A 140,562-nucleotide genomic window follows, 5' to 3' on the forward strand; every position below is an offset into this window, starting at 1 on the left:
GCCTATCATATTGATGAGCCATTTCTCTGCCTGGTTGCACGTTACCTTTGCCTGCATTACCAGTTCTTTTACCTACACGACATCGTTGATTACCTCCTCGCCCACCTTGTGGGTGTCCTTTACCATTATTACCATTCCCCGCGGGTACCACTGCTCTAGACTGCTGCTGCGCGAAATCTAACACGCGTGGGTTGGGTCAATCTCTCCTCATATGCCCAGGCTCTCCATAGTTGTAACATATACGATCAAAAGATAGCATGTTGCCCGCTGAAAGTGCGACTCCATGGCTATCCTGAATCAAATTATGAGGTAAAGTTCCTAAATAGTTACCTGTAGAGGCGGGCATAGTGGACTGAATTGGCTTGGCTGCAAGCGTTGGCTTTCCGGACCCCCTAGAGTAAGAACCTTGAAAGTTACCCGAGTTCTTAGCCCTTTTGCCAATGCCTTAGCCTGACCGTCTCGCCTCACCCCCTCCACTTTCTTAACATAGTCGGTTACCTCATTGAAGCTCCTCCCTGCAGAAGTCATATGAATAGATAACATTTGCAACTCAGAATTTAGTCCCCTAATAAATAACCAATTCTTTCTTCCACAGTAGCCACCAATTGAGTGGCATATCTAGACGAAATATGAAACTTGGCCTCATAAGCAGCCACAGTCATACCACATTGCTCCAAAGCCATGAACTCATCCTTCTTGCGATCCCTCAAAGTCCTAGGCACATATTTCTCCAAAAATATAGCATGAAATTGGGTCCAACTAAGTAGAGGTAAAGTAGAAGATCTGCATTCCATATAAGCTCTCCACAACTGCTTACCCTCACCTTGAAGTTGAAAGGACACAAACTCAACCTCATGCTGATAGACAATTCCCAACTTATGAAGCCTCTCATAACAATCTAAGATGAACTCACAAGCATCCTCATTCAAGAAAGCATCATTACCTTCCATTCCACCCGTCTTGGGCGCAATGCTAGCAACATGAGGATTAGCAGGAGCTTAAGTTGCTTGAACAGAAGGAAGCACTCCAGGACCAACCAACGCTTTCAAGAATTACATGATCTGTCGAGCTAACACTAGGTCTATAAGAGGAATATCGGTAGTCTCAGCTTGCACATTTTCCTCTTGTCCCACATTCTCAACATTCTCAACACCAACATTCTCTTTTATCTCTTCATGATGCGCAGGAGGGTTCTCATTCACATGAGCATTCTCAACAGGAGCTTCATTCCCAGCAGGCACTACTCTTCCATGGCCTCTACCCTAGCTCTTCCTCTACCCTTGCCTCGACCGCGACCTCTCGCTATAGATTCCTCAGCTGGAGCATTGACGGGATCTACGGAATGACACCATTGAATCTAGTATTAACCATCTGTGGACAGAAAAGTGAATGAGGTTAGATACCAATTTGAATCGCCAGATACCAATTGGAATCAAGTCATAGCGCAAAAGGAGACAAGAGAAAACAGAGAGATTTCCTAAAGTCCTATAGCCTCTCGAATAAAAGTAGAGGCATCCCCATATTGTTCCACAAGACTCTACTAGACTCATTTTGGTACATCGAGATCAACAAACCTAGGCTCTGATACCAACTTTGTCACGACCTAGACCGTCGTGATTGACACCCACACTAACCCTCCGGTGGGAAAACCACTACTACAAACCAAACCAAGCAACTAAACCAAAAACTAAAACATTTAAGTTACAGAAGAAAGTTAAATACTAAGGAAAGAATTAGGGAGTTCCCATAAACTCCAACAAAAGTGTAACAACGAACTAAACAATGCGGAAGAAATAACCTAGAACCTGAAAGTTAATGTACCAAAACATCTAAAGTTCAACAAGTCTAAACAAGAAGGGATACAACCCCAACTAATGAACTAATCAATTAACTAGAAAAGTCTAAGTCCGAAATGGTGGACACAGACGAAAGAGAACCCATGGCAGCCCGGAAGAACTAGCTCACCCTTGAGTTCAAAAACAGTCACTGATCTTCTAAGCGAGGTCTGTCAATAGCCGCTTAAAGATCCTCTGTATTCAACAAATATAAGAGCAAGTGCAATATCAGTACACAACCACAGTGTACTAGTAGGATTACACGGCTATCCCAGTTAGTGTAACATACATTAGTCAATACAATAATATAATCACATACATATATCGAACAGATACAATATTATCAACATTTATGAACAACGAACAACTTCATATTTTTCAAGATACACAATTATGACAAGTCATTGGTCCATTTATGGAACCCAAACCCAAACAGTTAACATACCGGAACGTGGTATCCGATCCAATGATTATGCCGAAACGTGGCAACCGATCCCATAATTATGCTGGAACGTGGCAACCGATCCGAGTTAGTTATGCCGGAACGTGGCAATTGATCCATTCAACACACCATAATCACAATCACAAGTATATCCTCAAGATCATACAATTAAGTCATGATTTCATGGTAACCATCATTCATCTATCTCATTTACAACAAGTGTGATCAATAATGCAATATTCATATACATATATGTATCATAATGAAGTAAGAACAAACATACATCACACAATCATAGAATCACAACCATCACCTACCTCGGAACAAGCTTGAAACCCTAAGAAACTTGATCCTTCCCTTTCCGGATTCGTTCCGCTTGTTCTTGGTCTATAAACAATCAACATAATACGGAAATCAATAAACAATCACTAATTACCCGAATTACTAACAATTCTAACAACCCTAGATCATATACATATCCCAATTATCCTAATTAGGGTTGTTCCCACCATAAATTCTAGATCAAAACCCTCCCTCATCGATATTTACCCATTAACTTACGTTCAACGGATCGAAAAATGCATTTGGAGAGTTAAAAGCTTACCTTTAGCCTCAAGAATGGTGAAAAACTGTCAAGAGTCGCCTTGGTTCGTTCCTTAGCTCTAAGAATCAAAAAGTGTAGAATAAAGTCGTTTAGGGGTTTATTTACGACTTTAAGTCGCGTCTGGCCTGCCACAACGGCCCTCACCCCGCTACACGATCCCGCTAAAGTGACAAAACCCAGCGACAAAGCAGCTTGCACGAAACAGTGAGCTATTTTAATAATTTCAAGACCCCCATTTCACAACACACCTCTAACCAACATCACTCAGAAAATCCCCTTCACGCTAAGATTGATTTAGGGAGTTTTATTCGCCCGCATTCAATTTTGTTAAGTCATACGGATTCCTTAACGACTTATCTAATTAGTTATGTAATCAAAATCATAATTAAATCACCCAATTGCTACCAGATTTTCCTACACCTCGACAACTCTAATTTCGTCCAAATTTGGACTAGGTTGGGACTAAGGCTAGCAAACGGACCGGTTTTTGTCCGGTCCGGTTCCTGTACCGGTAGGGCCAGTACCGGTTGAACCGGTAAGGAACCGGTCTTATAGGTACCAGAAGCGGTACCGAAACGAAACCCGGATTTTTATCCGGTTCGGTAAGAACCGGTTCCGTTCCGGTCCGGTTCAACGGTCAATTTAATTTTTTATTTTTTTATTTTTTAAAATCTGAACATTAAGAGCTGTTGGGCCCTTTTAGCCGCTGGACTGGGCCCCAAAACGGCTCCAAACAGCCCCCCACCCCTTTCTACCCCTTAACACTATAAATATACTCATATTTTTTTCATTTAAATCACAAATTCACAAACTATTTCATTAATATCTTATAAAATCTCTTAATTTTCAATCTCTCATAAATTCATAATTAATATTTTGTGATATTGACTTGGAGTTCGAATTTCAGAGATTTATTTGAAGTAAATCGGAAGCTTCAATTGGCATCTATCAGTTCCGGCTTTGGTTATACGTCTACTTTTACGTAGACGTTTAGTACATTCGTTCCAACTTTAATTTTTTATTTGTTTATTAATTAAGTTATTTTATTTTTTTGTTATATTATATTTGCTTGTTTTTCATAATATTAATTATTTTAAACTTGAACATGAATTTTGAAAAATATAGTGGTAAAAGACCAATGTCGGAAAGAAAAAATAATAGGGGAGGAGGAAGTAGTTCTAATTCTAAAAATTTGCTACCTCCTAGATTTAGAATTAATACTAATAATTATACTCATGTGGATGAAACTTCTTTTATACGAGACTCACGACCTATTGAATTTAATTCCGAAAATGAAGTAGATCATGAAACTTTAAATAGATGTTTTACTAATTTTGAGGAAGAATTAGATGAGGAAGTAGAAATAAATGAGGAAGATGATGAGACCCCTACCCCTACTAGTCCGGCTACCGAATTACCGGAACAAGATGAAGTCCCCTCTTTACCTACTTTTNAGTCTAAGTCCGAAATGGTGGATATAGACGAAAGAGAACCCATGGCAGCCCGGAAGAACTAGCTCACTCTTGAGTTCAAAAACGGTCACTGATCTTCTAAGCGAGGTCTGTCAATAGCCGCTTGAAGATGCCCTGTACTTAACAAAAATAAGAGCAAGTGTAATATCAGTACACAACCACAGTGTACTGGTAGGATTACGCGGCTATCCAACTAAGTGTAACATACATTAGTCAATACATTAATATAATCACATACATATATCGAACATATACAATATTATCAACATTTATGAACAACAAACAACTTCATATTTTTCAAGATACACAATTATGACAAGTCATTGGTCCATTCATGGAACCCAAACCCAAACAGTTAGCATACTGAAACGTGGTACCCGATCCAATGATTATGCCGGAACGTGGCAACCGATCTCATAATTATACTAGAACGTGGCAACCGATCCCATAATTATGCTGGAACGTGGCAACCGATCCAAGTTAGTTATGCCGGAACGTGGCAATCGATCCATTCAACACACCACAATCACAATCACAAGTATATCCTCAAGATCATACAATTAAGTCATGATTTCATGGTAACCATCATTCATCTATCTCATTTACAACAAGTGTGATCAATAATGCAATATTCATATACATACATGTATCATAATGTAGCAAGAACAAACATATATCACACAATCATAGAATCATAACCATCACCTACCTCGAAACAAGCTTCAAACCCTAAGAAACTTGATCCTTCCCTTTCCGGATTCGTTCCGCTTGTTCTTGGTCTATAAACAATCAACATAATACGGAAATCAATAAACAATCACTAATTACCCGAATTACTAACAATTCTAACAACCCTAGATCATATACATATCCCAATTATCCTAATTAGGGTTGTTCCCACCATAAATTCTAGATCAAAACCCTCCCTCATCGATATTTACCCATTAGCTTACGTTCAACGGATCGAAAAATGCATTTGGAGAGTTAAAAGCTTACCTTTAGCCTCAAGAATGGTNATTCAATATAAAGTTATAAACTTTAAAATTTAAAGTCAATTTTAAACTTTAAACTAAAGTTTAAAGTTAAATTCAATTGAAACTTTAAAGTAACTTTAAAGTTTAAAGTTTTAAATTGAAGTTTTTTAATAATATAATTTTATTAATTAATAATATAATATTATATAATAATTAAAGTTAATAATAAAAAAAAATTACTGGTACACAATGATCCGGTAAGAACCGGTTCCGGTCCGGTCCAAACCGGTTCCAATCCGGTAACTAAAGGACCGGACGGAACCTTTGGAAATTTCCGATAAAACCGGTTTCGGTAAGACCCGGTTCTGGTAACGAAATCCGGTAACGAGGACCGGTTCCGGTAAAACCGGTCATGTTGATCCGGTCCTGTCCGTTTGCCAGCCTTAGTTGGGACATTCCAAGTTACTACGAAAAAGTTCTTCGATCCAAAAATTTTCTCCGTTGGCTTTTCTATAAAGATGGAACCCGGTCGTTATACTGTGATGCCATGTGTTTTTGTTTCCCTATTGACCAAAGAGACACTATGCACCACACCTTCATTTGGGAGAAAATTGCAAAACATATATGATTTTTTTTTTTGAAATCCTGGGAGGATATACCCAGTACTTATCAAGTATATGGTCAAAATATGGTGGGATATCAAGCCAAAAAACTCACTCCATTAACTATTTTACAAATTACTCTTGTCGTAATTTGTTGGGAGATACGGAAAGCGAGATGTTCAGTAATTTATGGAGGAAACAAATGTTATACAAAGAGGATTCAATATCAAATTCTATCTCATCTAAAATGGTTGGTGTCTAGGGCAAAGACTAATATAGAATGAAGCTCTAGGTGGGGAGTTATCTATCAACAGATCACTGACTTTATTCCCAAAAAATTGAATGTAGTGTGGTTAAATGGATCGAACCCCTTGAAAATTTGGTGTAGATTAATACTGATGGAAGCATGGATGCCATTGGAAGAGCTGGAACTGGAGGGATTTGTAGAGATCATAGAGGTAAAATTATCATAGCCTTTGCTCGAAGTATTGGTAGGGATATTACCAATATAGTCGAAGCCAATGCTGCTTTAAATGGTCTGGAATGGTGTTCTCAACATGAGCTTAGCAATGTAATCTTCGAATGTGATTCAAAGATAGTTGTTGAGATGATCAAAGGTAATTACAATATCCATTGGCAAATGAAGAATATCATTACTTGTATTCAAAATATCTCAAGTACTATTACTTGTGAGGTTAGACATTGTTATAGGGAGGCCAACCAAGTTGCAGATGTCTTGGCAAAATGGAGTATTATAAATGAGGAGTTGTTTATTTTTGCACAGGCTCACCTACCATCGATAGCCATCGAACCTTACAAACTTGATCTCATACAAATGGAGTCCCTAAGGCATAAGCAGAGGAAAAATTATTTTGTATATAACTGATCCACTTGAGATGTTATAGTTAATTTTTTCTATTACGCTGGACTTATAAATTTGTGCAAAACTTGTATAGTTTTTGTTGATTCCTTAATTTTTGCAAAGCATCTACTTGAATAATGGGCAGAGCTTAAGCTCTCCTTAGCTTTGTAATTTTATTCATCAATATAGAGGTCTCACCACCATATGGTGATAATTTTTTTTAAAAAAAAACAGTACTTCTGATTGGTTATAAATTGTGACCTACAATCCTCTAGACATAATATGATGGAAGACTACTTTTCTTCAACTTCCAAGAAATAAAAAGAATTTAGGATGAAGCGTTGAGTGACAAGATGGAAATATGAAATTTTAAAATTGGAATTTATTTGCTTTTAAATTAGAAATCAGACCATACACAATAAGTTGGGTGAAAATATAATTTTTTCAATAACGGCATTCATAATTGTTTGGGTATTGGACCATTATAAAAGTGGCTAAAAGCTACTATGCAATATCCATCAAATTAAAGATACTTTTCCTTTCCTTACTAGTCAATGGAAATCTTTATGCCTTTGGTTTTTAATATACTAAAAATTTCATGAGGTGCCTGTTTTAGTTTTCCTATTTAAGTAAAAAAAATAAAAAAAATCATGACTATTCAGTATTTAGGTAATTATCATGCAAAAACACATGCTTTTGTTTTGCTTCTGCATTTAGACATATAAAACTGAATTTATTCAATTTTAACAAATGTTCCAGTCATATATGTACCGAGTGCAGTCATAAATAAAAAATTCAAATGATACTAATGATCGAGAGTCCAGTTGGTTAGATTTGTCATTATTTGACAAATTAATGATCGAGAGTTGTTTTTCAAACAAAAATAAAACACTTAAAATCATGTATGACTTATAAATGAATTTTTTAAAAATGAGTGCTAAATGAATTTGTTAGATTTTGTCATTATTTCACAATTAAGGATTAAACTTTGTTCTTTATGATATATGGAATCTATGTTTCAAATCAAAGCTTGTTTGGAGTAGATTTGAGTGTTGAATTGTTGAAACTCGAAGAACAAAAAAATTGACAAAAAAACTTCAGACACGTGACTGAGATTAAATATGATTTTTACATGCGCTCCAAACACGATTTTCAACCCCAATCACAGATGTATAAATTGTTCTCAACGAATAAATTTGTTTTTTAAAATTTTGTTCACCTGATGAATTTGAATGATTTAGGTAGTCCCTCCGTTCATTTTTAGTTGTCATTGTTTGACTTGACACACCCATTAGGAAAACAATTATTGATATAGGTATTTTACCAAACTATCCCTATTAAATGATTGTTTAGTATTAAGTCTTAAAAGATGATTTGGAGAAAGAGTATTTAATGCTAAAGGTAAAACATGGAAAAATATAATCGTCCGTTCTTGATATGTCAAAAGTGACAAGTAAAAATGAAAATGTATTTTACGAATAAGTGACAAGTATAATTGAACAAAGGGAGTATATAACAAAATCTTAATATCACTAATATGTTAGCTCAAGAATTTCTATAAAAATGGCACTTCACTACTAACAACCACTATCCACCAATATCAACTCCCACCACCTACAACCACCATCATCATCAACTACTTCTATCCAAGATTTTCGCGAGATGGGTGCACGATTACCAAAAAAATGCATCTTAAATATAAATTTGATCGGTTTGAATTTTAGATTATTAATATGAACCATTAAATTTTAAAAATTATAGGTCCAAAATATATAATATTACTAGTTTTAAATTTTAATATACACATTTCATTTAATTATATAAAAAATTTACAGTGCTAAATTTTTAATGTAACACACTTGAAAATTTTGAAAAATTAAAGACAAAAAACAAAAGAAAAATTAGTTGAGACGCCAAAAGTGTAACCAATAACCACTTAGAGAGATTTTACTCAAAAAGACAAGATAGATATAAGATTTAAATTTCTATCCTCACTTAGAAAGGTGCACCAATCATCATCATATTATTATATGATACTTTGAACGTGGATTCACACCTCTATATGTAAATTATATTATTTTTAAAATATAACACTATTATATATGATCTAGAGAAGGGAGTATGGGTTCACGTGAAGCCACAACACCCCCTCTAGATACGCCCTTGCTTCTGTCGCCACCAATCACCACAGTTAGCCTTCAGTACCATCACTAGCCACTATTTAAAATCATCACCACTAATTTACATTGGTGCAATAAACACTAATCGCTACAGACAACCACCACCATCAGCAACCATGACTCAAATATTACGTTCAATTAGAGGTGTGTAAAATCGAACCGACTAATAAATCGAACCGAAAAAAATGTTATTGAGATTTTATTTTATAATTAATCATAATGCTGAATTTTGGATCTCATGCATGCAGGAAATTAGTAATACCCAAGAGAAACTCGAACTTGATGAGTACAAAGAGATAATCAAAACAATCCAAATATAATCGAATTTTTTTCTAAGACCAAATCAAGTTTATAAAAGTCCAAAAAGCTAAAAATAATAAAGTCGAATATATAAAAGTCCTAGTCACTGTTCCTTTCAAATATAGTATTAACCTTACAACTGTATGATATTTATATTTTTTCTTTTTGTGGTTGTCCCCATAAGCCTAACATCTAAAAAGTACTATACTAAGATTATGAAGTTGTAAATGTTAAATACGTTGATAAAGATGGTTTTTAAAATTCACGTGAACTCAATAATTTTTATTTTTATTTTATATTTGTATTAAGATATTTATTAAATATATTTAAATACCTAATTGTAAATTCACTAAAAAAACAATTATAAGTTCGGTGTTAAGTCTAAATTTACAAATTCTAAATTCTAGTTCAACATACACATTTGTCTAATCTCTTATCATATGTAACCGACATGTATTAATGTTATTATTAGTTTATTTAAATAATAAATAATAATATCAATTCAGGTTATTTATGTGTGATATAACGAATATATCAATGTGTGGTTTTAAATTTTCATTCTGCGGGTCCAACTAAAGTTAAAAAATAATACACCAAATTAAGAAAACCTAAAATATCTTGTTGAGCTGTCAAAAATTAAAGCACATGGTCTTATTCATTTTTCTTTCACTTAGAACGACCTTTCAAAAGTATGATGTGTTTGATAAATAGAATGATCTTTCAGACGTATGATGGCTTTTGACTTGTAAAAAGGAAAATGTCTTTTATGAAAGACATTTCATAAGAAATAGTTTTAGAAAAATAAGTAAATTTTTTATTTATTTTGTTGTATTTGTTGAGTAAGTAAAAAAATTATTTTAAAAATATTTACATGTAATATAGACAAATAATATGAAAAATGGAGTGGAAGTAAGAGTGGATGCCGGTTAGGGGAAAGATGTAATGTAATGGAGGATGGAAAGGCACCAATCATATGTAATACCACTGGTGAAACTTGTTTATTTTAGAAAGTTTTTAACTAACCAATATATAAAAATTGGAAAACAATTTATGGAAGATATTTTCCTCAACACACCCTCAACCACAATTTGGAAACAATAGTATTCCCTTTATGTCATTTTCATGTAGAGGTGTAACTGCTTTCTCCTTGATTTTTTTTTTTAAAATTATTTTTTATCATTTGTTATGTTGGCTTGCAGTTTACTTCGTCTAGTTTTTAAATATGTGAAATTCTTATATATTTAAAATAAAATAATTTATTTACTATAACATATAAAAATGATTCAATCGAGTAAAAAATTCGTAAATTGAAATTTGAAAGTATTATATCTAAAACTCACTTTCTTTAATGTTTAATTTGTTCGGATTTGTCTAAGTGGATCAGCAAAATTATACACACAACTCACTTTGCATAAAATTGAAGCGATTTCAATGCGTAGAGAAAATTATCAAAAAGATCCTTAATATATGACTAAATTTTAAATTTAAAAATAAAATAAAAAATGTATACTTAATTTTGAATTTATTTGGTACTTAATACATAAACATGATAGTAATGGTCCTTAATATATTTCAAAAATACACATATGTCATCAAATTTTGTGACCAAAATTTTCATATAGCATCATCACCATTAAATTTGGTGGTCAAGAACTCAAGATTATATATAATTCAATACGTGTAATAGAAAAATCACTCCTAGTTTCAACTTTCATCATCACTCATTATTTTTCTTTTAAAAAAAAGGAACTCATTATCAATTAGTATATATTATATAGAAAAAATTCACATGATTTATGAAAAAGAATTCATCCCGCTATGATATTCATATATATCAAAGATATATTAAATAGATAAATAATGTATGTATATGTTAAAGATATACTAAATAGATAAATAAGCATATTGTATTATAACGTAAACCTTCTCATGGAACTACCGTACTAACATTACAACTGTTGGTAGATGAGTCAAAATTTAAGTTTAAATAATAAAAAAGTAAACATATGAAAGAAGCTTAAGAAATTCAACCCGTTATCATTTTTTTCAACTACATCAAAAAAGAATTCAAAATAGGATATGATACAACTATATCTCATAGTTGATATGACTTTAGATAGAAAAATATGAAGGTTGATGATTTGGATATACTGTTAGTAATTAGTCAAACATCTTATCCCTTCGCAGTGCTAGAGTAAGGTTCTATTCTAAAACACCTACCTTTTTATCCTTAATATTCTTTTATAATTTATATATTGTTTTCCTCCATTTTTTCTTCTTCTTGCTCTTTCTTTCTTTCGTTTTATCCCTTTCTCCCTCTCTTTTTGCTCTTTCTTTTCTTCCGTTTTTCTACTTTTTTTTTTCTTTACTACAGAAAGCCCAAGAGAAAGACCAAAAACAGAAAGTGTAAAGACACAGACACAGACAACTAAAAAAGAAAAAAATCTAAACACATAAAAATAGCTAGAGAAAGCTCACGCCTCCCTTCATCTTCCAAATCAATTCCGTGAATCTCCATCTAACTTTACCCCGATTGTTGGCGTCAAAGCATGGATCCAAGAGCTTGGGCGAGAATCACTTTTGCAGTAACAAGTCTCACTACTGCCATGAATTCGACTCCATTGAAGACTTCTTCTGCTCCCAGTTTGGCTTCAATCCCAACAATTCCAGGTATGCCCCTTCCTTTATGACCAAAGAGATTCCATTTGATTGTTATGTTAACCTTTTCCCTGACTCGTGCAGGCTGAGCTCCGTAGAACTGATACCACTGCCTCAAATCATGGATTAGATCAACACAATACTCTAGGATTTAAGACTGAGGTACCCCTAAAAAACATGTCTTGTTATATTTGTCAGTGATTCCACATGTTACGCATTTGATCTGGCAGTCCTTGATAAATTATTTTGTCCACTTGTATTTATCTCGATTGTTTGAAATATTTGTTTTGCCCCTTCTTGAATCTGATATTTGGTGTTCCTTTCTTGTCCAAATGTAATATAAATTTAGCATGTGCTGGTAGTTCCTCAATGTAATTAAACTGGATATACTCTACACCTGCAAAATTAACAATTAAATTAGCTAAGAAATCTGCCAGCGAGTTCCCTTCTCTGAAAGTATGAACCACAGCTACTTCTTTATTGACCATAACTTCTTTTATCTCCCTAATGTCTGCTGATATGATCCATGGAACTTCCCAATTCCCATCCAAGATCTTCTTAATAATTAAGGAATCTGTCTCCATTATCAAAGGTAAAAGATTATGGCTTAAGCAATACAATAAACCATCTTTAAAACCTTTAACTTCAGCCTCTAATGATGAACAAAACTCCAACTTGCTAGCTCTAGCATATACCAAATCTCCCTGACAATCTCTTATACAAAATGCCTTGGAACACAGGCCATAATTGACTTGACAGGAACCATCAGAGTTGCATTTGTATCTTCCTCCCTCAGGACACTTCCACCTTATCACTGTGGTGCTTATTAGAGGTGTATAACTTTCCAGAAATTGTACAATATCTGGCCAGGTGTTAGGTATTTCTGCCAACCAAGGGTACCTTGCTCTTGCCATGAAATATACATTTCTATTGATCTCCAACACCATAGCATTTCTAGTCATATTTCCCCCATGAGCTATCATGTTTCTCCTTTTCCACAGTTGCCAAATGATAAAAGATGGCATGGCTCTACACAAAGGTTTTAATTTAACTGCACAGTCCTCTGTCCACCATTTGTAGATAGTCTGTCTCATCTGATTGAATGGTCCTTGCATGCCCATAGCTGCTGCAAACAAATTCCATAAATACTTAGCATCCGGACATGATATAAATAGGTGATTAAATGATTCCTGTTCATGACTGTTACAACAACAACACTCAATGGAATCTACTATCCTGCACCTAACTAGGACTTCCCCTATTGAAATCCTCTTAAACCAAATTCTCCACATCATAAAAGATATCTTGAAAGGTAAGCCCTTCTCCCATATAAACAATATATCTTTTTGAGGATCCTTCCTACTTCTGATAATATCCCATGCACTCTTAACAGAAAAGTTTCCTTTACTGTTTGGCATCCACCATTGCTTGTCCCTCTCTTCTACATGCTGAGTATGACCCAAAATAGAGTTAACAAGATCACAAATGTCTTTTCCCAATAGTTCTGTCATTAGGTTAATATTCCATCTTCCATCCAATCTAAGCTGATTGACCTCTTCTAGATTTTCATTAGCAACTTGATCAATAGGCATAATATAGTGTAGAGCTCTAAGTTGTGTCCAATTGTCATACCATAAGCTAGCATGACCACATCTAGGTTCCCACCATATTTCTTGATCAAAGTTATCTCTGGCCAGTAACATTAGCTTCCAAACTTGAGACCCACCCCTCCATTCCACCACTTGAGGTCTATTCATCTTGCAGTACTTATTCCACATAAACTGGGACCATAGTGAATTTGTTGTTCTAAACTTCCACCATAGTTTTGCAAACACAGCTTTGGACACATCAAACAGAGATCTGAAACCAAGACCCCCCTTCCTCTTTAGGCAGACAAATAGCATCCTAGGCTATCCAATGCTTTGCGCTACTATTTTCATTGAAGTTCCAAAGGAATTTTGCAAACATTCTATGGAGGTCCTTTATTACACATTTTGGGGGCACCAACACAGATAACAAGTATAGGAATACTTTGCAACACATGATTGATAAGTATCGCCTTACCACCAAAGGACAAGAGCTTACCTTTCCAGACTTGCAACTTATTTTGAACTTTTTTAATCATCTCATTAAAATGAGATTTCTTCATCTTTGCACGACTAATAGGGCATCCTAAATAAATTATACGGAAATCACCTCTCACAAATCCAGTAGCCTCCTCAACTTCATTTATAAGAGCATTACCAACCTTTTTAAACATGTAGAAGTAGCTCTTATCTCTATTGATCTTTTGCCCTGATTGGTTTTCATACTCCTTCAAGGTATTCATAATAAGATCAATGGATTTCTTCTCAGCAGCAACAAATATGATTGTATCATATGCATAAGCAAGATGATTTAACTTCTCACTCCACTTTGGCATCCCATATCCTTTGAAATCAGTGTTATAAAACAACTGGTTTAGTGCTCTGGTGAGCACTTCTGCAGTGATAATAAATAAAGCAGGTGATAAAGGATCCCCCTGCTTCACCCCTCTAGAGGAATGAAAAAAACCATGTGCATGGCCATTGATTAGTATAGAGTACCAGTTGTTGGCTATCAGTCTCCAGATCATGTCAACCACCACTGAGTTAAAACCCATACGTTCAAGTACTTTCACTAAGAAACTCCAATTCACCCTATCATAAGCTTTAGCCATGTCTAGTTTCATCACAANTTTGGGGGCACCAACACAGATAATAAGTATACAGGAATACTTTGCAACACATGATTGATAAGTATCGCCTTACCACCAAAGGACAAGAGCTTACCTTTCCAGACTTGCAACTTATTTTGAACTTTTTTAATCAGCTCATTAAAATGAGATTTCTTCATCTTTGCATGACTAATAGGGCATCCTAAATAAATTATAGGGAAATCACCTCTCACAAATCCAGTAGCCTCCTCAACTTCATTTATAAGAGCATTACCAACCTTTTTAAACATGTAGAAGTAGCTCTTATCTCTATTGATCTTTTGGCCTGATTGGTTTTCATACTCCTTCAAGGTATTCATAATAAGATCAATGGATTTCTTCTCAGCAGCAACAAATATGATTGTATCATCTGCATAAGCAAGATGATTTAACTTCTCACTCCACTTTGGCATCCCATATCCTTTGAAATCAGTGTTATAAAACAACTGGTTTAGTGCTCTGGTGAGCACTTCTGCAGTGATAATAAATAAAGCAGGTGATAAAGGATCCCCCTGCTTCACCCCTCTAGAGGAATGAAAAAAACCATGTGCATGGCCATTGATTAGTATAGAGTACCAGTTGTTGGCTATCAGTCTCCAGATCATGTCAACCACCACTGAGTTAAAACCCATACGTTCAAGTACTTTCACTAAGAAACTCCAATTCACCCTATCATAAGCTTTAGCCATGTCTAGTTTCATCACAACATTGGCTGGATTTCCTCTTTTCCTGATATCTGTGATAATTTCCTGAGCTAGTAGTACATTTTCTGATATGCTTCTACCCTTCACAAATCCAGACTGATTCACAGAAATTATTCTTGGTAATAAGCCTTCTAGTCTATCATGTAATGTTCTAGAGATCACCTTATTTATAAAATTACTTAGACTAATTGGTCTTAAGTCTGAGAAGGTTTGAATGGACTCCTTCTTAGGCAACAAAACCAAATTAGTGTGAGTAATAGATTTAGGAAGGGTATTTCCCTGGAAAAATGATTGAACAATACCCACAATATCTTCGCCAACTATCTCCCAACAAGCCTGAAAGAAGTGTCCTGTAAAACCATCTGGGCCACATGTACTCTCCCCATTAAGCTCAAAGACCACTTTTTTTATCTCACTATACTCAGGAATTGTCTGTAATAACTCATTATCTTCTGTAGTCACAAGAGGCTGAATGCTCTGTAAGAGGGAGAAGTCACTTTGTAAGTTGGTTCCAGAAAATTGGTTCTGAAAGAAACTTATTGCTTCAGTTGCAACTTCATCCTCTCCTTGAGCCCATAGACCATCAACTTTCATTATTCTCTGTATATTTAGCCTCCTCCTCCTTCCCCTGACCAATCCATGAAAATACTTAGTGTTCTTATCTCCCTCTGAATGCCACTGAACACTTGCCTTCTGTCTCCAAAACTCCTCCTCATAGTGTATATACACCTTATATTCAGCATGAGCTTGCTGTAGAATAGCCCTGTTAGATGATGTAGGATTTTTTTCATAGAGATCTTCTTTCATCCTAACTATTTCTTCTCTGATATGCAATTGTTTGAAGATATCACCAAATTGTTCTCTGCTCCATTTGGATAGAGCCACTTTTGTTCTTTTTAATCTTAACTTCCATTGTAAAAAAACATCATCAGAGTGATCTTCATTCCAGCTAGCCTTCACCACATCTTTAAAGTCTGCCCTGTCAGTCCAAAATTTTAAAAACCTGAATGGTTTTATAAAATTTTGATTCTGACCTCCACATTTTAATAATAAAGGTGCATCATCAGATCCAGTCCTTGCTAAGTGTTGCAGTTCCATGTTGCCAAGTAGATCTGTAGCTTCTGATTAATGAACAATCTATCCAATCTTTTAAATATACATTCTAAATCAGCTCGTCCATTCCACCAAGTAAATAGGCTGCCAGAGAAACTTATATCAAACAGTTCACAAGAATTGATACAGAAGGCAAAATCCTCATATTCTTGGATATAAACAGGAAAACCTCCTATCTTTTCATCTTCCCCCAGAATTACATTAAAATCTCCCCCTACCAGCCAAGGCTCTGAATAATAATCATTAATGGAATACAAGTCATTCCAAAGTTCTATCCTCTCCTTTGTTGTACATTTGGCATATATCAAAGTAGTAAGCAATTGTTTTCCAACTTCCAACGTAAGTTGAAGGGTGATTTACTGCTCTGTATCTGAGATCACCCCTACCTGAATATGATCCTTTATAAATACCCAAATCTTTCCATTTGAGTTATAGTTCACATAATGCATCCCTAACCTTCTTTTAAAATTTTGTATTTGCCTAGTATCTTGAAATGGTTCCATCAAAGCAATTAAGAAGAATTTGTGGTGTCTGTGTAACATTTGAACTCTGTGAAATACATTTTGAGTCCTCACAGACCTTATGTTCCAAATGAGTGCTTTCATTATCATCTAATNTTTAAATATACATTCTGAATCAGCTCGTCCATTCCACCAAGTAAATGGGCTGCCAGAGAAACTTATATCAAACAGTTCACAAGAATTGATACAGAAGGCAAAATCCTCATATTCTTGGATATAAACAGGAAGACCTCCTATCTTTTCATCTTCCCCCAGAATTACATTAAAATCTCCCCCTACCAACCAAGGCTCTGAATAATAATCATTAATGGAATACAAGTCATTCCAAAGTTCTATCCTTTCCTCTGCTGTACATTTGGCATATATCAAAGTAGTAAGCAATTGTTTTCCATCTTCCAACGTGAGTTGAAGGGTGATTTGCTGCTCTGTATCTGAGATCACTCCTACCTGAATATGATCCTTTATAAATATCCAAATCTTTCCATTTGAGTTATAATTCACATAATGCATCCCTAACCTCCTCTTAAAATTTTGTATATGCCTAGTATCTTGAAATGGTTCCATCAAAGCAATTAAGAAGAATTTGTGGTGTCTGTGTAACATTTGAACTCTGTGAAATGCATTTTGAGTCCTCACAGACCTTATGTTCCAAATGAGTGCTTTCATTATCATCTAATTGATGATTTTACCACCCTATTGGCCTGTATTCTTGTTGGTTGAACATCAGCCTCCTTTTTAGTTTTACCTTTTTTGCATTTCGATAAAACTAAAGGAGAGATTCCAGCCTCTCTACATACCTCCATTGCATTTTGATCACTATTCACTTCATCTGTGTCTTCTATGAATGAACTGGCAGCCTTGCTCTCCACCACCATATCCTCTTGACTTTGATGTGATATTAGTGTGTGGAGTTTCTCCATAGGGGCTGATTTTACACTACAACTCATAATTGCTGACCTATTATCTTTCTCTGTTGTTGGTATAACAGGAACTACAGCTACTGCACAAAAAAGACTTTCTTCAACCAATGGAACTACAATTTGGAGGGGAATCTGATAATCTGCCTCAGCTAACTCTTTCAAGAGTAAGCTGTCTGCCTCTTCTTTCTGTTTTTCCTCCATTGCAGCAACAATCTGGGAATCCTGTTTATTCATTTGATTGAGACTGATATCTTCTATATTTTGCTTTGTAGGTGCAATTATCAACTGCCTCTCTCCTTCTCCCAGCACTACATCAATCATCCCTTGTGCCTGTTGATCATTATGCACCAACTGTTCCTCCATTAGCTCCCCATTATGTCGCGTTGCTATTTTTTCTGTATTGTCCTGCTCTGTGGTGCTATTGATGCTACTTGTGTCTCCCTCTCCCTTTCCTTGATAATTTGCAAATGCATTAGTTATCCATTCCCTTGTCGATGAGTGATGATGAACCCTGTTAGCTTCCCTCTGACTCTTGACTTCACCTGTTTTATCATTACTATCATTTGCCCCTGTAGATTCCTCTGGATGCACCTCTTCTTTCTTCTCGGCCAGTGCAGCAAAAGCATTATCAATATTAATGCCCTTTTCTGTCATTTTTTGTACTCCAATTTCTTGCTCACCCTGCTTATCTCGTGACTCTTGTATGTTGATGGGTTTCCAATATCTTCGAACAATTCGTCTCCTTCTTGTTGCAAGTTCATTGCCCTGCTCTTCATTGTTGTTATCGTTTGTCCCCTGTTCTGTCCTCTTTGCATTGTGTACCTCTGTTTGCCTTAATTCAGGATGGAGGCTTCTACATGTTTCATCCTCATGACCTTGTACTTTACATTGTTTGCAATATTTGGGCAGCATATCATATAGGATCTTAACTTTTTCCATCCTAGACTCCTTTGTCTTTTCATTTATAATCTCCATCTCCACATGCTTAGGAAACTCACTTAGCAGGTCCACTTGCACCTTGACCCTCGCACAACTAGGTCTAGTTTTATTGATTGTAGCCATGTCTAACTGAAGAGGTTTTCCAACTGCAGCTGCTAATGAAAACAAGGCTTCCTTCACAAAATATGTAGGTTTTAAATCCGGGAAGGATATCCAAGCCATAGCTTGTGTCGTCTCTTCTTCAACCTTAAACTTAGCATCATATATAAGTGGCCTCATAGTATATGAATAACCGTCCTTGGCCAGAATATAATATATGCCTTTTGACATTAAGTTGATGAAGTCTTCTTGTTGATCCAATCTAATCAGAACATGCCTATTTCTCAATAGGCCTATTTTACACTCTCCTTTGATATTACACTGTCGTGGGATACTTGTGCGGAGTTCTTCCAACTCCGGCCAACCATAGGAAAATTTTCCAACCACGGCGTATTGAAGATCTTCCAAAATATTCATCCTATCAACTTCCTCTTCTGTCCACACAATCCTTGGAATCCCATTATTGTATTGGAGTTGTTTCAATGGAATAGGCTCAATTCCAGCCTTTTGAGCTTGATTGTTGATATGATTCTTAAGGACATTAGCATAATTGTTAATTACATGGGTATCGTTAGTCGCCAACTCAGGCGTTATAGGTAGATTTAAACGAGAATTCTGTATTAGCGGTGGAAAACTACTATCTTGTAACAGATTCGACTGGCCAGCCCCAAGATTAGGCTGACCAGTGGCCGGAATGGCCATTCACGGAAGGTATTAGGTTAAAGGCGCCGCGGCGGCACTAGATGATGCATAATCTTCAAAGTGAACGTGAGTTTAACAATGTCTCGAAAGTAGGATTGCACAGAAAGTAAGAATTGCATAAAATATGTCTGAGCCCGGGTCTTGTAATTTATTTTTTTATCTGACAAAAAATAGTGCATCTATGATAAGTATTACAATAAGTTGAGTGAAAATAAACTTGATCACTAAGATAATAAACCCAAATTATTTATTGAACTATAGAAGGCAAAAAAAAAATCATGTGTGAGAAGGATCAAATATAACTCTTAATTTTGCAAAATGATCAAATATACCTACATCAATTAAAAATAAATAAATAAAAAAAATCACATCCCTTAAACAAATAGTGTAGATTTAGGTCATTTATGTAACAATAAAGGTATATGTGACTCATTTTTATAACTAGAGTTATATCAACTCTAAATCAAAAGGCTAAGGGGTATATTACTAGTTTTCTAGATAGTATCACTTATATGGAATTTTTAACTTTTGTTAATTTTTATCTTTTGCTTGAATTTCGAAATTCAAATTCGCATATCTAAGGTGATGTCTTTAGTTAACTGCAAGTGTGAAATATTATGCCTAATCATCTTTCCCCAATATCAATAACTAATTTATAAATGAAAATATTAGTAATTGAACTAGTCCTTCATTATGGTAAAGACAATTAATTTTAGAAAAAATTGTTTAAATACACTTATTTTATTATATTCTCTAAAATTTTCTGTCATTTGAAAAAAATTACAAAAATCCTTACTTTACGCGATGTATCAGGATGTTACTTTATGCGATGTATCAGTCGGATACATCATTTTACGCGATGTATCGATCAAATTTTTCCATTTTCTCCCCTTTTTTCTCTTTCCTTCATCATTAACTTTTGATTTTTTTCTCTCTATTTTTTCCTTTTCTTTTTTTAAGAAAAATCTTCCACTCCTACATTTAATTTGTCTCGCTATATATTCAGAAGTGAACTCAATTTTATTTTTTTAAAATATGGTTGCATCACTATTTTTTTTTTATTTTTAAAAAAGGAAAAAATCAAGTGAGAATTGATTTCTAGTCTTTTAGTAAATAGCAGACATTTAATCAAGTGCACCATTTAATCTTTTTTGTAATATGAGTGTCAACTGATAATATTACATCAATTTTAGAATATATATACATAAAATAATTAATTTTACAGAAAAAAAACACCAATTTACGTGCCCAATTCGCCACCTTACATGTTATGATACATAGAAGTAATATTCTAATTCCAATCAAATCATTGGATTTCCTCCTACATTTTTTTTTTGGCAATTAAATAAAGTTTAAGAAGTGATTCTAGGATTAAGATTTAATTTAGTAATATTGCATGTAATTATGTTAATAGTCTATGTGATTAAGTTATTAGAAGGATAATTGAGGTTTGTAGAATTCAGTTAAAGTTCTAAACCTTATCATTGTAATTGATTGTAGAGTTATCGTTAAACGTTATTGAATAGTATGTTTAAGCCTTTTAGAGAGATTTGAAGTATATCTCATTTTGAATATACTTTTTACTACAAGGTTTGATTAGATATTTGAATATACTTTTTACTATGTATGACAAGCTCACATAGAGTTTTTTTACGCAATCTTCTTGATACTTGAATGAGTATACAGAAGCAAAATTCAAAAATAATTTTAATAAAATCTTTTGGATACCTGAATGACCATATAGTAAAACAACTCAAAGTCTAGATAATAAATTTCAACAAGACATCAAAAAACGATACACCATTTACTAATTGGAATTACATAGGCTAAGCAATTGACAAAACCTAATTTCATATGCCCATTAAGCAGGAGAACAATAATGGAATCAAACTTATATTAATAATAATAATTTAAAAAGGAAAGGAGATGCCCCCCCTCCCCTCCCCCCAGGTTTCAGGGTTGCAAAGGGGCAACCTTTTCGGTAAGGCGCCCTCGAAGGAAGGGTCCACAGACTTTTTACCCCAAGGTCAAGCCATCAGCTCAAATGTCAAGGTTGAGGGGCTTGTGTCTTAGGTCACAAGTTCGGGCCTTGTGCCAAGTAAACTAAGTCCAGTACCCCGAGGTTTGTAGTCTGCATTTGGCTCAAATGTTTGGTTCTGGATGGAGATTTGGTCATCCAAAAAAAAGAGGAGATGATGAAGGGTTTCTGTTACCATTCATAATTTCTTCTCCCATCATGACTGCTGTTGCCAAATCGAGAAGCTGAAAACCTATGGTGATGATTATGTTTGACTGATCCATAAGAAGTTGAATCATCAAAATCAAGCCTGTTGGACTTTCTAGATGAATAAGAAACAGAAGAATGATCACCAGAACCAACGTTGGATGTCCTGGCTCTCTTGTGTCCAGGAGTTGAAGGAGATCTCCAACCATTGGATCGAGGAAAGTCTTCAGGATCATAGGTGATCCAACCAGCTCTTTGTTTTGTATTGTAACTTGATGCATATCCTCCTCCATATTCTGTGTTCTTTTTCCTTGCCTTACCATAATCATGAGGAGCAGATTGGAACTCATAATTTTCCTTTCTTTCCTTGAACACTTTCTTCTTGGGGGTTGATGATTCCCGATTCCACTTATTGACCTTTAGACATACAATAAACACACAATAAGGTGAAGAGATTTAGAGTAGGAAGCAAGAAATGACCTATAAAGGAAGAGAAAGACAGAATTTGGAAAAAAGGGGATGGAAGGTGCAAATGAGCAGTTGTCAATCACAGATATATAACTCACTATATTGGAATTAGTGCATTCTCGTGCAAAATGTCCTTCTTCGCCACACCTATAACAAGAACTAAGATGCCATGTACCACTAGTCTCCCCACGAGATCCTGTGCATGCCTGCATTGAACATGTGCAAGATGAAATTGCAGTATTCAAAAGGATTCCTGAACAAGGACAAGAGAAACACAGACCCCACACACACAGGAGTCATGACATTTCATGGCCATTTACTTACCAAACCGGTATGGCCTAGCAGACCACATCTGTAACAGGATATTTCACTCGGACCACCATCAGGGTAGCTTGCACAGCAAAGATGACCAAAACTCTTACAAATGTAACATTGTATTTCCTGTAGAGGTCAAGGTGAAAACAGGAAAATTGATGATTAAGCACAAAAAAACAACTCAATTTCAAGTTGAAGTTTCTTCAGCAATACCTTGAGATCATCAGCAGAATAGTTATTCCAGCATGACAATATATCATGCCCAGAATCTCCACATTTTAAACACATTCTTGAACTCTCAGATCCTCGTTGGTTTTTTTCAGGGCAATCCTTAGCACGATGACCGCCCTTCTTACAGATGAAACACTCTTTGCCCTGTTCATAATCAGCAGACTGAGATATATACTCTAAGACCAAAATTGAAATAGCATTGGAGTTTTAAGGTCCAGATAATATATTTGTTTCAAAATCCAGGATAAACCTAATTTCAAATAGGCGCTCCTCTCGGATATTCAGAATACTAATGTGCAATATACTTTGGTTAGCAAAGAACCTACCAATGCGGTCTGAACCTACCAAAAAGATTAACACAGAGAAAAAGTATGTGCAGTCATGCAATAGATGCAGTTCTATGATTCTACAACTTACAACAGTATCTAAGTAGAACACAATCATCATATACTTCACTGGTTCTACTGATGAACCATACCCTGCTAAGAAGACAGGAGGAGTAGGCGAGTTGATATAAATAACGTGTCAGATAAGGGAGAGGCAATGCTGAACTATGAAAAATGAAGGTGCTTTGAGGACTGAGGAAAAAGATAGAACTTATGATCTAGTTGTAATGTTTGGTCAGAAGTGGCAGCTTAGAAATTAGCAGCTAGCATTCTGGTTCAGCATAGTAGGTCTTACCCCTTTTTTGTGAACCTCAATTGCCAAGGAGTACACAGTTATTTGTATGGCTTCGTGAACATTCATTCACATCAGACATCGTTTCAGTAGGAAGTATAACTAATTCGCGCCAAAGGTCCAAATTTGAAGTCGACAAACATATACAGACCCTCTATACCTAATACCATTGACTTAGTGGTGATGTCTTTTGTTTATTGCACGGAAGTGCACGTCAAAACTGCTTGAGATCAAACTTTCCACTTAACCAATTCAACAATCGTGAGGAGCTAAACAAGGTGAAATAATCACAAAGGGGACACATAATAATGGCAGCTATTTCAACCACTAACCTTTGTACACTGTTTAGAATTATGATCAAAATTCCCACAAACAAAACATGGTTTTTTGCGTTTGGCCGAAGTACAACTGACTGTCGTATGACCCTCTTCACCACAATTATAACACGTCCCCCAACTGCTGTCTGGAGGATCAAAGTATCTGGGCCCCCGCTGAGATCATAGAATGAATAATAAAGATATAGACCAGCAAAGTCATTTAAGAGATTGTTTGGATTTGTGAAAAACAACAGTTCAAATCATATTACTTCAACTCACAAGAAGCCTTCGTAGGACAACGCCATTAGACATCTCAACAGGATTCTTTTCAGCTGCATTGTCAACAACATTCATATCTATACTAACCACATTTTCTTCTTCTTTCATTCCATCCACCTAAAACAGTCAAGAAGATAAACGTACATATCAGTGATCAAGCTCAATTTTTTCTACCATTAGTAATTCATTTTCCAGATTTCCAAATTAAATATGAAAACAAATACAGATTTAGCCTTGCAACTCATTGAAGAAGAGGAAGATTAAACTAACTTTTGTGTAAGTGATTTTTTGTTGACAAAAGATAAACCTCTCTTAAAGACTTACTTCGGGTTTCAAAGGAATGGGGTTACATAAGCTTTATTCACATCTTCTGTGATTATTGACATAATCAGAGAACAACTATCATCAGTAAACAATAGAAAGAACGAAGAGGAGCGACATATGGAACAAAAATGTGATGAAGAGGAGCGACATATGAAATAAAAAAGATGTGTCAAATTTTTGGTTGACCTTCTTTGTTAGGACGGCACAATTCTCTAAACTCACTGTATTGAGAGCTAAACATGTACAGTATCATATCAGAATGGTACTACTAGTTAAAAAAATAATCTTTAAAGGATTTCTTTTGAACAGGAAACATCAGGACCAAAGTTCATCCCTGAAGGTACATTAGTGATCCAAATTATTATCAGTCTCTATTACGACTCAGTAACCACTGGTGCCTCTAAATCCAACACAAGTAAAAAATGTTATTACAATAAGGGTTTCTTTTTAAGTTTTAACTGCTTTAAGTCTTTATAATTCACTTCATCTTAAAAACTCTGTCCACTTATTTAACACCATTTGACTGGGTAGTAATTTGACATGTGTGCATTCAAATAGTAGGATGATAATCAAAAAGACAATAGGTTCAAAACATGAAATCAAAGTTCAAACTGGATAGCAGGAAGGATCTTTTATATATCTGAATAGTATAATGAATTAAAATTCCTGAAAGTCGTGCAAAAAACAAGTATATAACAAAATGATCGCTATCTTAAAAATTATTGGACATCTCAAAAAAGAGAACTTGGAATGGAAAAGGTATAGCATTTCATCCATTCCTTCCTTTTCCTTCAAACAAATCATCCCAAGACACAATAACTTCTTTTAATGGTAAGTACTTGTCTATCAAGCCAAGGGTCTATCCAAAACAGCCTTTGGGTATGTTCTTGTCATTGTTAATGGTAAGAACTATCTTCTTTTGTAGTTATTTCGGTTTTCTACTTTTTTGTGAATAGGTGTCATTTCCTTACCGGTTTTCTATTAGCAGCTTAAACTATACCTCCACTCATGTTTATTGGTTTGAGAAAGATAAAACTTAATTGAACTGAATATTTATGCTGAAATTGGTGATCCAATAAGCAAAAACACAGTGGTGAATATAGAACATGCAAAAACGCCAAACAGCTAAATGTGCAGAAGCAAATTCACATTACCATAGACATATCACTACAGAAGCTCTGAAACCCCTTATCTATTCCAATTGACACCTGCTGAATAACAAAGTTAAGAAATCACATAAATCAATCAACTTCAAATCAAAACAATTAGTTAAGCTAATAAATAATGCATAAAACATCATCAATGCAATCTCACCAATTTTCAGACTAAATTTATCTACTTACAGGGTCTTCTGGAATCTCAACATTCTTTTCCTTCTTCTTCTTCTTCTTCTTTTTCTCTTTCTCTTTCTTTTCCTTCTTCAAATCTGTAACAACTACAACTTCGCCATTTTTAGTTGAGCACCCACGAAGCAAAGCTTTCTCAACAATTTTCAAGCTGAGATCTTCATTAGCTTCGACATCATCATCTTCATCTTCTTCTTTTCTTTTCTTACTTCGCACTCTCTTAGATTTCTTAATTTTTACCTCTGCTAATTCCTCTACCTCCATAACATCTGATTTTGCTGATTTCTTCTCCTTCTTCTCTCGCTTACCCATTTTTTTACAGTGAAATTCCAATCGATTTGGCTAGGGTTTAAGCGGAGAAGAAGGGAGCAGAGATAAACCCTAATTTCAAAAATCCCCAATTAATAAGAGTTCGAATGTAATTAGGGATTGTTGGGCCTTCGAATTTTTAATGGGCTTTTGGAGTGAAGTTAAAGTTTGGGCCAAGTGCACATAAAGCTACTTTGAGAACTATTTAAGGCATAGCCAAATTTTATTTGACAATACTTATTGGAAGTTGTTGAGTATAAATTTGTTATATTTCTTTAGTTATTTATGTTTGTTATAATTTATATTAATTATAAGTGATGTGTAATAACTAACTTATTTGAATTTCAAGTTCTACATTAATTGACATCGTTATGTTATAAAAAATGGTGTTGTAATTATAGCTTCGTGACTCTTGAGCATTGTTGATAAAAAAAAGAGGAAGAGAAGGGTTGGTATTACTTAATGATTACACGATTCGAATTAAGTCAGGGCTATAATGTGGACTCAGGACATCGGGTTGAAACAAAAAAAATAGTTAATGATTGAAAGTAAAAGAGAAATTAAGTTTGAATTATAAGTAGTGCTTTTCAAAATGGTTAAGTATATTACTCTCTTTATTCCTAATTAGTTGTTACTGTTTTAGATTCACGCTCCTTAAGAAGTTAGATAATTCTATCATTGTATACTCTTATTTGGTGTTCTTTGAAATTGGGTTTTCAATAAATGAACATCAATTAATTTATTTTGATTATTAATTTGATCAATGAACATGAACAAATTATTACTTAATTTTCTTATGTTGGTCAAATTCATATTCTCAAAGCTAATAACTCTCAATGGTAAAATAGGGAGAATAATAGCATTTATGCATTGATTTTGTTTAATGATTAGTACTCTCCCTAGTACAACAATATTTGTCCACTATTGACTTGACACACACATTAAGAAACAACAAAATAATAAGAGTATATTAGTACTCCATCTTTTGAATATGTTAAATTTAATGCTTAAGAAAATGTATTAGATATTGAGTAGTATTTAATAACAAAGGTAGGCGTAAGACAGACAAAACATGTAAAACATCTCTTGATTTTTTTAAAAATAGACAAGTATTGTTGGACAACTATTTTTTATACAGTGGGCAACTAAAAAAAGACGAAAATAATATTAAAAATATTTATTTTTAATAAAAGTGACATGAAAATAAGAACTGAGTGCGAATGTTTTTAATAAAATAAATAGGCATGACTTAATTAGATTTCTAAGATAAGATATTATTAAATGTCTTCTTATCCTCAGAAAGGTATGAAAAACATGGTGTATGAAACTTCTAAATAATATAAAAAAATATCTCAATAAAGCAAAATGCACCTCAAAACCAAAATAGGAAAAACTATCAACGTGAAAATACCTATTAAGGATATTAAGATTAGAATTATTTAAATTTAAATTTGATTAAGTACAAATAATTAAGGCCTAAGGAGGGTTAAAATGGCATTATGAGTGTTTTGTTAACCCAGATATTATTAAATGTCTTCTTATCCTCAAAAAGGTATGAAAATTATGGTGTATGAAACTTCTAAATAATATAAAAAACATCTCAATAAAGCAAAATGCACCTCAAAACCAAAATAGGAAAAACTATCAACGTGAAGATACCTATTAAGGATATTAAGATCATAATTATTTAAATTTAAATTTGCATTAAGTACAAATAATTAAGGCCTAAGGAGGGTTAAAATGGCATTATGAGTGTTTTGTTAACCCAGATATTATTAAATGTCTTCTTATCCTCAAAAAGGTATGAAAAACATGGTGTATGAAACTTCTAAATAATATAAAAAACATCTCAATAAAGCAAAATGCACCTCAAAACCAAAATAGGAAAAACTATCAACGTGAAAATACCTATTAAAGATATTAAGATCAAAATTATTTAAATTTAAATTTACATTAAGTACAAATAATTAAGACCTAAGGAGGGTTAAAATGGCATTATGAGTGTTTTGTTAACCCTAATCATAAAGGCACGATTGTAATTTGAATGCCTATATTACATACTTAATTTTAATTTACATTAATGTAAATTAATGAGATGCATATATATTCATTTTATCTTCCATGTTTGTTAATTTATTATTTTTTTAATAGTAAAAATGTCTATATAATTATTGTCAAACACCTACAACAGTATGCCTAGTACCATAATATAACTTTTACTATTTGAGACTCTTCTATAATACTTAGACAAAAAAATATAAAAATTTATAGAACTATACGGAAATCAAGACAAATCAAGATGATAGAATGATTTCAAAAATAATAATTTTAATTATATAAAATAAAAATGATATAAAATCGTAAATACATTAATTTTTTGATATTTTGAGAGCTTTCAATGTGATTTACGACATAATTTAAGAATCATATTTCAAATATCGTATTATTACATGTTGCTTCTTTTGCTTAAATTATCGTATAATCTATTTGTGTTTATTATTTTTCTATGTTATTTGTAAAATAATTTCTTTACTAATATATTTACTTTTCAAATCTACTTTGAAATGCTTTATCTATATCGAGGTTCGACATCATTCCGTTCATACTACATTCTACACTTATGAAATTACCATGAGTATACCGCGTTGCATATTTAATCAAATATACCAAAAAAATAAAAAAATAATTTTTTTAAAGTGAAAAAAAAATGATAAAATAAAATAGGTAAAAAATGTCAACTACCCAAAATACCCTTTCTCCTCTTTTTGCAAACAATATTTTCTTTGGCCAGCTTCTGGCGATTTCCTATTTACAATTGATCTCTCGATTTCACTTTCAGTTTTCTTCTCAAAATTACAGCAAAATCAACTCAAAATTCTCTTCAATTTCTTCATCGAATGACCATAATGACTCCTGCTCCTACCGATGTAAGTCTCAGTATTTCTTGCCCTCTGTATGATTTTCTAGTCAGTATACACAGGCATGTTCGTTTGGTTGTTTCAATTTTTTTTTTGAGTTTTAGTTTGTTTTGTGTGTTTAAAATCAGTTTAGGGCTTGTTTCTGCTTGTGGATTTTCGTTGATTTCAGTTTTTAGTTTATGTTTATTGTTTTAGACTGTATACAGACATGTATACATGTTCAATTGGCGGATTCAGTTTTTACTGGAGTTTTAGTTTTCTGTTTTAAAATCGATTTGGTGGTGTTTATGCTTCTGGGTTTTTGTTGATTTTGTTTTTTTACTTACGTTGGGGTAGCAGGAAGAGGAGGAGATGCTTGTTCCGCGTTCAGATTTGGTATTTGAAGGACCTCAGCCTATGGAAGGTAAAATTTGAAGTTTTTAATTTCTGGGTTTGTTTTTGTTTTTTTTCAACTATGACATTGCTAGGCTTTGGAGACATTGTACTGGGATTTAATGGTTCTATTAGGTTAAATGTTGGCAAATAGAGAAATGCAAGGGAAAAGGACGCAAGAAGGAAGTAATTTGCCTGTAATGATTCTAAGCGTTTGAGGGAATAGTTTTTTTAATGCTGTGGTGTCTAGGCTAGCTTATGCACATCTCGACTAATTCCACGGTCTTTGTCCAACAAAGGCTAGAACAGATGGAAAGAGATCACCTAGTGTTTTTGTCACCTATTGGGATTTGAATCTGAGACGTCTCATAGTTCTTGATTCACTTCATTGACCACTAGGCCACCCTTTGATCAATTGAGGGAATAGTTTTAGGAGGAAATTGTGATTCCACCTTGTATTTTTTTTATGGTTATTGAAACACCCTTGGCGAATCCCACATCTACGGGAGAGATGTTGGGTATATAAGAAAACAAGTCTTAGACCCTAGTTTTAAACCCGTGCAGGCTTAGGTCCAAAGCGGACAATATCACTAGTGGGCTGGGCTGTGACAAATATGGTATCACTTATGAGTGCCACTCTGCATGCGACCTTGAACAACGGTGAGGCAAATCTCAACAAGGACGTTGAGTCCCTAAAGAGTGTATGAAACACCATAGGCAAATCCCACATCAACAAAACATGGGAGAGATGCTGGGTATATAAGGAAGCAAGCCTTAGACCCTAATGACGTGTTTTAAACCCTTGCGGGCCTAGGGTCAAAGCGGACAATATCACTAGTGGGCTGGGATGTGTCGATGTGATAGTTGTACATTGTTGGTAATGGTGAAATCTCGTCCTTAAAGAATCCAAGGGTTATTAAGACGGCAGATTTCCTAGTATCTGTTTTGTTTGCCGTTTGTTGTATTTATATGTGCTGGAATATATGATTTCAGTTCTTATTTTGTATGATCATTGTGTTTTCACTATTTTTCTGATGGCGTGTTTGATGAGTGACGTGTGGGAAAATTGAAGATTCCTTACCTTTTGCAGTATTTGTTTAAAGTTAAACCAGAGCCACTTTGTTGTTTCCAGGGTATCTTAACTGTTCTGTTACATCTCTAGTGTCATGCTCATGTAGCATATGGGCATTTGTTCCATGAATATGTCTTTGCAGATATAGGGACCGGGGAAGGATTACAGACTGCATCTTAACCACAACCTGCCAAATTTTATGATATTCAGCCATCAGTTGATTGTTCACTATATATTATGCTAATTTCTTGAGAATGGGCTTTCAAGTTCTTTTCTAATAGTTCCTCCTTAATTGCTTGTTAGCACAAGCAGAAACCGGCAATGATGTGGAAAAGCAGCCACCAGAGGATCCTCAAACTTCAAGGTTTACTTGGAAGATAGAAAACTTCTCTAGGTTGAATGTAAAGAAACTATACTCTGACCCTTTTGTTGTCGGTGGCTATAAATGGTATTGTTAATCTCTCCATGCTACTTGCAAGTTTAAAGCTACTTCCATAATCCCATGATGACCTCTTTTCTGCTGTTTTTGTTTTGCCAGGCGGATTTTAATTTTTCCCAAGGGGAACAATGTTGATTACCTGTCCATGTATCTGGATGTTGCTGATTCAGCTAATTTACCTTACGGGTGGAGTAGATATGCCCAGTTCAACTTGTCAATTGTTAACCAAATTCATAACAAGTACTCCATCAGAAAAGGTACTTCAGTAAGAATCCAAAATTCTGATGATCTCGCCGATAATAGAAAACCAGTTTCAGTTGTTTACTTTATGGTGTGCTTGTGCCAATGCTTTTGTAGTCTTTACTATGACTTTGGCTGTTGGTTACCCTTGTATGCCATAAAAGAGGTGATATTTTATGCTATTCAAAACAGTGTCCACTAGAATAATTTGGTTTTGGGTCTTTTGGCTATACTTTGTTGAGGAGGCAAACATCATATTGTCTTTCTACTACCGATTCATTTAGATGACAAGTGTGAATATGTATCGCCATGTATTTGGTGCAACCTGATTAGCTCAATGCATCCCCNAAAAAAAAAAAAAAACAGAATTGCAATGAAAAACTTGTTTCTATAGTCATGGTCAGTAGCTACTAGAGTGGGGCCTGTTTGTTGAGGATCTCTTGACTAACATTTGTAAATAGGAAGTTATAAGTTCTATTCCTTAAAAATTTAAATATCAAGTTTTTTTAATCTATGTACTCTTGCCTGCCAGTTACTGTTTTCATTTTCTGCTGCTTTGTGGATTGCTGCCATTTTTGCCTGCTGTGTGTAATTCTGTTGTGTAGAGCAGTGTACCCGATTTGGTCCTCCTCCTTCAGAGGTTAAAAGAAACTTTCTGTTGATAGGAAGAGAAGAATAGTGTAACTGATTCTTGAACAGAAATGATGTCTATTGGTTCTTCGTAAAGAACCTAAGAAATGAGAAGTCAAGAAAACGCAATGAAGGAAAACTACCATATACATAGCCAAGCTAGTTTTGTTACTCTCTTAGCATTCTGCCTCCGTATTCGAAAGCATGTCAGTGCAACCATAAGTTCTTCCTTTGCATTTGTGTGCAAGTTAATACAAAAAAAAAACCCGGCCCTTGATTCAATGGGACATATTTGGTTGAATTTCTTGAAGTTATGCTGTTTTGAGATAGTACAACAACTACACCTCAGTCCCATAGGGTTGGCTATATGAGTCCTCACTAACCATGTTTTTCCATTAAAGCTAACTCATAATATCATCGTACTAAATAAAAATAAAAGTGAAACATAATAAATATATATTAAGAAAATAATTATAATAGTAAAATTTCATTATATTTTTACAGGCATATAAATCTATGATAGGCCAAAATACTCCCAGAAAAATAAAAGGTTTAAAATCAATGTACTAACAAGACTAAAACCTATTCCCTACTAGTAGATAACACCTATATGAATTTTTTTCTTCCATTGCACCCTATCTTTAACCAAGTCCACATTGATTCCAAGAAATTGTAGGTCTTTTGAGACAATTTCTTGCCATGTAATTTTAGGTCTATCTAATATCTCTTCAACAATTGCGCTCGCCATAGTTTCATACTTATGAACTTGTGTATTTGTAGGTCGACGTAGACATGACCAAACCATCTCACTCAACTCTCTAAACGACCTTTTCTCATTTTATCCTCAATATGTGCTACTTGTACCTTCTGGTGAATGTGGTAATTTTTAGTCTTATCTAATCTTGTATGACCACACATCAATCTTTGCATTTACATCTCTGCACCATTCATCTTCTGAATATGTTGGACTTTAGCAGCCCAACATTCACTATGATATAACATTACAACACACCATTGTAATCCCATAAGTGGAGTTTGGGGCAAGAATATCAACTAAGTCTGGCCCATGTAGGTCTCGAACCTGCGGCCTTTGCGTTATTAGCATGGCGCACTAACCAACAGAGCTAATGGGCCTTGCCAAAATTTATTTTACTGAGCTAATTCTAACCACTATGACATTTAACATTTCCGGTGAAAAAGTTATTTTATGAAACTTAACTTTTACTTTGGTAGGCATTATTCTATAATGTAACACTTTGATAACACTTCCCCATTTCAATCATCTTCTTTAATTCTATGAATAACATACTCACAGTGCATGTTTTCAGTTTTACTTCTACGTCTCCTATAACCCTCACTCTCTAAAGTGCTTCTCCATAGTTTAAGCTTTTTTGACACCCTTGCTTTTTTCGTCAATTAACACATTAAAATCAACATATAACATGTAGCATGGGTGGGGCCTCATCTTGTATTGTATTGCTATTTTGAGATAGGTATTATAAAAACTATGGGACTAAGGTTCTTTGACAGTCATGTGACTCACATAATTGATTATTTCTAAAGGGAAAAATTAGCAGATAGAGAACGGAGGGAATGACACCACCAAAATAAAAAAGAAAAAAAAACAGAACACCACCACCACCACCACCGAACTTGATAAGTAAATTTTGTCTCCTGTTATTTTCCTTACTTTTTATTTCTGCTTCTGTAAGAGAGACTAGGTGAGATCTGCGTTGCAACCAAAGTTCTTTTTGGTGTCAAAAATGTTTGTTTTGGTGAAAAGGGTATGAGTTAGACAACATTTATGTGGTTACTGAACTTCTTGTGCTTGGAATTGGTTGTGGCTTTAAAGACTCCCGTGAATGAATAGGAAATCTTTCTTACCCCTCATTTTGAGCATGGTAGATATATGTCATTCTCCCCATTTATGTTAAAAAGAAACTGTGCTGTCACAGAATGACCTGTTGAATCGATTGGATACCAAATTTAGCATCTCTTTTAATGTCTTTGTTGTCGATGTTTAAGTACTGTATTGTAAAATTTAGAGGGGAAAAGGGTCATATCTCTCGTGTAAAGTTTAGTAAGTGTATATTACTGGTGTAGAAGGAGCACTGAAAAATGCCAAGAATATATCTTGGAGCTGTTAGACTCCTTTCAGGCATAGAAGCCTACCAGGTATGTTTCGCTGTACAAATACCTCATCACTGGGGATTGTATACTTTGTTTAGGTCTTGATTCCTTTTTCTACCGATTGAAGCTATATTAGGTGCTGAACAAATCTCTTCATTGTTTGGAGTCGATTGATTCCTAATCAAGTCCTAACTTGAAGTATATACAGTGAAGAACAAAAATTGTTTGGGTTCGAGGCAAGGTCATTCTCCCCTGTTACGAAGTTCTTCTGCTCTAATATTAGAGATAAGGTCAACTTGTAGTATTGACTCATGCAAAGCTGCTTCTCTAAAGTTGGAGTCCAATCACTCTCAGTGAGAAAAAATAAGTTTGGAAGGCACGTTGCCTCTGTCTTTGCAAGTGCTCAGTAATAGTAGTATAGTGGAAAAATTCCACACTTGCTCAATAGGTGCATGATCTCTAGTTATTTTGAGTTTGAGCTCTTAGGCAGTATATGATTGATTATAATGTAAATGTAGGCAGAATCAAATATTTACATAATTCTTTTTTGGCTAGTTCCAGTTTGTGTGATTTTATTATTGTCAGGCTGTTTCAGCTAAGCCCACAACTATTTGAAACTGCCATGGTTGCATTTATGGTCTAGTAGGTTTATATAAATGTTATTCTCGCATGCTTTACAGAGACGCAACACCAATTCAATGCAAGAGAAAGTGATTGGGGTTTCACATCCTTTATGCCACTTGGTGAACTATATGATCCAAATAAAGGTTATCTTGTTGATGATACATGTGTTGTTGACGCTGAGGTAGCTGTCCGAAAAATTGTTGACTATTGGTCGTATGACTCAAAAAAAGAAACTGGCTTTGTTGGACTGAAGAACCAAGGAGCTACCTGTTATATGAACTCACTTCTCCAAACTCTGTACCATATTCCTTACTTCAGGAAGGTTAGCTACCTTTTATCCATTCTATTATGGGGCCGATTGTTAAATTTGTATTAATTGATTACGAAGTTTGATTTTAAATTCAGGCTGTATACCACATGCCTACAACTGAAAATGATATGCCCTCCGCTAGTATCCCTCTAGCGTTGCAAAGCTTATTCTATAAGCTCCAGTACAGTGACAACAGTATAGCAACAAAGGAGTTGACAAAATCATTTGGATGGGACACATATGATTCTTTCTTGCAGCATGATGTGCAAGAACTCAATCGTGTTCTCTGTGAAAAGCTTGAAGAAAAAATGAAGGTAAATCAAACTTCAGTTGGTTATTGGTGCTTCAGTAATTTCTAATTGACATGATCACTCTTTTTCTGCTGTTAGGGTACTGTTGTGGAAGGCACTATACAGCAGTTATTTGAAGGGCACCATATGAACTATATTGAGTGCATCAATGTGGACTACAAATCTACAAGAAAGGAGTCATTTTATGGTTTAGTAGATCAGACAAGCTCCTGATGTTGTCTTCTATAACCATTTAAGTTTTGCACCTTATGGTGTTCTGTATATATTGTGTGTGGCAGATCTTCAGCTTGATGTCAAAGGCTGTGCTGATGTTTATGCTTCTTTTGATAAATATGTTGAAGTTGAACGTCTCGAGGGCGATAACAAGTACCATGCGGAACAATATGGTTTGCAGGTGAGATAGCAGACTAGTCTTGCAGTTCCAAGTGCTCCTTTAGTTACTCTGGGAAAAGTTCGCATAAGTTCCTATAAAATTAAGCTGCAAGGCTGCAACTACATTTGGCAACATTGTCTCGTATTTCTTTTTATCTTCTCCAGTTTGTTGATCTATTGAAGGTTTAGGCTATTTTTCCTAGGTTCACTTATCTAATGTTACTATTTGGTTGTTTCAGGATGCTAAGAAGGGTGTCTTATTTATGGATTTCCCCCCTGTCCTGCAGCTTCAGTTAAAGCGCTTTGAATATGATTTTTCGCGGGACACTATGGTGAAGGTCAGTTTTAACAAGGTCCAGCAAATTTCCAATTTTTTAATGGTCCACAATATCTAATTTTCATGCTGAAGACCGTTCTTCAGCTCTAATGCCCTGCAATTGGAAGCATGGAGTGTACACAGTTTTAGAATTCAAACATAAGGTTACAACAACAGAAGAAGACTGTCAAATCACAAAATCAGCCCAAAATAATGGGAAAGCATATTAGGACTTCATCAGAGCTTGAAATTCAGTTGGAAGGTCACAAAATTAAAACAAAATTTGATTGGTCAGTCTGAGGGATTGATCTTCTAATGAAGCAAGTTAGGATTTTTCTCATCTAAAATGCAAGCCGGTAGCAAGACATCTTTAGTCATATCGCAAAGCAGTCATTAGTAAAAGTTCTGTAGATAATGGTATAGATTTCTGTAAGAATAATGAAATAGATTTGTTTTAATCGTTCATTTCCATTTATATGATGACTCTCAGATGAAAATGATGGATCCATTCAGATCTTTCTTGTTCATCTTCAAGAAGTTTTGACATATAAAGCTAGTTATCGTTCTTGACATCAGTAGGTTAAATACATTTGCATTGTTTAATCACAGAACCATAGCGTGTTTTATGAAATCTAGAGAAAAGGTGTACTTATTGATTGCCAGTACTTTCATCTTGAGGTTAATTTACTTAATGATGCTTGAAGAGTACCTCTGGGTGCTTATATATATCATCAAAGGTAGTATTCTTCTGTTTATCCTCTCAAGAGATAAAGTAGCTTATCGTCATCAAAAAGGATAAAACAGCTTATATTTTGTGCTGTGAAGTGTTAGTAATGCTTTTATTTAATACAACTTTTGCAGTATTCAGTTGTTACCCTCAATGGTTTTCACAATTAGGGGTAAATGGTTGCTAAGGTTAGAAAGATAGAAGCAATGAGTTGGGGGTTCTTAAAGAGATTTAGAAAACAAGTACGGTATCAGTTCAGGTACGTAACCGCTCTTTGCAGCCTCCGTCCAGAAAAGGAAACCAAAAAAAGGATGGAAGGATTATCTTGCTGCTTATGTGCAAGCTCAAGTTGAAAATATAAAAATATAGGAAGGACTATTGGGCTGCAGCATTGATTGTGGGAAGTGAGAGTTGAGAAGAAGCTTTTTTACAACCAAAGGGAAAATAACCAGTGAACATTAAGCTTGCATTTGGACATGTGATGTCAAGTCATGATTTCAAAATCAGCATTTGTATATGCGATTTGGGATCATGATTTCAAATCCCCAATTCTCCAAAAAACATGATTTGGGATTCCAAATCACGATTTCATTTTTTTAAAAATGTAACACTTGACCCATAAGTTTATATTTTGTAAAAAAAGACCCGTCATTTTATATTTTACAAAAAAAGACTAATGCTCGGGGTGAAGTGATTGTCCGTACCATGTGAAATGATTATATTAATGAATTACTAGTTGCTACCATTGTTGACTAGTGGGTATTTATAAAATTATGTGTATTTGAAAGTTTGTAATCATAGACATCTATTTATAAAAAGGAACATGGAGATTTGGGGTTATTGATGCGGCGGCGCCTTAGGATATTCCAATATCTTGTTTATGAACTATGGTTTGCTCCTTTGGTAAGATTGTATAAGAATTGAGGATTTTTTGATAGTTTTCACTGGGGTTTTCGTGTTTATGAGAAAAAATGTCTTAAAAATTTCAAATTGCATGTCCAAACAACACTTCAACTTAAAATCAATCAGATCTCAGATCATGATTCCATATCACATGTCCAGACGGGGCTCTAAGTTAAGCAGAAAAAGAAAAGCAAATTATTGTGGCACTGCTGTTTATGCATATCAAACATGCTTTAGAAATTCATATAACACAAACCTGATTATATTGGGGCTTCCTTGTTCATTTAAATTTTTATCCAAAGTTCATTCCCCTATAAAACTAGGTCTAAACCTTTCTATAAAATTGTGGGTTTAACAGCTAGTTGCTCGTAGTTGGCTCTAGACAATTAGTAGAAATTTGATGGCGTTTTTCCCAAACTTAACTATGACCCTGTCATTTAAAGCCTAATGTAGGTGCATGAACTATATGTAGTTCTTTAGAATATTTCTTTCTTTTTCTGGTATACCTTTAGGTTATTTTTTTCCGATAAGCATTTTAATGATATTTTGATTGTTTTCTGCAAATGTTATTCAATGTTCATTGCATTTCTTGGTCAATATGGTGGTGCTCTTGTTGAAGTAGTGTGTAACCATTGGTGATGCATGTAAGAGGAATTTTCTAAATACAATCATCTTTTCTTCAAAGTTAACCCACCCTTTGTAGCTTTAACTGTTCAACAGCCTTGCACATAAGGTGTATCCTTCTAGGCCCTCCGTTAGACAAAGTACCATCAATAGGATGAGAGTTACAGAAAAAAGTAGCAAAAATACTTGTCAGATTACCGATATTCATCATTTGATACGATTTTATTGTTTGGTGATGCAATGTAGATAAATGACAGGTATGAATTCCCTCTGCAACTCGATCTAGATAGAGAGAATGGTAAATACTTGTCACCTGAGGCAGATGGAAGTGTCAGAAACCTTTACACACTTCACAGGTATCAGATGCTCAAGAAAGTCTTCATTATATCTTTTTGTGCTAAAATGTTAATGTAATATTCCAGTTCAAGGCATATAATTTAGATGTATAACTATTTCCCACTCGGTTCGATGAGACTCCTAATTCTGTAAATGCTAGTTAATGAGGGCCCTTAAATTCGTCCCAGAGGAAAATAGGGTCTGTTTACTTACATTTGGTCTAGGAGTCTACATGTCTTGCAGATAGCTTCTAAATTTGGGATTACTTGTCTTCAACAAGTCGTGAGTTGCAACATCACTAGATAGGGTGGGGCATTTAGAGTTTTTTATTTTATTTTTAAGTACTCTTCCTTTAATTTTTTTTTCTTATGTCACCCTTTTCAGTGGTAATGGGTTAGCATTTCACTTGAATTTTTTGTTTCAGCAGTTTGATTTAAACAAACAAGTACATGCTTGTCCTGTGCAAGTGTGCATGCCTTCATCCTTCTTGTTTTGTCTGTGAATGACCTTACTCAAGAATTGGCCGTCTCTTCAGGGATTGCAAAGGATTTTACACTGTTTATATTATTTTTACTTCAGTAGTATTTCCAAATTTAGTTAGAGTTCTACAGCTGTGAACGACTGCCTAAAATACAAGGTTCTCCTGCTCTAATCTAAATATTTCCAATTTCACTTAGGAATGAGAATGTCTCAGTCTCTTTTGTGTGTGTGTATGTTCCTACATTGAAGTTTTGGCTTTGAGTCCTATTTATTGTTAAGTAGGAAATAATAAAGGGCGATGCTATGACAACTGGATATGCTCTTTATGGATGAGCCAGTAATTCCTGATTATGAAGTTCAACACAACCATGCTTGGCCTAGTCTATTAAAAGTTTAAAACAGACTTCTGGATGCCTAAATCATATCTCAGATTGTCCACTACTTTAGTGTCTTGTGTATATTTAAGCTATGAATTCACATAAAGTTCTTTAGCTCATTCATTTATTTTCCTGGCCTCTTGATCTTTTTCTTTTTTTGGGGAACTTTTTTCCATCTGCAGCGTATTAGTCCACAGTGGTGGTGTGCATGGTGGGCACTATTATGCTTTCATAAGGCCAACTCTTTCAGATCAATGGTAAACATTTCTGAGTTTGTATCTGTGCTCCTGAACTTTTTGTATGACAGAATCATGCATTCAACAGATGTATCCTTTTTTATTTTTCTGACAAGGACAGCTGTATTCTTTTTTCATAAAGCTATCTTCTTATTAATGTTAAGTTGCTTTGCCCTTTTGGTGGCAGATAAAAGTGATAGTAGACTAGTAGTTGACAATCCTTTGACAATGTTTTTGAGATTCTGCTCTTTAATAGCCACCCATAAATCTTCACATTACTGTTCTTCTGTTTAATTTTTCTCAATAAGGTAATAATTTAATGAACAACAACAACAAGATACCCAATGTAATCTCACAGGTGGCGTTTGGGGAGGGTAGAATGTACGCATACCTTATCCACTACCTTGGGGAGGTAGAGAAGTTGTTTCCTAAAGACCCTCGGCTCAAGTAACACATATCAAAGCAGTTTTTTTAAAAAAGAAACAAAATACAGAAGTAAAGTACACATAGCAAAAAGAGAAATCATTACATAACATTCAAAAAAGAACACTAACAAACAAAATAATGTAATAACTGAAGCAAAGAAACAATAGGCAATAACAGAAATCGAAGGGCAAGAAACTACGAGACATAGAACTACTGCTACCAGTATGCAAGGAGAAACATGTATGGTGCACCAAGACTATCCTGCAATAAAGTGAGACAACACTCAACTACCTACTAACCTTCTACCCTAATTATCGACCTCCCTACCCTCCTATCTACGTGTCCTCGGTAAGCTTAAGATGCACTATGTCCTTTGTCTAATCACCTCTCCCCAATAGTTCTTCAGCCTACCTCTAACTTCCCTTAACACCTTGTTTGGATGGTTGTTACCCAGTGTATTGTATTGTATTGTATTGTATTGTTAGTTTGAATACAACGTTTGTTTTGATTGTTACATAAAATCTATTGTATTGTATTGTTTAAATCCATCGTTAGGTAAGGACGAAAAGACCAATTTTATGTAACGATTGATTTGGTGCAATTGCGTCGTTACATTAATATTTTCTTCTCATTTTATCTTTATTTATTTTTTAATAATCATATTTCATCTTTTGTCCTACATTTTCATAGTAGCCTACTCTCCCTACATTTTTTTTGTATGTTTATCTTTCAGATTATAGATTTGTGACATTATGTAGCGACGGCACGATACAATCCATCTAACTTTATTCATTAAAACAATACAGTAGGATACTATACAATACAATACCACACATTATGAAACAATACGTAACAACCATCCAAACAAAGTGTAAATCCACCACTGCCAACCTCTCACACCTCATCACTGGGGCATTTGTGCATCTCCTAATCACATGCTCCAACCATCTCAGCCTCACTTCCATCATCTTGTCTACCACGGAGGCTACTTCCATCTTGTTCGGGATATCTTCATTTCTAATCTTATCTCTCCTAGTATGCTTATACATCTATCTGAGCATCCTCGTCTCCACAACTCTCTTCTTCTGAACATGAGAATTCTTAACTGGCCAACACTTCGCCCCATACAACTTAGTCGGCCTAGCCATTTGTAGAACTTGCCTTTAAGTTTCAGTGGTACATTATTATTGCACAAGACTCCAGAGGCTCTCCTCCGTTTCATCTGCCCTGCACCAATACACTGTGATATCTTTTTTTTTAAATAGGTAACTTTGTAATCACTGAAAGAACTCATCAAGAAACTGATGAAGAGGGATTATACATTGTGTGATATCATTGTCGATTTCTCCATTTCCTTGGATTAATGACCCAAGATACTTGAAACTTCCTTTCTTGTGGATGACCTGTGTATCAAGCTTCAGTTCTACGCCAACCTCATGCATTACAAGGTATAGTAATTTAATTGAATATGTAAAATATGTGGGATTAAATCCTAGCTACTAGCAGTACGCCAAGAAGTAGATAAGCTACACAAACAGTTAGTTGTCTACACGAAGGCATCCAATCTTCAATACAAGCAGAAACTTCATAGGTGCACCAAGAATTTACTAAAAATAAGAGGTTATCCTGCAAATGTACACAACTAGGATGTATACCTTCAAACATTCACCTAGTCCTTTATTTCCAAATGACCCACCTGAGAGCTGAAGGATTCATGCCTTGTGTCTTCTCCTCCTCCTCATCCTGAAAACCATTTACTCTTCTTTTTTTTTGAAACTGGTAACATTGTATTCCTCAGCATTAAGGGCTATGCTGGCCACCTCCAAAAGTGTTAGTTACATAGAAAAACCAACAAAAAAACAGGACTACTTACAAAGCTCCTATGAAATCCACAGTTAAATTTCTTCTTCTATGTTCATTTCTTTACACCAAAAACCTAAAGTGGTAATTACTTTCCACTTAATCTTCTCTATAGTGCATTCTTTCCCTACAAAAATTCTCGGATTTCTCTCCTTCCAAATGATCCACCAGATACAAGCAGGTACTGTTCTCCACCACCTCCTCTGGTTCTTCTATCTATAAATCTTTATCCTCAAGATTGGGTTCTGAGTCCATCATTTTACTCTTCTTTTGTTTCCTCACCTGATAATTCCTTTGGCCTTTGAATTATAGTACATCCAGTTGTATTTAGCAACTTATGAGTTCTTGCTCTAACTGTGCTATAAACCCGGGGATGCAACTTAATGCTTCTTTGGAGGCATCCTAAGCTGTTCTCTGGAGGAGAAATATTTAAAAAATGCAGGAAATCCCCAGGGCTGATGGGTATTGACACCTCTATTTGTTGTAATGATAAAGAGACCGAAAGACTAGACAGTCTTCGAACAAGAATTCACACTTAATTAAGGCAGACTTTATTGAGTTTAGCTTGGGACCTTTTACAGTTTTATCATCCTTTAGTCTGTATAGAGCCAAAACTGTTTTTGTTGTATATGATTTTAAGATTACTCATATAAACTGGTTGCCAACCTATTAGATCAGCACCTGCTAGCACTAACTTGTAGCTAACTTTTCGGAGGAGCCTGTATTTACTCGTAGTGATTGGTTTTCGTAAAAGAACACAAAAGCGGCAAGGTTGGCACCTGTTTGAGAGCAAACTGCAATTAAAACACACTTCAGTGGGAAAAAAAAGGCACAGATGAAAAAAGAACTAATGGACCAGGAAATTAAAATCATTGCTACTAAGCGAAATGTGTGAAATAGAAAAATGGTGTTAGTTAAATCAAAAACTGCTTTAAATTTTTGATTCTAGCGAGAAGGCTCAAATTTTGGTTCTAATTCAGACAAGTGACTACTTTTTAATCTTAATTTTCTGATCTCCGGTGATTACTTGTTGGAGATCCCTTTGACCTCACAGGAGTTATTCCTGTTGGAATAATTTCTTTGTAATGCTTAAATCATTGGTAAATATAAAGTTATTTAAAGTTGTGGTGCATGAGATACTCCTTGTGAGGTAATCTTTGTGTTCAAACGGACCTAATAAAGTTGTTTATAGTTGTGGTGCATGAAATACTCCTTGTGAGGTAATATCTGTGTTTGGCATGGCATAATCTACTAATGGCCTCTTGACTTTTTAGTCCAGAATTTTTTAGGATGAGTATTTTATGATTCAATATTTGGCTAATAGTGTACTTTTAGGTACCTGGATTTTTGGGACTCCAAAGTTTTGTGCTTTGGATTGAAATATATACCATGTTTCAACATGTATCTTTTTCTTCCACATAACTCAAATTAACCTGATTTTTCCAGGTATAAATTTGACGATGAACGTGTGACTAAAGAAGATGTGAAAAGAGCTCTAGAAGAGCAGTATGGAGGAGAAGAAGAGGTGATTCTTGATTTGATTTTACTCATTCACATCTTTTCTTTTGATTGCAGATTTGCTGAGTTGTTTCTCATTTATCGTCTCTTTTTAATTTATATAGCAGTTGCCACAAACAAATCCTGGATTCAATAATACTCCCTTCAAATTTACAAAGTACTCAAATGCTTACATGCTGGTCTATATTCGGGAAAGTGACAAAGAGAAAATAATGTGTAATGTTGATGAGAAGGACATTGCTGAGCATGTCAGGGTAAGATGCTGACTGCCACATGAGTTGTTTACTTTATGTTATTGCATTTGTTTATTGGTTTGCCGCTGACTAGACTAATGAACATGTTATAGGCAAGGTTAAAGAGAGAACAAGAAGAGAAAGAGCAGAAGAAGAAGGAGAAAGCAGAGGCACACCTTTACACAATTATAAAGGTATTTTCTTTAAATATTCCACTTTTTCAGTGATTACTGGGACGAAAGGGTGGTGTTTAAGGTGAGAACTTTTGTACCTAACACATCACCTTTTCAGGTTTCTCGTGATGAAGACCTCAGACAGCAGATTGGGAAGGACATATATTTTGATTTAGTGGATTATGACAAAGTTAGGAGTTTTCGCATTCAGAAGCAGACACTTTTTAGCATTTTTAAGGTAACATGATATTCTTTTTAGCTGTATCTCTATTTTTGTTCCTAGGTATTGTCATGTGTATCTTGATTTATCAGAAATTAACACTGAGCTTTTATAAACACTACTATAGAGGTGGGCGTAGGTGTGGAGAAAAAGTTAGCTTTCTTAAACCTATGCTTTGATTAGCCTAGCCATCTGTGTCTTTGTTTTGGCTTTTTGACTTATGGCTGTCCAAAGTAACATTAGTTCTGTGTTTTTGTGTCCATTATTGATGCAACATTAGGTTAGGGATCTATATTTTTGCGATTCACTTCCTTAGACTTTAAAGCAGGTGAAATCTGTCTTGACTTATGAAAATAGAAAATTATTTGAAATCTGTCTCGACTGTTGAGGCCTTTAAACTTTTTACATGGAATCAAGCTTAGACGTAGTGGTTACAATGCCTCTGTTGACTAATTATGTTGCTGCATGCAGGAGGAGGTTGCCAAAGAATTTGGTGTACCGGTGCAATCTCAACGTTTTTGGCTATGGGCAAAGCGCCAGAATCATACATATCGTCCAAATCGGCCATTAACACATCTCGAAGAAGCTCAAACTGTAAATACTTCTCTTTAAATTATTAGACAGATCCAGTAAACTGTCCTTTTACCATGATGTTTATTGACTTAAACCGGATGTTCCATACATTAGACTCCTCATCTAGGGTTTGTGGAGACTCAGAGTTGTATAACCTAGTCCAATAAATCTAGGGTGAATACTGAACTTACCTGTATACATCAACAACTACTATGTGTCAGTCCCAAATAAGTTGGGGTCATCTATATGACTCCTCATTTCGCCATTTAAACTTAACCTGAACCCTTTTTTCTAACCAAAAAACAAAGAAAAAAGGATCTGTCTCCTTAGCAATCTATCTGCTGTGCCAAGACTTGCTGTCTTTCATGGGATGCTGATGTTTATTTATAATTTGCAAAGACAATGTAACTTCAAAAGGTGTGACATCTGTGTTAAGGTGACTTAGATCAGGACATCACTGATCCCCACAAACCCCTATCTAAAGTCATGCTGACAGATCTCTGTGTTTGCTCAATTACCTGATAAGTTCTACACAAATTTAGGTTGGGCAGTTGAGGGAAGTGTCAAATAAGGTTCAAAATGCAGAGCTAAAATTGTTCTTGGAAGTGGAGCTTGGACTGGTAAAATATTCTTCACAAGTTTTTCCGGTGAAATGCTAATTTAAAGTTTTCTTTTTATCAAGCATTATTTAATAGCGTGTGCATAATTACAAGGACTTGAGACACATCACTCCACCTGACAAGACTAAAGATGATATTATGCTATTCTTCAAGATTTATGATCCTGAGAAAGAAGAGCTGAGGTAATATAAATTATATTCTTTAATGTCCATTTTAATTAAACATTTATTTTTGTTGATTGATGATTTGTCTCTTGTACTGAAGGTATGCTGGAAGACTCTTTGTGAAGGGAACGAGTAATCCAACTGAAATCTTGAACAAACTAAATGAAATGGCTGGCTATGCCCCTGATCAAGAGATTGAACTATATGAGGTTTGTTCCTAGAACATCTCTGGGTATTATTGATGGTCATTGAGTGAGTATCATCACTTTTTTGGAAATTAGAAGTTTTAGAGATGCGTTAGATAGGCATCCATGCCACTCCAGAACTTGCAGTTGCTCTGACAGCTGTTTCCCTTCCAGCCTTGTTATGCTGGTCATCATCCAATAGTATCTGGATTTTCTTCCTTTAGCACATATGCTTGCACTTGCTTGTGCCTAGGTCCAAGATTAAATAAATGGTAAAATGTCTTGGCATTTCTTCTTCGCACTGGCTTTTCTCCTTCAGGCTCTTATTATGGACTCGCCCCTCTTCCTCCTCATTGGTTTATAGTTGTCGAAGTGGTGGCTTTTAAGAGTTGTTATTTTACTCTTTTTTTGTTTTTTTGATCAAATCCTTGGTTTAGATTCGTTTGCAGTTCATGAGAAACAGAAGATTCAATTCCTTTATGGCTAAACAACAATAGGAATGTAGAATAGCGTTATATGTGTGGACCCAGAAACTTAAGGCTTTAAACTGAAGTTCAGAAGAAGACCAAATTGGTTAGAATTTTTGTTACAAAATTTCAGACGGTAGACATTGTTAGGGACTGTAGTGATAGGACTTCCAATTCAAAGGAAGAGCTTAAAACAAAATGACCACTATGTGGTCAAACTTTTGGTTCCTCTAGAAGCTTATGTTCCTGATTGGTTCCTTTACAATCTTAAATCTTACCTTCCATTTTCCAATTTGTGTGTGGACCAAACATATGTCTAGGAGCTTATTTCCTGATGGTATCCTATGCAATCTCGACATGTCATAGAATTCATATGATCTTAATTCCTTTTTACCGTTTCTAGTTTGCTTTTGGATCAGAATCGCTTTCCATAATTTGGCGACCTAACAATGCCTAGAGCAATTCTAACTATCTTTAAGGGGACTATGTTTGATCATTTCACTAGTTCATTTGTGCTAAATCTCACTTTTGCTTAATTTTGTTCAGGAAATAAAATTTGAACCGATTGTCTTGTGTGAACCCATCGACAAGAAATTTGCTTTCCGAACGAACCAGGTATACCTAAACTACCATTAAGTGTGTAGTGGCAGGAGATTTCATTTATTTGTCTGATACTCATTTCTGTGCAGCTTGAGGATGGTGATATAGTATGCTATCAGAAATCCCTTTCTTCTGAAAGTCTCCAGAAGTTACGGTATCCAGATGTTCCTTCTTTCCTGGAGTATGTTCAAAATCGCCAGGTAATCTGTGTATAGATTTATCAGCTAGTTTTCTCTTCCATTTTGTCCTGTTAGTTATGTTTTCAACATTGCTGGTAATGGATAACGGATATTGCTTCTTTTTTTTTGCCTTAGATAATGGGATACTGATTAGCGGCCCTGGTCGCTCAGATTACTTGTATCAACTTAATAGATGAGAGAGAGATGTTTTGAGAAAACTTGCTGACTTCTCCGTAAATTGCTAAAGAAGTTTTTGATAGGCATAGCTGCTGAATTTTAATATCTTATAAGATTACGTTGTTTGAGCTGGTTTCTTTTGTTTAGAAACTTTGTAGTAACTCACAGTCTCAAATTTCCATGAAACATTTTAATTAGTGTTGCAACGAAAAATGATTGCTTAGATTTTGTCACTGACCCTGCTAACACGGGATGCTTTGTGCACTGTGCTTCCCTTTAAGAAAAAAAGTAGTTTACTGAAATTTGATGATAAAGAAAAAGGGGGTGGCTTGTATGATGTTTCTTACCACTAGAAGCAAAACATGGACGTCACCATGTCTATGTCTCAAAATTTTGACGATAAAAAAATGTAAACCTTACTTGAGTAGAGAAAATAGGCAGTTCCTGTCTTCCTGACATATATTTTATGTATTTTGAAGTATGTTATACGTAACTTAAGTGTTCCTTAATGGGCTAGTTTCAATTCGATCGCCAAAGTTCTATCGTTTTTGGTTCTGTTTTAAAGCCGGAGGCCATAGCTGATTCTTTGTTCCTTGCATTCACTGTAAATAAACTATTTTTGGATGTACTATTTACCAACATTCTCTTTTGCTGGTTTACATCAATAATACACTTTTATTACTTATCTAAAAAAAAGTTTTAACTTGTGGTTCCCTGGTAACAAAGTCGAGTTCTGTTTATAACGAACAGAAATTTGTACATGAGATGGGTTAAGCATAAATAGACCTTACTTCCAAAAGGAACTTTGTGATGTCCTTATTCTGTTCCATATCCAATGAAATATGACACTGGAATTTGTCTTTAGCTTTACTATTTCTTTGTTAATTATTTTCTGATCTACTATAACATGTCTTACAGGTTGTTCACTTCCGATCCTTAGAAAAGTTGAAGGAGGATGATTTCTGTTTAGAGCTGTATGTTCTAAAACTTTGCATATGCTAATAATGTCATCTTACTCTTTTTTTCTTCTTTATTATATATTATAAAGGTAGAGTAGATGATTTACCACAAGGTTTTATCACTATTACTTTCTCAAACATTTTCTTGTTATGAAAAGGTCAAAGATTAATACATATGATGAAGTTGTGGAAAGAGTAGCTCAGCGACTTGGCTTGGATGATCCATCTAAAATAAGGCTCACACCCCATAATTGTTACTCTCAGCAACCTAAACCCCAGCCAATTAAGTACAGAGGTGTAGACACCCTTGGAGATATGCTGGTCCACTACAATCAGGTGAGTGTAACATTGACTAATAATTATGAGCATTAGTTCCTGAAAGTCTAACTCTTTTAACTACTTGTTGACAGACATCTGATATTTTGTACTATGAAGTACTGGACATTCCTTTGCCAGAATTGCAAGGTTTAAAAACCTTAAAAGTAGCTTTTCATCATGCTACCAAAGATGAAGTAAGCATACTGCTCTGATTTTCATTGATTTACTCTTTTACCTTTCTCTAACCGAGAGCACGATTTTTTCCTTCTGAATTTTTGCTTTTATAATTACTCAAATTTCTCCTCCTTCGCTTTGTAGGTGGTCACTTACACTATCAGACTACCAAAACAATCTACTGTTGGTGATGTAATTAATGATCTAAAGACAAAGGTAAAGTGGTAAACTTGGTCTGGTATTGCCTAGTTTCAACTTGTCTGTGAACTGAAAACTTACTCTTCTCCTTTATTGATGCTTCTATTTTGTTAGCTTTACTTGATGCTACTCTACTGTGCTGCATTACAGGTTGAGTTTTCAAAGCCAGATGCAGAATTACGATTGCTAGAGGTCTTCTACCACAAAATTTATAAAGTATTGATTTCAATCCTTCAACATTTGCTTCATTTTATACTTCTTAGCTAGGTCTTCTTATTTTGTCGCCAGAAATATTTGCCTCTGGAGAAGTCCTAGTCGTTATGACATAAGCTCAGAAACTGTTCAAGTCTACAAATAATATAAACAGTTAACTGATATATTTGTTTGTAGACATCGTCTTTGTCTCCATTATATTTACCTCTTGTTTTAATGATTGTTTTCATGCAGATATTTCCAACAAGTGAGAAGATAGAGAACATAAATGACCAGTACTGGACATTGCGGGCCGAAGAGGTTCTCTCTCTTACACTCCCTTTTCTGATTCTCCACTTCTGTCCCTACTATATCTGCATGTGCCTTTATACAGTGGCCATTATGTTGGGTAAGGTAGTGAGTTTTCCTGTGGTCAAAAGTTTGAACACATATTGGTAGTTTTCTTATGGTCAAAAGCTTGAACAAATATTGGTAGTGTTCCTGTGGTCAAAAGCTTTTATCCTTCTCTTCCTCACCCCCTCCTCTCAAACTAATTACCACATATAGATGCTGCTGACTTTGACTTACAAGTTGGTCATAAAAAAAGATTGAAATCATGTAGGGCCTTTACAAGCTACTGCTGTCATCGATAGTCTTATTATATAGATCCATGAATCTAAAGAATAGTGGTGTGAAAAAGCAGACGAGAATAAGGTCTTAGTTTTTTTTTTGATACTTTCATCTAAATTGGTGCTGTAAAGAAAGAAAATGGACCTTGAGTTACCCCCCCAAAAACAAATAAAAAATAAAAAATAGCACATTTGTTGATCGAGGCAAATTTAAGGCTAAATTATGGGGCACGTGAACCTGTGGTCTCACCGCAAAACTAGGTATTTTATATATATATTTCGTAAAATTGGTAGAATGTTATCTGTTACTACTAGTGCTACAAGAAAACTAAATGGTGCACTTGGTTGAATGTTGTCACCTAGAGCTAGAGGTCTAGGTATCAATTCCCACTTAATACATATTCTTCTTTCTTTTTTTAAGTGGTGCACCCATGTTCTACGAATCCTAGATTCGTCACTGTTTATTGAGGATTATCCAAATGCTATTTAAGGAGACAACATCCCATTCCTTCAATCAAAGTGCGACACTTAACATCCCCACACTTTTAGGGTACATGTGGAGTGTGGACAATATAGCATAGAAGCCCAATAATAGCTAATGCTAAATGTCAGGTGTTGAATATTATTGGCATGCTACTCCTTAATAACTTCCTTGACGATAAATATGAAGCGGCAACTCAATTACCTTTCTAGGGCCAAAAACACTATTTGACACTGTTAAATTGCAGTTTATTAATCTGTATCTTCTCTTCTTCCCTGCAGATTCCTGAAGAAGAGAAAAATCTAGGCCCGAATGATCGTTTGATTCATGTGTATCACTTCACTAAAGAGACTGCACAAAACCAAATGGTAAGATTCTCTCCCCCCATATCCTTACCCACAGGGAAAAGGTGAACAAGAAAAAAGGAATTTTGTCTCATGCAGCATTGTTTACTTCTTGACATTTGAAACAGCAAATTCAGAATTTTGGGGAACCTTTCCTCTTGGTTATCTATGAGGGTGAGACTTTAGCTCAAGTGAAGGTGCGAATACAGAAGAAATTGCAGGTCCCAGATGAAGAGTTTGCTAAGGTAATTTGCAACTTGACATTGCTTTATCTTCCTATGAATAGCTATTTTACTCAAACCAATTTACTATAATCGCTTCCCATTTTACACATATATTGGTTAGTACTTGGTTTCCTTTATCTTTTTTTTTTGTTTGTTTGGGGGAGGGGGAATCGGGAATGGTTTGGATTAGTATGTATGTAGTTGATGCTTGGTTTCTTACTTTAATTTGTTTACAACTTTCAGTGGAAATTTGCATTCCTCTCACTTGGCCGTCCTGAGTACCTTGAGGACTCAGATATATTGTCCAACCGTTTCCAGGTACTAAACACCAACTCCTGCCACCGCTAAAATTCTCATTAAATGAATCTGTAATTATGCATCTTTGGATCTTTTTGTTAACATGCAGCGAAAGGATGTTTATGGTGCTTGGGAGCAGTATCTTGGCTTGGAACATCCTGACAATGCCCCTAAAAGGATTCATGCAGCATATCAGGTAATCTGAATGTTCGGTTATAACTCGTGGGCATACTCTGTAATTGGTAAAAGAACAAAAAATTAACAGCTTTAATACGTAAAGTTAGTTCCAGAGAGAGATTTGACTCGTGGACTCTTGAGGTTTCTTTATCATGTCTTTGGCGGGTTACGAGTCTAGGAGTTCTCCTTTTGTGCTGCCTATGTTCCATAGTTGTCATTACTCATCTAGCACTTCAGAGTATTTCCATCTGTTGAGGATGAAGGCAAACTCTTAATTACTTCAAGATTTATCTGATTTTCTGTTGAATACCTCTGCTTCTATCGGCGCTTCACCTGGGAACATAACCTAGTTACATTAGTAGAATCTCTGGAAGGAATTGGAGAGATCAGAGTTCTAGTATTGAATGCAAAAAAGGCTTAACAACCGTATAAAAAGTTGATTTTCCGATTGAATGCATGTACAAATTGCAATGTTTTACTTCAATGTGCTCCTGGTATCGTCTCTTTGTTTCTCCATGAGATGAACTTTGGTTACTGTGAAGGTCTCTAGCTGTACCTGTCCTCTACTCTGCTGAGTTTTTAAATAAATGGGACTGGACCTCCTCATTTCTTAATAATACCTACTCTTTTCTTTCATGTTGCAGAATCGCCCGACGTACGAGAAGCCTGTTAAAATTTACAACTAACACTGCTGAAAATGAAGATTGTGAGATGGTTCAATGCTACGATTGACCATTGCATTTGTCGCTGAAGTTAGAAGCCAGTTCGAGTCTGTACAGGGTCTTGTGATTTTTGTTACTGAAGCATCTTGTATTCTGATATGGATGTGAAGTTTGATCCTAATGCAGCATCCATATCTCAGTACTTGAACTCAAGTGATGCATAAATGACCTATCGATAACTCTCTCTCTCTCTGTTCAAGTGTAAGTGTAAGCGAGCCATACATTGGCAAAGAATTTTGAACAAATGAATGAATACATGATATATTGTGCTTGATTCAGTTCTGACTTTTATCTGAGCAGAAGAGTACTAAGTTTTCTGCCATTTTTGGGCTCTATAGATGTGATTTTTTCTGGTAGAGATTTTGAGGTTTTTGCCTCTGAAATTGTGTAACCTGAAGTAAGTTTGGTAATTTCTTGCTATTGTAATTAACCAGTAATGAAGAGTGACAAATTGTTTGTCACAAGTACCTTTTGAATTTTTTGTTTTCTTTTTCATGTGTCCATTGATAAGGCAATTGTGCAGCAATAAAGCTGGTTTCTGGAGCTGTAGTTGAAAGGAAATGATGGTTAAAATACAACTTTGCTCAAGTTTTAAAATACTCATATGGTGTATGGAACACCACTTCGGGACCTGATTAATTTGGGATTCGTATTGAAAAGTTTAGTAAAATGCTTTTCTATTAAATATCTGATAGATTCATTTGTCAATATCTGATATATTTCTCTCAAACTTGACATTCAAGGATACAAATATATACTCCATAAAATTTACAAAATTGAACGCAATATCAATTTGAGTAGTAAGTTAAAGTGTACACATACATATATACGAACTTAATATTATTTTTTATTTCTATACACAATAGATACTGAATTTCATTAAGATTATTTATCCCACCATTTACATGGGATGGATAATATCAAAATTGTGGTACAATTTTTTTCCTGTTAATAATTAATATCCTCAATCAAATACCAGATAAATTTAATCTGAAATAACATACTTAATTCCTCTACTAAATGGTTCCTCTGTAAAAATTCTAGTTCTATTACTAGTGAAAACTATTTTTTCACTTTTAACCAAAAATATCAAATTTGAATTTTGAGAATGATATCCCTTTAATAGCCAACACTTAAACTTTCAAAGGGTGATTTTTCATGATAAATTCGATTCAAAACCATATAAAAAAATGATAAAAAGAAGGAAGAAAGAAAAAGAGTAAGAGAGTGAACATAAAGGGAGCTCTGAGCTCCACAAATTAACTTCCAATGGCAACGACACTCTCTCACTCCTCACTCTATCCCTTCCATTCTCTCTCTCCTTCTTCATCTTCTTCAACAATTTGTTCATCTTTATGCCCTTTTACTTGCTGTCCTTCTTTTCCAACAAAACTTGAATTCCCTGTCTTGTCAACATCATCATCATCATGTTTTTCCCAATTTCACCATTTTTTCCCTTTCCCCACAAATCATCATCATCATCCCATTTTGCTCTTTGTTGGTTTTGATTCACCCCCTGTGGATACTCAAACTTTTCTTGCTACTATCAGTGTTTTAACTGCCATTGCTCTCTCCCTCTTTCTTGGCCTCAAGGTAAAAAAAGAACAAAAAAAAATCTTACCTTTTCTTGAATTTTATCATAGGTTTCTCAGAGTTCCTTTTTTTAATTGCATTTCTCAAAGATTCTTGCTTTCAGTTTATGGGTCAATTTCTTTATCTTGGGTGTCATAAAGTTCCCTTTTTTTATTGATTTATTAAGCTGTTCAAGGTTTTGTTAAATTTGAGTTTTTTTGTTATTATATTTGCAGGGAGATCCAGTTCCTTGTGATAGGTGTGCTGGGAATGGTGAGCCTTTTATCTGTTTTGGTTTTAATTACTGCTATGTGTGTATGTTTATGTGTATGTATGTGTGTATATATATATATTCTTCATGTAGATTGATGTAATTGAGCTAAGAGAAAACTATGTGTGTAAGTTAAGTCCAACTGTTGAATTAAGAATTTGTTATGGATTCCAAGTTGTAAGACATCTCAGTCCATAAGCAATACTAGTTAAAAACTATTTCAGTACTTGAAAGGTATCATAAAATCGTGTAAGGGTCGTTATCGTGATCAAAACTAGATAAATGACGACTGATAGATATAGTAAAGCTTACAGCATTGTTCATAAGCTATGTAGCCATTTCGACGCTGCATCAATAACTAGTAAGATGTTGTTATAATCTATGTTAGATCCTGCTTTATTCGTTTATGCAGGCAACTATTTTTCGGAATTTTGATACATAACTCCAAACAAGCTGATTGGTAAATATTTTATCTTCATGATGGATTGGAAGGGTATGTTTCGATTAGCTAGGCATGCCTGGCAAAGACTTGTCCAGGAAGGGGTGTGAACTTTTTAATCTACGATGTATTTTGAATATCGATTTTGTTTTAGGATGTTATTATGTGAGCTTCATCAGGAGAAATGCAACAATCCTGTCCTGCAGTCAAATATACAATAGATCAAAACTATAAATAATAAAAGCAAAGTCTAATACTTCCTGCAGTCTTCATTTCTTCCCTAGGCTAACAGCTTCTAGAAGGTATTAAAGGAGGATTGTAAGGAGAAAGATTCTAATGACTCTGTTAGAAATCGTTGGAGAGCATACTGATGTCATATATGATAGTTTCCGGTTAGCTGCAAACCTAATGGTTTGGGATTAACCACTTTACCGGTGCACTAAGTGGATTGCTGACCCTCATTTGTGGGCTCCGGATCTCCATTTGCCCTTTGGACCATGCTGTATGGATTGAAGCAATCCTCGAGGGCGTGGTTTGAGAAGTTCAGCAAGACCTTAGTTTAGTTTGCCTACAAAAGGTGTGCTTCTGGTCACACACATTTTCTACGAAAGGGGGAGAAAGTGAGCCGGATCATAGTAAAGACCTCTGATTGCTGTTGTTGTTGTTTTCTTTCTTTTTTTACTTAATGCATCCCCAAAAAAAACCACCCCTCTTTTTTCTTGAAGAAAGGGGGCAGCTAGAGGGAAGTCTCGACATCTTTCCGGTGCAGCCAATTCTGTTTTAGTTTTAACATCACAGATGAAACTAACGAAAAGGTCTTACACAAGCAAATAAGTGTAAAGTGATGTGCATATGCACTTCTTACAGATTTCATTGTGCTGTTGGTGTTCTTACCTTTTTGTTCCTTAAGGGGAGGAAGATTCAAGTCATTAACTTTGTTTTGTTGTGTAGGTGGAACGAAGTGCGTGTTTTGTAACGATGGTAAGATGAAGAAAGAAGCAGGATTAGTAGACTGCAAAGTTTGCAAGGGTGCAGGTACTATTCAGCTGCAATTTCTTCACGACCATTTTTTAGTAATCGTTAAATTTGGAATATTTATAGCATGTGTAACAGATTTAGATGAACTCTTGAATTTGGTTTTAGATCATATAAAATGACATGAAAGAACTTAAATGATCCTTTACCATCCATCAGGTTTGTATGTACCCACACTCTTGTTTATTATTTTCTAGAACCTCAAGAACTATGTTTCCAACTCACCCTCGGCTTTCTCCTTGGGTTTGTCAACCAACCTGGCATGTTCAGATTGGGACACCTCAACGATGATGTAGTCAAACTAATATTTGTTCTCGAGTAGAATGCATCGAATGATCATTATATTTTTTTTTTGTAGGATTAATACTCTGCAAGAAATGTGCTGGTTCTGGATACTCAAAAAGGCTATGACATATACTACTTGTACTCTTTTCCCCTCTAGGTATTGACTTGTATTTTGAGGTTAAATCACACATACAAGCTCACATATGAGGCTATTTCATTTTGGTTAAATATTTTGCATTTATATATTTTTCTTGATAAAGAAGGGTTACTAGTACTTTATTAGTCCCTCGATTATTGGTAGATATGATTTTAGTCCCTACGATATCTGCCTAAGCACATTAAACCTTTAGTCAATTGAATTGTGTGTTTTGGATCCCTTTGCTTGTGAAAACTCACAATATTGTCATAATTATTATAGTTCCATCTTAATTGCTCATGTGTTTGTGTTAAGTTTGTATTGTTACTCCATATTTGACGGTAACATAGTTTTAGATATAGTTAAATACAACATATTTTGAACATGAAGGGATCAAAAACATACATTTCAATCAATTGAAGGTTAAATATGGTGAGTTATATATCACAAGGATCAAAAGCAGAAACCAAAATGTTAGAGCTTATTACAATCTATCCATTATTATGCAAAAAATCTACTTAATAGGCAATTGAGAAGCTTTTGAACCATATATTTCAAGAGAACCCCAAAAGCTTGTCAAATATATCATTTTGATTTATTTTTTTTGATGTATTTTGTCAAATAGCATTTGTCTTCACACAAACTTTATTAGTAATTGTTTAGCCAAAAGACTTTTTTTTTCTTTCATCATCATTTATTCTATTCCAAACCTAATACACATGTGACAAACAAATACAAACTTTGCAATAGTAGTTGTTTTTATTTTTATTTTTGTCTTGCTTATCATCATCAAATGGAACAAGAAAACAAAAAAAACCACCCTCTATTAACTTTTCCTTTGTAATTTTCTCCCATTTTCCTCTATTTTAACACACACACACTCACTAAGGTACATTATCATACACTAACAATAACACACATTGAGAGTTGTGTATATGGAGGATAGTAAATATGAAGTTGAAGAATGTAGAGGTGTACTTAGGGTATATAGTGATGGAACTATATTAAGATTAACTAAGCCAAGTTTTGAAGTTCCTATACATGATGATGGTTCAATTCTTTGGAAAGATGTTGTATTTCAAGCCATGTATAATCTTCAACTCCGGCTCTACAAGCCGACTTCTCCTATCTCCGCGGCTAAGCTCCCCGTCTTCTACTACATTCATGGGGGTGGCTTTTGCATTGGCTCTCGTGCGTGGCCTAACTGTCAGAACTATTGTTTCAAGCTAGCTTCCGAGCTCCAAGCCGTGGTTATCTCTCCTGACTATCGGCTAGCTCCTGAGAACCGGCTCCCAGCCGCTATTGAAGATGGTTACGCGGCTGTGAAATGGCTTCAGGACCAAGCCGCGTCTGACGAGCCAGACACGTGGCTTACGGATGTTGCCGACTTTAGCCGAGTTTTTATTTCGGGTGACTCGGCTGGTGGCAACATCGCACATAATTTGGCAGTTCGGCTTCAAGCCGGCTCAGCTGAGCTGGATCCAGTTCGAGTTAGGGGTTATGTTTATTTGCTTCCTTTCTTTGGAGGGACTATAAGGACAAAATTTGAAGCTGAGGGGCCTAAAGATGCTTTCTTAAACATTGAGCTCATTGACAGGTTCTCTAAATTTTCATTGTTTTTATTATGTGTTATATTTTTTTTCATAAACAAATAACTTCAATTGCATTTGTTTAAAATTATAATTGATAAGAGAATAAAGATTGTACTAAAGTTATGACAAACTTGTGAATAATTAAAAAAATATGCAAATTATGTCATTTCGGAAAAAAATTGTGAACGATTTAATAAAATAAAAGAATGAATATTGTACTTCATCAAAACTTGTGGATAATTTAACTCAAGCAAGGTCTTACGATTTGACAAAACTTTTGAATAGTTTAACGAGATAGGAAAAATCAAGTTCTGACGTGTTCGTTATATATAAATTGGTCATGGTTTTTCCTTCTTCTAGGTACACATTGAGGCTATTTTTTTCAAAACTTGTTTCCTTATACGAGAACAAAAGTTAAAACACCGAACATGAAATGAACTTGAACCTATTTTTCCAAGGGAAGTTCGGTGCACAAAGCATCATGTATTAGCAGGATTAGGGAAAGGGCGCCAACCCTTGGTGTGATATAGACAATCTATCCTAATTCAAATACTATTGGATTCTTCCATGGCTTGAGCTCGTGAACTATAAATCATCCTAAAATAAAAGTTACATATAAAGGCTATTTTCTTAATTTGTGTGTTGTTTTTGTAAATTACAGATTTTGGAGGCTATCAATACCAATTGGATCAACAACTGACCATCCACTTGTGAACCCATTTGGGCCTAACAGCCCAAATTTGGAAAAAATTGATCTTGACCCAATTCTTGTGCTTGTTGGAGGATGTGATCTTCTTAAAGATAGAGCCAAAGATTATGCAAATAAATTGAAGAATTATGGAAAAAATATTGAATATGTGGAATTTGAAGGACAACAACATGGTTTTTTCACTATTAATCCTAATTCAGAATCTTCCAAGAAGTTAATGCTCATAATCAAGAAGTTCATTCAAGACAATTCTTCTTAGGATAAAAAAAGAAGAAGAAAAAATTGTTATTTTCATTAAAATGTAATTCTTCTTTCTTTTTGTTGGTTTGTTTTTGTTTTGTTGTAATGTGTGCATTTTGCTCTATATGTAGTAAGTTCAAATTAAGGGGTCCTTTTTATTTTATTTATGTGTGTGAAGTTTTGTTCATGTATGCAAAGTCATAGTCTACATTCCTAGAGTAATTGTGAATTAAAAACTCAAATTTTCTAATGAAAAAAACCAGAAGATGAACAATATTATAGAGTGAAATAACAAGGATATCGAGGGAAATTATGGCATATGCATTTTAAGTTCATGTAAAAATGATGGAAGTTTAGAATCAAAGACTGAATTTTAGGTGTAATTTCACGCTTTCAATATTTGAACTTCAAACATAGTGTGTCAGATATTTTTGGTGACACAAATAGAAGTTAAACCTCTTAAATTTGAGTACTAAAGACAAATTTCAAATATACAGACTTTAAACATTTGTGTTAAAAGTTCGTATAGGTGAAGTTTAGTTGTTAAAGCATGAAATTTATATTCATTTAAAATAAATTCTCTCTTTTCTTTTGGAAGTGCCTTAACAATCTAACTTACTGAAAGGTACCCGACTTGCCTTTTCATGGTCGAGCTTCTTTTCTTTCCTCAGAGTTGGGGTTGTTTTGCGCATCCAACAACTGAAAGAGATTGCCTATCTATCGATTGAACCAGGGGCTGGGCTCCTGTTGACAGACATAAGCTTATTAAGGGAAAGACGAAGTAAGAGATCTACCCTTCGAACTCGGAGATTGAAGAAGATTCCTGTCCCACTTCTGCTTTCCTCACTCCCTAGCTCGAAATATCCTTCTTTCGTACCCAAGAGCCTACACACCAAAACGCTCGAAGATCAAGAATCAATCTTTCTATTAAACATACTGAAAATCTGTGAGTAGTGCAAATCTTCTTTAAAATTGACATTCAAATAGATAGAATAACAACAAATAACATCTTGCTAGTTTGTATATTCATCGAACTTAATCTCGTGAAGTCGATTTAAAAGTGGCTAAATTAGCAAAATTTCATTCATTGTGACTATAACTTAAATAGTAACATTAAAAATATACTATTTCCCTTAAAATTGGCTCCATATAACCATTCAAAATTTTCAAATTCTTCTCAAACGGTCTCTTCCTTCTTCTTCTCTGCATTTGAAATTCACCCCCTACCCCCCCCCCCCCCCCCCCCCCCCCCCCCCCTCGAACTCTCCATATCTCTTCCTTCTTCGTCCAACAGCTAATTGAAATCTCCATTTTTGTTTTGCCCTAAAATCTCCTCAGTTCACTGAATCTGAAAACCTAATTTTCAGAAAATGCCGTTATTTTCTGAGCCTCCGAGTGTTGTTAAGTCCAGATTCGGGTCACTGGATCAATCTGCAGCAACTCCGATGGATACCGCGTCGGTGACTATGTCGTCGGTGAAGAGCACGCCTAATCTCAGACTGTTCAAATCAGCTGCTAAGGATAACAGGGTTGAGTTCTCTGAGAACAAGGATGTGGTGGAATCTAACCGGAGTTTTGAGTTCCGTGAAGATCCTTCATTTTGGAAGGATCACAATGTTCAGGTAATCACTCGTTTTTTTTTTCTGTATTTTTTAAACCTCATTTCAAAAATGATCAGTTTTAGAATCTGTGTAGTAATAAATTTGGACTCTTTAACACTAGCAGCGCTAGGATTTTCACTAAGGAGTTCATAATACGAAAGAGTAAACAGGAATAACACAAAAAGGGTTCAACATATACTATATATACATGTTGAATGAGTGACCATCTAACTATTTATGTTCTGTTGATTAAGACATTAAGAGAACATTTCTGGTAAGGTACAATTTTTTCTTTCTAAAATTTTGTTTTGGGATTGAGGCTTAATTGTTGTTTCAGAAATTTGGAGGCTTTCTAAGCTTAGTTTTGATTTAGGACCTCTCATTTCATTGACATTATGAATTCAAAGTTTTATGGTAGTTTTTTGTTTTTTCTTACTGAATCATAGAACTTAATTTACTCATGAAGTTGGTTTCTTCTGTTTGACTGATTTTGTGCAGGTTATTATAAGAATACGCCCCTTGAGTAACTCTGAGATATCTTTACAAGGACATGGTAAATGTGTAAGACAAGAAAGCTCTCAGACAATGACTTGGATAGGGCACCCAGAATCACGTTTTACATTTGATATGGTTGCTGATGAGAATGTCACTCAGGTTTGCTTTTCTCGGCGATTGTCTTTCATTTTTCATGTATCTTTGGTGTGGTCTGTTTTCATTTCATTATATTAACAGGAGATGCTCTTTAAAGCTGCTGGAGTACCAATGGTGGAAAATTGCATGGAAGGCTACAATAGTTGTGTGTTTGCCTATGGCCAAGTATGTTGCTCAGTTACATGGCTTAAGATCTCAGATATCTGCTTTCAGCAGTACTGTCCAATTTTCATGTCGGAAATGTTAAAAAGATTTGAACTTTATACTGGTTTTATATTTAGAAACTCTATGTCTCTCTTTGTAGACTGGAAGTGGAAAAACACACACCATGCTTGGAGATATTGAAGGAGGCACCCGAAGACATAGTGTAAATTGTGGGATGACACCTAGGGTGTTTGAGTACTTGTTTTCAAGAATTCAAAAGGTACGGCTATTGCATTTGTAATAAATGATTATTATTTTTTATTTTATCAAAATTTAATATACTACCTCACATTGTGGACCAGAATCACAGATGACTTAGTTTGAATAAGCAGGTTTGTTTTGATATAATATTGAGAGGAAACCGTGATCTTATCTGAATGAATCAAATTATTGCCTATGTTATTTTCATATGGAAAATATTTAAATTTGTTATTGATCCACTTCAATGTCACAGTGTTGGGTATAAGTATTAGCTATGGGTATGTGTGAAACAAATATAAGTCCAACTTCTAGATGTTTGTTTCTTTGTTTTCTCTTCCTTTTTTGTTTTTGTTTTTGTAATGAAGTCCCTATATATATGTTGGTTTGTATAATATAGATCTGTAGATGTACTTTAGATTACTTCTTGCCTTCAATTTTAATGTAATATTTTCTTTATTGGAATAAAAGAGTGATTAAACTTTAACTTTTAAGGCTGACCTTATGTTTCAATTTCAAGTTTGATGATTTCTTTCTTTTGGTCACAGGAAAGAGAGGCACGCAGGGAGGAAAATATAAAGTTCACTTGTAGATGCTCTTTCTTAGAAATATATAACGAACAGATTCTCGACCTTTTGGATCCTTCCTCGGTAAACTTGCAGGTGAATGCTAACATTTTGTCTAATTTGTTAATGAATTGAAGTCTTGTCCAAATAAACATGGATTTTGTTTCTGCCTCTGGGAGTTATATATTGTGTTCTATTGTTCATCATACTTCTTCCGGATATTGTGCATCATTTTTAACAAGGTGAATTAGTGTCCTATCTTTAGTTGAGGACCTTGGAATTAGTGAGCACAAGGACCTTGGAATTAGTGAGCACAAGGATCAGTCCAAATTGCTCACTATCCTGTTCCGGTAAGGTCCAACTAGGTACTCCACAGTGATGCATAGGTCAAATGAGGGACTAATGTGTGCTTAAGGAATGTGTTCTGACTTGGAACATCGAACTAGTATAATATTTATATTTGTCATTTCCAAATGCAGCCAACATATTGATTGAACTAAAGAAAATGTGTGCAAATTGCTTTATCAAAAATGAGTATTTGCAAAGTGCATAACTCAAATGGAAGAAGACAACTGAAGATTTTGCTTGTACTCTTACAGATAAGAGAAGATACTAAAAAGGGGATTCATGTAGAAGATCTCAAAGAAGTAGAAGTTACGAGTGCTCGAGATGTGATGCAACAACTTCTTCAGGTATATTCTCACCCTTGAGAATCAATTATCATTATTGCTTGTGAAACTCTCTAGTGTTAACTCCACTTAAGAGTAAAGACTGAGGAAAAGAAGCTGTTGATAGTTCTTGAGGTGATTATACAAGTCCATATGCACATGCTAAGCATGACATTTGCTGAAGATTTGGAGATCTAAATATGTGTTCCTCAGAACTGATAAAGAATACCTATAATTAATAGTCAGTTTTAACAAAGTTCATGTTGTTACTTCCACTAATCATTATGTTTCCTAAGCATGCACATATTTGACATGAAGAGAGAGAGAGTTGGCAGGTTGTATCTTTTGTTTGTTATACTAGCAAGTGGAATTGTTGGAGATGAAAATGTTAAAGGGGTGTCCTCAAGATCATTGTTCCAGATCCAACCCATCTTTTTGGTGGATTTCCAAACCAAATAGTGATGAGAGGTTCTTATTGTTCCCTGGGATTCTATGAAAAAGATCATATCTGGTTTTGACCTTGTTTTCTTAATCTCTTACTATGACTTAAGGTTAGTTTACTTATTCCTTTGGAAGTCCGTCTAGGACACTGATAATAGAACTAATCGGGTATGAGGGATATTCTTGAATGCTACAACTCAAATTATGCAGCATTTTCTTCTTCTTTCTTCCTTATCTTTTCCTTTAATTTATCGATGGTTAAATAAATATATTAATGATGAGGTAAAAATAGTGCATACAGAGCGCTCTAGTTTGGAGCCTTGTAATTTTTGGATCAAAGCATTCAACACTAACTACCTTGTAACCAGAACTGCATATAAATGTAGCCAAACTTGACCCAAGTTATTGCAGTGTTTACCAGATTGTCTTTTGATACCACCATTAATATGCCACAACCTTATACTATTAATTTTAAATGGAAGATCATAAAGAAAATGAGAGCAAAGTTAAAATAATTGCTCACAAAATTAAATGCACAAATTTCTTGTTACTTGTGGTTATGATGATCATAATGTTCTTGGCATAACAGGGTGCTGCAAACAGAAAGGTAGCTGCCACCAACATGAATCGTGCTAGTAGCCGTTCACACAGTGTATTTACATGTGTGATAGAGAGCAAAGTAAGTTTTATATCTTAACTTCAGCCATCAGATTTAGTCTTTTCGTACCTTATCCCCTCCACACTGGTACATAAATTTACACATAACCTGTTTGCAGTGGGAATCTCAAGGAGTAACTCACCACAGATTTGCTCGTTTTAACCTTGTTGATTTGGCAGGATCTGAAAGGTAAAGGAGAATAATTATGCGAATATGAGAAGATATCTTATGCTGAATTTTTCTTATAACTGCAATTGTGAAATCACAGGCAGAAAAGCTCAGGAGCTGAAGGTGAACGTTTGAAGGAAGCTACTAACATCAACAAATCTCTTTCAACATTGGGGTAGTTATTATGTCTCGTCCTTATTCCTTTATAGTTCTTCTGTTCTAGTCTTGTCTTTCTAGTGTAATACTCATCTGATTCTTTATGTGCAGATTAGTGATCATGAACCTGGTTAGCATATCTAATGGGAAGTCGCACCATGTTCCCTACAGAGATTCAAAGCTCACATTTCTACTCCAGGTGAATATAGGTGTATCTTTGCTTTCAAAGGAGAATCAATTGTTTTCTCTGTGAGTTAATCTGAAGGCATCCAGAATCTCTTGTGAAATGCACTAGTTATAGTCACATTTTGAATGTGTTTTGTAAGGAGGAGCTCTAATATAGTCTTCTTACTGCTATGCACTCAGATATTTAATTTTCTGGTTTTGACCTGTTGCTCTGCACTGATTATTAATAACAGCATTATGAAGATGGTTTTTGGATTTGACATTATATTTCTTCCTTCTTTCAGGATTCGTTGGGAGGGAATGCAAAAACATGTATAATTGCAAATATTAGTCCTTCCAGCTGGTATGCAATTTTTACTGGTCACCACTAGGATTTCAATTTAATGGCCTTAAGATCGAACCCCTTACAAGTGCTGTCATTTTGAAGCAAGTGATTCTGTATTGTATAACACTTGATTGGACTCTTGCAGTTGTTCATTGGAGACTCTAAGCACATTGAAGTTTGCTCAACGTGCCAAATTCATCAAAAATCATGTATGCTACTCTTGGACACTAGTGGCTTTCTTATGGTCGTTCAACTAGCAAATCACGTGATCATCTACTAACCTCCTCAACCTGCTTTCAAAGTCCCTTTTCTGTGAAATCAACTAGAGCGTATCACCTTTTCAATTGGGTATTTAAATAATCAGGCAACTATTAGCAATAAATCTGGATATGCCACTTTATCTAGTGTGTAAATTATGCGTTTATTTTCTCATTTCTCTGTGCATAGAAGTTTTCAAAAATCTTATTTTTGTACAATATTTATAAAGAGATGTGCTTTCAGTTCTTACTTTCCTATATTCTAATAAAAGGTTGAACAGTTTTCCTTATGCCCTGATGATCATTTACTTTCCCAGGCTTTTGTAAATGAAGATGCTTCTGGAGACGTTCTTGCAATGAGGATACAGATTCAAAATCTGAAGGTATTCTTTTGCTTGAGATCCATCCCTATCTTCTATGTGTATTATTTTCTGTTGCTTCATTTTCTTTGTATCTTCCTATTTTGCTGTCATATTTTCCTGCTACCATGCTTCAAATTCTTTTCTTGTCTGTTGAACCGAGGGTTTATCAGAAACGAACTCTCTAACCCACAAAGGTAGTTACACTCCACATCGGCCAGGAATGATGGAAAAAAACCCTGCAAAAAGAAAGAGAACATATTAGCAAAAGAATTTTATACCTCTGTATTTTTGTACAAATCCTGAGAGAAGTTTGATGGACAAATGACAAACAGGGAGAAGTTAAATTGATTGAAAAATTACAGCAAGTGACAAAAAACACATCCTTTGAAATGTGCTCATGTGTGACATGCTAGTTATTTATGCCACTGTGAAGGGTTTTAGTGATACAATGAGATTTACATCACATAGGCAGAACCCTTGAAAAGTTCGCATTTATTGCTCCCATTCCCTGCTTCAAAATTCAGATTTTAGTTTCTTATGCTGGGGAAAATTTGGAAAAGTGTTTTCTGTTACGTGTGATCTTAATATCTGTAATTCTAAATGTTAGATGCACCTAATTACTTTTCTTTACCTCTCAGAAAGAAGTAGCTCGTCTTCGGAGTGTGGCTGATGGAGGAGTTGAAAACCATGAAAATGATGCTTGGACAGTTGCTTTTCCAGGATCGCCTACATCTGTTAAATGGGAAGGGCTTCATGGATTTTCTAGTCCACTTACAGCAGATAAACGGGTGTCAAAGGTAGGTTTATCTTAAGTTGGCTATGAGGAGAAACATCTGCTCCATGATTGGATCTGATAGTAAAGTTTCTTGTAATTTCAGAAGAAAGACTACGAAGTTGCCCTTGTTGGGGCTTTTAGGAGGGAAAAGGATAAAGACATTGCATTACAAGCATTAACTGCTGAAAATCAGGCAGCAATGCAACTGGTATGTTTTATGGAAGTTTTCACTTCAGTTACTCGACTTGGCATTTTTATATATGCATAGGTGTCAGTAAGTCTTACGAATGAGGCCAGAGGGTTCCAGTAAACTTAATCTAGAATTCTGCAAACCATAAACACTAATAGGAGTTGACTGACAAATCTGTCCTGCCCGGTAAGTCTTGCAATTAGGTCATAGGGTTCCAGTAAACATAACTCAGAACTCTGGAAACCATAAACACAAATAGGAGTTGATCGACAAATCTGTCCTACCCCAGTGTTTAGGGATGTTCCTAGTGCAATTGGTTTTCTGGATTTCCTTTCTTGCACCCAATCAAGCTGTGAGGATCTTCCGATGTCAATGTTACTCTCTGTGCTAAATTGATTAGGATGTAGACCTTCAAAAGTAGACACTACATGATCTGAATTTTACATATAAACCAATTTGCAATGTTGTGTCTAATCCAGACCAAACAAAGGGAAGATGAGATACAAGGTTTAAAGATGAGATTAAGGTTTCGAGAAGCTGCTATAAAAAGGCTCGAATCAGTTGCTTCAGGAAAGATATCTGCTGAGATTCATTTGCTAAAGGAGAAAGAGGAGCAGTTGAAGGAGATAGAGGTCCTACGGAATCAGGTTGATCGTAACCAAGAAGTTACAAGATTTGCTATGGAGAATCTACGGCTAAAAGAAGAGATCAGAAGGCATGTCATTTGAGTTATCTTTTAGTTATCGTAGAGTGCACATTTTCCTTTCTTTGTCTGAATCTTGGAGATAATTCTAGTTTTGACCATACTAGTCACTGAGAAGCAAAATGTTTCTAGTTATATTAGGCAGGTCCATGTCTTGCTACTTCACTAGTTTGATAATTCTTATTTGTTGGCAATGTAGATTGAAGTCATTTTATGAGGAAGGTGAGCGAGAAAGAATGAATGAACAGATCATGATGCTACAAAATAAGGTTAGAGTTGACTTCTTCCTCTTCCTTGTTGTCTTGATTTTTCTTTTTACTCTCTAGAGAATTCAATCAAGCAATCTGCGTTTGCAAATCTGAGAATAGGCATGATTTCCTGAGTCTTTTTATTCTCCTTTTGTGTTATTCATAACTGATCCCTTAGTCATACATGATACAATTATTTCCGAAAAAAGCGCACTGCAGAGTGTTGTTTAATCAATAACTCTGGTCAGTAAAGTAAAATTTCTATCTTTTACTTCTTGATTCTGTTTCAAAGAATGCATTTCAAAGTCCTTAGCAATTTCTTTTCTTCTTGATCAGCATGTCTGGGATCTCTGTCAAATACGAAAGTTGTTAGCAATGTTTTGCCTAATGGTTCTCTTTGATATGCAGCTTCTAGAAGCACTTGATTGGAAACTTATGCATGAATCAGATCCTGCACCGGTTCAGGTTGTCCTAAAAACTCCATTAGGATTTTAATGCAGGAACTCATTTTTATTGTTCCAGAAGGAGCTTGTCATTTGTTTAACTGTAGTTTATTGTCTATTTGTGTTGTAGAAGGGAATTTCAGAGCTTGGTATGCATATTGAGAATGACCTGAATCTACTAACATCATCTCAGGTTTGACAATCTTAGAGTAGTTATTGTAACATTTACATCTGCTCAATTACACTTGTCTATCTAATTGAAACTGTGATTTGTATTTTTTTTGTTCGAAAATGCATCAAATTTGAGAAAAGTGGGGTATCTTTTTAATCTTATTTTTGAATTTATTTCTTCATGTTTCTACTTGCAAGTGAATCAAAGTTTTGGATCTGATGTTGGAGATCATTCTGCTTTTTTTCAACCATACTGAAATATTTGCTTTTCTTTATAATTTCTGCCACACCTAGGCTTCACCTTGGCGTACATCAATAAATGAGGAAAATGAGTTCCTCCGAGTTCAGGTAATATATCTTTTCACCTGACAACGAGCTTAAAATAGTACAAACGAGTTTAGTGGTTATTTCATAGGTTATTCACTATATAACTGCTAACAAGACATTTTTTATCTTTCAGGCAATTCAAAACCAATCAGAGCTGGATGCACTCCATAGACAACTTGTTTTTTGTGTTGATGAGAAAGACAAATTGGAAAGGTTAGTGTTTCTTATCTTCCTCTGTCATCTCTTTGTTCTACCTGCTTTAGTATCTCACGGTCGTTGTTGGTGGACCCCCTTCAAAATACATAAGCTGCTTTCATAAACCTATTGATATTGAGAATTCAAATCTCCTATCTGCTCGACATCCAAGCTAAGGATTAAACCTGTTACACTTAATCTGGTTTCTTCTGGGTCCAACAATATTGTTCAAGTATTTAGGAATTAATTTGGATCTTGAATCTCTTTGCACTGTCCATACAGGCAATTAAATGACTTCGAAAAAGAGCTAGAATTTGAGAGATCATCTAAAGCAGTTCTGATGGAAGAATCGAAAAAGGGTCAAATTGAGCCGTCTTTGGTTGCAAATGATCAGGCGCCTACTATTGCTGTCAGTGATCAGACGGAGCTAACAACTATTGTTGATGCTATAGCAGCAGCCAGCCAAAGAGAAGCAGAAGCTCATGAAACTGCAATTTCCTTGTCTAAGGAAAATGATGAATTGAGGATGAAGCTCAAAGTCCTAATTGAGGACAATAACAAACTGATAGAACTGTACGAGCAAGCAGTAGCAGAAAAGAACAATGGGACTGATAGAGGTCAGAACCCCCAACAAGAAAATATTGAAGATGACAGCCAACAGTTTTTTGAACATGCTTTACAGAATCATGATTTAGATGACATTGTTTCGTCAGGGGAGACAGTAACTTTACAGAGAAGCAATATTGCTGCTGACTCAGATGAACTACCTAGCTACAATACTACAGAAATGACAGAGAATAAACCATCAGAACGAGGTGAAGAACATACTTCTGAAATATTGGGCAAAAGCGATTACATGATGGTGGAAACCATTTATCCTGAATCAACTGCAGAAGCTGTACTTAATGAACTTCCTGAGGATCTGAAGCAGGATGCTGAAATGGAAGATAAGTCATCAGATGTTATGCATAATCCTGTATCAGAGGACCTAAGTTTGTTGAGAATGAAGCTTGAAGGAGCGCAGGAAAAGCTTCTAAAATCTGCCAACACCATAAGTATGTTTGGTTCATTAGAGAGGGCAATTGTTGAGGTTGATGAGCTTGCAGAAGAAATTGAAGGACTCGAAAAGAGCATTGAAGTGAAAAAACAGGGATACACTTCCTTCAAGCTTCAGTCTTCACAAATGCTTGGAAAGAAAATTTTGCTTGATAATAAGCTATCAGCACTAAGATACTCACTTTCAAGCTTTTCTTCATCAGTTGGTTACTTCGAACAACGGGAAGCTCAAACAAGAGCAAGATTGAATGCTTCATCTACTTGTCTCAACCAAAAGAAAGCAAAATTGGCTCATCTTCAAGCATCTAAGGTTGAACTCCTAGAAGCACAGATGCAGGCTAAACAGTCAGAGTCAGAATTAAGAAACATCCTAGCAGAATCAAAATCAAAATTGGAAGACGAGAATCAAAGGCTGGAAAGTGACAGAGTTCTCTTTGCCATAGATAACATTGAGAAACCTGATATCCAATTGCCAGAAAGGAGTTGGCAGTTGAGTGGCAAAGCTACTGAATTACTCAAGTCTGAGGAAGAAAAAACAAAGATACAGAATCAAATGAAGCAGATTAGGGAAAATTTGGGGATAAAGAAGAAGGAAATTGAAGACTTGAACGAAAAAAGGCTGAATTCAGAGAAAGATATTGAGGCCACTGAAAAGGAGATAGAGAATATTTCGCAGTCTGTAAAGGAAATGGGCAACAAGCTTCAAAGGGTCATTGGGGAGAAGGAGATGATCTTTGAAATGAAAGAGAACGGGAAGCAAGAGTTTGAGAACATGATTCTTGAGTACCACGAGAGTATGTTTGCAGCATCGTTGAAGGAGGAAGAGTTAAAGATTTTGGATGAAGAACTGCAGTTGGAGATGAGTAAAATAGAAGATTTGCAAAGAGAAAAGGCTCTTGCTTCAAGTAGAAAAACTCAGTTGCTGAATGCATTATCGTGCCAATCGTGCTCTCTCTCTGACAAGGTAGAGGAGGATCTACATGACATACGAAGGTCAGTACTAGAGCTGAACTCGTTGCTTGGAAATTGATAGTTTGACTGACAGTTAATTGCCTGTTTAACTGTCAACTATAAAACATCTCTAAAAAAATCAAACTTCTCTCAGTTGCATTGTTGCTGCCTTAATGTGTATTGTCAATATAAAATTCTCCTTACGCAAATGGTGTGATGTATTACAAACCATATTATGATTGTGAATAAGTTGTGAAAAAATGCAATCAAATTTTTGAAGGGGATTCTGAAAAGACGTTATATCTCTTACTTTTGTTGCAGTCAGTTAATGAAAAATACCCTCCCTAGATGCTACTTGTAGGATTACACTAGATTTGTTGTTGTCGTTGCAGTTTATAAAATGGTGGAAGTCCTAAAACAGAACTTATCTAGCACAGTTGAGTAGCTGAGATTGAATTACCTAAACCACAAAGTGAAATCAAATACTTTGGCTTTACAATTATGAATCTATAGAATGGAAAAAAAAAATCTCAATAGGGAAACAATCAGAATCATATTATATTATGTACACACCTATCTCTTCTAAGTTGTCATCATAACTTTGAACTCATCAAAGCTGAGGACTCCATCTCCATTGAGATCAAACCTTCGAATCATAGCTTTGCAGTTATCAATGGATGTTGACTCACCTAGTCGACTCAACATGTTCTTCAAGCTCTTAGGAGTAATGTATCCTTCCATTTCATACATTCCAAATGCTCCAATCAACTCACTCTCTTTATTCCTCTCTTCCTCCATTCCTTCCATCAGCTTCGTAAAATCCTCAATGCCCAATAACCCGTCCCCATCAGAATCCGATAGCCTCACTGCCATCTCCGCCTCCTCTACCGTCAGTTCACCTCCTACTGCCTTTATGCACTTCCTTAACTCTGCAGCTGACACCTTTCCATCTCCATTCTCATCAAAGTATGTAAATACCCTCTCTAACTCTCCCTTGTTACTACTACCACTATTGTCACTCACAGGAACACAGTTAGTAGTAGTAGTAGCTCTTGTTATTGTCGTTGTCGTTGTCTTCTTCTCATCTTCATTCCTTCTGAAATGAAACATATTCCGTAATCTCGAGAAAAAAGACTCTTTTTCAGCTGTGGAAACAGAAACTGTTGATACCATACACATAAGTTTGAGCTATAATGTAAGTGAGAAAAGGGTTGAACTTGAAATCAACAAAGAAAACTTTGGGAAATTATAAGTTTTTGGATGTACAGTACTCTTTAATACTCAACAAATTAAGGATATGGGAAATGAAGGAAAAAGAATGGGATATTTATAGTTTGGGAAATCAATAATGAGTGGGGAAATAGTATTAATTCCGTGGGCTTACCAAGTATTGAAACAACTTGTACGACCATTTGTTTCTAGTAGAAAAAAATATTAGTAAAAAACAAAAACAGGTATTTAGAAGTTTGAAAAGTAAACAGTCAAATGAACTATGGTTTGGTTTATAGGATAAAGTCTTATCTTGAAGACTACGTGTTTTGGGGGCAGACTAGTGGCATCTTATATTATAGTCATCACAGAGGTCATGCCAAATTGACTCGGTGGTAAAATCAGTCCATAAAATTATAATCCATCTAATCAGTTTATGTTTGGATTAGTTAATAACCTGCTTATTTTATTGAATGGGTTTATTTTGCTCCGTTTAGTTCACCCCATTTTAAATTTGGGTTGATATGCAACCTAGATTGACTCATGAGAAATTTTATCTAAATATTTTTTACAAAAATAAATTATAAGAAACCAAACTTTGAATTTAAAACTTTGTAGGAACTATGCAGGTTGGGTGATGATCCGATTTTTAACTCATTTTAGTTCAACCCACTTTAGCCCAGATAGTATTTAAGTGGGTTAATGACCTGTTCATTTATTAGCTCAATTCATTTTGACATTATTAAATTCAGCTTAACCCATTCATTTGACGACCCTAATATATACACTACTTACCTTTTATGGCATATATGTCCAAAAAATAGTGTCCTTTCTTTCATCTATATAATAACTAGATGGGGATGCCGGTGCGTTGCAGGGGCCCAATATGACTATAATAAAAAAATTATTGTACAACATTGTATAATATAGTAATTATTTGTTTATATTATGTGCAAAGTGTTCACCTCCAACAATCAATCCAGAGCTTCAACTTGCTTCTTGTTATATATATATCCCAACTATGTGGGATATCAAGAGTTCAAGCAAGAAACTGCATTGTGGTGCTTAGAGAATAAAAAAAAATTAAGTTCTCTGCTTATTGCTTCTTGTATATATCAAAATATTGATATCCACTCACTTACCACCAATTCAAAACTCACAGATAAAAACATATGCAAATGGTTCCATTTTTATGTTAACATTGTCTATATACTTGCAAAATTAAAGATTACCAAACTATGATATTAATTTGTGGACTATTGTGAATACATATTCTAAAGAATCGTACATTCTAATGCCATTTTTCGTCCATATCCAAGACAGTGGACTACCAAACAACACTCTTTCTCCCTCTTTCAGTGATGCAAATCACAAAGTTTGAAGTGAGAATAGCAGAGATGCAACATGTTCTTGACGCGTAATACAGGTGTTTAATGGCCAATAAGATAGTCAATATGAATTGGGATATTTCCTTTTTTTTTTTACATAAAATACGTGCTACACGTGTACAGAAGCAGTACACATTACACACTTTAGAAAAAGTAGAAGTAGACGAAGTTACTATTTTAACCCTACTATTTGTAGTACAAATTATCTTGCCTTTTGTACCACAATTTGATGCTATGTTCGTCCTCCCAACTCCCACTTATTAATAAGGGTAATAATAATAAAAATAATAATAATAATAATAATAATAATAATAATAATAATAATTTATGTTTTCTCTTTAAGATTCTACTTCTAATTTTAGTAAGACTACACTTAGAGTTTGTTTGTCTTTTTTGTTGGGCAAGGATATAGGACTCTGGAAGAATGTAAAACTATTCCAAATTTAATAGTAAAGTGGTAAATTTGATTCAAATAAGGGGAAATTAAGGATATTTGAGTAAGATTGGTTAACTTGATATCAAGAATGAATACCTCGTTAGATGAATAATTTATCAAACAAAGAAGTAATACATGCTCCACTTCATAAAATATGGAGGGAGTAACTTTACAATTATGAAATGAAAAAATCTCAATGAATTATTTGATCTCAAGAATCATAATTACACAAATATTTCTCTCTAAACTCTTCTAACTTGTCATCATAATTTTAAACTCATCAAAGCTAAGAACTCCATCTCCATTGATATCAAATCTCCTTATCATAACCTTGCATTTATCAATGGAGGTTGATTCGCCGAGTCGACTCAACATCATCTTCAAGCTCTTAAGAGTAATGTATCCTTCCATTTCATACATTCCAAATGCTCCCATCAACTCACTCTCTTTATTCCTCTCTTCCTCCATTCCTTTCATTAACTTCGTAAAGTCCTCCAACCCTAACAACCCGTCCCCATCAGAATCCGATAGCCTCACAGCCATCTCCGCCTCCTCCACCGTTAGCTCTCCTCCTACCGCCTTCATGCATCTCCTTAGCTCCGTTGGTGACACCTTTCCATCTCCGTTCTCATCAAAGTACGTAAATACCCTCTCTAACTCTCCCTTGTTACTACTACTAACACATGAGTTAGTAGTAGTAGTAGCTGTTATTGTTGTTGTTGTCGTTGTCTTCTTCTCCTCTTCCATCTTTTTGAGATGAAATATATTCCGTAATCTTGAGAAAAAAGATTCCTTTTCAGCTGTGGAAACAGTTACTGACGCTATACACATGCTAGCAAACAAATATACGTTTGAACTACTTTTTCTTTTATTCAAGAAAGTTTGAATATGAGTAAGTGAGAAAAGGGTTGAACTTGAAATTAACAAAGAAAACTACGTAAAGAGACAAGAAATCAAGGATATGGGAATGAAGGGAGAAGAATGGTCTATTTATAGTTTGTGGGGTTGAAGAAAAAGGGAAGTTAATTCAGTGGGCTTACCATTTGTTTTGTAAGTAGAAAACAAGAAGTTTGAAAAGTACAGGCAACACGCTATAAAATATAATATAAAGTTTTTATAACATTAAAATATAATTAAAGACTACGTGTTTGGTGTGTGTGTCTCTTTGGGGATTGAAATCTTATATTATATTCAAATATTATCATGCCAAATTGACGTATATCCTTACCTCTTATGACATATCCAAAATAGTGTCCTTTCTTTCCTCTTTCTCTTTTTTGAGTTTAATTTCTAATATCCCCTTAGGTGGGTTTGTCGATTATTTTTTTGAACAATAAGTGATTTTTATCTATTTTCTGATGTTTGATGAGTAAGGAGAAAATATTATTTTAAGAGCATTTAAGTATAATATAAGCAAATAATATGGCCAAGACCTAGACTTGAACCCAACGTGGAACTCGACCCTGACCTGGAATCGAGACCTCACATTTGGCCCAACCCTAACCTCAACTTGAAAATCATACCCCTAGCTCCGATCTCAATCCCCAACATGGGTACCAAACCCGATCTTTGATCCATGATTTTGGACATGATTGTCGACACGACTTAGAATCGAGCATTGGTTTGACTCTAACTCGAACCCTGACTCGAGACTCGACCCTGGACTATTAATTAATCCTTGGTCCAAGACCCAACAGGACCTTGACTCGAGACTCAAATCTTCGATTGCGACTTGTGAATCATTACCTAGTATCGACCACGACTCTAAACTCAAACCTTGTCCTCGCCTCAACTCGAGACTCAAACCCCCTGACCCCTATCCTTCACATTGAATCAATACCTGATCCCCGACTTTGACACTGACCCAGAACTCGACCATAGCTTGTGACTCTATCCATTAATCGAGACATGGATCTTGACCCTGACTCGACCCTTACTAGGTTTCTAACCCATATTCCGATCCGTGATCTAACCTCAACACGAGACCCTATAAACTATACTCCCTTTAGGCCACATTAAGTGAATTGTTGGAGCATGCACACCCCTTAAGAAAATACATATAAGGACAAAAATTAAAGGCTACTTTCCACTATTTACCCTTTTGATTATTTCAAACTATTCTCCTAGAAAATGTAAATTAGTTAAGAAACTCATTAGAAGGAAGGGTAAATATGAAGAAAAAAAAAATCCCAACAATTCTCTTGAACTTTGAAAATTCACTTATTTTGAATTATATATAAAAAAAAAGTATCAACAATTCACTTATTTTGAATTATATATAAAAAAAAGTATCAACAATTCACTTAATATGGACCAGACTAGGAGAGTCCTTTTCAATCATACACTATGAAAGAACAATAGAAACAAACTCAATTTCCACAGTTGAAGTAACACTTTTCCAAGTTAGTAAACCAAGGAATTGTTTACAAATTTGAATCTATGAATGAATAAATCTCAAACAAAAACCATTTATATAATTACCAGAAACATTTGAGCTCAAGAATCAAGAAGAAATAAAATAACAATAACAAGCCCAAGGCCAAAGAATTATGTACACAAATATCTCTTCTAAGTTGTCATCATAACTTTGAACTCATCAAAGCTAAGAACTCCATCTCCATTGAGATCAAATTTCCTTATCATACCTTGCATTTATCAATGGAGGTTGACTCGCCGAGTCGACTCAACATCATCTTCAAGCTCTTAGGAGTAATGTATCCTTCCATTTCATACATTCCAAATGCTCCCATCAACTCACTCTCTTTATTCCTCTCTTCCTCCATTCCTTCCATTAACTTCGTAAAATCCTCCAACCCTAACAACCCGTCCCCATCTGAATCCGATAGCCTCACAGCCATCTCCGCCTCCTCCATTGTCAGTTCACCTCCTACCGCCTTCATGCATCTCCTTAGCTCCGTTGGTGACACCTTTCCATCTCCGTTCTCATCAAAGTACGTAAATACCCTCTCTAACTCTCCCTTGTTACTACTACTAACACATGAGTTAGTAGTAGTAGCAGTTGTTATTGTTGTTGTTGTTGTTGTCGTTGTCTTCTTCTCCTCTTCCTTCTTTTTGAGATGAAATATATTCCGTAATCTTGAGAAAAAAGATTCCTTTTCAGCTGTGGAAACAGTTACTGACGCTATACACATGCTAGCAAACAAATATACGTTTGAACTACTTTTTCTTTTATTCAAGAAAGTTTGAATATGAGTAAGTGAGAAAAGGGTTGAACTTGAAATTAACAAAGAAAACTATGTAAAGACAAGAAATCAAGGATATAGGAATGAAGGGAGAAGAATGGTCTATTTATAGTTTGTGGGGTTGAGGAAAAAGGGATAGTTAATTCAGTGGGCTTACCATTTGTTGTGCAAGTAGAAAACAAGAAGTTTGAAAAGTAAACAGGCAACACGCTATAACCAATATAATATAAAGTTTTTATAACATTTAAATATAATTAAAGACTACGTGTTTGGTGTGTGTGTCTCTTTGGGGATTGAAATCTTATATTATATTCAAATATTGTCCTGCCAAATTGACGTATATCCTTACCTCTTATGACATATCCAAAGTAGTGTCCTTTCTTTCCTCTCTCTCTTTGAGTTTAATTTCTAATATCCCCTTGGGTGGGTTTGTAGATTATTTTTATTTTCAAAAAGTAAGTGATTTTATCTAATTTTTGATGTTTGGTCAGTAAGGAGAAAATATTATTTTAAGAGAATTTAAGTATAATTTAGGCAAATAATATGGCCAAGATCTAGACTTGAACCCAACGTGGAACTTGACCCTGACCTGGAATCGAGACCTCACATCCGGCCCAACCCCAACCTCAACTTGAAAACCATATCCCTAGCCCTGATCTCGACTCTGGACTCAATCCCAACATGGATACCAAACCCGATCTTTGATCCACGACTCAAAATTTGGACATGATCCTCGACACGATCAGAAATCGAGCCTTGGTTTGACCCTAACTCGAACCCTGACTTGAGACTAACCCTGGACCATGAATCAATCCTTGGTCTGAGATCCAACAGAACCTGACCTTGACTCGAACCCTTCGGTTGTGGCTTGTGAATCAGTACCTAATATCGACCACGACTCTAAACTCAAACCTTGTCCCGACCTCATGAACTCGGGACTAAAACACCCCGACCCCTACCCTTCACTTTGAATCAATATATTTGATCCTCGACTTTGGCGTTGACCCAAGACTCGGCCATAGCCTGTGACTCGATCCTTGAATCGAGACATGGATCCTGACCCCAGCCCAACCCCGACCAGGTTTCTAACCCACATTCCGATCTGCGATCTAATCTCAACACGAGACCCTATAAACTATACTCCCTTTAGTCCATATTAAGTGAATTGTTGGAGCATCACACACCTCTTAAGAAAATACATTGAAGGACAAAAATTAAAGGCTACTTTCCACTATTACCCTTTTGATTATTTCAAACTATTCTCCTAGAAAATGTAAATTAGTTAAGAACCTCATTAGAAGGAAGGGTAAATATGAAAAAAAAATCCCAACAATTCTCTTGAACTTTGAAAATTCACTTATTTTGAATTATATAAAAAAAAGTATCAACAATTCACTTAATTAATATGGACCAGACTAGGGGAGTCCTTTTCAATAATACACTATGAAAGAACAATAGAAACAAACTCAATTTCCACAGTTGAAGTAACACTTCTCCAAGTTAGTAAACCAAGGTATTATTTACAAATTTGAATCTATGAATGTATAAATCTCAACCAAAAACCATTTATATAATTACCAGAAACATTTAAGCTCGAGAATCAAGAAGAAATAAAATAACAATAACAAGCCCAAGGCCAAAGAATTATGTACACAAATATCTCTTCTAAGTTGTCATCATAACTTTGAACTCATCAAAGCTAAGAACTCCATCTCCATTGATATCAAATCTCCTTATCATAACCTTGCATTTATCAATGGAGGCTGACTCGCCGAGTCGACTCAACATCATCTTCAAGCTCTTAGGAGTAATGTATCCTTCCATTTCATACATTCCAAATGCTCCCATCAACTCACTCTCTTTATTCCTCTCTTCCTCCATTCCTTCCATTAACTTCGTAAAATCCTCCAACCCTAACAACCCGTCCCCATCAGAATCCGATAGCCTCACCGCCATCTCAGCCTCCTCCACCGTCATCTCACCTCCTACCGCCTTCATGCACCTCCTTAGCTCCGTTGGTGACACTTTTCCATCTCCATTCTCATCAAAGTACGTAAATACCCTCTCTAACTCGCCACTATTACTATCACTCACCGATAAACGATCAATAGTCGCAGTAGTAGTAATAGTTGTTGTTGTTACACTCTCATGTTCCTTCTTAGGAGTGTTAGTCTTTTTTAGGAAAAACCTATTACGTAATTTTGAGAAGAAAGATTCTTTTTCAGCCATGGAAACAGAAACTAACACCATATTACACATGCTAGATGTAAGTAGAAAATGAGTAAGTGATAAAAGGGTTGAACTTTGAAACAAAGAAATCTTAGGAAAGTTATATAATTTTTTGTGGTTGAAAGACAAAGAAATAAAGGATTTATATGATGAAGAAGGAAGAAGAATGGGGTATTTATAGTTAATGGGGTATACAAACTTTTTTCTTATAAGAAGTTTGAAAAGTAAAAGACCAACACGCTTTAGAAAATAATAGAATAAAGATGACAATGAAATGAGCTAAAAGAGCTATACTGTTTTGTTTTGTAGGATGAAGTTTTATTATTAAAGACTACGTGTATGGTGTGTGTGCTTTGGGAGGTAGAGATTGGCATCTTATATTATAATATTGTCATGCCAAATTGACACATATATATCCCTCACACTTTAGCTAGGTCAAATATTTGACCATCACTTGTAAATATATACCAATATCTCTCCCACCTTTTTATAAATTAGTTTTTGGATACATGTACTATCTACCTCATCTAAATTGTCATAAATTATCAATGTATTGAAAATTATTTATAATCATATTATAAAAATATCTTTTTTTTTTCTAAAAAGAAAAATTCAAATATTTAAAATTTACTCTTTGATATCAACATATCAAGAATTGAAATATAATAGTAGAGTATTTCTTCCTCAAATGAAAAGAAAGATGAAACTATTATTAGTTTAAAATGCTATAATTATAAAGGCAAACTAATATATATATATATATATATATATATATATATATTCTCCACTTAGACTAGCTTCTTTTTGTTGGGGTCAAAAAGAAAGATTTATATCAATTGATATTTGATGTGTACCATTAATAAATGTATATAAGACAATTTTGTCCATGTATACCACATGTTTATAATTGACTTGGAATCATATGATTAATTGGAGGTCTAACATTAGTACGTTGACATCTTCCAATTTCTAAGGCTCGCATTGCGCGCACTATTGGTGCCTCAATTTTTGGTAGTGGGTGGTGTCACAATTCGTTCGATGTACAATGTGTTGAACTACTTCAATAAGTTTATGAGTGAGATATATATATTTAGAATTTAATGTTCGTACAACAATATCGATAACTCCTTTACAGGTTCTGTAGTAACAAATGATTAAAAGATAGCCTTTCGCGTAAATTGATTTGAATAAGAAAATCAGTCATTTGTCTTTGAGGATCAGGCATCAATCATAAAGTATTTTTACGTTTTTATATTAGTCTAACGATATTTTCAATATTCGTTAAAAGCACTATAAAGAAACATAGCATAAATTTTCAAGAATGCTATATCTTTCATAATCAATAATCAAATCAAAGCAAATAATGTAGTAATAATTACATCTCAATTTGTAATAAATTGAAATTAAATATATAAGTGGAGTGTAAAAAAGTTTGAACTCGAAACAAAACAAAAGTTTGAAAATTATCTTTTTGTGTGAGTGCTCTTTAAAAACAAGAATAGATATATATATGGTGATCGATGAAATGAATTAGCTATATAAAAAGAGTGTGATATTTATATGAAATATATATATAGGGAGTATTATATAGTTACATTAATGATTGTTAATACCGTGGGAATACCATGTATCGAAAACTTTGTGCTAATAAGAGATTAACTTATGTCCACTAACTATGCGTGGATAGAAATAGAAGTTAATCTCTAATAAGAAAATAGGCATATTTTGTTGTACGGCATTTTGTTTCTAGAAACAAAAGAACAAAGAAGTTTTTAGAAGTTTGAAAAGTAAACGGCCAACACGTTAATTATTATTACTAAATGGAGTAATAAATATGATGTGTTTGGTGTGTGGCAATCGTAGAAATATATTATCTTAATCATGTACTTGTAGGGAGGAAATTTTTTTCTTGCTATTTAAAAATTTCAAGAAAAATATTTTTTACAATTTTTTTACATATTATATATATATATATATATATATATATATATATATAAGTTACGTATTAACTAGTTATAAATCTTTAATTGTATGCTTAGTTTTTGTTGTATTCATAAACTTTAAGTTTGAATCTGTTTCTAAGCGAAGGTAAAAGTATTGGAGGGTGGGAAGAAGACAATTAACGTGAAATGACATTTATGAATCTATTTATGGTATTTCTCGTTACTTTTTAAATAATAAGAAAATTGAAATAGGCATGATTTGAACATAGGTGTTTTTTTTTCTTCTTCTTCTAAGAAACTTAAATTGTTCCATTGCATATTTTATTTTTGGTTTAATTTAGGGGTTAAGTAAGATGGGAGAATTTTGACCTATAACATATTTTCTATGTAACAAACGTGTGAATAACCCAAATATGATAATATTTTACTCCATATTTTAAGCTCCAATGTTATTGTAAATATTAAAATAATGACAACAAAATCACTCAACAATTAAGTATTTGGTCAAAGAATTAATATGCACCTATTATACATAATTTCAATATATTAATCAAGCGGCACTTAATTAATTATCTCATAAATATATCTCCAACTTGGATAAAACGAGTTTAATTAATATTTTGCATTCTAGAAAATTGTCTTTTCTAAGTAATTACCTAACTTATTATAGTCTAATTTAATTAATTAATCATAGATGATATATTTTTTAATAGGTAATTAATATATACATGATGGGGTAGCTTCATGTAAGGTTCATGGACAGTTTGATGTTTAATTAAATTAAATTAATTTGTTGTTTACCATTAGGGCATAACGTGTATATCATGTTAATCATTGATTAACAAAAAAACTGTTTTTTTGTACTTAAACTCCTATGATTAGGGCACTCATGTGATTAGAATAGCACTATTTGGTCTTGTCATATTTGATGCCTGGTACCAGTTTCAATATCGAATTAATTAAGATTTTACAGAATTCAAAATCGAAATATCTAATAAAGAATTAGTCATAGACGGATTTAAATTTTTTACCAAGGGGTGCATGTAGTGTCTAGGATTTTGAACTTAAAATCTCAAGGTAAATTTTGAATTTCTAAATCTCTGAATCAACCTCCAATATTGTGTTTAGGAAATTCAAAATCTATATATATATATATACATGGGGAAAAGGACAAATATATCCCCGAACTATCGTAAATGGTATGCAGATACCCTTCGTCATACTATTGGAACATTGATGCCCCTGTCGTCTAAAAACTAGAACATATATGCCCTTCACTCTAACGGAAGACTAAATAAAGACACGTGGCGCAATCTTATCCGTCGATCTGATATTTAATAAATATCGGGTCAGCGAATAAGATTATGACACGTGTATGTCCGTTAGGATAAAGAGTATATATGCTCTAATTTTTGGACAACAGGGGTACCAATGTCCCAAAAATATGACGAAGTATCTGCATACCATTTACGATAGTTCGGGGGTATATTTGTCATTTTTCCCTATATACATTAAAAAATATCATATATACAATATAATTTTTTTACCGAGTAAATTCGAGTGAACAACCTTACCCCTCTAAATCCCCCTGCTTTAGTAAGGTTGATGTTATTATCACATGAAATTTCCCTATTGACAATAATACAATGTCCCAACCCATAAATTCCAGTGGGCAAAAGGAATTAATTAAGTGTATACTTCTTCCTCTCTTTTATCATGAAAAAATTGACATAATTCCAAACATCATAAATCCTTTAATTTCAGTGGGCAAATGGAATTTAATTGTGGATTTATGATATGTTTGAAATCATTTTATGACTTGTTTTCTTTTCTCCACTCGATATTCAACATTGATTAATTCAAATTCACGTCAGAAAGTCTTATTCGAAAACTAAAGTGCTCAATTTCCAAGACTAGAACCCGATCCAAAACTTCTAATTAAAAATGAAAGAGTACTTACGAGAAACTTCTATATCTGTCAAATTGCATCCATTAAAGAAGTCAAAAACAACTTCTTTGCAAAAACTCTTTAGTATCATTACAGTATATGCTAACAAAACTTTCCATCTAATGAATAACAGTATAAAGCTAATGTAGATTGAGATAACTGTTACACAAACCAAACATGCATTAAACTTACTACACCTTGCGAGCCAACGTCCTCTGCTTTGTCGCGAATTGTACTACTTTTTCCTCTACTGGAAGGCCTTTCTTTCGTCTCACAGAATCCATGAGTTTTCTTGCTATACTCTGTGGCACACTGGCACCATCCCCGAATTCTTCTTTCTCCTCCTCGGTCCTAGGTACAAAGAAAGGATCCTCTGGAAGGGCTTCCCAGTGGCTGAGAACGAGTAGTGCACTTGCAGCTCCAGAAGTCTTTCTCCTCAACTCATCGGAGAATCCAAAGCTTTCTGCAACTGGCACATAAGCGTGTACAGTGAACAAGGAAGAACCTTCCTGCATTTCTTCGTTTACCACATGGGCACGCCTACGATTAAGAACTGTATAAGTGTTGCCCAACTGGTCATGTGGGGTGTTCAGCTCACAAAAGTACATGGCTTCAACAAGTCGAGGTTTTCTCTGGAGAACAGCAGCCCTGCAGGCATCCTTAACAACAGTCATCACCTGTCCAGGGAAGAGCCCGTACTGTTCTGGCTGTGGAATAGGTGTGTCACTATCATTTGGTTGCGTAGCTAATGGAGATATGGAAGCTTCGATAACAAATGCCAAACCCCACATTGGCTCATCACACAAAGGGCCAGATGCTGTAGCTAACTGGAATCCAGATAATATACTGCTTTCAAGATTCTCAGCTTCTCGTAGAAGGGTCGGATCCACACAGGTTGATGATTCTGGTGATGCACTGCTATCATCATTGTCATCCGTAAAGCCCAATTTTTTCGATACATAGGGGGGACCCTTTATAAGAACAGAAACATCGTCGCTCTTTCCTTTCACATCTGGAGTGAGGAGGATGTTGGGACCGACCTGTCTAGGCCCTAAAGCCCAGATCCTCTTCAAGAATTTTTGCCATGTTTTCTTACATTTATCAATCCTATCCTTTTCTGTATCAGCAAATCCAGTAGAAAAGTCGCTCTCCACAGCATCTATTAGGCGTTTCTTGAATGCTTCAATTGGATTCTCATCTTCTACAATGTTACCTCTGAGAGTTTCCGAGCTTCTACAAGCCTGTAGAGATTTTCCTCCAATGATGTCTTCAAGCAACTCAAAACTTTCATCAAGCAGCTTCGTCAATGCAGTTGGAAGCTTCATAACACGCACTCGAACAACACATCTTCCATTTGGAGTTTCTTTCTCCAAATAATCAGAGCTGCGGCTCAATAGCTTCAAATTTTCTAAGGGATTAGCAGTATCTCCTTCGATGGTCTCTTTGAAAGATACAAGGGGCGCAGAGACTAACAAGTTTATCTTTGCAAATCTCTCCTTTAAATCTTTAATGCATCTCTCCAGGTGCACTTCACCTGCTGCAGCAAGAACATGTTCGCCCCTAGCAGAAATAGAAACCTCAACAAAAGGGTCCGCTCTGTTTAGCAGCCTCAAACCTTTAATAAGTGCACCCATGTCAGCAGGATCAGAAGGTTCAATTGCAACTTTAAGCATGGGTGAAACTTGGAAAGTCATACTTGATAAAGGCCAACAATTTAACGTAGATGAAAGAGTCGCACTCTTCAATATATGCTGGGCAAGCCCTCGGATAGCTATGACATTACCAGCCTTTGCTGATGCCACAGGTTTCAACCCTTGACCCATCATCAAATACAAAGACTGCAACTCGGCTTCTTGCACATGCTTCTGCATTGATTCTTCCTTTAGTGGATCATACAATGCTGTAAGCACGAAAATTTTCTGTCCTGCATGAAGAACCCCACTAAAGATCCTGGCAAATGCAAGGAAACATTCATCAGAGTCACCATTTCCGCTGTCATCCATAATCTCTCCACGCGGAAGCATTTTTGATGGAATAGCAAACATCTTAGAAACAAAAACAACACAAGGTGCATCAGGGCTAGAATCACAGGACTCCACAGATTTCCTGACAAGTTCGGCTTCAGAAAGCACATCAGGGTTCGCACCCATATCTAAGAGTGCTCTCTTTGGAAGCAGCCGAGATATACGGAAAGACTGAGCAGATATAGGATCAGGCATGTGTTTGACAGCCATAGACAATATGGTATCGGACAATGGAAGCCAACGACTCATAATAGATTGAAGCACAGATTTAGGATCCTTGTTTTGAAGTTCGCGGGGAGGTATAGCCAAATTGAAAGACTTTATAACTTTCTCAAGCATCCCCTTGTCACCATCAGCTTCCACAGCAGCTTGATAAACCTGCCAAAGTGGCTCAAGAACAAATTGCACAAACATGGGCCTAGCCTTACTTCCACTACTAATTCCCTTCTTACCTACAATCATCTTAGTCTTGGCGTTAAAATACCGAGGTCCCCATAATGCCTTCTGCAAGGCAGCCGAACTTGCACCAAGTTTCGAAGCATAAAACTCAGCAAAATCACTAATACTGAAGCCCCATCCATCTAATGCACATACAAACGCGACATTCCCCTTCTGGGGTTGGAAGGTATCCTCTTCGTCCTCCTCTAAGAATTCTAGATCTGGATTTTCATCTTCCACTAGTCCAGACGGGGCAGAGAGCAGAGAATCAACATCTGACAAATACTTTTCAGACTTATAGGCACTCACTATACTATTAACCTCATGAACAATCCTCTGCAAGCGAGTATACGCCTCCAGCGGAGTCAATCTCAATTCAACAATCAACCTATCAATCTTATTCAAAACCAGACACGGGGTAAGCTTCTCAATCCACGCCTGACGCAAAACTGCATGAGTCTGAATGTGAACACCCTCCACAGCATCCACTAATACCAATGCACCATCACTCAAACGGGCTGCAGTTGAAACTTCACTACAGAAGTCCATATGACCAGGAGAATCTATAAGATTAATCGAATGTTCCTTATATTTAAGACCTATAGAAGAACTCTTCATAGTTATCGCCCTCCTCTGCTCCTCATCTAAATAATCCATAAACCTAAGCTTACCCGCTTGCTTCGGATGGAGTACACCACCACCAGATGAAGCAATCAGATGGTCAGCCAATGTCGTCTTCCCATGATCCACATGAGCAAGAATACATATGTTCCGAATCTTCTCACCATCAGAATCCCCCATTTTTTTTAATCTCTTCAACTAATAAAAATACTTCTACCGATCACACCACTCTTCCCCTTACACGGCAAAGTAATTAAACAAACTTCTCAATAACCTACTTACAAAATTTCCAAGAAACCAAAAAAAACTATGCACCCAAATATAAATAACTGTGCACCGACCCTTTTTCAGAAATACTATTTCAGTTTAAATAAGCTAAAGTTCCTGACTTTTTTCACACACGAGAGAAACCCAGTTGGGAAAAAATCAAAACTTTGAAGAAACGGGATTAAAATTTCAATTGGGTTGATTGTAATAGCAACCCACCGTCGCAATAATTGAAATTTAAACGAATTAAGCAAGAATTGAACTCACCGAGACAAACCCAGTTGGGAAAAAGCAACAATTTGAAGAAAAAGGGATTGGATTTCTGTCAGGTTCTTTTCTATGAAGGATTGGAGAAAGTCGAAAAAGAATGGTTATGGGGTTAGAGATAATATTGCTATGATTATCCTGTGTAGCTCCAACAAACATGACTAATTGCAAAAATGTATTTGTAAATCGAGGGAAGAAGTTGAAAATCTCTATAATTTTAAAGGGTTTGTGGATACGACGGCTATGGTAAAAATGGAGGAAAATTAGGGTTTCAACTTTCAAAGACAAACTAGAATAAAATAGGGAAAAATGTCTCAAAAATACTTTAACTTCGATCGAAATTGCTGTTACGATATCAAACTTTATGGAAGACCTTTTATCCCAGCACTATTTAATAGTGTATTTTAAAGGTTAAAATACATTATTAAATAGTACAAGGGTAAAATGTCATTTCCAAAGTTTGATATCGTAACAGCAATTTTTACTAAAGTTGAAGTATTTTTCAGACTTTTTTCCCTAGTTACCAACTTTTTTTTATTTAAAGAAGAATAATAGACTTTAAAACATTGTAACTATCAAAAACCACTAAACACGTGATAAAAATCGATTAAAATTTGATTTATTGGTTATCGAGTTGTAGATATGCTAAATCGTTATAAAATTATTAAGATATTTATTTACCGGTTATATTGATTGTTATCGATTTAACTATTAAGATTTGACACAAAAAAAATCATTGAAAATTACTTAGAAATAAGAAACAAGGTGACAAAACCAAATCAACCCTACATTATTTTGCTCAAAAGCAAACAGTAAGACATTGTAGAATAATAGAGAGTATGAGATAGTCAAATATAAAAGTATGAAACTAAACTCTAAGTCAAGAAATATATATCAAATGGTATAAATATAATTATTTAATTTATTATGGGATTATTAGTTAATCCGTTAAGAACCAATAATTTAACAATAAAATAAATTAAAATTGTTACCGAAACTACTAAACCAATAACCCATTAGATAAACCAATAACATTTTTTCGATTCAAATTATCAATTTTAAATAGCCCTAAGATTGATCGACAGATGATCGAGCTCGATTCATTCTTTGATCAATTTATTTAAAAAATTTAATCAACACACTCTTTTTTATCAAATAAACTAATCAAGCTTAACTAATTTCTCGAAATAGTTATTTTATTTTTTAATAAAATCAACCAAGCACGATCGATATAAAATTATTAGTTCTATATTTGTATTTGACAATTCAACCTATCATACAACACAAGTGATAAGTTGAAACCACGCAATATTATAAATAGTTTACCACTTTACCTTTGTCTTTAGATCATCTAGTTGATGGTTGTTAGATCGCAGAAGGTGATATTGTTGAACAAGGTGGCTCAGAGGTAAGACTGACAAAACGTTACTTAGGCTCCCAAAGTGTTATTTTTGTGTATTTTTTTAGTAAAATCGAAACAAAATCAAATAGTATCGGGTTTTCAAAATTTAAAACCAAACCAATTACCAAACCAGATTTCAATTTTTTCAAATAGGTTTGGTTCAGGTTGCAACTCGGTTTGGTTTTTAAATCATAACTATGAACAACTCTAGATACATCTATCAAAGATATATACTAGATACATGTATTTCTGAAATATAGATACATAAGGAGAGAGGAGAGGGGAGACCAAGAGAGGTCACGAGCGGAAGAGTCAGTGTCTCAAATACATGCGATCACACTAGACACGTTCATTCATTATATCATATACATTTTGAAATACAAATACATGGTGAGAGAGGTGAGAGGCGAAAGAGTTGGTGTATCCCAGTATATGTGAATCACGCTTGAATATACGATATTTTAGGGCAAATTACATCTAATTTGACTCGCGTATATCTGATATACATGTATCTAAGTGTGTCTGATAAGTATATATATAAGTAAATATGATATAAAAGATATTTTCAAAAATTAAAGTAAAAACACGTAATAAGGTCCTGAACTAGTGAATTTGTATTGTTTTCTTTTTTAAAGGAATAAACTTTAAAATGGATGGTAACTACCAAAAACTACTACTAAACACACAACAAAAAATGATTGAAAAAAACTTGTTGATTTTCGAACCGATTGAAATATGATATTTTATTAAATAGAAACCATTAATAATTACAATAATCACTCCCATCAAAATACGAAGAGTCAACCGAGTTCAACATCTAAACGCACAACATATATCAGTAATATTTTATTGAACGGAATTTAAATAAATATTTTACTCACACTTGACTCTACTCCTGTTGGATAGACATGTTATAGTACTCGTGATATTTGTGCTTCTCTTTGCACTCATCTTTTATTGAATTAGCATCTATATTGCTTAGACTCTTAAATTATTGATGGCTCGTGTCAGATTTTTTAAATATAATGTATTTTTGAGAGAATTCAAAATGGCAATGGGACATTTTTTTTCATGCTTTTTTTGGGCTATAGTTGTGTCCACAAATTGTCAAACAACAATTTTATAGTGCTAGCTTGTTGTCTCCAAGCTCAGAAATCTTGAACACAAAGGTCATATTTAAGATCAGTCATGAATCTACATAATTCATTTTGCTTTAAGTTAGATCAGTCTTATTCCAAATAAGAGTGAGTATATATCGAGTTAGCATACTGAAATCAAAATTTTCAATACGTAAGTGTTGATATTTTTGTATTTGATGTGCATTTTAATAAAGTTTTGGGTATTCAGTGTTGGCCTAAAATGTAATATTGCACCTCATTATCTCAAAATCATAGATACGCCTCTAAATTTACTCAAACACATGTATTATTTCTCGAAAACACTAGATATATTTTTCTTTCATTTTAAGCAAGAAAGAATTTTAAAACTTCTCTTTATTTTCTACTGGACTAGTGCGAGTATTACTCTTATTTAGAAGTGAGAGTTGGAAAGGACCAACATTGCATTAATACTCTTGTACAACATGCATACAATTTTGTACATTAACTATTCACTGCATTAATTAGTTGTACAATGTGCAAAAACAATTGTACATTAATAGAAGGACTAACACCAAGGACTAACATTGCAATTATTATTATTACTCATTAGTCCTTATTAGAATTATTATTATTACTCATTAGTCCTTATTAGAATTATTATTATTACTCATTTGGCTTCATCTACTTCTACTTTTTCTACACATATTTTTCTTTAATAAAATAATTATTGCCTCCATTTTTTTNTTATATATCCAGTTATCATACTGAAATTAAAATTTTCAATACTTTAGTGTTGATATTTTTGTATTTGATGTGCATTTTAATAAAGTTTTGGGTATTCAGTGTTGGCCTAAAATGTAATATTGCACCTCATCATCTCGAAATCATAAATACGTCTCTAAATTTACTCAAACACATGTGTTATTTCTCGAAAACACTAGATATATTTTTTATTCATTTTAAGCGAGAAAGAGTTTTAAAACTTCTCTTTATTTTCTACTTGACTAGTGTGAGTATAGACTATAGTCAATAGGAATTTTGAATTGACATTTTCTCCGGTAACTCTTTTAGTTAAGGAATCACTTTTTCTTTTGTCCTCTTTTTTTTTTATTCTGATAACTTTTGTCTCATCAAATATTCTCAAACACGTGGGAATTTGAATGGTATTTAGTAGGATAAAAATAATAATTTTGAAATAAAATTAATATTAACTTTTATTTTATATTTATTCCACTATTTTTCTATAAATAATAGAGTTACTATTTCATATACAATAATTACATTAGCAAAATTTATTAATAAAATATCTTTATTTATCCAATCGTACGTGAAAAACGTTGCTTAATTACGTAGATATAACTTAGGGACAACTTTAGTTTTGCTGATGTAAAATGGTATCTGACACATTGTAATCAATTTGACGTACCTTTATTGTTATTGTTATTGTGATTTTCCGATGCAAATTTAATTTGACACAAACTACTAAATAAAAATTAATTAAATTACTTTTAAAAAATATATATAATAACTAATAAAGGACGGAGAGAGAAATAATCAAATGAAAAAAAAGCTTATATTTATACAAAATAAGATCACATATGTTTTAAGAGTCTCTCCCAATTTCATATAAAATGTTGTATAAATTATATATATAAACTATATAATTATAAATCTTTAATAGCAAAAAAAAATCATTTCTCGTAGATAATATTTGCTCTTCCTTTTACGAGAGGATTTATCGAAAATAATTTCTAATTTATTATTTTTCTCGATCTCACTTGCGGAATTAATGTGTAATTAAATATTGTACCTGAACTTGATGACTTGAATTGGAACTATAACTGCACTGAGATTTTCAGTTTCAGTTGAATTATGCCTTATTTGATTTTCAGCTGACGATACTGACTTTTTTTTTTCTCATCAGTCCTTGAATTAGTTGCTATTTCCATAACAGGCCGTTTCCGGTGAACCTCCGTCATGATCATCTCCGTCGTCGGAATAATCCTTGTTGTTGTTGTTGTTGTTGTTCCGTTTGAGCTCCTGCCAAATCCAGATCTCCTTTTCGAATTCGGCCGTTTCCGATAATCCTCCGTCATGATTATCGCCGTCGCCGGTTACATCGGAACAATCCTTATCGACGTGGATATAGTAATCACCGGGAGAATCATTGATGTTGTTGTTGTTCTTCTAATTCCTTTTGAGATGAACTCCTTCCAAATCCAGCGCCATCGTAAAATCGGTGCCACATCTCCGTTTCAAATTCGGCCGTTTCCGATGATCCTCTGTTTACGTTACCGCCGCCATCGAAATAATCCTTATCATCATCGGTGTAGTAAACACCAGGAGAATTATTGATGTTGTTTTTCTTCCTCAAAACCTTCTTCCGCTTCTTATTCCTCCATGCTTTCCGGCAAAGTCCCGTCGGAACTTTGTACAGAGCAAGTAGGAGAAAGTGCAGCACTGTGCACGGACAACAACAACATACCATCGCACACTCCGCCGCCGTCCCTCCGGCCACTTCTCCTATCCTCTTATGCTGATTTCCGCCTCCGCTTCGTTTCTCATCCTCCTTCGTCGTCATCGCCGTCGCCGTCCTCGATAGTTCCTTACTCTCATTCACCGCCGATGACTCCACCACGATATTCTGCCCAGTCATCGCCGTTAAACTCCGATGAATCACACACACAAAAATCGCTGGCCGATCATTACCAAATTCACACTAAAAATGCTCTTCGTAAACAAGTAGGAGAGAAATTGGTATACTTGCTAAGGATTTTTTATTTGTTTTTATTTTTTATTTTTTTGAGATTATATGAATTTGAAATACTACTACTACTAATTTTATGGTGAATATAAAATATAGAATTGCTTACTGTATTTATTTGTTTATTTTATGGGCTGATATTTTTTGAAATTGGGTATTTCTTAATTTTGAACTTGGATTATTGTAATTACTAATTAATTTTTTTTTTTTTTAAATTGACTATAAATAGGAGAGCAGAGAAGAAAACAAAGAAATGATGAGTGAATTGTAATATTGTTTATTATTATTATTATTATTATTATTAGAAACAAAATTTAATCGGTCATTATCTTTACCTACAATATCGAGACATCAAGGTGTATTTTGATAAAACAGAGTAATAATTGAAATAGGTAAAGAAAATAAATGATAATCACATATATATATATATAATAAAAGAGAACCCTAGGCCTGCCTATGTGGCGCGATCACAAACAAGGATTCCCTTTTTAATCTATTTATTTTCAAAACTAGCATTCCCCTTTCATGAAAAAGTTGTGACTTTAATGAAAAATTATGACTTTTATGAAAAATTGTGACTTATATGAAAAGTTGTATCTATGAAGAGTTGCGACTTTTATGAAAAGTTGTGTCTTTTATGAAAGGTTATGACCTTTTCGAAAGGTTGTAACTTTTCCGAAGAGTTGTGACATTTTCGATAAGGCACAATAAATATTTGTTCACACTACCCTTTGTTGTCTAGTTATAAATAGAGGGATTTCCTCTTATATTAAAACAACGAAAATTTTGAACTTCTTCTTCTTCTTCTGCACAATTAAATATTCATGAACAAATTTTTCCTTTCTGTTTCATCCTATTGTTATCGATCCTGGTATTTTTTTTTACAGTTATTAATTTATGTTTATGTTATTAATTGATGTTTTTGAATACATGTTTTAATCTTTGTTCTTTATGTTTCTGCAAAATTATTGCTATAAGTATTTGTTAGTACAAATTAAATAACACACATTAATTGAGTATTCACGCAAATTTTTTCTACTGAAATTGTTGAAGGTACGTAAAAAAAATTCCTTAAAGATTTATACTACCATCTCTTGAAGACAAAATTCAAATTTGGTATGCCATTGTAAGGATAGAAAGACCTTAAAAGCTTTATCGCACCTTGATGTGCGAAGTGAACCAGGAAAAGAAGACAAGAATTACGGTTGATGTTCATTTGAATCCCCAAAAATATCAAGTAATAACACTTCCTGGGCAAAAAGATAAATTATAAAATCAAATTAAAGATAATTGATTGAAGGATAAATGATAGATATTATAATTATCACCCTCCTTTACATTATTAATGTTTATTACTACGTAATCTTGTATGAAAGATAATATAGTATTTTAGTTTTAATGACTCATAAGTTTTAAGTATTATTTTATAAATTCTGTGATATTAAATTCTCGCGCGAAGTGAAATAATTTTACTAGTTAAGATATAAAACTCGAAAAAGCAAATAGATTAGATATGTTTTTTTTATCATTAAATCTTGTGTAATTGATGCTTTCTTGGAACCTTTAATATATATCCTTCATGATCTTTTTGCCGTCCAAATAGAGTCTAATAATATACCTAATCATAGTTATCTTTACTACAACAACAAAAAATTAAAGGGTTGACCAAAAGAACCATTTTATATGACATACAAAAATGGTGAAGGTTATTTGTATAGTTTGTTTATATCAAATTAATTAATACATGATATAAATTAATTTATACACTTCTATTATCAAAATTGTTTTTTATTAAAAACAGAAGAGGTTCAATATTTACAAGAGAATAAGTTCAAAAGTAGCCCAATCAGAAAAAGAAAAAAGAAACAAATAATCAAAAGAAAAAAAAAAAGAAAAGGAAAGGTCACAAAGCTTCGGACCATTTCCAATAAATCGAACCTTCGATGACTCCAAGTTGCTCCATGGTCGGGAGAAATCGACATCTCCGATGAAAGTTGCGGTGAGAAGAGGATAGAAGATAGTTCAAACACCTCCAATGTATAAACTATTGGATTGATTGATGTAAATCTATCTTATGCAAGTAAGTACTTCATTATTTTAATTTATGTGACTTACAAAAATAATATCATAAATACATAAAAACTCCCCTGAACTTGGCACGAAAACTTACTTTAGTACTTAAACTTTACGGGTAATTATTTATTCCCCTTAGCTCATTTCGCGTGAATTTAATATCATCCTAACGGATGACGTGGCAAAAAAAGAAAAGATTTTTTTTTTAAAGCGCGTTAAGTTATTTTTTTTAAAAAGTAATGGTCCCACTTTATATATAATGGAAAAAAAAAAGAAGAAACCCACCCACCCCATTCTTCCTCTTCTTCAAACCCCCCACGCCGCTTTCTCAAAACTCCACCTACCTCATCTACCTGCTTGTCTTTTCTTCCTCAAACTCCCCACCACCCTATCCCCACCCCACCCCACCCCATCCTCTTTCTCCTTCTTCAAACTCTACATTCAAAGTACATTTTCTCGTTAAACACNCACATTCAAGACCCACATAATTTTTTTTACTCTTTACTTTGGAGATTTGATTTTTTAAAAAAAGTTATGATTTTTTTTTTGAAAAATAAAGACTTGGGCATAAAAGAAGATGAGGTTTTGTCAACCGATCTATAATGTTAATGGTTGGCAATGGCGATTTAAGCAATGGATAGAGAAAGTTTTTTTTTTTAAAAAAAAATCACTACAAATAAATGTGTTTTTTCTTGAATTAGTTAAGAATTAGACTTTGATTAGTATATAAAAATAAAAAAAATGAAGAACACCGACAATCGACATGGCAGTAAATGACGTTGAGTATTGAAAAAAAATCACTGCTAATGAATTCAATATTTCTTAAACTAATTAAGAACTAAAGATTAACTAGTATTTAAATATTCTGAAAAGGAAAGAAAGAAATGAATTTAAAAAATCAAAAATCAAATTTTAGAGAATTTCCAATGTGGCTATGATGTGGCGCTTATGTGGTTCTAATGACGTAGCGTGTGTGTAATACACTTGCCAACTTGAGACTGATATTATATTTTTAGGGTGGTATTAATTCACTTCAAATATGTTAAGGAGGGTAAATAATTACCCGTAAAGTTTAAGTATTAAAGTAAGTTTTCGTGTTAAATTCAGGGTTTTTTTTTTATGTATTTTCCCTAAATCAAGTGATATCACATAAATTAAAATGAAGAAAATATTAATTATAATTAATAACTTGGAAAAGGAGTAAAGTGCATAGTGCCAATTCAATGAATTTCTACATTCTGAAATCAAACATGATACCTTTACTTAAGGGGAGGAGGATCTCATGCCATCACCATTAGCAGCCCATTGACAAAAACTACACACCAAACAAATGATGGATTATTTTCATACGGAGGAGATTAGTAATGGAGTCAGAAATTTTTTTAAAAAAATTATAAAAAAATTACACAAATATATTAGAATGTCAAACTTAGAATTTGGTGTCTAAAGTATTTTTTTTAACCTTCTTTTGTCTCTCTACTAAAGTCTTCCTTCTATCAAGGAAATTTGATTTGAAATTTATAGCTAATTGATCAAAATAATTGTTTTGTCCTCTTTATGTGGTGTAATTTTTTGATGAAGGAGATTCAATTGAATCTCTTGCCTCCCTATAGCTTTGCTAGTGATGGATCAGAGTGTGTTTGATATGACGAAAGTATTTGATAATTAGTGCATTTTAATATTAAAATATTAAAGTGCTTGATATTTGGTGTCATTAATCTTTGTAACTTTTGTAACCACAAATTAAAGACGTGTTCTCCTTATTATCTTCTACTAATTGTCCCGCTATACCTCAAATAACTATCCACATTCTTGTCATTTATTTGTTGAAGAAATCATACACATATTGTTGTTTTCTTCCTTGTGTTGTAATAGATAAAAAAAAATATGAGAAGTGTGTTGAAGATGAAGGAAATTGATGATTGGAACATGTCAAAGGAACGTGTCCAAAGAAGTTGACTGACGTGTTTACTGCTGTAGAGTTGGAGTCACACTAGAACTAGACTACTAAATCCTAACTTATGTACGACTAAGCTAATGTATCGTGTATGGAGCTAAAGTCTACTAGGATAGTGTATTTTAGTTATAGTAGTAATACTACTCATATAAATAATATATTTGTACTGAAGTAGGACTCCTAGTGTAGCTAGTATAGGACTCTTTTCCTAAGGAGCATGTACTCAACAACTTCAATCATCAATACACCCCTTGATTCTCTATACTTTACGTGAGATTTCTACAAAGTGCATTAGAAGTATTATATTGTGTTTATATTTTGAGAATTGTATAGTGAAAGAGAGAGTTGAAACAAAAAAAAAGTTGTTCAAAGTCTTCAACTTATTCATGATAGAAAAAAGAGTAATTAATTTTATATTGAAGGAAGGTGTTCTTTTTGTAGAATTTTAGACTTTTCAACTAATCCAAAGTTGTTTGAGTTATATGATAATGATGTTGGAATATATTCTGGAGGGGACAAGTCGAGAGCTATAGTGCTAATTAGTGTAGATTATACCACATTGAGCTTGAATATCCTTAAAAAATTGAGATTTAAACGTCTTAGTCTGAATATTTTTATTTATTTTATCTTCAATTATAATTTGTGATATATTCACCAACATTTTAACATTTTTGTCCGAAGGCTTAGGATTATTTATAAAAAGAAACTTAGATGCTTGAACTAGTGCACCATAATTGAACCTATCTATATTTTACCTCAAATATTTTATAACTTTGATTTAAATAAATTTACTCTTCGTATTAATAAATAAAATTTCTACAACAATATCTAAGGTAATATATTACACACAAATGACTAACAATTTTTTAACTAGAATCCATTTTTAATTTTATAAATAATACTCCCTCCGTCCCTTTTTAGTTGTCCACTTTAGAAATGGCACACAGATTAAGGCAACAATGATTAGCACAGTGAAGTTGCAATTTTACCCTTATGACAACTTTTCACTTCAAAATTACAACCACTTATTTGAATTAAAGTGAAATAAATTGGAGGGAAACAACATACACTTTTACAATTTTCAAGAAGTGTAAATAAGGGTATAATAGGGAAAAATTTGTTGTCCTTTCTTTATTTGTCAAAATGGACAACTAAATAGGGACAACCAAAAAAGGAAATATGGACAAGTAAATAGGGACGGAGGGAGTAATATTACTATCTGAGATTAATTTAAAAAATTATATTATTTAAGAATGTCACCTCAAATACATCTTACAGCTAACTTCTTATCGTTTGAATGAGGTTTGAGAGAGAGAAAAAAAAAATGTTGCAAGAACAAATTATCCTATACTTATTGACGTTTCAGAGACAAAAATAATATTATAAAAACAAAAGTAGTTTAAATATATTTTATGCTGCTAATTGAGTTTTTACTGACTGCAGTTTGCAGCTAGTTGTCTGTTGCTAGTTGAGCTTTTACTGACGGCATCTAGTTGATCTTTTGAGATTTTTTTGCGGACAATAAGTGAATGTGTGTATCATACTAATGAATATACCTTGATATTTAGTCTTAAACTTTAATAAAATTGAGTTTAATACATACTCCCTCCGTCCACAATTATTTGGCAGGTATATTAAAAATAGATATCCAAGATTAATTGTCAATTTAAACAATCAAGAAATAATTAATCACCTTTTTCCAATTCTGCCCTTAATGATAGTGTAGTTCAATTGAAAAATTATGTATACTTTTGATATTCTTGGTATAATAGGGTTATATTAGTCAAATTACACCTTCTATTAAATTTTCCTTGAGGGGTATGCATAACCTTACCCTGACAAACAATTGTGGACGGAGGGAGTACATCTTTCTAATATATCTTTTCTACTTTCTAACAATTTTTATTGAATTCCATTTATATTACTCATTATTATGATAGTTTAATTTGTATATATTATTTTCTCAAACATGACAGTCGGCTGTCTACGAAATCATTTACCATTTAATTTTTGTTCGATTGTTAAAGAGTAAAAATTAAAAATTAATCCATTGAAAGGGGGTAAAAATCAACTATTTTTATTTGAAGGACCAATGACTTGCACCTTAAACTTCAAAGAAAACTGCCATAAATTGCATTTCATTATTGCCATTTTGTAGGCAAACAAACATCAAAAATCTCATAGTCAAAAACTACCTAGAGCACAAAAATTTCAAGTCACCAGATACAACTTGAACACTGTCCACAGATTCTTATTGCCAATAACAAAACGTTTGTGTTTGGCGCTATAACAAGCAAATCCAGATTTTTGTTTCTTCAAATCTCGTACAGGAAGCAAAAATTAAGATTGTCCTTCAACTTTGTTCTGCCACCATTCCATGAACTTAACCTGTGAAGCCATTGTATCCATCCTGTATAGCTGCAGCCAGTGATTGGCAACTTCCTGTCCGAATGTCCAGCCAAAGACGGCGCCAGCTCCAAGGGACAATGCAGTACCTATGAAATGCAATGACATTAAGCAACCAAATCAACCAACTTAATGTTCAAGGCTCTTGTCAAATTCCTGGTTCTTAGGAAACGATCAATATGCTATACCCCTTTCTCTCGTTGCCATTCGCAAATTATATTCGGGAAAATAACTCAACAGACATTTTCATGCATGGTTGATTGGGAAGCCACTCTACCTCTGAGGTAGGGGTAAGGACTGCGAATACTCTACCCTCCCCAGACCCCACTTTGTGACTACACTAGGTATGTTGTTGGTTGATTGGGAAGCCATTGAATCAAGCAAAGATGACACTCACTGAAATTGATCAAAATACAACATTTTAAATCCTAATGAATGAGCTAGTAAACAGTCAATTCTGATCATGAGGTATAAATGTATATGCATAAACAATAAGGGACGTCAAATCTTCACGAGTCTGAATCATCCGATCATGGACATAGATGAGAGGAAACCAATTAATAAAGCAAGAGTGGACATTGCAACATTATAAGATCCTATCCCCAGAGCTTCAGGTTCTCGGTTGTAGTAGCATTCTCGCGGTTTAAATTGGAAAAACACATGAGTACCTTTCTTTCGTGGGGAGGGGAGGATGGAGGGAGGGGAGTCGTTGTCAAAAACGTAGCATACCATGCAGACTCCTTGAGTACTTCCATGTAACTCCTGCAGTTGAAACAGCTCCAAGTAGACCTCCTACAGCACCAAACTTTGCTGCTTCCCTAGCAGTCTTCAGCTGGAAAGAATAGTATTAAAAAGCTCATGAGCTCCACTTACGAAAAGGAAAAAATAGAGGAACATAATGGTTACAGGGGATACTGAAAGGAAACAACATCAGCAGGGCTCTAGGGACAGATAAAAAAAGAAGGAAAATAAAGCACATGTGCAACTTGTTAGCGTTAAGAAAGCAATATCACGATTCACGAGTAAAATTAGGCATGTCCTTGTGTGAACTCAGGCAAATAGACAATCCGAGAGAAAAACAAGTAGATGCTCTCATTATGCCCAAATAAGTGATAGAGACCAGACTAGTTAAATAATCTTTCTAGAATTTAGCAAACCAAATGGATGGTAAAAATGAAGACATTGCACCATTAACTCCAAACATAAATTTTGGAGTGGAAGGAACAAGATGAAGCAGTAAGCATCTGTTGTAGATTAATAAATGTCATTCTTTTCGTACAGGACGGGGTAGGATACACAAATATGAGGGAATCCTCATACATACAGTGTCAGCTATCAAGAAACATTCTTTCTTTTATTTATTTATTTTGATAGAGCAAAAGAAATGTCTTTCTAAGAAACGGTAATTGCCCCGCTATATCATATTCTATCTCCTCTCCTTGTCATCTGTACTTGGAACAAGTGCAGTGAGACAAAGGATAGAAATTTTTGCTTGCCTGATTATAAAAAGAAAGAGAAATTGAATAAGAATCATTAACTAAAAATTCATTCAACTATTAAAGAGAGAGAATTCCATCACTCTTTCCTGCATTCTTCTGAATGACACAAAAGAAAGGAAATATCTCTCATTGCTTCCATGTCGCTCAATCTCTTTTCCATGTTGCCTTCCACATTTCCTTTTTCGTTCGCAATGGAAAGCCTTTTCCAATTAGGAAAGATAAGGTTTTAATAAAGCATAAAGTCATTTTTTAATAAAGTGAATGAAGCATGTAGCCATTCCTACTGCAACCATTTTATTTATTACGCTCGGGATCGATATGTGAAGCACAACCCCAAAATATACTAATAGTTTATACAGTGCCTTCATATATTACAAGGTTTCTCCAATAATTAACTCCCAATAAACTCTTTCTCCTTGATTAAAAAGAATTCCCTAAAATTTCAGGCTATTGAAGAATCAGCTTTAAAGATCACAAAACACAGAAATCAAGAGCCAAAAGATACAAAACCAACAAATGTCTTAAACATATGGATAGCTTAGATCCCCCAAGAAATATGAAGGATTAAAATTGACCACCATGGCATGGTACAGGCAATAAAAGTTGTCCTACACCAGTAGGTAACCGGAACAAAAGAAAGCAAAGTTTACATAGTAAATTTAGCAGAAAATGTGAATGCAACAGAGCCAAGTTAATCATCGCGTAACAAATCGATTCAAGAACAATCATGATACAGTTATTTAATCATAGGAAAATGCATTTCAAAGATTCAATAAATGCATATTAAGTTCAAACGTGGACAGAATGGATAAATCGCAATTCTAGAGAATGAAAAGAAATACTTTTGTTACTTAAGCAATTAAAGGAAGTCTAATCAAACACCAAAGACCCCAATGTTGCCAAAATCAAACAAGCAGCCAATAGTAATGGAGGCACTCTATGCATAACAACATCCTAAAGCAAGTTCTCTTCGTCGAACGATATTACAGCCCTAAGTTTCTGTCCTAAAATTTTGCTAAGCAACAAAAGAGCTCAAAGGGACAGTGACTAAAGAACTCCATTTTCTCCAAAAATTTACCCGCCCCAAGAAAAGATGTTAAAACAACAGCAAACAGATATAGACAGAGAACTATATTGCCATATACCCAAGAAACGAGCACAACGCATTGACTCAATCTAAAATCAAAGAGCATCTACCAATCTAAAAGCTAAAAGGGCATAACAACAGAAACAAATGGATCAAAAATATAGCCAAATCAATGAAAACACAGGTACGGAAAAACCCAAATTACTGTAAATGCACATAAATTTAGAAAAAAAAGAGAGAAAACAATCGGAAATGAACGGACTTCCTGAACTTAATCAATGAACTCCTCAACATCAGCTTCAACACACATACAGAGAAAAGCTCAAAATATGTATACAGACAGAAAATAATAGCTAAATAAATGAAAACCCAAATAGGGGAAACATCCAAATAACTGTAGATGCACATAAACTATTTAGCAAAAAGATAGAACAAATCAGAAATGAAAGCATACAATTAGTCCATAAACTGGGTCAGAAAGCAATAAACTCATCGACTTCAAATCAAAATCAACACACAAAGCTAAAAGGGCATAAAGATATAAACGTATAGATCAAAACAACAGCTAAATCAATGAAAACCCAGATAGGAAAACACCCAAATAACTGTAAATGCACATAAAAAACATACAGATCAAAACAATAGCCAAATCAATGAAAACCCAGATAGGGAAAACACCCAAATAACATAAAAAATTAGAAAAAAGAGATATTTATCCCAAATTGGAAATGAATGCATACCGTTGGTCCATGAACTGGCTCAGAAGCAATGAACTCCTCCACATCAGCTTCAGACCACGACGGTAATGGCTTGTCGCGTTTGATGAACCTTGAATAGTTGTCCAAGAAGGAGAATCTCTCACCCCAAAACTCCTTGTATCCTTCCCAGTGTCTCCTTAAGAAAGACTTGGATACAGAGTCTTCTTCGGCCATGGCTTTAGTTGTTCTTTTGGCCTAATTGTTAAATTCTCTCTTTATAAGTGTTCATAAGTTTTTTTTTTTTCAGTGTTCAGAATTAAAGCCCGATTAAATCTAAATTCGTGTCGAAACGTCTTACATTGATAAGTCGTCACAAGTTATTTTTATTAAATCTACTTTTTTTTGGTATATAAATAAAAATTATAGTGTAAGTACACAATCAACAAGTATAAAGAGATTGATATATTATTCAATTTTAAAGAGATATAGATTCACGTGAGGAGTTAATTAAAAGGATTGTAGTTCGCTCTTTAAAGTTTGTGCGATATTATTTTGGATGAATTTGGAGTTAACGGAAATAACAATGTTAATAGATGATAGTTATAGTTCGTCCATAAATGAGCAAACTGGTCCATTTTGATGTGTGTTTTTAGAGAGCGTCCCTTTTGGTGTTTAGGGTTTAAAAGGTGTTTGTTTTGGTGCCGGACTCTTAACACAAATCATGACTCTCTTTTTTTTGAATCATGACATCTTGATTAAGTTGATTGTAAATTATCTGTTTGAACTACTTGTGAGTTACTTGTAAGATGTATATTTGAGTTTGTGAATATATTTTTAAGAATTAAAACTCGTTACGAAGTGTTATAGCGATATACTTAAATCATGTTCTCTTTTAACGTGCAAATTTCATCTCTAATTTGTTCACACTTCTTTAGATGCCTACATAACTTGCAACAATTTTTGGGTACGCCACTATTGAACCTTTATTTTAGATAGATGCTACAAACAAGTCCAAGTAAATGAGTCTTTTTCAAAAGAGAGGTAATTGATGTTATAGCGATATGCATAAATCGTGTTTCATTTTTCATCTCTGATTTGTCCACACTTCTTTAAATAACGACTTAGCTTACAACAAGTTTTGTGTACGCCACTATCAAACCTTTATTTAAAATAAATGCTACAAACAACTCTAAGTAAAATGAGTCTTTTCCAAAAGCAAAAGCTCAAGAGTTCATTCTAGTTGATAAACTGAAATGAAAGACATCAGAACACTTCCCATCCAAAGCTTCCCATCCCTCTCCTCTACCTCGCTAACAGCTCTTACGACTTTCCCTTGTCGATCTTCCAATATCTGCAACAGCTTGCCCTCGGGGCTGTACTTCACGACGACTGCAGTGAACCTGCCACCAATGTGGATGAGGTATTGGAGCTTTGCAGAGATAGGAAGCTTCAGCAAGAATTGACGGAGTTGAGGGTATATGGCGTTTATGTAACTGTAAATGGTACGACGACAGTGGATTGCTACCCAAAACTCGTTTCTTTCGTTTGCTCTTACATTGTCTGGATATCCTGGGAGGATTGCTATTACCTCTGATGTACCAACTTTCTCACCTTTCAGCCAGTACTTTCGTAACCTACAACAAAGTAAAATATTTCATTTGTCAATACTAGTAAGAAATAATGTCATAGGAACTATCTAATTGAATGTACACTTTAACGGTTTTAAGGCAATTCAACATAAAGGAGATGCTTTACAACAACAACATAACCAGTGTAATTCCACAAGTAGAGTTTGGGGAGGATTGAGATAAGTATACGCACACCCTACCCCTATCTTGGGAGGTAGAGAGGTAGTTTCCGATAGACCCTCAGGGCTCAAGGAAAGGCATTTCAAAGCAGTGAGGAATAAAGGAGATGTTTTAAGAAAAGAAAATAGAGAAATGAATGCAGATATCTCAGAACATGTATTATAAAAGCTGAAACTCCGTAATAATTCTACGTCTATCATTGTTCCATACTGTGGATAGTATTTGTGTCTGTATCTCCGAGGCAGATTGTAATGCACATGCACATATATAGACAATAGTAACAGTGCATAAACCAGGGTTGAATTTCAAGTTATTGTAGCCACTTTTTGCATTATCAATACAATTTCGTGCCACGCACCTTACCCCTACCTTGAGAGGTAGAGAGGTTGTTTCCGATAGACACTTGACTCAAGGAAAAGCATATCAAAGCAGAGTGGTAAATAACTGGATCATAATACTATAGACATCTTGATTGCAAAAGGCAAGAACGTCACCTGCCCTTGGAACCTTCGCAAAATATAAAGAAGGAACCATCCTTGCTTAGTGACAGACCATTTGGGAATTGAAGGTTGCGAATAAGAACAGTAGTTTCTTTCGTCCTAGGATTGTATTTGAGAACCTTCCCACTATCTTCTGCTGAGAAAACCAGCTGTATAAAATTCCTGAAAAGGAAACAGTGTGAGTTGCACAATTTTAACCGAATGAAGCACAATAAATTCTGTATTGAAGATGATCTAGTAAAAATTGCAATAAACTTTTAAGATTACACAGAATTTTGGAGCCTAAATGCAGACAATTCAGAAATCATGCCAAATGAACCACAAGTGTTGACGCAAACTTAGCTAAGAACAAAATATTATAAACAAAGAATCCATAAAGATGTTACAACTAGTGGAGATTAAGGCTTAGTCATTGTTAAGCTTACAATAGAATTGGATTTTTTAGAGTCTCTTAACTTTAGAAAACCGCTAATTTCCCTTAAAAAACAAGATTCCTAGTATTGGAATGAAATGACCTCGAATAAAGCATAATATATACATCTGTGTTTGTAGAAAATCCATATAGTCGACCTAATTAGTTTAGGATTAAGGTTTGTTGATTGATAAGAAGTATTTCTTTTGTCGTCCATTTTTTGGCACTACTAAGAATGTAACACCAAGACTTAAAGGATAGTATGAAGTGGTTGTTAGACCAATTTGTTGTACGGGGTTGAGTGTTAGCCATTCAAGAACTCACACGTCCAACAAATGAAAGTAGCGGAAATGAGATGCTTAGATGGATGTGTGGGCCTACTACGAGAGACAAGATTAGGAAGGAGGATATATGAACAAGGTGGGTGTGACCTCAGTGGCGACAAGATGCGGGAAGCGAGGTTGAGATGGTTTCGGGCAAATGAAGAGGAGGAGCACAGACGCCCCAGTGAGGAAGTGCAAAAGGATGGCAATGATAGGCCTAAGGAGAAGTAGAGGTAGACCGAGGAAGAATTGGGAGAGGTGGTTAGACAAGATAACACACCTTTAATTCACAGGGGACATGACCTAGACGGGAGAGCAGTCGAATCAATATGCTAATAGAAAAGCAATTGTTCAGGGTCAAATTATGGTATGTAGTTAACCTACAAGTACACCAGTTTAACAAAACTCATTCTCCAGATCACATCATGATCGAATCGCACTCTTGAATTTATGCCAATCAACATGTTAAGAAATCTAGAGCACTAAAAGAAATGGCACATTCATGATCTACCTGCGTTGGTACTTTGTGCTGCTATCCGTAAAATAAACATTCCCTTCATCATCAACATCCAAGTCATTTGCAAATCCTATAGGTACCCCCTCAGCCTCAGTTGTCAAAGATTCTGCTAATCCACCTTCAGGGCCTACCTTCATCAACCCCAAATATGCATCTGCAATATATAAGTCACCTGTTCTTTTGTCAAACCGTAACCCCAAAGGCCTACCACAGATGTGCTCGTACTTCGTATAGCTCAACGGTGACGGTTTTGGATCACACAAGCCTGACCTGAAAATTCAGAAAACAGAAAATACACTTGAAATCTAAATCATATAGGGGGAAAGCAGTCTGAAAAACATGTAATCTAGTTTATACATCACAATTAAAGAAAATTTCTGACAATATGCATAGCAAGATGAAATTTGGACCGTAAGGCCTTGATCGTGGAGCAGAAATGTTATACTTTTACATGAATAATAGTATTTAATAAAAAAAGATAGCAAACATTTCAGGTTAAGGAAATTTATCGTCTAATTATAACTATAAGTAATAATGAAACAATAGCCGGTTTAAAAGTAAAGTAATGAAAAACAAAATAAGTGCTGCAAGCAGGACGTCATCATCTTTAACCTTTTAACATTCTTATTGATTATGATACTCCACAAGACCACAACAGTCCTAAAGGACTTAACAATAAAGAAGGAAACATGTTTATGTGACAGTGTCGCTTGTCTTCCTAAAGCAGAACAGTGAATTTTAGTAGAGTGAAGGCAATTGTTGAAATGTGATTCAATCTTGTACCTTCTTTAACCCCGTTCTCAACAATGCATAAGAACCGACATCATGGTCCACATTGAACTTTTTAAGTCTATTAATCAGGTAGGAATAGGTATGAACATTAACCAGTAATGCAATTTCCCGAAGGTGATGATTGAATTCTACACTGGTCAGACAGGTTTAAGCAATTGAACCACATGATTAGAGCTAGCATAGTATTGCTGCCACGATTAGCACGTGTTTCCAACTGTTCTAGTAGTCCATCAATCTTGAATAATAACATTTTAAATATTAGAGATGGCCTTAATAACATTTAGCATTATAACAACATTGAATCGCGCGATAAGCAAGTTGAAGAGCTCAACATATTTTGCACCTCAATTCAGGGCTTAAGCCACCTTTGACTACACCTCTTTTTTTTTCTTTCACAAGATCATTATAATGAGAACACAACACAACCAAATAGGGAAGTCCGGTGCACTAAAGCTCCCCGCTATGTGTAGGGTTCAAGGAAGGGCCAAACCATAAGGGTCTATTGTAGGCAGCCTTGCACTACATTTCTGCAAGAGGCTATTTCTACGGCTCGAAAACATAATAAATAGGCATAATCACAACAAACAAGAAATTTGAACCAACAACCATAACCCAAAGAGGGAAAGGGGAAAAACAACTCACCTATTAGCTGAGGTATAAGCAAAATCATTCCATTTCTCACCATCCCAAAACACAACTCTTCCATCAGCTATCCCTGTATAAGGTCCTCTACCCTGAGGATCAAAAGCAATACTTTCTGGCCCCTGAATTTGATCCAAGAACTTAATTTCAGATTTCTGAAGCAAATTCTGAGAATCTTTTTCAACTGGGATTTCAGACCAAGCTGGCATCTCAACCTTAAAAGACTCAAAATTTGGGAACTCAGAAATTGCACTATGCTTAAAAGGGTCCAACCCACAATACACTGCCAACACAAGGAACACACCACCAAATACTGAAGCTGGTCTCATTTTCTTGATAAAAATTGAAACTTTATGATAATGGGGTTTGAGTAAAGGGAAAATCTTGAAATTAGGTTGAAAATTTTGGAATTATAGTATACCCCAAAAGAAGAATTGTGAAAGAATGTTGGCTATCTAACAAGGTACAATGAAAAAATTTCTTGAAAAAATAATAGGGTGGTGTACTATTAGCTGAGCTAACTACCCACTCCTCAGCTGCCACTCTCCTAAAATTGAAATGTGGAGTTAAAGAGAGACAGACACCTTGTATGACATTGTGGGGAGTGGGGGAGGGGGAGTGGGGACCCATTAACACATTAGATTGTGAATTTTGATGTGAAGGAGTACTCCATTGAAATGGTGGATTTTCTCATGTACTTACCAGTCAGAATGACTCCAAAAGACTATTAAGTAGGTGTTTGGTCATGCAAAATCATATCACGATATGAAATTATGAGATGGCATGCGTTTGGATACGCAATTTCATATCACGAGATGGAATCCAATATTCTTTAAGGGTCCGTTTGATCATGCGATATGAAATCCTAATATGAAACGGGCCCTAAATAAGGATATAATGATAAATTTATCTAATTTCTTAAGGGACATGAAATTTTAAAATTGTGACACATAAATAGAAACGCAGAAAGTAACTATCATGTTCAAATGGAAATTCAGATAAGAGTATATAATTGATATTTTACCTATCAGAATGCACAAAAACTAAATGAATGATTTGGCCCATATAAGGCTATAGAAGGGATTGGGCCCTTAAAATTGTGGCTTGATTTGGGCCGGACTGTTGAATTCGGGCTGGCGGAATGTATATCGTTTAATGATCGTAATAGCCTTCACGGACCATTTGACAAAATATTTGGGGAAAGAACACTTGTACCCCAAAATGAGAAACTATTTACAAGTGACTACTCCTTACTTTCACACCTCATGTTTTTAAGTACTAATTCGCGATTACTACTTGATATCATCAAAGGATATATACATCCTTTGATGATATCAAAGAGGAAGAAATAGTGTTTCAGTGAAAACACTACTCAATTACTCATTGATATCATTAGGCAATCGGGAAACTTTGCTTCTAGAATGTCGTTTACACACAATTATTTATGACTTATTTCCTACTGCAAGTTTCAAAAGTACAAAAGTGTGTAAACTACATAAATGAGTCGTAGATTGTCTCGCACTAGTGTTTTCGCACAATAATTCAATCAAAGGTGATTCTATTACATGAAATAGCATCGGAACACTTATTATTTTCACTATCCAATAGTCAAATTGGTCTTAAGGTAAAGAATAATGACTTAGGCCTAAAAGATGTAGTTAATATATACAAATCAGAACCACATTTGTAATTCAAGTTGATTCGCCGGACCTTTTTAATTCCACCGATAAAATGAAACAAATTCCTTGATACATCATACTCAACTCGATATTACTAATCGAGCAAACAAATATTCTTTTTCATTCTTAAACTTCGTCAAACAAATAATTTCACATAAATTAGAACTAAAAGCATAACTATAATATCAAATGTTTTTCCTTTATTAAGCATTATATTGTGCACCAAATTAATTCCACCGATAAAATAAACAAATTCCTTGATACATCATATTCAACTCGATATTATTGATCGAGTGAACAAATATTCTTTTTTATTCTTAAACTTCATCAAACAAATAATGTGATCCAAATTAACAAATTGATATCAAACATCAAAAGTGTGAAATCAAAAAGAAAAAGTGATCTACAACAACTTTGGGCTCTTTGTCTTTGCAACTTAATTTTTGGCATGACAGACGAAGTAGGCATTTGGCCATGCGATACCATATCACGATATGGTATTGTGAGATGAAATCAGCGTTTGGACATGCGATTTTACGTTGATTCCATATCATGAGAGGTGATACCATATTCTCCAAAAACCATGATATGGAATTATATGGTGATTCCATATCATGATTTGAGCTATTTTAATACAATAATTGATCCATGAGTCTGTATTTTGTTAAAACAACCCCACATTTATATCTACTAACCATTTGTTTCATATGTAAATAAAATTTATAATCACATCATTACTTTTTAAAATTTGTTATTCTCACCGACATAAAATTTATTATTCTCACCAACATATAGTCACTTTAACTCACACCTCACGATTGTGAAATTTTTCAACATTCACTTGAAACAATTAACCGGCATGTTAAAATAATTGGCGAGGCAATTAGCAAGATGGCACCAACATTTATACAACCAAAAAATATGACTGGTGTACATTCCAAAATTCGACATAATACTCGATTTTGGCCTTGGTTTAAGGTAAAATTTCAATCACATTAATAAATTTATTTTATGGCCTTAATAAGTGCACATTTATATTTTATGTGTAAGTTATTAGTATTTAGTTACATATTTCCTATCAACTTTGTTTAAAGAGATAATATTTATTTTATGACTTTGCATTCTATAATGCTTCCAATTTATTTTATGTTCACTAAACTAATATTGATGTATTTTTTATTTGGTAGGATTGTGTTGCGATTGATGGAACATATATAGAAGGGGAGGTTCCTAAAGCCGTACAACAAGCATATCATAATCGCAAAGGAAGAACATCACAAAATGTCTTATGTGCTTGTGATTTTGATATGCGATTTACCTTTGTTGTTGTTGGTTGTGAAGGTACTGCACATGATAGTAAAATACTTAGAGAATGCACTTGTTGAACCAACGTCAAAATTTCCATTTCCGCCACATGGTAACTTTAAATTACATCCTTAGAATAAATATTATTTATTTACACAAAGTTGTCTCATTTACGTCACATATGCTTTTAGTAATTCTTTATAAAATGTTTTTTGGTAGATAAATATTATGTTGTTGATGTTGGTTTCCGAAACACAAAAGGATTTTTAGCTCCATACAAAGGACTACGATATCCTTTGCAAGATTACCGAGGGAGTGAAAGAGAGCCTCAAAATGCCAAAGAACTATTTAATTATAGGCATTCATCTCTGTGCAATGTGATTGAACGTACTTTTGGAGCTTGGAAAAATAGATTTAGAATACTGAAACAAGGCATGAACCATTATGGTATTGATACACAAATGAAAATTGTTATAGCTTGTGCAGTGTTACATAACTATTTGCGAGAATACCAAGTAGTGATGAAATATTTATGGTCTATGAACATGAAGATATAGCTGCGGAGGATATTGACCAACAAACCCAAAGTAACAATCTTCTCGATCACATGATCGAGAAATACAAGTTCAACGTGAGGAAATTGTCCGTACTATGTGGGAGGATTATATTAAAGGCTAGTACACTACAATTTATGTTCAAATTTTTTTATTAAATTAAAGTTAGATGAAACAATTACTTAAGTGGAGAACAAATAACTTTGTAATAATTTATTATGCGATTTTATAATTTTTTGTTTCTTTGATAAGATTGAATAAACAATTGGGGCTATTTTAATAGTTTTACAACTTATGGATTTTTATGTTTATGAGAAAATATACAACACAAAAATTTCATATCGCATGTCCAAACAAACCTTCAATTTTATCTCATAATTTCATATCATAATACAATATCGTATGGCCAAACGGGCCCTTAATAATGTGTAAATGAAAGTATTTTAGCCCTACCTCTACTGGCCAACAGCAACATCCACTACCTTCCAAAATACCAACTATAAGATTTGACATATCAGATTCTGCAACCTTTATATATTATTGCGCCCCTCCACCCCACCCCACCTATCTAGTCTAGTCATAAACATCAACTTGTTATCATGGAATTGAGAAAATAACGAAAAGTATTCTTTCCTTCTTAATTAGAGATTTTATGTTCAAATTTGCTTTAATGAACATTTTATCAGCTAGAAGATTGGATACACATGACACATTACGTGAAGCGATGTCATCTCGACACTTTTTTTCCTTCTTACTCAGAGATTTTATGTTCAAACTTGCTATAAAGAACATTTTATCAGCTAGAAGATCGGATATATACATATGACACATTACGTGAAGTGATGTCATCTCGACGCTAATTTTTGTAGATTTTTTAAAAATATATTCGTACATAAATAATATAAGAAAAGGAAATATTTGTAAAATAAATATAAATGCATAATATGTATTCTTCATGGTACAATGCAAATTAGTTATATAGGACGAGTGTGTTTATTTGTCACAAATTTAAATTTTTATTTGTATACACTCAAAATTGAAAAACATGACAATGTCATTTATGTATTATATATATATATATATATATATATATATATATATATATATATAAATAAATAATAAGCCACAATGCAACTATCATTGTAACTATCTTGTTAGCTTTCAACCAAAAGCTAACAAGATTTTTAGTTACATATTTATTATTTAGTTAAATAATAAATATGTCATTGTATGAGCTATTTATTACTCATTCCTTTTGAATTTGTTAATCTGATTTTGATCTGACACATAGTTTACGAAAGTAAATTAGATTTTGAGAAAAAATATTAAGTGATACTTCAAGTTGTCCCAGATTTTCAAAAAGACACCTTAACTTTGTGTGCTTCCTATTACCCCACAAAACATTCAAAATCACAATAAATACACATTTTTTACACAATATTTCCACTTTGGACAAAAATATCCTTTGAATGTGCAATTTCTTAAAAACAAAAAGTCGGACCCATTATTGATGTATTGAAGGATGCTTTGGTAATTTCCTATGATGAATTCGTTTTGTTTGTTTCTTTTAAATTTATTTTTACTATACTAAATAATTGTATAAAATATTATGAATCACGATAATTAATTACTTAAATATTTAAAAGATATAAAAATATATAAAAGATCTGATTGACTCTTCAAATTTTACCGGTGACACATAAATTGGGAAAAATGAAATAATATATATTATTTGAAAATTTCTTAGAAAGTACTATAAATTACAGTAATTAACAGCTAGAAATATTTCAAAGACAAAAAAAATTGATTGAATCTCAATTTTTTTTTAGTACAACATAAATTGAGAAAGAAGAAATGATCTCTATTATTTGAAAATGGCGTAAAAGTATTACAAATCATACAATAAGAATTAACAATTTCAAATTTTAAAAGACTTTAATGCTTTATACTTATTCTATTTCCACTTTGGACAAAAATATCCTCCCAATATGCATATTTTTTTAAACAACAAGTGGGACCCATTATTGATGTATTCAAGGATGCTTTGGTAATTTTCCTATGATGAATTCGTTTTGTTTGTTGTTTAATTTTTTTAAAAAAATTGTATAAAATATTATAAATCACAATAATTATTTACTTAAATATTCAAAAGATATAAAAATATGTAAAAGATCTGATTAACTCTTCAAATTTTATCGGTGACACATAAATTGGACAAATGAAATAATATATATTATTTGAAAATTACTTAGAAAGTACAATAATTTACAGTAATTAACAATAGAATATTTTAAACACAAAAAAAATTGATTGAATCTCGAAATTTTATTAGTAACACATAAATTGAGAAAGAAGAAATAACCTTTATTATTTCAAAATTGCGTAAAAGATATTACAAATCATACAACAATAATTAGCAATTTAGAATGTTAAAAGACATAAATATTGTTTTACCATAGTTAACAATAATTAAAAATTTAAACTATTTTAAATTAATATTAAAGTTTGATTAACTCTTTAATTTTGTCTTTGTCACATAAATTGGAACAAAAAATGATACATATTGGGCCCATGCTAGCACGGGCTCCAATGTCTAGTATATATATAAATGGCAATGTTAGTCAAGAAAGTTTTTCTTGATTCACTGACAAAACTAATCCATAGGTTCAAAATTCATTTTTTAAAACAAAAATAATACTACTCTAAAAAATAGTTTAAAGGCATTTTGAAAAATAAGGTGTTCTAAACAAAAATTAAAATCCTAATTACGACACCACTTAGGAAAAATGATGTGTACATGACCATTGAGCATTCAAATATGACTTTTTAATGTAAATTCAAATTAGCATGAATTCAGAAGAAAAGACAAAATTTGTTTGAAGAAAAAGGAAAATCAAAGAAAGGTAAAGTAAAAATATGTATAATATTATTTTCTTCGTCTCAAAATAAGTGTTATCTTAAAAAAAATATATAGTTTCAAAATAAATATCATCTTAAAAATTTAAAACAAAAAATTACCATGTTTATCCAAATTATAAATTTTCAAGAGAAACTATATACTATATTTATTAATATCATAATGAACGTAATTTTTGATAAAGCGACACTTAATTTAGGATGTAGGGAGTACTTATTTTGCTCTATTCACCAATCATAACTTATTCACTTTTTAAAAAAAGCAGCACAATTGTCTAAAAAGAGATCAATGTTGGTTAAAAGTATTTAAAAAAAAAAGAATTTAAACTAAAAAGAAAATATAAAGGTATAGCAACAGATTGATAATTGTGTCCAACTGACAAAAGTCAATTGACACTTTCTAGTACGTAGTCATTTCATTTGTTGAAAAAAAACCACAAAAATAATATATGTATATATTAATAATTTATTAAGTATTATTTATATTATTGTTTATTAATTCGTCAAATTAATATATAAAAACAAATTGTAAACCTAATAAATCAAATACATTACAATTTTTTTTTTAATTAAACCCAAAATTTTTAAGTTTTATATCCATCTCTACTACTAATTCCCCCTAAATTATAGAGAAGAGAAGATGTTATTTATTTATTTATTTATTCTTTTTTCATATGGACAAATGATTTAGGAGTTCGAATATATGAAATTTGTGGAGTTGCTTTTGGTAAGAATCAGTTCATTTCATTTCATATATATATATATATATATATATATTCCGTTTATATTTTTTACCTTATGTTTTTTATTAAGTATATTTTGAAGTTTTTTTTAGTGAAAAACTAATTTGTTTGGATGTGATTTGAAATTATGCTAATTTGAAGTTGAAAATTTGTTTGGATATATATTATTTGAATTTTTATAAGTTGCATTTTTTTTTCTTTGGAAACATGAAAATCCCACAATTTGTAAAATCTCTCAAACTTTCTCTACCTCTCATATATCCTTACCAAATGTGCCGATCATAACCCATAGACAAGGTACCAAAATATTCTAAGACCTCACATTAATAATTGATATATCTTCAAATTCCTTTTATATATAAATATTTGTGGTCAGAAACTTTCAAATAACACATAATTTGACAAAACTGTTAAGTAGTAACAATTTTTATTCATGTCGAGCATCAAATCTTTTTTTTTGTAAAATTTAAAGTGATAAATATTTTTTTTATTTCTTACAAAATATAAACCTATGAGCTAAATTTTATATATATATAAAAAATTGAAATCACCACTTGAAGTCAAATCCTACTCTCTTTTTTTGAAGAAGTTGAGATTTAAAATTGAAGTTAATTGTGCGCAAATTTCGTAAACACGTTGATTTCAACTCAAAACTTCAAATTAATCCTTCAAAATCTTATGGTCAAACAAATTATAAATACTAAAATAATGTACAAATTTCATAAATAAATATTGATCACAAATTAAAACTTCAAATTGACGCTCAAATCTTACGACCAAACATCCACTTAATTAACTTAAATCATAAAATGAATATCGAACACCAGCAAAATAAAGATTGGGAGGGGAGCGCGGGAGGGGGGAGCGCGGGAGGGGGGGGGGGATATGTTCCCAGCTAGTAAATTTGAGGAGAATGTTGGGAAGAAAACCTTTCGTTTAAAGCTGCTATATGTTTTTATTTGTGTTTTATTAGTGTTGGGTATATATATGTTTGGAAGTGGCATAAAAATTTGGGTTTTTTTTTTTACTTATACATGAAAATGACTTGTCTTGAACTGTTACTAACCCCCCCAACCAAATCTATGATATGAAATTTAAATTTTATTTTGATAAATTTTTTGGTTGGTCCAATTATCTAAATATCTAATATGACAAGAAAAATATGTTTTATTTAACTTTTTTTGATAAATTTTTTATATACACGATATACATATATTGTCCTACAGTTGATTTATGTCTAATATCTTGATTTGACAATACATACAACATTATTAGGTTCAATTTAATGTAGTTTTTTTTTTTTGTGAAAATCTATTCCCGATATATCATCCACCTATTTATCAAAATATTTGAATTTTGTGTTCATTGTAGTATACTATATATTTACCATGTGGCCATGTTTGTAAATTAGTCCCAAGTTATTTAAAGTGGAATTTTAGTGAGAATCTAAATTGTGTAGGGTAAAATTAAATTCACGAATAACTATTTTTTAATTCATGAAATAGCTAGAGTTTCGCTATAATAGTGACTATTTTTCAATAAATAAGATTGAAAAATGTCCTATGAACATTATTTCTATAAGTTAATTACATGTTGAAAAAAATATCATTTATCAAAGGCGTAAGATTTTATTTTTTTTCATTTAAGGTGACTGGATTAAAAATACATCGGTTAAATTATATCATATTTAAATTGTTTTATCATATTTTAAATTTTATCATATTAAATTGTTTTTATTTAAAAAATAATAATTTTAATATTTGAAATTATGTTTACTACTTAATTAACGTATATATTATGTATAAGTGGTCACAATAGTAGTAACTAAAATATTTTTAAAAATTTAAGCTCCCCGAATAATAATAATAACATTACATTAAATGGGAAAAGGAGTATAAAAAAGTCACAAGAGCAAGTTTATGTTAGTATTGAATAAAAACTTTGAAAATAGCTAGTTAGAAACACAACATTTAAATTAACCAAAATTAAGGCAAACAAAACGAAATGTGTCACATAAGGAGACTTTCACAACTCGAAAATAATATTAAGACGACGATTACAATAACAATAACAATAACAATCAGTATATTTTTATAAGTAGAATCTAAAGATCGAGGGTAATACATATCCAGATTTTACTCTATTTTAAAGAGATAGAAATATTATTTATAATAACCATCGATGAAAAAACAATATAAAGACATGCATATATTATATATATGAAAGTTTTTTTCCCCTCAAGATGCACTATTTGTTGCCCTCCAGCTTAAGTCCAAAGTGAATATGTGGAAAATGTGCCCACTGCAAAAATAGCAAATATACGTAAAAGATAAAATCTTGAAAAAGATATTTCTCTTTTTTAATTTCTTCTATTTTAGTGGCCATTCCTGTTTGTCCCTACCATAATTTTTCTTTTGTGGACAGTCTAAATATTCCACATGCAACAAGTTATTTTCATTTCTTCTATTATTGTTTTATTATTTGTCTGTCACAATGAGTTAATGGTTAAAAATATATTTAAATGATATAATATATAAATATGTCATTCAATTATTTTTCATTCTCATTTTCCATTCACACCTTGCTAAAATCTGGCCAACAATATATGTCTTTCAATTTTGGGTGTGCACAAGTAGACACAAATGTCCTATTTGACATAATACACGTATGACGCCATGTAGGATACAAAATTGTCATGTAGGATGGATGTGTCTAGTGGTTCAATTTTATACAAGTTTAAATGTCTACGTGTGCACACTCAAAGTTAAATTCTAGCTGCCAGTTGAAATCAAATTAAGAGTCATATTTATGTATTATGCATATTTAACTTATCATTTTTTGCCAGTTAATGATCAAACACGTACACGCCTGTTGTCGATTGGTTTCAAATATTTGACCAATTCAACATCAAAGTGTGTTTTAATACAAAGAACTTAAAGTGATAAATTTAGATAGGTAAAAGAAACAATGGATATATAATTGTGATATGAAAGCAAAAATTATAGTTCACGTGTGTTTAATTTTGATCATTGACTCTTGTATAATTAGTGTCAGTTGCGAAGTAAGATTTTCACCTAAGAAATCAAAGACATAAAAAAGTGAACGCTCGGCCATCCGACGACCGACGAGTCATCCATTTAAAAAGACTCTCCCAGCAGTCCCCCATACTTCACTCCTTATAGGTATCCATACTAATTCCCATTTTCATTGTGTAATGTCTATTAATAAGAAAAACGTTTTCCGCTGAAGATTTTTCTATTTTCACAATTTAAGCTCGAGACTTTTGATTAAAGGAGGACTTACATTTTTGGCAGCAGTGCTAAAAGCTTCACGATGGCTAATTTCAGGATTGGTGGCCTTTATCCTTTGGATCTCTTCCCTATACACATTCAAAACATAAATAATATAGCTCAAAAAATATGCGATTAATACTTTAAATGTACTGAGTATGTGAGACATGCATATTACATACAAATAATGAACCAATAAATATAGATGAATTGCAAATTAGGTGGCAAGAGAGGGGTAGCTAGATAGGGGTAAATCCACAATAAAAGTTCTCAAATTAGGTAGAACTCAGTACCTTTAGTCTCAAATTTCGTATTTTTGTTAAAATGTATTATAATCTATTAAAATCTCAGTAAATAAAATTCATAAACATAAAATTTTGAATTCACTTATATTACTCGAACGAATAAATTAACTTAACATTATAATATTACATGTATAATATTTGTCTTTTCAACCCCACCTCCCCCCTCCACCACCACCCCCAAGGAGAGAAAAACTTACTTGATGAATCGATTGTAGGCAGAAGGAACACGTTGTCTTTTTTCTGGTGCTGCATAGTTTGATATATGAAAAAAATTAGAGACGAATTTAAGATTTTGAGTTTATAAATTTTTAATTGTAGAAAAGATAATGTATTTTGTACTTATCTACGTACCTTTTAAGTTTATTTACTAACATAAATACAAGATTTTGATCAAAACTATTGATTTTTTCCAAATTCGTAAATAAAACTTTAGCTTAATTCGTTGTTGTTTAGAAGTGTTTTTTATTTATACGAGTCGAAAATTATACCAAATAAATATGTGATGGTCTAAATGTGTGGTCGTTTAGTTGCTAGTTAGAGTTATAAAGGTATTATAAATGTAAAAATTAATTATATAGGATTCAGTTATATTTTTATAAAATAATAGCCAAACACTATACTTGATGCGCTTGAATAATCACACCAAACATACTATATATTAACTATATATATTAATTTTAATAAATGAATTGGCATCTTCTTGACCAGCAACCAAAGGACCCTAATAATTATCATGTTATTGATGAGTTGGATACAAATGTTATGTCACAATCAACTTCAGTTGTCATAAGTGAAGAGGAAACTTCATGCAGTCCAAATATTATAGTCAATTATATCTCCTCCCTTTTCATACTATAAATCAAGGCGGATCTAGGGATGCAAAGATGTTTTATTCAATTTTTTCGATAAAAAATTATATTGTATATATAGAGAGTTTGAATTGTCTGAACATAAAAGTAGAGATTAGCTCAATGATTTAGGGGGTTTAAAATTTTCTTTGATATTTTAATTCAAACCTCAAATACTGTATTTTTATTTTCGAACCACCTTGATGAAAATTCTAAGTCAGACACTGAGTATACAAATTTTGTTTAAATTTTGTACATCAACAATGTAAATGCTATTTTATATTATTAGATCATCTAAAAAATATCTTCAAGTAAAACTACTTATAATATTGAATTTGTAATCTTATAAATAACTCAGATTATCTGCTACAATCGATAAATATATATATAACTTAAAGACATATATATAATACATAGATACAATCTTATAATTACATATTTAGACATCTTAACTTGATTTAAATTGACCTTGTAGCCGGTTGTAAGTTAATGACACTTTGGAAGGACATGTTGCAAACAACAATTCAACAAAATATTTAACTTATACACTAATAGTATAACTTAAATTTCAATATGTTGTACTTGTACCAGGTTAACTGTCTTATTTTTCAAGTTATAATTTGTTCGTTCCACTTATTATGAACGATTACATATAGTTAACGTGTAGTGATTTATTAAGAGAGAGAGAGAGCGCTTACGATAAATTGGAGGGATTCTAGGTTCAAATTCAGGAGAAACAATGGAAGAATATCTGTTGAACTTGGAGGAAGATGATGATGATGAAGAACCATAAGCTTTATAATTACTAGAATTATTTTCAACATTTGTGTACTGTTGCCTTTGCAGCTTCTGCCAGATAAAAAGAAAGAAAAAAAAATATTATTATGATCATAGAAATAATTAGTATAAAACACATTCTTATCCTCCACCAACAAAAAAAGTGATGGAATTTTTTTATTTTTTTTTTCACATGATTCTTTATTTTTTTACCACAAAATTAGGAAAAGGGGAAAAAAAAAAAGAGCACATGACCAAAGAGATTGTGAAATTACCCACAAAGTATCTTACATTTTTTTTCTTAGTTCTGACAAGAATTTATAATATTAAACATGTCATAATATTATGTGATTATCAAATCATAAATATTAGGGTTAAACTGGAAAGTTTAAACTCATATTATCTTTAAATATAAAAATTATGTGTTGTTTTCTAGAATAAACTGAAAAGAAAAGGATATAAGCGATGAATTGATCCTTTACGAATTATCTGGATATATCAATATTTGATTATATCCGATCCGAAGCAAACATTCATAGAACTAAGTATTTCGTGTTTGAGCACTAATAAAAAGTTATGAAAAATTTATGAATACTTGTTATAGTGCGTAAAAGATTGTACATGTTCTGTGCATATATAGTCGATATCACACAAAATGAAATAGAGAGAAAAATTAATGTATTTACTTACTTGTACATCTTGAAGGGGGAGAGGTTGAATTAAAGATCCAATATTAACAGAAAACATATTTGCACAATGCCCACACCTTACTGTCACTAAGGTTAACATGTTGCTGCATGGAACACTAACCTGATAATATATAGATTTTTTATATCATCATATTAAATTAATCGAAAAATCTCATATAACTATAGTAAATCTCGATTGTATAATGATTAAATAAAAGAATAATAACTAATTATAGTCATGAGAGTCCCAGCTGAATGATGAAAAATTATCATGTCTAATTTCCTTCGGATGAATCTATAAGAATTTACTTATTACTCTCTGTCACTTTTAAAGAGCGAAATTTCTTAACGTTTTTAATATATCAATATATATAACTTAAAATTCTTTTATCTTGTTCTAGACATAAATATATGCAAAAGATGATCCTCCTAAAAGGGCTAAATTTACCATTTGTGTAACCACTATAACAATTTGCAATTACTTAAAATTAAATAAACTAGTAGTAACAATTTATAAAACTAAACTATAGACTTCTTTCTAGTTTGACTAGTAGTAACCAGCACTATGTCTATGTGAAAACCCTTAATATTACATAAATTAAAATTTGAATCTGGATCTCTATATATAATTTAAGCTAGCAATTGACCAAAAATTTTGAAAGTAAGTTTTTAAAAATTTATCTTTCAAATATCTGTTTGTTCTAAAAAAATCATTAAAATTTGATATATATTCCGTAGAATTAGTTGAGGTGCGTGAAAGCTAGATCAGTTTTTGAGTTTTTGAAACTTCCACTCGGAAAACTATAAATTTTCAAAGTAAAATGCATATCCATATACAACTTCAAAAATCACAACTTCAAAAACTCAAATTTTTAAGACTCAACTTCAAATACAAGCTTTTTTGGCTAATCTTTTTTTTGTAGTCTTTTTTTTTTATTAGTATTCATCTGATGTTTAGTATAAACTTTGGAGTTCCAACTAATCAGAATTTGTGTGCATATGACCTCTTAAAAGGAGAATTGTTCCTTATTTTTATGTATTACGTAGAATTCGAGATATCTGATTAAAGATGAAGCATCGTATCTCTAATCATATCTCTTTAATTCCTTTCGTTTTGGTGCTACTGACTTTTTTTCTGACCATTGCTCAGTCACTAGAAAAGTGAGAAATTTAAAGAGATAACAAGGAAAATGACATGACTAGAACAGAAATCACAGTCCAATACAAGGAACTTGAAAACTTCTATAAATAAAAAAATATATAAATTAAAACAAAATTATATGATATACGAAGTACTTTTTTATATATCATATAATTCATTCAAACAAAGAACTACAATTCTATACATGATTTTTTTAAAAATAAAATAAATAATGAAGAGTAATAAAACAATACTTAATTGTTTCAAATTTCAATCATAATTATTTCTCTTGAAGAAATAGAAACAAGATTAATGATATCTCAAGAATTGGGAAAAAAAGAAAAACATATTTTTAATTTTATTTTTTTAGTTGATTATCCAGTGGGCAAATGTGTTAAAATGTGTGAACAGAAAACCCCACCATTTTTTATTTTTTCTCTTTTTCATTTTTGAAGGTAAGAGATCTAATGACACCAAAATTAGTTGTACAATAATTTGTGAAATTTTGGAATAAAGAAGAAGAACAATAGTTTGAATCATAGCAATTCTCTCTCTTTTTTTTTTTTTTACTCATTTGAAGTTAAATTTTCTAAGATTTTCCAAACAAATGAAAACTCTAAAAAAAAAAAAAAAACCAACAACCCCTTTTTTGTCCCAAGTGAAATCTAGTAAAAATTAACATAGAATATCAAAGAAAGATTATAAATCCAACCAAATACATCCTTTTTACCCTATAATTCATAAAAGAAGAGTATTTCATCTCAATAAGATTATGTTTGAAGAATTTCATCCATATTTACTTCACTTTAAACCTAAAAAAGACATATATTCTCTATCAAAAACATATTATTCTTTAATTTTAATAATAATAATCTATGATCATACTCATTATTAAAATCAAAATATGCCCTTGTTGTATTTTTATTTTTTTACTAACATGCATATTTTTTTTAAAAAATAAACTTCAAAAGGTTTAAAAACCCTAGTAATTATATATATTATCATATGCACAATAAGAAATTAAAATTCAAACAAGTTTGAAGAAGGATTCAGAAGTATTTACCACTAGAATAGTGTTGCAAAAATTACACTGCAAGTAACAAAGGCGTTCTGAGGAAGATGAAGAAGAAAAAGTCATGTCGAATGACATTTTATATTTATAATTATTTTTTTAGGTTTTTGACCTATAGAACATGGATCAAAGGGGAAGAGTGAAGAAGAAATATATATATATATATATATATATATATAGTTATGTATATATATGAAGTAAGTTTGTATATAATTGAAGCAAAAGGATTGTAAGGAAGAAAAAAAAAGATGCTCAAAAGAGAAAATATATAAAGTGTAAAGGGAATTAAGAAAAAGCCTATTCAAAGGGTAAAGATAATATTTGGTTTCAATTAAAAAGATAGAACACAAAGAGAGATGAGCAGATGGATGGGATGGTGGGGGTGGGGATGGGGTGTTTGAGGGGTGGGGGTGGGGGTGGGGTGAGAGAATTAGTGGGGGTATGGTTTTGTATACTAGTGTTCTATTACAACTTGAGAGTGAGGTCTTGTTTGTTTTTTATTGAATATGTTGATCGACGGTGGTGATACATAACGGTGGTGGTGATGGTTGTGACAGTACCTAGCTAGCTAGCTAGTGGTGATGACTAATAGTAATAACTTATAGTGGTGGCTAATCAATGATGACATTAGCAGTGACGAATGATGATTGTGGTAGATAATAGTGATATATTTAATGATAGTGGTAATGATTGATAGTGTTGATTGACGATATATGGTAGCAGTAATGATTGATAGTGTTGGTTGGCGATATATGATGATGGTTGATAGTGGCGGTGGTTAATTGATGATGATATTAGCAGTGACGAATGATGATTGTGGTGGATAATAGTGATAATGATTGATAGTGTTGAGTGATAGCTAGTGGTAATAATTGATAGTGTGGGTTGGAGATATATGGTGATAGCTGATGATGGTGAATATATATATAGTAACTGATAATCATCGTGTTAATAATGATTATAAATGGTGATCATGAAAATTAATCGATTATATTGTGATTAACACGGATAATAGTTATGATCGAAGATAGTGAATATTGGTGATAAGTGATAATGGGAAGAACAACGGCATAATAGTAGTTGATAATAGTGACGACAGTGACAATAGTAGTGGTTAGTGTGCTGAAAGTAAATTGAGTAATGATGAAATATCATATGTGCGTAAAGTTATAATGGATAACATATTAATGATAATAATAATTTGTTATAAAATCTTAATTATTTAAATATATTCAGGCTTAATGAGTGGATATAAAACTTCTTAAAAATGCATTTGATAATTGAAATTTAAGTGATTAAAAACATAATTAATGATTGAGAGTTGAATAATGAAATATTAAAGTTTCATTAATCAATAAATATGCAAAACACGTGTTTTACATCCATTAATTTGGTGCAAACACTTTATGTAAATAATTCTTTTATTACATGAATTTAAATAGAGTAGCATTATCAATGATGATTTACATTAGTTGATCTTAATTTGTTTGAAATTAAGACGAAATTATTATTATGTACAAGCATAGTACAATTAATCCAATGGAGTGATTAGGAAAATGAAAAAAAAAAAAGAGAAAGAAGCCAAACACCTTTCTTTAGATTTAAATTTTAGTGTCATGAAATAACCAAGAAAAAAAAAGAAATTAAAGGTTTATCCTTTATAATATTCCATGGGTAGTAATAAGCTTCAAATCCTAATTAATACTGTAATTAACGAAACAACGATGAAATTATACAAGGTCACAATTCATCCAACACAATCGTTAGAGGTGAACAAGAATTGAAGATAAATAGTAGGCAAGTGAAATATTTGTCAATGATTAAGATATTTAGTCGAGAGAATTTTTTCCTATTTTGGGTAATTTTAACATTTATCTAATACGAATAGTAAAAAAGACGACATATCTAACATATATAATCCAATTCAAGCTCTTCCAAACAAGCAAGAAATAAGTGATCAAAACTTTCTCTTAAGCGTTTGACATGCGATTAGCTTAAAACACATGTCTATCGTGGTATAAAATAAAATAAAATATATAAAAAGGGAAATAGAGGGACTTTAAAGTTTAAAAGATGGAGTTTGGAGGTGAATTTGAAGGGCCCCAGGGTATGGTGGATACATGTGATTTCTTTGGTGACGGAAGTGAATTCAAGATTTAAAATTTATAAAATTTTAAATGACCTCAAACTAATATATACTAATAATTCAGTTTATAATTAAATATTATTAATACATATCTATAATATGAGCTAAAGCTATTAGGTTTACGTAAACTCTAGATTAGGTAAACATATGTATATATACTTATTAAAGATGGACGTCATTGAAACACTCTTTATCAAAAAAATTATACAACATATACAAAAAGGAACTAGTAAACCCCACATTCTGTTAATTTAAATTAATCAAATTTAATAAAAGGAAACTAGTAAACCCCACATTCAGTGAATTTAAATTAATCAGATTAATAATATCGGGTACCATATGGTTATTAAAGGGGGGTGGGTGGGATTATTGAATGAATGAGTGGGTGGGAGTCATGTAGTAGTAATTAATAAGTGACCTTTCTTTGGTCTTATGTGAAAGCGGACTAGGGGGGCTATATAGAGATATTAATGTTTTGGAATGTTACAAATTAGGGTTTAAAAAAAAAAAACAATGAGCAAGAAAGTGATTTCTCAATGCTGGTTATATTCAACGGCGGAGTCAAAATTTAAAATTTATTAATTTAAAAAAATTAGTTTTTTTTTTGAGTTATTGAATTATAAATTAATAATTGTATATATAAAATAAGTTATTTAAAAGCAACTTAAAAGCATATTTTCTAGCAAAGGAATATTTAAAGGGGATTTTATGGGTTCACGTGAACCCATGCTCCCCTCTCTAGATTATATATAGTAATGTTATATTTTTAAAAAAAAAAAATAAAAATAGAAGTGTGAACCCACGTTAAAAGTAGCATATAGTAATACTATGAGAGGATTAAATTCTTTAAGAAATTAAACACAGTTCTTTTGTGGACTCGAAACTTAATTAATACATCATTATTTTATTTTAGTATATAGTGATAGCATGGATATATCGGTACGGATAATATATATTTTCATAACGTATCGAAATTTCTAATTAAGAACGAAGGATCTCTGATCTCATACATTTTATCATTACTATGTTGAAAATTAACCAATTGGTTATACATATGAGTCATGGAAGTTTGAGAAAATGAAATGTAAAGAGTTTCCTATTCTCTCCACCTCTCATTGTTAGGTGTGAGAGAGACTTGTCAAAATTAAGAATAAAGATCCAATAATTTCAAGAATGTAAAAGAAATCACAAGATTTAATTGTCATAGCATAAAATAGTAAAAATAAAATAGAAGGCTCAATTATATAGTCATGAGAGATTTGAAGATATTTTTTTTGGTTTCTCATTTGGTTCATGTGACGTTTATGGCAGACAACAAACCTAAAAAAAAAAAAAGAAAGGTGCACATTACACCTTTAGATGAATTTGATATCGAAATAAGATGAGAAATATAAAAATAAGTTCGGAATTGACTATTGTGATATTTTTAAGGGATTAAAACCAAGTGTATAAATTTGTGTGGGCTTAAAGCCAAATTGATAATACCTTAACAATTGAACCATAGTTGCTACAGATACTATTCCTCAATACGATGGTGGGGCGAATCTCAACGAGCACACTAAGTCCCAAGGTGGGATATATGGGACTCCCGGTCAAAACGCAATCCTCTGGAAAAGGGGTAATGCACATTACTTTTTAGGTGAATCCATATCACAACGGGAAAAGAAAGAGACATTATTAAAATAGGTTTAGAATGAACTGGTGAGACGCCTTTTAAGTTAAAACTAAAAGGATATATCTATGCAGGATCTAGGTCCAAAGCAGACAATATCTTTGACAGTTGAATCTGGATCATCCCAATTCCAGTTCTCACTTTAAGACTTATATAATCCAAACTTGTCTTAAAAAGTTGCTTGGCCAGAAAAATATTCTCAACTAAAGGCGACTTCATTTTAGAGCTCGTTCAAAAAGCTAAATTAGGAAATAGTACACACAATATTCTAAAGTTGTTGCATGATACGTTGCTTAATTCCCTCTAGATGTGTGTGTTATACAAACCTTTTTTAGTTAGTCTAGTTTGTTGATATTGAATTTAAATGTGTATTTTTAAAATTTAAATCAGACTCAAATATTCTTCAAATGAGATGGAGGAGAAGGGGATGAGAAAAAATATACATTATTAAGCAAAAATACATAGGTGGTGTTAGTACACATATTACATATATAGTATCATGAGTTCACTCACATTTTATGGGCTGGTATGATGTTTTTTTTTTTTTGTGTATCAATTAAATTGCATGTTTTTGGTTCATTTTTTAAAAAAGTAAAAAGTAAAAATAAAGGATTTTTATTCTTGCACTAATGAATTTTATTCAAGGTTGACAAATCATTATATCTTGAATCATGTGTTCTATTGAGGTATTAAAATCATATTTTTCAACTTAGTTATGTAGGTGTAATAGTGAGCAAGTGTTATTAAGCAAATTTAAAAAAAGGATAATTAGATGCACGATGTGTCCGCATTAATGCAGGATTTCGAGAAGAGGCGCATAAAAACAAGTGTAATAAATTAATTCTACACTTTTAACTCACTAGATTATAAGTCACACAATTTAAATGCGTAATCAATAGAGTGAATGAGATTTGATTGATCTTGAATGTAGTTGTCTATTCTATTAGAACACACTAGAAGTTGATGTTTTAACTATTAAGCAATTTTAAAAAGAAAATTTATTGGACAAAGTGTTTGTATTTATATGATATTCTGAAAGGTGTACGTTCTGTATTTTGCATTTTAGTTAAACTAGCATACCTTGCATATACACTAGCGAATAGTTTCACAATTTAAATTCATGATCTATATAAATCACATAATTTATTTTCATATTGTTCCTTCAAGATCCACTTCTTTATTTTGAGCAATCTACATAAAGATATTCTTTACCACAAAAATTCTAATGAAAACTTCAACTCTACAAATATGAGACTATGATTACACTACAAGACAAGACAAGAGTACAATAACAATATATTTAATACATTTTTATAAGTCGATTTGAAGAAATATAATAAATGAAGAATTTACTTTTATCTTTATGGGATAGAGATATTTATTTCATTTAATCTTCGATTCAAAATAATATTTTAAAAACATAATTATAAAAAAAGAAAATAACAGTAAAATAACAAAATACTACAACATAAATGAAGCAACAACCAACAAATAAAAATACACATTAAATAATAAGAGCCTACGCAACTATTAAATAATACTTCTACTAATTAAGAAAAAGAGAAAACTAGCCCCTACCTGCCCCACATAAAGTGCAACATTATTATATTACCTACTAACTTCTATCTTAATCATCCGTTTTCAGATATTTTTATTTAGGATAATGCTCTTCATAAATTAAAGTTATATCATATCATATCTAATTACCTTTTCTAATTCATACTACAACCAATCTCTCACACATTCTGATTGACACGTCTATGCACCTTCTCTTCACATGTTCAAATTATATCTGCTTCACTTTTCTCAACTTATCAATTACGGAGATTATACGTAACCTCATACCAATATAACTTCATTACTAATCATATATTTACTCTACTATAATCACACACGAATCTAATCATCTTTATCTATAGTCTATTCTTAACTAATCAGTATGTCGCACTGCGCATGCAATAATGTTGATCTAACTTAATTTAATGATACACAATTTTCAATCTACTTTTTAACCATGGGGCCCACCACCTCAACTGCCAAATCACTGCCGTTAAGTTTTAACAGAAAATCAAGATCTATAATCTTCTATTCTGTTCTCCAAAAACTATACACCAAAGTTTCGATTTTTATCGTAGAGCAAAAAAAATTCCAATTTACTTGAGATAAAGAAAGCATATATTCGATTATTAAAGTCAGAAGCAACAATGGGTCATCATCATCATCAGTTAACCGACCCACTTGTCACTCTTAGTAGTAGTAGTACTAGTTGTAAAAGTTTCTTCTTTTTCTTGTCTTTTTCTTGCAGAATTTGTCAATGGAACCTTTGATCTTCAAAATCAGGCTTCTTATTCTTGCTTGGGTGCATTTCAGATCTCGTTCAGGTAAACCCCATCTGCTCAAATCATGTGAAATTGTATTTGTTGAATGTGTTGTGGTAGTTTTTGAATGGAAGATTTTGTGTAATTGTGGGCTGTGGGGTGGAGTTTTTTGTTACCCTGAAGTTAAAATTTGAATTGGGTTGTAGTAAAGTTGTAATCTTTAGTGAATTTGATAGTGATCTTGATTTGTCTTTATATGCTGACTTAAGGTGTGTCAGCAGTAGAATTGGTTTTTTCTTTCTTTTGACTGTATTTGGGATTAGTGTTATGTAGTGATGGTTAATTGATTGGAAACAGCCTCTTTAGCCCACTGAGGTAGCGGTAAGGTCTGCGTATAGAGTATATCTTATCCTCCCTAGACCTAATTTGTGGAATTACAATGGATATGTTGGTGGTGATGGTGGTGGTGGTAGTGGTGTAGTGATGGTTAATTTCCTGAGAATGGGTGAAAGAAGTAGAATTTGTAAGGAACCTGAAGTTGAAGTTGATGTAAATTGAAGAAAAATGTTACTAACGAGGTTCTTGGATCGCAGATTGTGTGTATTTGCGTGGCAGTTTCTTGAAATTTGTTGTTGTGGGGTGGAGATTTTAATTACCCTGAAGTTGAATTTTGAAGGGGGTTGCAGTAAAGTTGTAATTTTGTGAATTGGTAATGATCTTGACTTGCCCGCTTTATGCTGACTAGATGTGTGTCAGCAGCAAATTAGTTTCTTCTTTCTGTTAACTGTACTTTGGATTAGTTTTATGTAGTGATGGTTAATTGCTTGAGAAGGGGTGAAAGAAGTAGAATTTGTAATGACCCTGAAGTTGATTTTGATGTTGTTACTAATGAGGTTCCTGGGTCACAGTCTTGCAGATTGTGCGTATTTTTGTGGTAGTTTCTTGAGGGGTGAGGCTTTTAAGTATCCTGAAGTTAAAATTCGAGGTGGGTCGCAGTAAAGTTGTAATTTTGTGAATTGATAGTGATCTTGACTTGTTGTTTTATGCTGACTAGATATGTGTCGGCAGCAGTATTAGTTTCTTCCTTCTTTTAACTGTATTTTGGATTAGTGTTATGTAGTGATGGTTAATTGCTTGAGAATGGTGACCCTGAAGTTGAAGTTGATGTGAATTGTGAACCAAAGAAAATTGTACTATTTTTGTGAATTAGAAAGTTTTGTCCTTGTCTTTTTGTGCTGATTGGAGAAGGGTGAGTAGCATTCTCACTTCTCAGTGAGTTTTACTTATAGTTTCTCTTTTGCAACACTGACATTGCCAATTGGTGATGGAAAAAAAAGGGAAGGGAAAACACGAAAATAAAAATAAAATACGAGACACCGAAAATATGATAGTGTAAGGACTAAGTTATTTTCTAGTAGTTTCTGGTGCTTGAAAATAGTTCCTTATATAATAGATTACATGGCTGAAAATTGACTTGGTGAAGCAATTGTCCCAATCATATGCTTACAGTTGATTTACCCTAGTTCACTTGTTGTTCCTTGGAACGATTGAGATGGAAACTATGACAATTAGCAGACATTGTGTGCTAGGTGATTGAAAATAGAATTTGTAAAGCAGGGTTGTTGATCGCTGGAAACATCATTATAAGCTGTGGTTTGTTGATGGAATCTGTCCTGTCTTCAAATCTATTAGTTTTAGGCTGCATTGTTACACAAACACTTCCTCTAATGTAGCAAGCAGGCTCACTCTTAGAGAGTTTACTTGACTGTTTGGACTGACACATTTATTTTTTAACTAATATAAGAAAGTTTAAGCCTTGAAGGTTTACTGCTAGACATAGAGTTTGCCTTGAAAATCATGGAATATTTTGTTTTTGAATGTAAATCAATTTCAGGTCCAATATCCTTGGTGAAACACTTCTCTAATAAAGATATAAAGAAAGCAACTGATGGTTTTAGGAGAATTGTGTACAACTCTTCCAAAAGAGTTGCTTACAGAGCAAAGTTTCAAAATGGCCATGCTGCGATTGTGAAAGAAGTCCGAGTTTTCGAATATCAGGATGATACTGCCTTCTACAGGGAGGTACAATTACTCGGTCGCTTGCATCATCGACATATTGCTGCACTTAATGGGTTCTCTTGCGGCCCTAAGAGGTTAATTTCCTAAGCTTTGTCTTGATGAAGTTTGTGATTTGTAGAAATGGTCCTGTGTCTTGTTGATTAAAAATCTAACTTTGAGATAAGAATGAGGAAAAATATTGGTTGATTATTTCTTGATCAAATTATGATTAGAATATAATACTAGTGCTATTGTATATTGTATATTGTATTACCAGATTATACGCTTTTATGCTATCAGGGAAAAGTCATAAATATCCGTCATAATTTCTGATCATTAGAAATCTGACCTCTGATCTTTGATATCTTTTGTCACCATTTTTCTTTCACAACCAAAAGACGTGCGAAATGCCACTTACTACTGGGAATCACAGGTTCCTTCGTCTAGGAGGTAGGTTATGTAGGTGAGGCATTGTGTCGTCAAACAGAAAGAAATTTACTCTTCCATTTCTTAGCAGGAATGCTCCTATGTTAGCAGGACATTTCGTGCAAGAACTAGGTTTGAGTTAGTACACTAACTTGGCTGTGTTTTCTAGCCTAATGGTTCTGTCTCTGAGGTAACCCGGACTAGTAGCAACCGATTCTAGTAAGTAAGCTTTTGAAAAGGCGGGTGGGTCTTCAGGCGATTTTTGTAATGAATAGTTTCAATCAAAATTACATCGATTGTAGCTAGTGATTGCCAGGGTTGGTGTGTGATCACCAAAGGTGAAGTAACCCTTCAGATGCTCTCTCCGCCCATGCCCAATACCCCCGGCCAGTTCCGCTGAGGCACAATTGTAAATTGTTCATAGATTGCTCGATCAGGACAAATATCTTAAGCAGATGTTTAATTAGCTCACAATCCTGGCAAAATATTAACTTCCAAGAATATTTAGATTCTAGCTCTAGTGATTTACTGAAAATTAGGGAATCCCTATTTTCATTTCCATGCAGTGTTCTTGTGAAATGTAATCATTTTTTCATTGGTTTCTACTTCCTTTTCTTCAGTTCCAATGGATCTCCATTCCTTCCTTTTTCCTTTTCATATCCATATTACATATGCACTACAAATGGATATGGGGCCAAACCCATAATCTTGTGTGTTAGTGCCCGAGGCTTTCATTGGGTTATGGCTCATTGGCTACTCTTTTCTTATTTTGTCTCATTTTTTAATAAGTAATCAGACAATGCAAATGCTTTTCGCTGCCCAAACGTATCATGTAATGTTCCCCAAACACCCAAGTCATGCTTTTCCAAGCTGTGGTCAGTGTTGTGACACTTCTAGATGCTTCAATCCGAGAACTGACCTGGCCCTGCCTTCATATTGCTAGAGCAAGAGACATTCTAATTGTGGCAGTGAGTTGACGGATATGTTTAATGTGAAAGATAACATTTTGAAGAGACCTTTATTTGAATGTGAAATTAAATGTCCTCGTGTCAAATTCAACATTTTGTTCCTCGTACTACGACATAAGGTCATCAATTTCTCCTTACTGCAAATGAAACTAATCAACCTACGTAATAGTATACCATAGAGTTTTTTTTAAGAAAAAGTATCATTAGATGGCTTTATTTGCTAAGTGCAGTGGATATCCTTTTGCTTCCTACATATTCTGGATGTGAATGTTCCTTTTCTTTGGTTGCATTTCCCTTTTTCTTCTTTTGTTCTTTTGGTTTCTTTCTCCGTTCTCTGATAGCATATCTTGTCTATTTTCAGGTTTCTAGTCTTTGAAAATATGGAAAAAGGAAGTCTGAAGGAACACCTTTCTGGTAAGTTTAAGCAAAAGTCTTCTCTTTTTTTTTTTCTCTGTCTACTTTGCGTTGAATTTGATGTATGTGCTGCTATCTATATTTGGTTCTTGCAGACCCTCTGATGACCCCATTAAACTGGAGGATAAGACTGCAGATAGCAGTTGGCATCGCTGCTGCTTTAGTATGTTCCTGAAACTGCATATTGCTATGTAGTCATATCCTGATCATTTCCAATATATGCTTTTTATGTTTTTCATTTACCACATTGAAGATATAGTTAGTGGTAGATTAACTCAAATGGCAAACTCCTCGGCACCGCCTCGATATTACGAAAATATAGACTCTGAATTTTATTTAGTGTGTCCCGCTCTTCTAAGAAATGATCATCGCCTAAGTGTTGGATTACTGATTGTTGTTTATATCTTGATTAAGGAATATCTCCACTTCTTTTGTGATCCACCGATGTACCACATTTCAGTCAGTTCAAGTACCATCATGCTGGATGAGAACTTCACAGCTAAAGTGAGCCTCGCAATCTTGAGCACCTCTCTATAGTAAATTGCTCCATCATCATATTTGTTGTACTTTTTTTTGGACCTGCTTTATCTTTTGTTAAAATAATGACCATATGGTTCCCTGTTACAGCTCTGTGATGTTAGCCTCCTTTGTTCTGTCGAAAACAACAATCCACTTCCGAAGTCTAAATGCTCCAAAGGTACAAGGCTTGCTTCTTATTATCATCACCTCAAATCATACAAGTTGTGACCTCTGTTCAGATTTTGCATTGCTTATTTCACAGAATGTAGAGATGACATCTGCAAACATACAATCTTCCAGCTTGGTTTACTGATCCTCGAGTTAGTCACCGGTCAATCCTCAGAAGAAGGAGGTGTTGACTTAGTTCAATGGGTTCAAGATTCTCGTTTCCGAAGAAGATCCATTCACCAGATGATTGATCCTGATCTCGGAGACAGCTACGATTTCAAAGAGCTTAAAGGTCTTCTGGCAGTTGCTAAAATGTGTGTACAATCTATTCATATGCCTACAATAAAGACCCCTCAAATTTTGTGGTATCTCCAAAAGAAACTGGGCAGGACTCAAGTAGTTTGCTGATGACCGGAGTCATCTGTTTCCAAGATGTTCACAAATATAGATCATAGATTCTGTGAGTAGACATATTTTTTCTTTTCTGTAAAGCTATGTTGCTCAGACTCTTCAAAAATATCATCGGGGTGCATGTCGGATTCTCCAAAACTAGTGTATTTTTTAAGACTCCGACATGCGTGCAGCATCAAAACTGAAGAGTCCACACAGATTAGTCTGTAAGTAGTCTGCTGCTTTTTGACATTGATTATGAGATTAAATCTCTTCATAGAAAAACAAGATCCTCTTCAACCAGACCCTTGTTGAGTATTTACATACTATACTAGATCAACATCCAAAATAAGACCCCTGTTAGACTGCTACAGCATGTTGCCCAGTTACTTTTGGTCATCTTGTAAAAAACAAATAAGAAACATTCTGCAGATCTTGTGCAATATTAAGTGTGAATATTTTTACACTTAAGATTATTACCTATTTGTATCATATTGTTAGTTTAAATATAGTATACATAAATTCCATTTGGATGTTAATATATGAATATATAGTTCTGAAGCTAGAAATTGTTTCACAAGAAAATTATATTTCTATTTCATTACTACTTCATTAAAGCATCAGTTTTTGGACTCCCCAAAACAACAGAATACAGTAAACCAAACTAAACTATAAGCAAAGTTCAAACTGGTAAATCTTTCTACATCTACTGTTGAGCACACTGTACTCTCTGTCCTCCACTACCAGACATCTCTTCATCCTCATCATATGCTTCTTGTTGTGCAGCTTGTTTCCTTCTCATTTCCTCCTCCATATTCACATCATGCAATGTGGTCTCCTCACATTCATCCAGTTCCATGTCTGAGTACTGTGATGTAGGTCTTGGTGGTAAGATTGCCTCCAGAAGCTGCACCTGTGGCAGGCTCAACGAATCCGGGAATTCCACAGTGAAATGAATGTACAGTTTACCCTTCATGAATGGCCTCTGGTAAATTGGCATTCCTTCATCATTGATCGCCTTGAATTGATCTGCAGTAGTTGGAACAAAAGGTTGAATCAAGATTGTTTTGAATAAACACAAGAAGCTTCAGGATTTAAACTTGATCATCGACTCATTGTACACACACACACATACATATTGTTCACGTCGAATGCACTAGGTAAGTATGAAGGTGTTACTAACCAGGTTTGACAACTTCTCCAGGATTTGATTTTATGAGGAGCTGTCTGCCATCCAAGTGTGTCAATATGAACTGGAAGCCACACAGTGCCTCAGTTAAGGTCAATGTGTGATCAACAAACAGATCTTCACCCTTCCTCTTGAACTTCGGGTGTTCTTTCTGCTGGAGAACGAAAACTACATCTCCAGTAATTGTATCAGGCTGCAACAATATTAAACCAGGTCAGCAACCACCTAAGGCTAAATCATCAACGTCAATGTACTAACACGTTAGAGATGACAAGTTTAGCTTACCGCTTCATCAGCCTCGCCAGGGAATGTAATTTTCTGTCCATTCTGCATTCCTTTTTCAACATGGACTTCAATGACTTTCTTCTCCTGTACCACTTTTTCACCTTTGCATTGAGGACAACGATCCTTATCATCAATTGTCTCTCCGGTACCCTTGCATTTATTACAAGGATGCTGCATTTGCTGGATCATTCCAGGGCCAAGTTGTCTGATTGAAACCTTCATACCAGTACCTTCACAACCAGAACACTTCATTGAATCACCAGACTTTGACCCCTTGCTGCAGTTACAGAAACAAACCAATACAATGTAAGAAAACATTTCCGCACTTATAGTGAAATCTCACTTCTCTATATCAGGAAATCCTTTCAACTCCAGACTATTACGTTTAACCATTTATACGCAAGTACGAAAGGGCTACAAACACTACCAGGAAATCAAAGAGTACGGATATCAGAGAGATACTAACCCACTACACTTGGAGCAAATAACATTGCGTGAAAGCGAGAGTTTCTTGCTTATCCCAGTGTATAGGTCCTCTAGCGACACCTTCAATGGATGCACTACATCGTCACCCCTCCTCTCTCTTTGTCCTCTACGACCACCACCACCTGCTCAGCACGCACACTTGTGTTATTCAAGTTTCAAACAACAATAACAATTACCACACCACAATCCCAAAAAAGACGAGCTGGTGCTATTCAACTTCAAAGACGAAAAAACTAGCAAGAAAACTTGATACTCCCTCTATTTCAATTTGTTTGCCTTAAGTCCGCTAAAAAATAGACACATATTGCCTTTCTTTTTTTGACAACTCTTCAATTTTGCCTTCTGCATAACTTTAGTAAAGATCAGAAAATTCAAAAGTCGTGTTTACCTTTTTTTAAAATTTGTATCAAATCGAAACAAGACAAATAAACTGAAATGGAGGAAGTAACACATAACAAGCATCACGAAAGCTTGATTCATTAGATCTAACCTCCAAAAGGACTTCCACTAAAGAAGGAATTAAAGAGGTCAAATGGATCATGTGTGCCACCACCACCACCCATTCCTTCTTTCAGTGCTTCTTCTCCATACTGATCATAAATCTCACGCTTCTGTGAGTCACTCAAGACCTCATAAGCTTGAGCTAGCTCCTTAAACTGCACAAGAGAACAACTGTTGTCAGATCAGCATAATAACACCACCAAAAGAGGATTAATTAACAACAGGAGCCATTCAAAAAAGTGTAGCTTCCCACTGGCTTATCAGCGCAGAAGACAACTACTCCAGAAACAACCATAACAATAAAACAGCACCAACAACACACAAAAAGGAAAGGAAAAAAACAGCTCAAAGTAGCATAAAAGCTATTTCTCCCAAATTGGAACAAAGGACATTCCCAAACTTCATGTCACCTGATGTAACATGGATATATATAACAACAGGAGATGACAAAAAGAAAAAAAAGCTATCTTTTCAGGATCACCACCCTTATCAGGTATTCAGGTTCATCTAAGCAGCTTTACTTCACAAAACCAACAAATACATGGAACTCTAAGAAGCACCTCAACTAAAAGACTTACACATCCTAAAAACACCACCTTTGATCATCTTAGCTCTTAATCTAAAGACTCTGAACAAACACAGCAGCATAACAACAACAAAAAGCACCACCCCAACACAAAAAAAAAGAGAGAAACCAGCTCTACAAGCATTCTTCCTCCCCCTCCCCCCAAAAAAAATCTTAGAACCTCCATTGGCTGGCTAACTGAATTTTCAGGTTATTAATGAGAGCTTGATTCCTCACCTTATAATCCCTCTTCCCCTTCCCCCAGTACATTTCTCCCAAATTGAAACTAAGACATCCCATTCTTCAAGAAACAATGGATGAAACAAGGATATAGCAGGCAGCAGGAAATGGTACAAAAATTAAAATGTACCTCAACTAAAACATTTACACAGCCAAAAATTCAGCATTTGGTAACTCTCCAGGTTAAACAAACATAACACCATAACAACAACAATAAAAAAAATACCAACACCACATACAAAGAGGGAAAAACAACTCCCAAATTAAAACAAAGACTTCACCTTTCTTCAAGAATAAACAAAAAGATTACCTTTTCAGGGTCACCACCCTTATCAGGGTGATTCTTCATAGCAGCTTTTCTATAAGCTTTCTTGATTTCATCTTCTGAAGCATTCTTGGAAACACCCAAGATTTCATAAAACCTTGTATTATCACTCTTTTTTTTTCCTCCTCTTCCAAACATCCTCTTCAATTTTCAAGTTTTTTTCAAGAATAGTATTAATTAAAAGAACAAAACACCCAAATACTTGACTCCAACAAGGATTCAAAAGGGGTGTATATATAGACATTTTTGAAGGCACAGGTGAAATGGGAAATTGAGAATAGTGGAGAATCCTCTAGAATTCTCTTCTTGCTGCTTATTCTAGATTGTTCACATTGAGAAAAAATAATAACATGGGAAGAATGCACCACTAGAGTTGAGGAAATTACACTTAGACCCACTATCTTATGATTTATGTTACATATTGGCCCTCTTATCCCCACGTCCTTTACACGTGTAATTGTTGTTATGTGAAATGATTCGAAATCACGATTATTTTCAATTTTTTCTTTTTTTTAGGTATCACGTTTATTTTCGATTTTCTCTTTCTTCTAGGTGTAACTATTGCATGTGAAATGATTCGAAATCACGTGTATTTTCAATTTTCTCTTTTTTATAGGTATAACAGTTGCTTTGTGAAATGATTTGGATCATGTTTAATTTCAATTTTCTCTTTTTTTCAGGTGTAACTGCTGCATGTGAAATGATTTGGAATCAGGCGTATTTCAATTTTCTCTTTTTTCTAGGTGTAACTGTTACTCTGCAAAATGATCTGCAATCATGTGTATTTTTAATTTTCTTTTTAATATGTGTAATTATTGTTTTATGAAATGATTTGGAATCACGTGCATTTTCCGTTCTCATATGTGTAATTGTTGCGTTGTGAAATGATTCAAAATTACGTCTATTTTCAATTTTCTCTTTTTCTAGGAGTAACTGTTGCTTTGTGAAATGATTCGAAATCACGTTTATTTTCGATTTTCTCTTTTTTCTAGATATCACGTTTATTTTCAATTTTCTCTTTTTTCTATGTATCACATTTATTTTCAATTTTCTCTTTCTTTTAGGTGTAACTATTGCATGTGAAATAATTCGAAATCAAGTGTATTTTTAATTTCTCTTTTTTATAGGTGTAACTATTGTTTTGTGAAATGATATGGAATCATGTTTATTTTTAATTTTCTCTTCTTTTTTTAGGTGTAACTGTTACATGTGAAATAATACGGAATCACGTATATTTTCAATTTTCGTTTTTCCTAGGTGTAATTGTTACTCTACAAAATGATGAGCATCAATCACGTGTATTTTCAATTTTCTTTTTATATGTGTAACTATTGTTTTATGAGATAATTTGGAATCACGTGCATTTTCCGTTCTCTTTTTTATATGTGTAATTGTTGTGCTGTGAAATGATTCGAAATCACGTTTATTTTTTATTTTCTCTTTTTTCGAGGAATCACATTTATTTTCGATTTTATCTTTTTTCTAGGTATCACGTTTATTTTCAATTTTCTCTTTCTTCTGGGGGTAATTATTACATGTGAAATGATTCGAAATCAAGTGTATTTTTAGTTTCTCTTTTTTATAGGTGTAACTATTGCTTTGTAAAATGATATGGAATCATGTTTATTTTCAATTTTCACTTCTTTTTTTAGGTGTGACTGTTACATGTGAAATAATACGGAATCACATGTATTTTCAATTTTCTTTTTTCCTAAGTGTAACTGTTACTCTACTAAATGATGAACAACAATCACGTGTATTTCCAATTTTCTTTTTTATGTGTGTAATTGTTATTTTATGAGATGATTTGGAATCACGTGCATTTTTCGTTCTCTTTTTTATATGTGTAATTGTTGCGTTGTGAAATGATTCGAAATCACGTTTATTTTCAATTTTTTCTTTTTTTCTAGGAGTAACTGTTGCTTTGTGAAATGATTCGGAATCACATTTATTTTCATTCTCTTTTTTCTAGGTGTAATTGTTGCTTTGTGAAATAATTCAGAATCACGCTACTTTTCAATTTTCTCTTTTTTCTAGGTGTAACGGTTGCATATGAAATGATCAGAATCACGTGTATATAATTTTTTTTCTTTTTTCTAGGTGTAATTGTTACCTTACAAAATGATCCACAATCACGTGTATTTTCAATTTCCTTTTTATATGTGTGTGTAACTGTTGCTCTTTGAAATGATTTGGAATCACGTGCATTTTCAGTTTTCTTTTTTTATATGCATAACTATTGTGCTGTGAAATGATTCTAAATCACGTTTATTTTCAGTTCTCTTTTTTATATGTGTAGTTTTTGCTTTGTAAAATGATTCGAAATCATGTTTATTTTTAGTTCCTTTTTATATATGTAATTGTTGCTCTGTGAAATGATTCGAAATCGCATTTATTTTCAATTTCCTTTTTTACATGTATAACTGTTGCTCTGTGGAATGATTCACAATCACGTTTATTTTCAGTTTCTTTTTTTTTTATATATTATGTAACTGTCGCTCCGTAGAATTATTTGAAATCACATTTATTTTCAGATAAAATTTACTAAGCTCGCTCTTTGCACGTGAAATGATATAATAATAAAAGTAATATTATTGAATTCGAATAGGTGTGCATATTATTTAGAAACATTAAGAAGAAGAAATCTTCATTTAATCGTCGATTTATAAATTATTCAATTGTACTTTTTGTATAAAGTTTCCTTCTTTAGGTAATTGTGTCGAAAATTGTCAAATATACTAGACCTGAATTTTAATGACATTATTTTGCTTTTAAAAAAAAGAATTTTAATGACATAGGAAAAATACTAATTCATGTTATATTAAGTACTTATTTGAATGTTTATGACATTGAAAAATATATTCATGTTATATTAAGTACTTATATAAATGTTAACTTCAATTAAGTAAGCATTATAATTAATAAGCTTAATCAATGCCACATTTCGCAAAGAACTTTTACACAACAAAATTATAATAATTTAATAATAATAATTACTAACCCTCAATTTCAATCAAATTGAGATTGATTGTAAATGAATTTTCATTTTTTTTCAATTTAAGCTTATTTTATGTTCTCATTATATATTGTTCTCACCAACATATAACAAAACAATTTTTTTTAATAACAACAATAATAATAATAATAATTCTTTAATTATATGAAATAATATTTGGAATTATTATTCATGGTCCACATGATGATATTAATGAGGATAAGCTTCTTAATGAGGACAAAATATGTTGATAGTTGATTAGATGGATGACTATATTTGATTAGAAAGAACCATAGTCATTTTTGTCAATAATTGGTCTATCATGGATTTCATTAGCAAATGTTAATTATGGAAGGGGATGAAGAAGATGTAAGGATAGGGACAGTGTGGGGTGGTATTAGAATATACATAAGAGCAATATACATATCGCGAAAAATGTTTTTCAATTTTTTTTTCATATTTGATTGACTTAAATGATTTTTTTTAAAAAATATAAATGTACTTATTTTCCTATAATTTAAGAAAAATAACTTCCTTACTAAAAGTAGGAAAAACGTTTTTCTAAATTCTCTTTCTACCTTACTACCCCATCTCCTAATCCACCCAAAATGCCTTAGACCCTTAGTCCCTCAACCTACCACCTTATGACGCGACTCACTTCACCCCTGGCTGGCTTGGGACTAAACCTAGAATCGCATGATCTAAGACTCGCGCTAACTTGGGTTTGACACGAGACCCTAACATGGGATTTGATGCTCAATCTAAGATTCTCTACAACATGGACCCAACTTCTGACCCAAATCGACATGAAACCCAACCTTAAACTGACATAGGACCAAACCCTTAACTTGAAACTCGACCAAGTTACAAGTTGGTGTTGGGATTGAGTCTATGGTCAAAGCCAAGGTAGGATATCAGAGTCAAGGTTAGGGTCAGATATCGGGTTGGTTTTTAGGGTTGGGTCTCGGGGTTAGATTTTGATCGGAACTCGTGGTCGGGCCTTTGGGTCTCGAAGTTGGGGCGATTTTCAAGGTTGGGTTTTGTGGTCTCGATTAAGGTTAAGTCTCGAGGTTAAGAGGTCTCGAGGTTGGGGTGATTTTCAAGGTCGGGTTTTGTGGTCTCTATTAAGGTTGGGTCTCGAGGTCTAGTTTAGTCTTTAGATTAGGGTTAAGATCGAGTCTTGGGGTTAGGGTTGGTCTCGAGGCCCAATAAGGTATGAGGGTCAGGTTCAAGGTTAAGTCTTAGGATTGGATCCTAGGGTCAAGGTCAAGTCTCGTAGTTAGGGTTGGGTCTTGAGGTTAGGGTTGGCTTAAGTCTCGAGGCTGAGGGTCGATATTAGGGTTAAGTCCTAGGTCAGTTTCAGGTTGGGTCAGCTGAGTTGGGCATTGATTCAAAAGATGGGTCAAATTCACAGTATTTGTATAAATTATACCTAAATGCTTATTTTTACTAACCGAAACCCAAGAAATAAGTTAGAAAAAAAAAATCATAATATTTTCTAAGAAAATGTTTTTCTTCATATTGAATATATCCTATATTATAAAAAAAAAGTCCTTATATTGTCCCAAATATCATATGTACTTACTGGCTTTTTAATGCAAATTGAGAATTTTGCCAGCTGATCCATAAATAAAATGAACAACTTTGTTGGATTATGTTGCTTATTAGGAAAAAAACTATGGTATTCATTGTCTTTCTTATATCATTATACTAGATATGAGACCCCGTGCCAGCATGGGGCCCAATATATGTTACTGTTTCTGTTTTAATTTATGTGGTACATATGAAATTTGAAATTAATCAATTTTTTAGTATGTTTTTATATATTTTAAGTTGCTAATTATTTGTATTTAGAGTATGTTTTACGTAAATATATTAGAAATCACAATAATTAACAAGTTAATATAAAAAAAAACTTATAAAAAATTCATTGACTTTTGAAATTTCATTTGTATCACATAAATCAGGACCGAGTAATATATATGAAAATTACATAAAACGTACTATAACTCACAATAATTAGCAACTTAAAATATCTATATATCTATATTTCTCCCAATTTATGCGGTATAGATGAAATTTTGAAAGTTAACAAAAACTTTTTATATGTTTTGAAATATTTTAAGCTATTAATTATTATGATTTATAATACTTTTTACATAAAAAA

At 33.5% G+C, this 140,562-nt stretch overlaps 15 protein-coding genes across 21 annotated transcripts; 5 read left to right on the top strand and 10 right to left on the bottom strand.

Moving 5' to 3' along the window:
• Positions 1 to 21,538: 21,538 nt before the first annotated feature.
• On the bottom strand, positions 21,539 to 26,232 carry LOC125844984 (protein AIR2-like). Of its 2 annotated transcripts, none has more exons than XM_049524356.1 (8): positions 25,841 to 26,232; positions 25,652 to 25,705; positions 24,174 to 24,290; positions 23,910 to 24,068; positions 22,882 to 23,043; positions 22,678 to 22,794; positions 22,452 to 22,559; positions 21,539 to 22,302 (listed from the first exon to the last, which is right to left on the bottom strand). In XM_049524356.1, exons 1-8 carry the CDS (start codon positions 26,153 to 26,155, stop codon positions 21,871 to 21,873), a joined length of 1,464 nt encoding a protein of 487 aa, XP_049380313.1. In that variant the 5' UTR covers positions 26,156 to 26,232; the 3' UTR covers positions 21,539 to 21,870. The 2 variants fall into 2 exon arrangements, with proteins under 2 accessions (XP_049380313.1, XP_049380312.1); XM_049524355.1 differs by having other exon boundaries at positions 25,652 to 25,708.
• A 2,693-nt stretch (positions 26,233 to 28,925) lies between these two features.
• On the top strand, positions 28,926 to 52,155 carry LOC125843597 (ubiquitin C-terminal hydrolase 13-like). 3 transcript variants are annotated; one of them, XM_049522733.1, is made up of 32 exons: positions 28,926 to 29,079; positions 29,407 to 29,473; positions 30,818 to 30,962; positions 31,053 to 31,210; positions 34,634 to 34,899; positions 34,983 to 35,201; positions 35,277 to 35,385; positions 35,477 to 35,592; positions 35,810 to 35,908; positions 38,387 to 38,496; positions 39,516 to 39,590; positions 43,302 to 43,380; positions 43,478 to 43,627; positions 43,720 to 43,800; positions 43,898 to 44,017; positions 44,471 to 44,593; positions 45,115 to 45,192; positions 45,286 to 45,374; positions 45,457 to 45,565; positions 46,555 to 46,623; positions 46,698 to 46,808; positions 47,883 to 47,938; positions 48,082 to 48,259; positions 48,334 to 48,435; positions 48,560 to 48,631; positions 48,764 to 48,829; positions 49,061 to 49,126; positions 50,197 to 50,283; positions 50,388 to 50,504; positions 50,727 to 50,801; positions 50,890 to 50,976; positions 51,602 to 52,155. In XM_049522733.1, exons 1-32 carry the CDS (start codon positions 29,050 to 29,052, stop codon positions 51,641 to 51,643), a joined length of 3,351 nt encoding a protein of 1,116 aa, XP_049378690.1. In that variant the 5' UTR covers positions 28,926 to 29,049; the 3' UTR covers positions 51,644 to 52,155. The 3 variants fall into 3 exon arrangements, with proteins under 3 accessions (XP_049378690.1, XP_049378691.1, XP_049378692.1); XM_049522734.1 differs by having other exon boundaries at positions 45,115 to 45,189; positions 45,283 to 45,374; XM_049522735.1 differs by having other exon boundaries at positions 43,481 to 43,627.
• A 734-nt stretch (positions 52,156 to 52,889) lies between these two features.
• Positions 52,890 to 55,655, top strand: LOC125843736 (protein SPA, chloroplastic). The gene is made up of 4 exons (XM_049522922.1): positions 52,890 to 53,272; positions 53,488 to 53,524; positions 54,913 to 54,996; positions 55,355 to 55,655. The coding sequence occupies exons 1-4, from the start codon at positions 52,949 to 52,951 to the stop codon at positions 55,405 to 55,407; spliced, it is 498 nt and encodes a 165-aa protein (XP_049378879.1). The 5' UTR covers positions 52,890 to 52,948; the 3' UTR covers positions 55,408 to 55,655.
• Positions 55,656 to 55,716: 61 nt separating this feature from the next.
• Positions 55,717 to 57,977, top strand: LOC125843735 (probable carboxylesterase 15). Its single transcript, XM_049522921.1, has 2 exons — positions 55,717 to 57,014; positions 57,671 to 57,977. The coding sequence occupies exons 1-2, from the start codon at positions 56,353 to 56,355 to the stop codon at positions 57,975 to 57,977; spliced, it is 969 nt and encodes a 322-aa protein (XP_049378878.1). The 5' UTR covers positions 55,717 to 56,352.
• Positions 57,978 to 59,217: 1,240 nt separating this feature from the next.
• On the top strand, positions 59,218 to 69,740 carry LOC125843737 (kinesin-like protein KIN-12E). Of its 2 annotated transcripts, XM_049522924.1 has the most exons (23): positions 59,218 to 59,580; positions 60,058 to 60,213; positions 60,292 to 60,375; positions 60,515 to 60,634; positions 61,161 to 61,274; positions 61,778 to 61,870; positions 62,877 to 62,966; positions 63,064 to 63,134; positions 63,214 to 63,288; positions 63,381 to 63,468; positions 63,740 to 63,798; positions 63,926 to 63,989; positions 64,355 to 64,420; positions 65,038 to 65,196; positions 65,278 to 65,382; positions 65,844 to 66,079; positions 66,267 to 66,336; positions 66,724 to 66,780; positions 66,889 to 66,951; positions 67,224 to 67,277; positions 67,390 to 67,469; positions 67,734 to 68,068; positions 68,165 to 69,740. In XM_049522924.1, exons 1-23 carry the CDS (start codon positions 59,329 to 59,331, stop codon positions 69,535 to 69,537), a joined length of 3,864 nt encoding a protein of 1,287 aa, XP_049378881.1. In that variant the 5' UTR covers positions 59,218 to 59,328; the 3' UTR covers positions 69,538 to 69,740. The 2 variants fall into 2 exon arrangements, with proteins under 2 accessions (XP_049378881.1, XP_049378880.1); XM_049522923.1 differs by having other exon boundaries at positions 67,734 to 69,740.
• A 142-nt stretch (positions 69,741 to 69,882) lies between these two features.
• Positions 69,883 to 70,787, bottom strand: LOC125843738 (putative calcium-binding protein CML19). The gene has a single exon (XM_049522925.1). The coding sequence runs from the start codon at positions 70,635 to 70,637 to the stop codon at positions 70,041 to 70,043; it is 597 nt and encodes a 198-aa protein (XP_049378882.1). The 5' UTR covers positions 70,638 to 70,787; the 3' UTR covers positions 69,883 to 70,040.
• A 1,808-nt stretch (positions 70,788 to 72,595) lies between these two features.
• Positions 72,596 to 75,787, bottom strand: LOC125843740 (putative calcium-binding protein CML19). Its single transcript, XM_049522927.1, has 2 exons — positions 75,137 to 75,787; positions 72,596 to 72,821 (listed from the first exon to the last, which is right to left on the bottom strand). The coding sequence occupies exons 1-2, from the start codon at positions 75,641 to 75,643 to the stop codon at positions 72,744 to 72,746; spliced, it is 585 nt and encodes a 194-aa protein (XP_049378884.1). The 5' UTR covers positions 75,644 to 75,787; the 3' UTR covers positions 72,596 to 72,743.
• A 1,450-nt stretch (positions 75,788 to 77,237) lies between these two features.
• Positions 77,238 to 78,072, bottom strand: LOC125843739 (putative calcium-binding protein CML19). The gene has a single exon (XM_049522926.1). It carries the CDS (start codon positions 77,951 to 77,953, stop codon positions 77,360 to 77,362), a length of 594 nt encoding a protein of 197 aa, XP_049378883.1. The 5' UTR covers positions 77,954 to 78,072; the 3' UTR covers positions 77,238 to 77,359.
• Positions 78,073 to 81,833: 3,761 nt separating this feature from the next.
• Positions 81,834 to 85,690, bottom strand: LOC125844082 (uncharacterized). Its single transcript, XM_049523322.1, has one exon. The coding sequence runs from the start codon at positions 85,075 to 85,077 to the stop codon at positions 82,006 to 82,008; it is 3,072 nt and encodes a 1,023-aa protein (XP_049379279.1). The 5' UTR covers positions 85,078 to 85,690; the 3' UTR covers positions 81,834 to 82,005.
• Positions 85,691 to 89,546: 3,856 nt separating this feature from the next.
• LOC125844659 (uncharacterized) lies at positions 89,547 to 90,736 on the bottom strand. Its single transcript, XM_049523974.1, has one exon. The coding sequence runs from the start codon at positions 90,587 to 90,589 to the stop codon at positions 90,098 to 90,100; it is 492 nt and encodes a 163-aa protein (XP_049379931.1). The 5' UTR covers positions 90,590 to 90,736; the 3' UTR covers positions 89,547 to 90,097.
• Positions 90,737 to 96,837: 6,101 nt separating this feature from the next.
• LOC125845481 (succinate dehydrogenase subunit 6, mitochondrial-like) lies at positions 96,838 to 100,715 on the bottom strand. Its single transcript, XM_049524994.1, has 3 exons — positions 100,460 to 100,715; positions 97,863 to 97,965; positions 96,838 to 97,222 (listed from the first exon to the last, which is right to left on the bottom strand). The coding sequence occupies exons 1-3, from the start codon at positions 100,649 to 100,651 to the stop codon at positions 97,068 to 97,070; spliced, it is 450 nt and encodes a 149-aa protein (XP_049380951.1). The 5' UTR covers positions 100,652 to 100,715; the 3' UTR covers positions 96,838 to 97,067.
• Positions 100,716 to 101,462: 747 nt separating this feature from the next.
• Positions 101,463 to 105,965, bottom strand: LOC125844688 (protein STRICTOSIDINE SYNTHASE-LIKE 3-like). The gene is made up of 4 exons (XM_049524008.1): positions 105,412 to 105,965; positions 103,972 to 104,247; positions 102,720 to 102,887; positions 101,463 to 102,051 (listed from the first exon to the last, which is right to left on the bottom strand). Exons 1-4 carry the CDS (start codon positions 105,738 to 105,740, stop codon positions 101,649 to 101,651), a joined length of 1,176 nt encoding a protein of 391 aa, XP_049379965.1. The 5' UTR covers positions 105,741 to 105,965; the 3' UTR covers positions 101,463 to 101,648.
• An 8,888-nt stretch (positions 105,966 to 114,853) lies between these two features.
• LOC125844387 (putative axial regulator YABBY 2) lies at positions 114,854 to 121,044 on the bottom strand. Its single transcript, XM_049523696.1, has 6 exons — positions 120,722 to 121,044; positions 118,519 to 118,638; positions 117,750 to 117,900; positions 116,401 to 116,449; positions 115,912 to 115,987; positions 114,854 to 114,909 (listed from the first exon to the last, which is right to left on the bottom strand). Exons 1-6 carry the CDS (start codon positions 120,806 to 120,808, stop codon positions 114,856 to 114,858), a joined length of 537 nt encoding a protein of 178 aa, XP_049379653.1. The 5' UTR covers positions 120,809 to 121,044; the 3' UTR covers positions 114,854 to 114,855.
• Positions 121,045 to 126,670: 5,626 nt separating this feature from the next.
• LOC125845325 (probable receptor-like protein kinase At1g49730) lies at positions 126,671 to 132,288 on the top strand. The gene is made up of 7 exons (XM_049524811.1): positions 126,671 to 126,929; positions 128,761 to 129,019; positions 130,680 to 130,732; positions 130,828 to 130,895; positions 131,147 to 131,236; positions 131,360 to 131,429; positions 131,514 to 132,288. The coding sequence occupies exons 1-7, from the start codon at positions 126,863 to 126,865 to the stop codon at positions 131,825 to 131,827; spliced, it is 921 nt and encodes a 306-aa protein (XP_049380768.1). The 5' UTR covers positions 126,671 to 126,862; the 3' UTR covers positions 131,828 to 132,288.
• Positions 132,289 to 132,445: 157 nt separating this feature from the next.
• Positions 132,446 to 135,592, bottom strand: LOC125845224 (dnaJ protein homolog). Of its 3 annotated transcripts, XM_049524687.1 has the most exons (7): positions 135,412 to 135,561; positions 134,738 to 134,763; positions 134,260 to 134,425; positions 133,750 to 133,891; positions 133,284 to 133,560; positions 132,993 to 133,191; positions 132,446 to 132,838 (listed from the first exon to the last, which is right to left on the bottom strand). In XM_049524687.1, the coding sequence occupies exons 1-7, from the start codon at positions 135,536 to 135,538 to the stop codon at positions 132,516 to 132,518; spliced, it is 1,260 nt and encodes a 419-aa protein (XP_049380644.1). In that variant the 5' UTR covers positions 135,539 to 135,561; the 3' UTR covers positions 132,446 to 132,515. The 3 variants fall into 3 exon arrangements, with proteins under 3 accessions (XP_049380644.1, XP_049380643.1, XP_049380645.1); XM_049524686.1 differs by lacking the exon at positions 134,738 to 134,763 and having other exon boundaries at positions 135,386 to 135,592; XM_049524688.1 differs by lacking the exon at positions 134,738 to 134,763 and having other exon boundaries at positions 133,750 to 133,886; positions 134,258 to 134,425; positions 135,386 to 135,592.
• Positions 135,593 to 140,562: the final 4,970 nt, after the last annotated feature.

Source organism: Solanum stenotomum, chromosome 11 (assembly GCF_019186545.1).
Source record: "Solanum stenotomum isolate F172 chromosome 11, ASM1918654v1, whole genome shotgun sequence".
Taxonomy (NCBI): Eukaryota; Viridiplantae; Streptophyta; class Magnoliopsida; order Solanales; family Solanaceae; genus Solanum; species Solanum stenotomum.

Bases quoted from the DNA above. Each gene is read 5' to 3' on its own strand.
- LOC125844387 (XM_049523696.1), bottom strand. From the start codon at position 120,808: ATGTCATTCGACATGACTTTTTCTTCTTCATCTTCCTCAGAACGCCTT. The intron at 118,639-120,721 runs GTAAATACTTCT...ATATATTATCAG, and splicing joins TTTGCAACACTATTCTAGTG to GTTAGTGTTCCATGCAGCAA. The intron at 114,910-115,911 runs GTAAGTCCTCCT...CTATTTTTGCAG, and splicing joins TTAGCACTGCTGCCAAAAAT to TGGGCACATTTTCCACATAT.
- LOC125843736 (XM_049522922.1), top strand. From the start codon at position 52,949: ATGGCAACGACACTCTCTCACTCCTCACTCTATCCCTTCCATTCTCTC. The intron at 53,273-53,487 runs GTAAAAAAAGAA...TTATATTTGCAG, and splicing joins CCCTCTTTCTTGGCCTCAAG to GGAGATCCAGTTCCTTGTGA. The intron at 54,997-55,354 runs GTACTATTCAGC...TTTTTTTTGTAG, and splicing joins CAAAGTTTGCAAGGGTGCAG to GATTAATACTCTGCAAGAAA.
- LOC125844082 (XM_049523322.1), bottom strand. From the start codon at position 85,077: ATGGGGGATTCTGATGGTGAGAAGATTCGGAACATATGTATTCTTGCT.
- LOC125845325 (XM_049524811.1), top strand. From the start codon at position 126,863: ATGGAACCTTTGATCTTCAAAATCAGGCTTCTTATTCTTGCTTGGGTG. The intron at 126,930-128,760 runs GTAAACCCCATC...AATCAATTTCAG, and splicing joins GCATTTCAGATCTCGTTCAG to GTCCAATATCCTTGGTGAAA. The intron at 129,020-130,679 runs GTTAATTTCCTA...GTCTATTTTCAG, and splicing joins TTCTCTTGCGGCCCTAAGAG to GTTTCTAGTCTTTGAAAATA.
- LOC125843738 (XM_049522925.1), bottom strand. From the start codon at position 70,637: ATGTGTATGGTATCAACAGTTTCTGTTTCCACAGCTGAAAAAGAGTCT.
- LOC125844659 (XM_049523974.1), bottom strand. From the start codon at position 90,589: ATGACTGGGCAGAATATCGTGGTGGAGTCATCGGCGGTGAATGAGAGT.
- LOC125843597 (XM_049522733.1), top strand. From the start codon at position 29,050: ATGACCATAATGACTCCTGCTCCTACCGAT. The intron at 29,474-30,817 runs GTAAAATTTGAA...ATTGCTTGTTAG, and splicing joins AGGACCTCAGCCTATGGAAG to CACAAGCAGAAACCGGCAAT. The intron at 45,566-46,554 runs GTTTGTTCCTAG...AATTTTGTTCAG, and splicing joins AAGAGATTGAACTATATGAG to GAAATAAAATTTGAACCGAT.
- LOC125845224 (XM_049524686.1), bottom strand. From the start codon at position 135,538: ATGTTTGGAAGAGGAGGAAAAAAAAAGAGTGATAATACAAGGTTTTAT. The intron at 133,892-134,259 runs GTTAGATCTAAT...CGTGCTGAGCAG, and splicing joins TAGTGGAAGTCCTTTTGGAG to GTGGTGGTGGTCGTAGAGGA. The intron at 132,839-132,992 runs GTTAGTAACACC...CAACTACTGCAG, and splicing joins TGGAGAAGTTGTCAAACCTG to ATCAATTCAAGGCGATCAAT.
- LOC125843737 (XM_049522923.1), top strand. From the start codon at position 59,329: ATGCCGTTATTTTCTGAGCCTCCGAGTGTTGTTAAGTCCAGATTCGGG. The intron at 59,581-60,057 runs GTAATCACTCGT...GATTTTGTGCAG, and splicing joins GGAAGGATCACAATGTTCAG to GTTATTATAAGAATACGCCC. The intron at 62,967-63,063 runs GTAAGTTTTATA...ACCTGTTTGCAG, and splicing joins CATGTGTGATAGAGAGCAAA to TGGGAATCTCAAGGAGTAAC.
- LOC125844688 (XM_049524008.1), bottom strand. From the start codon at position 105,740: ATGAGACCAGCTTCAGTATTTGGTGGTGTGTTCCTTGTGTTGGCAGTG. The intron at 104,248-105,411 runs GTGAGTTGTTTT...CTGAATTTTCAG, and splicing joins GCTTATACCTCAGCTAATAG to GTCAGGCTTGTGTGATCCAA. The intron at 102,052-102,719 runs GTGACGTTCTTG...ACTTTGTTGTAG, and splicing joins TGCGAAGGTTCCAAGGGCAG to GTTACGAAAGTACTGGCTGA.
- LOC125843739 (XM_049522926.1), bottom strand. From the start codon at position 77,953: ATGTGTAATATGGTGTTAGTTTCTGTTTCCATGGCTGAAAAAGAATCT.
- LOC125843740 (XM_049522927.1), bottom strand. From the start codon at position 75,643: ATGTGTATAGCGTCAGTAACTGTTTCCACAGCTGAAAAGGAATCTTTT. The intron at 72,822-75,136 runs GTATGATAAGGA...GATAAATGCAAG, and splicing joins CCTCCATTGATAAATGCAAG to GTTATGATAAGGAGATTTGA.
- LOC125845481 (XM_049524994.1), bottom strand. From the start codon at position 100,651: ATGGCCGAAGAAGACTCTGTATCCAAGTCTTTCTTAAGGAGACACTGG. The intron at 97,966-100,459 runs GTATGCATTCAT...TATTCTTTCCAG, and splicing joins AGCCAGTTCATGGACCAACG to CTGAAGACTGCTAGGGAAGC. The intron at 97,223-97,862 runs GTATGCTACGTT...TGCATTTCATAG, and splicing joins GTACTCAAGGAGTCTGCATG to GTACTGCATTGTCCCTTGGA.
- LOC125843735 (XM_049522921.1), top strand. From the start codon at position 56,353: ATGGAGGATAGTAAATATGAAGTTGAAGAATGTAGAGGTGTACTTAGG. The intron at 57,015-57,670 runs GTTCTCTAAATT...TGTAAATTACAG, and splicing joins AACATTGAGCTCATTGACAG to ATTTTGGAGGCTATCAATAC.
- LOC125844984 (XM_049524355.1), bottom strand. From the start codon at position 26,155: ATGGGTAAGCGAGAGAAGAAGGAGAAGAAATCAGCAAAATCAGATGTT. The intron at 24,291-25,651 runs GTAATGTGAATT...TGACTGTTTTAG, and splicing joins TCTGTAGTGATATGTCTATG to GTGGATGGAATGAAAGAAGA. The intron at 23,044-23,909 runs GTTAGTGGTTGA...GATTATGAACAG, and splicing joins ATTCTAAACAGTGTACAAAG to GGCAAAGAGTGTTTCATCTG.